We start from the raw sequence: 144,179 nt of genomic DNA, 5'->3' as shown, positions 1-144,179 counted from the left end.
GAGCAGGGTCTCAATCATACTTACAACATAGAGGAAATAGTACCCCTTCACTACCTATATCAAATTGGTGTATGGCACTGACAGACCTGGACGCCTGTGACTGACTGCGTAGTAGGAAGGGATCTCAGAATGTAGTGGGATATGAGCCTCGGGAGAGCATGGCTGATAAATTCCCTCCCTCAAAGGACATGGATACTTTCACAGCCTTTAAATGGAATATTACAGGAATGGGGCAGAAATTAGATTGGTTAAAATACATTTGCACTTTTGACCTCTTATACCCGCAAGAAACTTGGGTAGTGGGCCCTGTTAGCATAGATGGTTATAGGTCATACTGTACCTCTGCAGTTGCCTCAACCACCTGAAGGGCGAAGGGTGGGATGGTAACATTTTTAAAGAACACACTGAACTTTTTAATCAATGTCAATATTTTTATATGCTACATCTTAAAGGTCCAGGAAGACAATACAATATTATTGATTCATTTTTATAATAATCTTTTTGTGGCTGAAATGCACAAAGCTGTTGTTCCAGTGGAAGAAAATATGAATAGGATAATTGGTTCATGCAAGGAAGATCCAGCAGTGTTGTGGTTGTGCGATTTTAATGTACACCCCAGCCCCTTTGCATTAACACCAATTTGTGGTTTTATAGAAGAGGATGGAGGAGTTAACATTCCCTTTGCCCATAATCTTTATGGAAATGTCCTAAATAAACTTATTTTTACAAAACACCTGGAGGTCATGAACCCCTGGTCGGAATCGACCGCCGTCCCGCTATAAACCTTTGTTTCTCCACATACAGCTCTTCAATTGATTTTATAATAGCTTCAGCGAGATTGGGAGGAATGATTATTAATAGGAAAGTTGAATTTGGGGGTTTTAGCATATGAATTGGCCAGGTATTCATGGCCCTAACTTTTTTACATACAAAACCTACTATAGCAAAAACTAATGGGATAACACTTAAGTGGGCAGGCATTGATGAGGCTGTTCTCGTTCTCCATGTAGTTTCAAGAAGAAAGAATCGAATAGCAACATGTTTAAACCCAAACCAGGACTCCCAGACTATAATTGGGGCCTTTGAAGCCATTCTGCTTGAGGTGAAAAATAATATTTCAAAGAGGGGTGGGTCAGACAAACCCAAGGGACCAAATGGTTTGACCTTAATTGCACTAAAGCACTTTTCCACCTACATCATTCTCTCAAGTGTGTACCAGGAAATATCTCACTTGTGAAACAGGCCCCCGATTAGTTATCATGCGGCCAGGAAGAACAGATTAAGATATTGAAAGAAGAGGATTGGAACCAATTAATTAAAGCATTAATCACAAATAATGCCAGAGACTTCTGGACAACAATGAATGCCCCAGTCCTAATTTGGACATGCATGTGGATGAGGACTCATGGGTGGACATTTTAGTAAAACTTGTAATGGTTTGCAAAAGGGCCCAGAGGCGATGTATGAAGAGTCTGTTCTGTCTTCTGGTAAAGCCCTTACTTTTGATAATAATGAGGAGACAGGTGTAGCTTTGGCACAATGCACCAGCAATAAAGCACCTGGTATAGATAGTGCAGAAATAGATTTTTTTACAGATTGCCCTGACTTTTGGGGACCCTTGCTCACTAACACATTGCCATAGCAAAAGAGGGACCTCCTGCTTCCTGGCATAAAGCTGTTTTAGTACCAATTTACAAAAAAGGAGCTAAATTAGACCCTAGAAATTATAGACCAATTTCCCTCCTCGATAGCACACCAAAACATATGAGCAGAGTGCTATTAAACAGATTGTAGGCATGGGCACTGACTAATAACATCCTGATCCCGACACCATATGGTTTTAGAAAAGGTAGAGGTACTCAAGACCAATGTCTGAACTTGGGTCTGCTGATAGCGAAGTACACCCACGATAAGCAAGATAACATATCTGGCCTCCATGGATCTTGGAGCAGCCTTTGACTTCTTATCCCACTTCCATTTATGGAGGATCATGAGGACAATGGGGTAGGCCGGGAAATAATTACCTTTGTAAGACAACTGTACATGAAAGCAGAAGCATCTGCAAGGTAAGTCTACCAGATGGTTTTCAGTTACTAGAGGAGTTCGCCAAGGGTCGGTCCTCGCGCCTTTTCTGTTTTTGTTATATACAAATGGGGTGGATTCTAAACTCCTTGATCAGCCATTGATTTCTCTAGAATAAATAAGATGTGTTTCCCAATTTTATTATATGCAGATGACGCAGGTGTAATTGCACGCACAGGGAGGTCGCTCCAGAAATTGCTAAATACATATCTAGATTTTATGAAAAGTCTGCATCTCCATACAAAGGAATCTAAGTCTTTTTTTTTAATTGCAGGTCAAAAGATGAAAATCCCTCCGTCCGTTTTTATTTCTAATCGTAAAGTGGTGCAGACAAAGTTTTTTTCTTACTTCGGGGTAACCTTTGATTATAGGGCATCTAGGACGAATATGGCAGAAAATCATAGGGCCATCCTTGAAAGAAGTACAAATGCCATTCGTCCATTCTTGAAAAAGTTGGGAACAAAAACCCAGATATTATAAGACATGTTTATGGGGTAAATTCTGGTGCAGTAGAAACGTATGCGGCAGGAGTGTGGGGCCATGTCAATGTAAAGAGGATACAAACAATAGAGGATTGCTTTTGGAAATCAATGATGAGCCCCTTACCGAACAAATAATGCTGGATTGCTTATCCCTAGAGCATGCAGAGGATATTCAATGGTTAAAGTATGTGACAAAACACTCTACATACCCTAGATCTAGGGAGCTTATTTGAATTACCAGGAAAATGTGCATCTGTCTCGAAAAAAGCTTTAAAGATGTGTTTTTTATCCATTGCTAATGATGCGAGAATAAATGTACACCATAATAAACAGTCTATCGGGGAATACATTGAGGACCTACTGCTGGTTGAGGGGATATCCTCCTATTTGGAGTTTATAGCAATCCCGCTGCACAGATTCCTTCAGGTAAGGTTTTGCCTTAAATATATTTCATGTATGTTGGACCACCCTACTGGTATTTATTCTACTATTGATCTCCCTTGTTGCCCATGTAATGATTTCTCAAACTGATTTGCACATTTTCTTTTTTTGTAAATTTTACTGTAAACTTCGGGAAAGGTTTTTAATTCCACTTTTGCACAGGCATAATTGTAGAGAATGTCGCCCAGCCCTATATATTTAATTATCCTTCCTGAACCTTTTCCCTGTTATAATGTTTCCTCCTTTTTATGTATATCTTTGAAAATCCGGAAATCACTTATTTGCTGATATGAATTGGGTGTGCTGTTTTTTTAGAGTTTTTTTTTATTTAGAGTTTTTATCTGTGATGTATATATGAACTTTTATGAATAATTCTGCATTAATCAAATAACGTATTCAATTCAATTAAAAAGACTTTGCTCGGTTTTGATTCAAACCATAAAAGTACATTAACATTATAGACAATTTAAAACATTAAAACACACAATAATTATAAGACCTGAGCAGAAAGTGCAAAGTGCAGGGTTCAGCAAATTTTCATACATAACAAATTCATTAATAAATGTAGTCAAATAACAAAGATTCCATCATTAGTCCAAACAATTTCTCATCCTGATTGACAGTTTTAAAAATTCAGTTACTTGAATCATACTGTCACTGTGCAAAAGTTGCAGATACAGTAAAGCTGGTCTGATACGATTAAAATTACGTTTCTTTAAAAGGTCTACTAAATAGCGTTTGCGGGGTATTCATAAAATTTACATAAAAATATAAAATGCAGCATATCCTGTGGAGACACACCGTGGCAGCCACAGGGAGCTGCAGGTTTAAAAAAAGCAGCATTTTTAGGTCTGAACAGCAAATAGTGGAAAATATTAAATCTAAACCTCGTTAGCAGGAACTTCTCATGAGAAGACAGCGATCCCATCAGATAGAGCTCCATCATATCAACTGTTTTTAACATAGCAAATCTTCTTACACTTGGTTTCAGGAGCTCCTCACCTTCCCTATTAAGCTTTCTGTCCAAAAAGAAGGCTCGCTTAACTGCATCCACATCACCCTTCACAATCCCACTCGGGTGCTCGAACAAATCCAGGCGGCCAAGCCTAGAAAAGCTCGATTTCAAGTATTTTAGCCAGGGTGTACCCATTGCCTTATCCTGTGAAGAATAATCTCTCATAATCAGGTGGGTCAATGGAATATCTTGATTCAACCACAATTTTAGCCAGCAAGTCAACGGGCGTAGTGAAAAAATATCACAAAGATATTGCGCCCCTAGCTCTTCGTGCACTACAAAATTGGGTGTGCCTACTGGGACACACAAAAGGCGTTTCATAAAAGAATTTTCTACAATCTGTAGTTGCTCACCGGCCACATAACCCTATATTTCACTGCCATAAACAGCAGATGTCACTGATTTTGCGTTGTAAAGTTTCAGTATGGCGTTGTTAGGTTTTTTCCCTAATTTGGATGCAAAGTTGAAAATAGTAGCGTTCACCCTTACCAATTCTTTTTTCTTTTTGTCAAGGTGTGGGCCCCAGCTAAGTTTGGAGTCAAAAGAGACCCCCAGATAAGTGAATGTCTTCGAGATGGGAATTGCTACATTATCTATTTTAAATAAGAAGTTCCTTCTTGGTTGTTGGCCAACTTGCATAATTAAAGATTTAGAATTGTTGACCAGTAGGTCCCTATCCATCATAAAATTATTGAAAACATTTAATAATGCTTGGAGACCTCTCTCTGTTCTAGAGATTAAAACTGTCTAATTTCTAACAAAGTCTAATCCCCGTGACTTTATTTAATAGATCCGGCGGCTGTTCTATATGTCTTGACAGCTAGTGTATTGTAGTACCATCTGACTACTTCCTGTTTGGGCGCCAGGATACCAGTAGGGTGACAGTTGCGCATTACAAATAATAAATACAATACAATGCAAAACTGCGTCGTCAGCATATAAAAGAACAGGAATACCACACCTGCCGACTCTAGGACAGTCGGCCTTTACATCCTGCAATACGCTGTCTAGTTCATTATTTTAAAAATTAAAAAGAAAAGGGGCAAGGATGCAACCTTGACGCACACCCTTCCCAATGTTAAAATTATCAGTTACACATAGCTCTTGAGAGTACCTAACATTAGCACTTGTATTGTTGTGTAAGTCAAGAAGGAAATTGACAATTCCACTGTCAACACCCTTGTCCCTCATGGACTGCCACAGCTTTCCCCTGTTAACACAGTCGAAAGCTGAGGACAGATCCATGAAGGCAAGGTGGACAGTACCCTTTTGGGCAACAGTGTACTTACTTAAAATTAGAAAGAGGTTAAGGCACTGTGTAATGGTAGAACGTCCACTGCAGAAGCCATACTGGGAGATGGACATAATGCTGTTTTCCAGCGCCCAGTCAGAGAGCCTCCTCAGTAGAATTCTTCCCACTATTTTAACCATAGAATCAATTAATGAGATGGGTCTATAACAAAGAGGGCTACCCTTGTCCCCCTTCTTAAAGACAGGGACAATCGTTGACACCCCCCATGACTTTGGGCAGCCCATTTTAGCTGCTGCGTTAAAGACCGATTCTAATATTAGTGCCCAAAAGCTGGGATCAGACTTATATAAGTCTGGCGGGATCCCATCAGGTCCTGGAGCTTTCCCAGCTGTGAGTCCCATTATTACTTCAATAATCTCGCCTCTGTCAAACCTAATAAGATCACTACAAGTAGGGGAAGAAGGATTGGAATTCACACTCAGCGTGCCACCATACAATTGGGTAAAATGTGTGACCCATTCCTCCTTTGTTATGCAACATTCTAGTCCATCCCCTGGATCCTGGGTCAAAAAAGGTCTTTTTACTAATGCCCAGAATCTAGAACTACACTTCAGAGTAGAGGGTTCGAGAATCTCATTCGATGCCTCTTCTTTTAAAGACTCCTTACGTCTATTAATGACAGACTTATATTCTTTTCTGCACTGTTGGATATTCTCTTTTATTCTGGATTTTGTTGTCAGTGCTGCCCTTAAGTTACGTGAGGCCGTAGAACAATCCTGATTAAACCATCTTGGTCCCCTGGTCTCTGAGGACTTTACTGGAGCTGACATCAACTGAGACACCTTAACAGAAATACTTTGGAAAGCACATAGGACCTGACAAGGTTCCGGCCCATCTTGAGTACATTTTACAATTTCCTCAATACAATGTTCCTTGATATCTTTATACAAGCGGTCTGGTGAGATCATGGACCACTTCAGGCGCCTTCTCCCATCAGTAGTGCTCAGCCTACCAGTGGTGAAGTTCCGTCCCTCCTTGGTCACCCAGGGGCCCCTCAAAAGTACAGTCTACGGGTTGTGATCACTGAAGTCACTGTGTTCGATGATAAAAGAGTCCACGAAGGTCTGCATTGATACTGAAAGCAGAACATAGTCAATGAAGGTACCCTTCCCATGGCCCTTAAAAGTGGGAATCTCAAAGCGCTTCGAAGGATCCCTCAGAGTCATTGTCGGTAATAAATCCAGATTGGTCAACAAGTCATTGAAGGCTTCCCCCTCCGATGTATGTCCAGATGCAATCCCTCTGTACGTTCACAATGCAAATCTAAAAGATTTTTAAACAAGGGATCCCCAAATGGGTGAACATTGAAATCACCCATTATCATAAGGTTATGGAGACATTCCTTCAACGAAGTACTAATAAATACATTCAGTGCCAATATAGAACTAAGAGCTGGACAAGAATTAACTACATTATAAAAATTCAATAGACCAACCTGACAGTTATCTCTACTTAGTACTAAACCAATGATACCAAAGTTATCTGTTAAAACTCAACATATTTTACAGGAGAGTGCCACCGAAATAAACGTTACCATACCCCCCTTAGGTCTACCTCTGCTAGATGCTAACGAAGGGACATAAAAAGCTTTATACCCCTCAAGAAAACAGAGACTTGGAGCGGCCCAGAGTGTGAGGGGGGGTCATTATTGAGGGACAGGTGGGACTGGGATGGAAAAAAAAAATCAAATAAAGTAATTTTGATTGATTGGTTGATAGAGGTAATGATAGACATGTAATGATCAATTATGTGGTGGCAGTTAATTTGTTAAAAATATTAGACAGATCTTAAATCAATTGATACATGGCTGTATATTTATCAGATCTTTTCACATGCCAATTTTTTTCAGCACGAGTTGCATATAAGGGAGTACCTATATTTTTTTTAAGCTGTTCATTGGGAAATTGTGACTGTTATAATAAATAGTCTTGGGAGATGGCTGTGGGTGAGGATTCACTTCGACTCTCAGCAATATATTTAAAAAAATTACTACCACTGAGTATGAGGCTGCATCTTTATAACAGTTGTATACATTAATTCTGGAGACCAATAGCCCTATCATAGTGAGAGGCAATTCTAATATTTTAAAAACCAAAAATTAAGACAGCTGCAGTCTGGATTTATGGCCTCAATTAAAATAAATACAGCAATTAGCGGAAAAGGGTTTTCAGACCACTCTATAGTTATCGTTCAGTTTTAGACTGATTTGAGCAGGGGAGGAAGTAAAATATGGAATTTTGATAGATCCAATGATGAATGGAAAGATGACATTTGGTTTTTTATAAAGGACTTTTTCATGCAATGGGCCTCATTTAGATCTTGGTAGATGGGATACTCGGTCACAATGGGTGGCTGATATCTGACAAAATATGAATCCTATTATATCCTATGGGATTTATATTTTGGAGAACAGGATATCTGTCACTGTTTTGACAGAGTAACCCATCTGCCAAGATCTAAATAAATCCCTTAATATTATCTATTTGACCCCAACAATAACCGTCTAGGAAACTCTTAAGATATGTTTTAGGGGCATAGTGATTGCATATAAAGCAAATAAAAAGAAACAGTACAATCAGGAAATTAAGAGGGTACTGGAAAATCTAGATACAGAAATGTGATTATGTTTAGAGTTCCCGATATTCTCCAAAAGTAAGACTTTAATTCATTTGATCCATAGAGATCAAAATGGATATCTTCCTCAGATATCAATGATAATAAAAACTAACTATTTGTTACAGGCTAGTGACTATTTAGCAGTCAATAAGACCAAAGGTTAATGCCAAAAAGTTGTTTGTTCTTGTAGATTAGTCAGCCCTTTTCCGATTTTCTTTCCGGATGTTAACTCAAATTAAGAGGAATTTATACTCAAGTTGTACAGATAGAATTCATTATTATATCTTGCCAAGATGGTCAAATTACAATATTGCTTGGTACTTGCCCTGGGTGCTCATTGAGCCATTAGCTTACTTAGCAGCAATAGTTCAATTTCACCCCCTGTTGCATTCTCCTGTGCACACTGGCAACAGATCATTATATTTTCAATTCAGTGCATACATATGAAAAAAACACAGGGCGTATTTAAGGTCAACTTTACTTTCTAATGCTAAACATATGACTATATGACTATTAATGGAGGCTTTTATAATTTACATTGGTAAACTGACCTCAGATTTCAGACTTGGCTTTCTACTACTGTACCACACTGACTTATTATGAGTTTTATCTGCTTACATTTTGTGGGATCTTGAAGCTAGTGTACTTCCTTACCTTTCCTCTATCTAGTATTCTCCTATAGAATGTCGGCCTGTTGCTTAGTAGCCCTATCATACTGTTCCATGATTCAAACTGTTGTGGAGCTGTTGGGGTTGGATATCACCCACGCTGGCGCTCCTGTCTGCTGTGTAGCCTGTTTGAATTAAACTTGATCTGCAGAACCTACTGCGTCTCCTGAGTCGCTCACTACAATTTTGTGACAAACGGTCCTATGCTACACAGTCACACGCTGGACCCTGAGTGCATGTGATTGCCACAACGGTGTGCTCTGCTGTCTTCGAAATTGCGGTAAGACTGTGATATTCAGCTTTTTCATCGAACACCACGCCTGTCTCTTGACATCAACTCTACTCTTCCACTAGAAGTCTCCTACATCTGCATGCAAATTTAATTACCTATCTAAGGTCTGACTTGGAATGCCCTCGACGATCGGAGACTTCCGATGTGTCCCGTCATTCCATTTTACCTTTCTAACTTTACGGGCATGTGAAGTTTTCCACTAATCTCTTTTCACATGTGCAGTATTGTCTTCAGTCAGTTTCCTTGTTCGTGCTGATTACACTTGCGCAGTGACAGTTGCAGGCCTCACGTTGCCTGACTTGCCTGACCTCTGCTGCATTCTATGCACGGTTTTCTGCGGGACATCACGCTCCACTTTCCACGCTTGTAAGCGCTCATTCGTCAACAGTTTTCTCTGTCTTACCTCAGCCAATCACGACAATTGGCACATCAAAATGCATTAGAATTTGTTTGTATTTCAGAGGATGCTTATGTGGTTGCCTAGCGACTCAAAACTCAGCTGATCATCACAATGATCAGCACGTCTTTAAGTATATTATTACACGTGATGACCAGCACGTCTTACAAACTCAGCTGATCACTTCGACGATCAGCACTGTTGTATATCGTTTTATGATCCAAGCACAATTTGCTGATTCATGCCCTTATATAGGTACAATTCACATTGCCCTTATATAGGCATAGAAATGATAACCATATTTAGACATAACCCATGCAGTCCAAATACAGGTATGGCTACTTCCACTCGTTCCAAAAAGCCACAACGATTTTTGGAAAAATCGGCTTCAGCAGTCCGGGACATCCCCTTGCTTGAATATTGATTTCTCCAAGAACTCATGGAGCTTTCAAAGAACTAACATTCCCTTGGGGTTCTTTGATGACGTTATTATGCCCTGCTTTACGTCAAACTAAGCACCTTCAAGGTATAAATATGCCTACACTTGCCCTAGCAAACACACAGTGGTTCAGAGCAGTTTGACTATCTACTTGCCTGACGCAGCTCACTACTGCAAGTGCTGAAGGAAACCGACCCTCCAGCTGACGCACTGATCGAGAAGCTGCCCTTTGAGAATCCAGCTCCAGTGTTTCCAAGCTCACCTCGCGGGGTGTTGGGAAATCAAGTCCCGAGATACTAGACCTCCTTCATTCTAAAACCAAGGTACGGAGCTGATTAGACCCTAAGAGAAATCTTGGTTAGATTCTTGGCAAAGAAAAACTAAACCTATGCTACAATACACGTACTTCTTCCCCCGTGTTAGACTTAGGTTAGGTACATTGGAGTAGGCATATTTTAGAAGCACCAGTTGAGTACTTTTTAGCCTTTGTTATTTATGTATGTATTTATCTATGTTTAGAAACCATACAATGCTTTTACAGTATTATTTTATAATACTCTTCTTACTGTACACATTATACTTTGCAACCAGTAATACGATTGTAGCAGTTCACTTTACTTGCATGAGAAAGAAGACTGTTCAATAAATCCTTTAATTGAAAATGCCTGTCTCTGTATTTCACTGCAACTCTGATGAAACGAAGCATGCACGATTGACAGAGTAAAATATTTATCGATTGTTTCCACTACACTACTAGCGTTAGATCGCCTCTCCTCCTTCTTGTCTGACAGGGAACAAACCATCTTCTGGAACAGACTTCAGTCAGACAAATTTTTCCTCCCAGGAGGTGTCCACCAGGGTTCGGCGTTATCGGCCACTCTGTTTAACATCTATGTATCCCCCCTGGCCAAGCTAATAACGAATCTGGGCTTTAAGCTGGTGTCATACGCTGACGACACTCAGCTGATCGTCTCCGTGTCCCATTCCGTGGAATCCATGGCTGCTGACTTCTCTAGCTGTATGTCCAAAGTCATGCAATGGATGAACTCAAACTTCTTAAAATTAAACACTGAAAAGAAGGAAGTCCTAGAGTTCGGATAGAAAGAGTCTATCTGGAATCAAAAGTGGTGGCCCACATCGGCAGGAATCTGTCCGGTCCCATTGACCAAAGTAAGGAACCTGGGGTTTATCTTTGATAAAGATCTGTCATGGAAGCCCCAGGTGAATCAGGTGGTCTCTGCCTGTTTTTTTCATGCTTAAGGGGCTGAGAAAGATCCTGCCATGTATTCCTTACCATCTTAGGAAAACGGTCATCATCGCCACCATTATTTCCGGGCTAGACTATGGAAATGCCCTCTATTTAGGAGCAGGGTGTGCTCAACTGGCCAAGACGCAATAAATCCAGAAAGCAGCAGCCAGGATGCTCCTTCACCTGCCTAAATACCATTCCACCTCACAGTCAATCAGGCAGCTACATTGGCTCCCTGTCCAGAGGCAGATAGACTTCAAAGCGCTCTGTCTGGTGCATAAAGCCCTGGCTGGTGTAGGAGCCTCAGATCTTCAACATCTAGTCATGAGGTACCTGCCAACCTGACCCCTTAGATCTGCCTCGCAAGGGCTGGCTATGGTCTCTAAGATCAAAAAACAACAATGGGGCGGGAAGGGCTTCTCCCATCTTGCCTCGAGGCTCTGGAACACATTACCTCAGCAGCTAAGACAAATTGTTGAACATAGGAGGTTCAGGAAGGAGGTCAAGACTTGGCTTTTTACACGATAGGACACTGGACAGCGCAATCTCAGTTACCTTGCACAGCGCCAAGATGCCTCAGCATAAGTGCGCTTTAGAAATACCATCACTCACTCACTCACTCTGAAGATACGTTTATTCTTGAAGAAACAAAGTTGTCATGTTTATGCAGTTGTCAGAAACGAATCCCTTCTTGTGTATTCAAGAACATTTCTAGTGACCTCTGAGTTAGCTGGCACTCACAATTAAGTCTAATATATTCGATAGAGACCTAGTCAACTTCAGTCCTACATAATCTATAGGATATATTATTCCAAAGCGCAGAGCCGATTGAGAATATAAGAACTACACTACAGCAATTCTTTAAATATAATCTTTCACACGGCGATCAGCACGTCTTTAAACATATAAAGCTCTGTACTTTTCGCCTCTCTCAAAAAAAACTTTTTAAACATCTATTTTACAATTGCCGATCAACACGATCGACACGTCTGTCAATCATTTTTTTATGCTTACATTTTCTTTTTTTTTTATCCTGCTTTTGTTGAGCTGGTCACACAACTCCTTTCCACATCTGTTTTCAAGAGTATTTTATCGTACTCTACATTTTTTTAACACTTATCCAGCTATTTCTTCACAACAACTCTTACCTACATTTTTTTTATCTTACTTTATTTTTCTATATCTCTATCTTTCTCTCTGTTTACTCTCTTTTTCTTTTTCCTCTGTCATTATGCAGTCTGTTGCTTCTCCTCCCTCATTTTTAGAATCTCCTGGGGAACCACCTGTTCGATGGGATGTTTGGTTTGATGCATTTCAAACCTACATAGGTACTGTTGGAGGTTCTAGATTTTCCAGCGAAAGAAAAAAATATCTTCTTCTTCACACTCTAGGTTTCGAAGGATGCTCTATATTCAAGCATCTCCCAGAAATTAATCATCTTCCTGAGAACATTGTTGATGTATATCAAGACACCAAACTCAAGTTGTGGTTTGACAAACAGCCCAGTTTGATGGTCCTCCGTCATCAATTCTTCAAAAGACAATAGATGAAAGTGAAGATGTGGATTTCTGCATTTCAGTGCTACGTCATTTTTCCTCCTTTTGCCAGTTTGAAACATTCACTGACCAATTGATCCATGATCAGTTTGTGTGCCATTGCAAACACAAATAAATTTGTCAAAAATTTCTCTCTCTCACAAATCTCTCACTTGATGAGACTATTAAAATTGCCAAAAGTTTTGAGACATCCTTGATATCATTGAAAGAAATGGACGAGAAAACTTCTGATTCGGTCAATGTTGTCATTAGCAATGGTAAAGGGAAACAAGGGGCCAGTTGTAGGTAAATCCCATTTACCGATTTTGAAATACCGAATTTTACCGATTCGGTATTTCAAAATCGGTAAATGGGATGTAGGTCTCAACATCTGGATTCGTTACCGAATCCTTAACAATTCAGTATTTACCGATTCGGTAAATACCGAATCGGTAATGCCCATTCATTCCTATGGGCTTTGAAGCCCATAGGAATGATTTGGCATTACCGATTCGGTATTTACCGAATTGGTAAATACCGATTTCACAAGGGTGCAGGGGGGTGTCACTTTGACACCCCCTGGAACCCCCAAAACAGGCTTGGGTGCCATGTGGCAGGCATGCATGCCCTAAGGGCAGGTCTGCCTGTCACATGGCTAGGTGTGCATGCACACATGTGCATGCACACCTGAAATCGATATTTTACCATCAAAATGGATTTGATGGTAAAATAACGATTCCTTAAGGCTCCTGGGACTCTGAAGAGTCCCACCTGCATATGGGTGGCTCCGAATCGGTAAAGTTACCGATTCGGTATTTTACAGATTCTGTAACTTTACCGAATCTGTAAAGTTACCGATTCTGTAAAATTGAGCACCTACATGTCAAATCATGTATGCCGGTCGGTAACGGCCGAAAATACCGATTTTCGGCCGTTACCGACCGACCTACATCTGGCCCAAAGTCTTTCTAAGACTTCATCTTCAAAGAACAGCACACGGAATGATCTAAATCAGGGTAGCAGCACATCTGAACCTCATGTTACTAGACATATGTGCTACAAATGCGGTAATCCTCCTCATCAAAAGGGTGCAAAGTGTCATAGAGCCAATGTAACGTGTAACTACTGCAAAAAATAGGGCACTTTACGAAAGTATGTTTGAAAATGAAAAAACAATATAAACCTGTTGCATGTGTTCTTGAATCAGATCAGGAATCTGACACAGAAATCATTTCTATTGTCACTGATTGTCAGGAGACTGCATCTAATGTAAATAATTCATGTAAGTGTATGGATCCCATTGTAGAGATCATCATCGGAGTAAAATCTCTTAACCTATTAGTTGACTCAGGTGCCAGGATTACGATGTTAACTCAAAAAGTATTTTTTGAAACATGGGGAGATAGACCTTTGCAACCCTCTGACCGCTCCCCAGTCTCTTATGAGGGTCGCACAATTCATCCCTTGGGTTTCTTCAAAGAGTAACTTGTTTTCAAAGATGGAAGGATCATCAGAAAAATCTATGTCGCTGTAAAATGGCTTAACATTTTAGGGTGGTACCACCAAGAGTTATTTGGAATGATCCTTAAACCTGGTACTGATGAACAAGCACTTGTTGTCTCAGAAGATCAACAACTGTGCAGGTGGAAGGAACACTTTCCTTCTGTCTTTGGTGAAAGTTTAGGAACCATATGGGGTTTCCGACACAAAATCATAGTCAAGTATGAGGCCCTTCCTGTTAAACATAAAATGTGGGGTGTACCCTTCAGTGTGAGAGAAGACCCTGAGAAAGAACTCAAGCCCTTATGTGATCAGGGGATCATCGAACCTACGGAATCTTCACTCTGGCTCTCCCCCTTGGTGGTCGCACGTGAGAAATGTGGCAAACTGCGTGTTTGCATGAACTTGAGGTCTCTCACTAAGGAGATCTGGGTCGACTCTCACCCCCTCCCAACATTTTTTGATCTTTTTTCTAGTGTTAAGGGGTCTAGATACTTTTCAAAGTTGGAACTGACCAGCGCTTATCACCAGATTAAACTGGACCCTTCTTCTCGCCCCCTCACGGCCTTTGTGTCACCCCTCGGCACATTTCAGTACAAACTGATGCCTTTCAGGCTTGCCTCTGTGGCTTCAGTTTTTTAAAGGTTGATGCAGAACATGTTGGGTGGAATTAGAAGGGTTCTTGTTTTTCAAGACAATGTTTTGATTCACTCCAAAGACATCCCTACACACAATACATTACTTAAGAGAGTGCTTGATGTTTTCAAGAATCATGAGGTGGTAGCAAAATCTGAAAAATTCAAGTTTCTCTGTGATGAGATTGAATATCTTGGTCACCTGATCTCTAGCAAGGGGATCAGACCTAGGGAAGGCCTGTTAGATGACATCACCCAAGCTTCTGCACCATCTGACAAGACAGGAGTAAAGTATTTGCTGGGATTACTGGAATACTATTTCAAGTTTGTTCAGAATTATACCACTCTGGTACGTCCGATTAGTTCCCTTCTTTGAAAGGGGGTAACATTTGCATGGACTGATGAGTGTGAGTCTGCTTTGTGTTGTGTGAAGTCATCACTCATCAACAGTGGGGCGCTGAAACATTTTGATTCCAATCTCTCCTCTTGTATTACAGTTGACGCTAGTCAAGTGGGTCTGGGAGCTGTCTTAACTCAAGACACTTTTAAGGGAGAAAGTACAGTCGCTTTTATATCTAGAGTCTTGAGAGATGCTGAGTTATAGTACTCTGTAATTAAAAAAGAACTACTGTCCTGTTTATGGGCGATTGAAAAATTCCGCCCCTACATTTGAGGCAGACGTTTTACATTGAAAACCGACCATAAGCATTCTGTATTCTTGTACTGGGAAGTCACGTTCTCCCCGTATTCTTAGAATGGTTTCTCGACTCAAGCAATATCTGTTCGACGTTGTGCACATTGTAGGCAGTAGAAATCTCAGAGACAATTATCTGTCACACTTTCCCCGAGACATTATTATGGATGAGGGTACTCCTTCCGATGTTGGGGAGGAAGACTCTGATGATTGTTTTGTGGCGTCTCTTAACCTTCCTGAGCATGGTCTTGATTCTGTTGAGGGGTGGGTAAGGGCTCTCAGTGAGGATGAAGTGCTACAATGCGTGTGTGGGTTTGTAAGGTCTGGATGGCCCAGAGAACGTGTCCTTCCGCAGTCCTTACAACCGTTCTGGAAGGTGAAATCTGAGATTTCTCTGGAGGGTGGTGTGTTACTTCGTTGTGATAAACTTATTGCCCCTCAAAGCCTCAGTAGAAACATTATCACTAAAGCACAAGAGCATCATTTAGGAACCACGCTTTACAAGCAACGGGTTTGCAAATTTTTTTGGTGGCCCTCAAAGGACAATGATGTGAATGAACTTGTTGATTGTTGCTCCATTTGTCGTTCAGCTGAAAAAGGTTTGAAGGTGACCACTCCTTCTCTTCTGCCTATTGAATGTCCTTCTGAACCATGGTCTAAGGTAGGGTTGGACATCATGGGACCTCTAGAGATTTTGCCTGGTGGGTGTTGTTTCATCTTTGTCTTGATCGATTATGCATCAAAGTGCCCTGAAGTCACACTTGTTAAGGACATTTATTCTGCTTCTGTCGTTTCCTTTTTATGAGAGAGGGATTTTCTGATACTGTGGTTACGGATAATGGTACGCAATTCACCAGTTCTGGTTTTTAATCTTTCCTACGATCATGCCACATTAAACATGTCAAAAGCTCGCTTTATCACCCACAATCCAAAGGGGTAGTAGAGAATATGAACAGGGTTGTGGGGGACTGCATTGGGTGGGCGAAATCCCGAAATTGTGATATTTCCAGTTCTCTTGATAGTATGCCGTGGTTTTTTAGAACCACCCCACACTCCACAACCATAGTCTCCCATTTTGAACTTTTGAGAGGAAGAAGAGCTAATACAAATTTTAAGCCTGCCTGGATGAACAAATTGTTGAATTCTATTCCTGGCGTTGACAGTCTTATGAATTTGTTCAAGAGAATGTTGCAAATTCACAAGTTAAACAAATGTTTTGGTTTGACAACAAGAGAGCGGTGAAAACGGTCCCTGTTGTCATAGGAGATCTTGTTCGCATAAAATCTCTTCCATGTAAAGAAAGGTGAGAGTAAGTTAGGTTTCTCTATTCCTGTTACCAGGGTAGGACGGAATGCTGTACAAGTTGAAGGGGGAAAGTGGTGGACTGTCAGTAAAATTGTAAAAGGTAAGAAGGTCCCTCCATCCGCTTCAACTACGAATGTTTCTCCTTCCACATCAATATCTCGTGTTGTTGAACATGCAAGACCGTCTGATGTCTCCCTTAGAAGGAGCACTAGATTAAGGTGTGTCCAATACAGATATCGTGATTGAAATGTTAACCATTTCTTTTACTATTATACTTTAGATACTGTCTTTGAAATTCTTATTCTTTTCATCATTTGAAATGTTAACTATGTGAAAATATTATTGTACCTTTTAATATTGTATTTGAATTACTTTTGTTCTTAGGCTCCTTCCTTGTTTTCTTCTCTTCTGTCCCATTCTTCTCTTTTTCCCTTCTTACCCATCTTTTTCCTTCAGTTTCTTTCTTTCATTTTATTGAGAAAAGAGGATATGTTGTAACTTGAACCTCCTGTATTTCCTTACCTTTCCTCTATCTAGTATTCTCCTATAGAATGTTGGCCTGTTGCTTAGCAGCCCTGTCATACTGTTCCATGATTCAAACTGTTGTGGAGCTGTGGCGCTCCTGTCTGCTGTGTAGCCTGTTTGATTTAAAATTGATCTCCAGAACCTACTGCGTCTACTGAGTTGCTCACTACACATTTATTGCCTGTAAATCTGACCAATGTACGTGCTTTTTCATAGTAAGAGGTCTAAAACCTAAATATTTTGCATTTCTTTTTGGTGCTGCGCGTATTATGTGGCGCAGTCAGACTTCAGAAGAAACATGAGCACTTCATACTGAATTCGAATAAGGAATATGAATTGTGTAACGTGAGGTACAAAACCATGGAAAGCAGCAAATCTTGTCCAGAGTCTACTTTGCAAAATGGGGTGCCAGCAACTCATCATCGGCTATCACCTTTCTTCTTTGTGCCTCATTTTTCTTATTTGACAACATGGGCAACACAATGATTCAATTCACATCATGAACGCTTCATTCAAATACCACAATGGGTTTAATATTTGATAAACAAAAATGCTGCCCCACAAGCTTAAAATGATTTTTTTTTAAAAGTTACACTAGTACTACAACTATTAATAGTAATTGCATAAACAAAATGAAAATACTATCACCAATACAAATGATACTGGTAATAGTAATACTACTAGTGCTCCTACTACTACTATTACTGCTACCAACCACTACCCCTACTACTAATAATATTAATAACAATAACCATAATATTAGTTGCAGTAGAAGTATTAGTAATAGCAGTAGCAATAATAATAAGTGTTTTTATGGCCATCACCACAGCTAACTACTCATAGTCTAAGAGGTTCATTGTCTTTATTGGTTCTATTCAGATGTAAGTGAATTTACAAGGTGTTCATGGACACCACAGCACAGGCATATAACATTAGCACAGAGCTCAGTGGGTGTGTTTTCAAAGTCTGTGAGTGACTGGAAAGGAGAGGTAAGAGACGATATCGCTGAACAGGACTGTAACGTTGCCGTTTTGTGGATTACTTTATACCAGACAGAATCAAAAAAATGATTCAGAATGCTTTGGACTCGAAACAATTACTTAAATCAGCGAAATGTTGAAAATGTCAAAATTAAACGGGAACTCAAATTGTCTTCTGATACAGCAGGCACGTTTCAGAGGATGGTGTATAAGTGAACATACTTAAGGACGGGTTGAAATACATGTGAGTAATATAATGATTGCTTTTCAGATATTGAGCAGTTAGACCTTTAAATTGAAGTCTGGTTGCAAAAGACGATAAAGACTGCACAAAGCATATTCTTTATAAATGGAAAAGAAGACGAGATCTCAGGGTCTAATACTCAACTAATGAGATTTCTAAGATGTGGTAAGGTCAAGGGCTGCAGTAACGAGCTTTCTAAATTGGCAGCTATGCAAAGGGTTATATACTTAAAGAAATAGAATACATTTCCTTGAGAGCCTGGGGGAATGTTTTAAAATACTATGGATGATTTTCTGAGAAATTCTGATAAGCATTCGTGTCTCCTCTAATTTGAAAAAAGTGCTATTTAATTAAAAATGAATTGGTAAGGTTAACTGTTCCAGAAAGTACACGTTTAATTATAAAAAAAATTTGCAGAAGCCGTGAACTGTAATTGTCCTATGGTGATATATTATTCCTTTAATTTTAAACAAATACCCAAAAATTAATAGAAAAAATATTGGCTAATACAATCAATCGTGTTCACTACGCATTATGTTATGCACTGTAAGAAAAAACAGCGTATTATTTTCACTGACAGAAAATTGGGGGTATGGCACAAAAATGACCCTTGCTTATTGAAACGCTCTGTTTAGACTCCCACTCATCTTCACTGGCTTCATGCACTTGGGCATCGTTCTGCTATCTAAAAGCATTAGGCAGTCATAGGGGAGACCTGCTGCAGATGAGGAGAAAGTGAGGCACTGCACATTTGGATTTCTACTCCCAGCCCTGTTCCTGGTTGTGCTCATCTCCAAACATTGAGACGAACTTATGGTGTAGTATTATGCTCAAATAGACTCAGAAGAGTGTGTTCAGTGTATGGACATACGTAGGCATGACCTGTTCTGAAAGGAGGATATTCTGCCGCGCATTAGTGACTAGAAGGAAAAGGAGAGGTTGACTGTGTTTCTAATCAAGGGGGTAAACGCTGTACTTGCTACGTGACAAATGTTGACAATAACAGTACAGTATTTTTGTTTGAGTTATCTTATCATACCATGTTCTAAACATTCATCTCTGCCAACAGCCTGGTCTGATGAACTGAGAAAATTGCATCTAGATATGGTAGGAAATGACTCTTTCATTGTGTCCTTACTTCTTAGAGGGGCAATGTGTAACCCCCAAATATGAATGACAAGAAGAGTATTTTAGTATTCCACCATGGCTTCAGACGTGATTCTTCTAACTCAGGATGATGACTTTTTAATGTTATCCTTTTTGTCTGTCTTGTCTCCTTTCTCCTCAGATATATTTTTCTGAATTATCAAGATCAATATACAGAATGAAAATGGGCTGCAATTTTATGAGAAGTGAAGACTCCATCCATACATCAAAATGAGTGTCGATCCGGGGTTTAATTCAATTTGAACTGTGCGTCCAGTCTCAACTGATGCCACGGTCTTACTGATGCTCTCCTTTGAGGTGAGCCATGAAATGGTTAAGTCTCGGTCACCTGAATTACTGGGGACATCAGTAACTCTGGAGGAGAGGAATACCCTAGGATTCTGAATGTAACTTCCGAAATAGGAAATCGCATGTGGAAACAAGAATACTACACCGACTCCCCCAATAAGGCCCAATTCCATATTGGACATTTAATCTTTGTATCTTTATATTTTTAGCAGCCACAGCATCAGGGAAGATTTAGTGCAATAGTCGAAATCTCAGTACCGGCGATACTCCTGTGCCTGCCCTATCGGGATTAATGTGGACTCATAAAGAGAACTTTAGCGATAGGTGATGATGATAATGAGCACGGGTTTTAAGAAAAACTGAAACCATTCAAATAAAAAAAATATGTACTTCTTTAACTGAATCAGAGGCTGATATTAATAAGTCACTGAAAAACATGGTGAGGTCTAAGAAGAGGTCACAGAAGTAGAGCTATCTATGTACTTTGCCAATGAACAGACATTAGTTTTGTGTTTAGAAATAGAGCTCTAATAGCTGTTGGATGTCTAAACTGCCTTTTTGTTATCGGAAACTAGTGACAATGACATTGGAAACACTCGACATACTGATCTTTAAATAGAAACTCATGCGCCTATTTTTCAATTTGGCAGAGTTAAACGGGAAGCTATTAGCCACTGTTAAGAATGGTTTCTAACCTACGTAGCTTCATTAGATTGTTTGCTTTTTGGATGGCCTTTTTGGATTTTGGCTGTGAATGAGTGTCTCTATCTGAGTCCCATTCATTGTCAGCTCTGATAAGACAGAAGTTCAACATGTGCTTTCCTAGATAATCAAATGTCCGAGTGCAAATTTAACATTTTTATCGGATCTGCAGTCAGTCAGTCAATCACTTTATTCGATCTTTATTCAATAAGATCATAAAAGAACAAAACAAACAAAAATAAATTCATCATTATAAAATAGATATTATAAGTCCTATTACAACCATCTGTTGTAATAAAAATAAAACTTGCATTTTATTCTGACTTAATATTCAATCTTCTAGTTTTCCAAGAGAGACATAAAAAGGACGGAACACTATAACAGACATGGAGGTCGGACAATGCTTTTAAAAAGACAAAACCTGGGCAACATTGCCTAAAATTATATTTGCACATAGTTGGCAATTTGAACTCTTTTACGATGGTCCGCATAAAACGTACAAAAGAAAAAGATGTGCAAATTCGATTGAGTGGACACATCATTGCATGGACAGGGAGGAAGCTCGTCTGATGAGAAAATTCCGATGGATAGATCAACATAAAAGAAATCAAATTTAGGCGAAACCTAAGTAAAATAAATTTATGGCGTTGGGTTATTACAGCAAGTAAACATAGGGCTATCCCATTATAAGTAATCAGTACCGCTAAATAAGAATTTACTAAGTGTTTTGAACTATTGATTTTAAATCTTTCTTTTGCCATCTAATTTAAAAATCGTGGTTTGATTTTCTTTTTTGAAAATGGTAGAGCAATTGCTTGGGGCTTCAAATATGTGTGCTAAGCCTAATGATCTTAGAATGTTTTGGACATACATAATGAAAGACAGTCTGCAATGAACTTTTGGGTGAGATTAAAGGATTCCCTTCTCCAAACTGAATGTCATAAAAGAATTGGAGCAAGCCTAATCGAATCAAACCATATATGAATGGGACATCCAGTTCTAAATGGTAGATACAATTTAAACAACATATAGGGAGACCTACTATTTTTTTCCAGATGGTATTTTCAATGGACTGGAGAGCTGAAAGGTTAGAATATCCCCAGATACCCGCCCCATATGTTGCAACTGAAATAGATTTAGCCATGTATATGTTTTTGATCATATCTAGGGGTTTCACAGTCACACCCTACTTTTTAATAAAGGAGTAAAGGGCATTGATAATTTTTTCTAACATGAAGTGCCTAATAGTTATCATGTGAGACCAATTTAATGATCTATCAAAGATCACTCCTAAATATCAAAAAGTGTCTGTTAGTTCCACTTTCCTACCTTTTGTATAAAAGGTTGGAGTCTTCTTTTCCTTACGGCCAGTTACTAAAACAAAGGACTGCGCCTCATTGGTTTTCTGGTCCAGTTTGTGTGTGCTTATAATTAACATATGTGTCTAGCTATCTCTGGAGTGGTAGACCAGAACGGGCAATAAGCACCACATCATATGCATAGAGAAGAATGAGGATACACACCTGATTCATCTTTGGGACATCTTGCACAACTTCTAACAGGGTAGCTTCTAACCCATTAGCATAGATTGTGAATAAAAGTGGGGCTAGGACGCATTCCTGCCAAACCACCCTGTTTATTGGGAACCACTTAGTGCACTCTCCCTGCCTCCCATAGTGGACTGAGGCCGAAGCCGTAGAGTATAGCTGCCTGATGAAGGTAATATTTGTCTTGTCAATGCCCATCTCATTCATTATTCTCCATAAATACTGGTGGGCAACGGAATCGAATGCTGCAGATAGGTCCATAATGCAAATCCTGTTTGCCAGTCGTTTGGACTGCTGAGCTTACCACGCTCAGACTGCTAATACAGCAGTCCATAGGATCCTCAAACTCATAATACGGCCCTAAGTCTTCATAAGGGGGTTATATAGCCAAATCGAATTGGCAGTTTAAAATGGCAGACTTTAGATATGTCTTAAGGGATACTTAAGTGGGAGGCACAAAAAGTGCTGCAGGCCCTTTACTCGCACCTAATTTACATGCTCTGGATATATGGTATATCACTTTATTAGGTACTTTTAAGTATATTAAATATGCCAAATTAGGTGTAAGCCAATTTCACAACATTTTAGGGAGTGAGTACCCGAACTTTAGCAGTGATTAGCAGTGGGGAAGTTACAGACTCCTAATGCCTTCAAAGGCAAATTCTGAAAAATATTAGGGCACAGGCGAAAGGTTTCGTGGAAGACCACACTAAGGCTGACAGGTCTAACAGGAGCCAATGTGAGTTTCTATGGAATCTTACAAGACAAATGCGTACATTGTAACGTGGAAATTAGCACTGGTTTATGAAAAGGTCTGAAGCTGTATAGATGTTTCATGAGGGGCTAGATTATTAGCAATCAGAAATGGCTGTTCAATTTTTAAGTCACCCACCAAAAAGGCGTCTGAGATACCAAAGATGGATGGCTAACAAATTTTATTCCAAATGGAATGTATAGGCATTGAAAACAAGGATACATCGTTGTTGTGACCAATGGCATAGTAATGATGAATGAATATGATGCATGAACATGATATAAATAGTACAAAAGCAGGACCTCAACCCAAATCTAAATGGTCTCCTAATTCATGTATACAGCTAACTGAGTGAAATAAAGGAATATGATCTGTGTTACGAAACGTTATCAAAGTGACATCAAGTAGTTAGAAAAATGTGCTGAGCATTTAATGGTACTTATAATGTTATTTCATGTCCTTCTTCTTTCTTTGCCCCTTTCCTGCTGTTCAGCGTACTTGGGTGTGGAATGTGATGACTTCATGGAATGTTGGGTACATGATCTTAGGCAGTTGGTGTCAGCAGGCTGAGCTGTAGGGAGACTGCTCCTGGTGGGGCGTACGTTATAGCCTAATTATCATCTTGGCTCTACTTAAAGCTTCCTGTAACTTGACTATAAATAAAGTTACAATTTGGAACCTACAACCTGCAATCTTATAGATAATTACTACAACAGTACTCTATGCGTTTGCAGTTTTCACATGGACATTGGGTTACTTCTGCTAAAACAAATAGCCTTATTTGATTGGTTCAACAGCATTAGTAAGGATAAACTAGGCTACAGCACTGAGAGTACAAAGACCAGTCGATACATCAAAAGTTAGGGAAGGCCGCAAGGTGTAGAAAACACTTACTATTAGTCAGTCAGTCAAATAATCTTTGTTCGGCTATCAAAGACCATAAAAACATATCATTTAAAATAATTAAGTGCTAAAATCAAATCCAATTCATGATTGTTGAAGACAAACCAATAATACAAATACAATATCCAAATGTGGGTAAATAAAACCATCTAAAGCCAATAATTAAAAAAGATTTATTAAAACATAACAATAGTGATAAACTTCCCAAATCAGAGCTATAGAAAGAGGCATGTGAACTGCAGAGGATATAATACAGGCCCTTAAATATATGATGACAGTTAAATGGCTATAAAACAGCCCACAATTCAATGCAATACTCAAATCAGTATCGGGACAAATAAGAGCTCTCTCTTCCTTGAACAGCTTCTTCCTATATCTTAGTGCTCCTGAAAGAAAACTGGCAATTCAAAAACAGATTATGGGAGAAGGTAGCCTTTGTAAATATGTCAGAGCAGGCCTCATTAGTGCAAAATTGCAATTCTTTAGAAGCAAAATGTATTTTATCCTTAGGGTAATGTAAAATTCCCAAAAATATGAAATGTAAGGTGTTTTCCACTGAAAAGTGATTACAGAAGCAGAGCTTTTGGGCACGTGGCTTTGAGGAACTCCTTGGATCGGTTAGGCATAAGTGAATAAAATCAATTCTAAACCTTGTCAGGAGAAAATGGTGATGTGAGTTATTAATAAAAGACCAGCAGGGTTGCCCTGGCTTTCTTGCATTCAATATTATGTACTGCCTTATTGTAGGCTTGGTGAGCTCCTTGCCTTCCCTTTCTGCCCCACTCCCAGCAAAGAAAATGTGTTTAAAATATCTCAACTTCCTAGTGCGCGGCTTCCTTCAGTGTAAGAATAGCTCAGGAATGCCCTACTTTCTTAAACTTTTTCCAGGACATAACCCAATCAAGGAATTTTCAAAGCCCCCTCAAGCTCAATACAGTTATCTAAAACAAGCTGATTTAGGGTAGGAGTGGGGTAAATCAAAATTTAAGCCAACTCATTAGTGGTGCAACTGCAATAAGGTCAGAAATATGACCATGTCCAAGCTCTGTCTGTACCATAAAGGACAGGGTACAAACAGGGTCAGTGAGGAGTCTACAAAAAGTGTATTCTCAGCTGCTGCACTTCACTGACCTCTCATTGCCCCACATGTTGCAACCATAAGTGGCCATAGGTATATATTTTTTGTTATAGATCTTACGTAGGGCTGCTATAGGTGTGGACCCTAAACTCTTAGCGAAATCCATTGTGGCACCCTCTGTTTGGGCCAGAATGTTATTTTTAAGTGACGGGAAAGTAGAAACAGTGGTCAATTCTGCTCCCCTGCAGACATACCTATGACTAGGTCGCTTTGGTCTGCCTATTGTTATAATGTCTAATTTTGAGAAGTTGATGGAGAGGTGAAGAGAATCCATAAAATCTGTAAAAGAGTTTAAAAGGCTTTGCAGGCCATGGCCATTAGGGCAAATAGTACCATATTGTCTGCATAAAACAGAGCGGGAACATGTTTAGTACCAGCCCTGGGGAGATCTTTACAGGCAGCTGACAATACATCACCTAGTTTGATGATATATAGGGTAAAAAGAACAGGGACCCAGATACACCCCTGCACGACCCCTCTCTTAACCTCCTATGAGGCTGAGATAGAGCCATTTCCATCATATCTGTGAGATTAGAATGTGAACTATATAGAAAAGTCACCAGATATACGTCTGTGCCCACGTCTATTAAGGAGGTCCAAAGCTTAGATCTATGAACACAATCAAATGTAGAGGTTAGATCCCTAAAGGCCATATGGAAGCAGTCTTTTTTAGCTATGATGTATTTACCAATGACCATATGCAGTCCCTCTCCCTTGCCTAAAAACGGCATTGTACATCGGAGATGACATTAAAATTATCAACTGTAAAACAAGGCAGAGGTGGGTTCATGAAAGTATTTTAAAGACCAAGGAGGAGAATATCCTCTAATCAAAATCAATAACACAATACAACCTCAGGTCTATATTTAGCACACAAATCATATATCGGAATGTAAGTGTGAAGAAAGTAAGGTCTCTCCTAATCTCTCATCAATAATAAGGTTGCTAATCCTTTTAAGGACAAAAATGCTCACTCACCATAGGTGACATGCTTCATCATATGGGTACCTTCTCGCAGTAGGAAAACCTAGGGCCCAATTCACAGAACTAACTTAAGACAAAATCCTAAATGGACTACCATTTTGGTATTCATAGAAGGCACTTACTCATTTTGGTATTCACAGAAGGTACTTACTCATTTCAGTATTCACAGAAGTTAGGAGTCCTATCTTTAGGACTCCTAAATGCCTTCTGTGAATACTGAAAGTCTTAAAATTAGGATTTTTTTGAATTTAGTAGTAGTAAAGTTGGGACTCCTAACTTTAGGACTCCTAAATGCCTTCTGTGAATACCGAAAGTCTTAAAATTATGATTTTTCTGAATTTAGTAGTAGTGAAGTTAGGACTCCTAACTTTAGGACTCCTAAATGCCTTCTGCGAATGCCGAAAGTCTTTAAATTAGGATTTTTCTGAATTTAGTAGTAGTAAAGTTAGGACTCCTAACTTTAGAACTCCTCAACTGAGATAAAACCTAATTTTAAGACTTTAGGTATTCACAGAAGGCATTTAGGAGTCCTAAAGTTAGGAGTCCTAACTTTACTACTCCTAAACTGAGAAAAATCCTAACTTTAAGACTTTCGGTATTCACAGAATGCATTTAGGAGTCCTAAAGTTAGGACTCCTAACTTCTGTGAATACCGAAATGAGTAAGTGTCTTCTGTGAATACCGAAATTAGTAAGTGCCTTCTGTGAATACGAAAATGGTAGTAAGTTTAGGATTTTGTCTTAAGTTAGTTCTGTGAATCAGGCCCTACGTCCCACTGAGGGTTACAACTTCCTCACTGGGAGGAAGGAGCTCAGGGATGTTTTCACAGAGATGGTACCTATCTAGATTGAGATGCTAAAATCCAATATGGGAATATTTAGGTGTAGTGAGAGTGCAGCGCAACAAAGGAAAAGACGTCCCAGGTTTCCTGAAGGGCAACTATATGCCAAGCCCTTGTCAGGCGCTGACTCCATGCACCTACAAGGATTACTAGAACTGAGGCTACATCTCCTTTAATTCCTGCTGGGGTATGGGAGGAGCAGAAGTTATATTACCCAGCAGGCGCCAGAAGGAAGTGCACGTAATTCTGTTGTTCTGACGAGAGGCTGCTCTTCATTTGGAAAACATCCTTCTGGTTTCTCTTCTGTTTCTGTTCTGAGGACAGGGAGTTCGTGCTCATTTTCATAGCCTGTTTTGGAGTTCTTTTCCTGCGCGCTGATTCAGCGCTCCTGTAACTGATGTTCACGAGTCTGGGGAGTGCTCTGTGCAGACTCTGGAGCCACTCTGTGTTGTGAGGCTAACTACGTCGCGCTGAAGGAAGCGCTTGCCATGGAGAAAGTTTTGTTTGTTGCGTGACTGATTTATGAGCCCCGCGCCGGAGGAGCGCTGCTCATTTTCGATTACCTTTTCTCCCCGCGCTGATGGAAGCGCCGGTGGAAAGGTACAGTGCCGAGTGCACACAAGACTTTGGAGTGTAGCGCTATGAAGGGATAGCGCCGCTCTTTGTTTTCAGCGGGCTGAAGGAAGCGCTTGATGAATCTTTCTGTTTGAGGCGCATGATTGAGAGAATAACCAGAGAGAGAACTGAGCTGAGGTAAGCGCTGGATTGTCTAGTAAAGAGGCGGTTGCCCTTTGTATTTTTGGAAACCAAGTGACTCTCTATTCCTGTGGTATCATATGTAGTCAAAGCCTCAATTCATTCTTTCCTTTTCAAAGACCATTTTTGTTCTTATTCTATTTTTGCTATTCTACATATACCTGGGGATTCTCTCGGACTATATTATATTCACAGTCTTTTGCTACTGTGGAAATACCGTTGGTGAAGAAGAGTGCTGACTGTTGAGAAGAGATTGTATTAGCCTGATCATCTGAAATTCTTGTGTATGTATGAACGGGTAGCAAGAGAATATTTGTATGATAATTGGTGTGATTGGATGAATAATGTTCTTGCCTTCTTGTTGTAGGACTGCAACTGATTTCATGGAGAGATGTATCTCTAATAGGACTGTTGATGTCCATGAAGGAATACAGATAGTGTCCCGTCTAGCCCAAAGGTATTGGTCAGATATAGTGAGAATTATATGAGAGTAGCTTGGAATTTGCGTTGTATTAACCATGGACTCTTTTGTTGCAGGTATCCCTCTCCCTGCTGTTCCCTTCCTAATACCTTCCCTTGCCTGATTGCCTTACTACACTGTGTTACGTTTTTCAGAGATGGGGACGTCAGGAGGTGGACTCCTTTGTGCATCATCCGGAATCCAAGGAGAGCAGTGAATCTTACAGCCCTATTTACTTTAACCACTGTGCATCATCTGTTTTGGCTCTCAATCCCTCTATATTCCAAGTAATTATCTTCAAAATGGGAGGGGTACTAATAGCAAGGTCCTCCTGGGAAGTAGAGGTGGTTACGCAAACTACAGGAGACTCAAACACTGGGTTCGCCCTGTCTTCAAGTGTTGCCATATGTCGATCAATATTGTCAAGAGGAACCGTTGACCTGGTATTCAAACCCTGTGCTCTCCTCACTGGCAAGAGAACCCTGTTGGCACGATAACTAACTGGCAAAAGGGAGCTGGTGGAGTGAAAGAATTGAAAGGGGACAAGCGTAATTGTTGTTTTAGAGTCTTGAGTAAAGTAAGTCTCCAGCATGGCTTGCTTCTATGTTGGATGTCTTAAATTAACCACAATACAGTTGCTCTCAATTTTATTTCTTACACTAGTGCCAACCCATCCCACTCTTCTTGCCATTATAATATTTGGTGAGATATGATGCCCATTTAGTATTGTGTTATGACACCAGTTACTGACCTTGAGTGACAAATCTGCTGTGGACTCTTTTTAGCCCTGCTTAATCCGAGGAACACCCTTCAAAATAGCCACCAGAGGCACCTACTGAGGTTTAGACAGAGCTATATATATTTGGCATACTCACTGTACTGGGCCCATCAGAAATTTGTTAAGCTCTAGAGGCAAACCCAATGCCCTTGGAGTACCTCTGAGATGTTTTGTCAGCTGCCACACCTATGGTCATGGGCATACCATAAAACCTGGGTGCTTGACCCCCCTCTCTCGTAGGTAGTGTAACTGTCTGTCCTAGCTGTGCGGTCAGCAGGGCTCGCACATATCAAATCCAATCCTGATCTGCAATGACACGCCATCATCACTGGCTCCGTACATGCTGATCTCATCTGGTGCCACTAACTCTGTGCACCACAACTGACCCTTTATGGTTGAGTTTCGTGCTGTGGACAGCGGACGCAACAATGTCACCTCCGGTAGTAGGGAAGACCTGGGATGATGATGATGAAGATGAGGCAGGTGTACCACACCCCTGTGCAGCTGCTGCAGATACATCTCGATGGGACACAATCATTAACAATTTCTTCAAATGAGCACGCTCAGCTCTGGTGCCCCTACCTCAGTGCAGCTGAAGTCATGGACCCTTTGTGAATGAATCTTTTGTGTGTGGTTTCAGATCTGGTGCCCTTACCTCTGTGCAGCTCAAGTCATGGACCCTTTGTGATTGAATCTTTTTTGTATGATTTCAGATCTGGTGCCCCTACCACAGTGCACCACAAGTTTATTTATTTTATCTCATTTGTAAAGCGCTCTATCACCTAACAGGCATCCTGGCGCTAACAACCCGAGTGCACCAATTAAGAGTATAACCAAGAGCTGACAACAGAATTAGACTTTGGGGAACAGCCAAGTTTTTAATCTCTTCCTAAAGGGGAGAAGATCACTGACTTGTCTCCACTCCAGTGGAAGTACGTTCCATAGTCTAGTGGCTGCATCACCGAAGATTCTGCCGCCAGATATTACTTTCTTAAATCTAGGTATTTTCACGAGTCTGGCTGACGAGGAGCTAAGGCTTCTCCCTGGTGTATACCATTCAAACATTTTCTTCATAGAAACCGGTCCAGTCCCATGCAAGGCTTTAAACACTAGACAAAGGGATTTAAACTGGATTATTTGTCTTAACGGCAGCCAATGCGGTTCCGCCAAGGCTGATGAGGAAGAGTAACCTCTGGCCCATCCTACGGCTAGCTTGGCTGCCGTTGACTGAATCTTCTGAAGTCTATCTAGGAGATATTTTGGGGAATCTAACAGCAACGTGTTTCAATAGTCTAATCTGCTTAAAATAGTACTTTGTACTACTAGCGCTCGAGCATGGGAAGGCAACAGGGCAAAAATGTTCAGCAAAGTTCTAATAATGGCGAAACAACTTCCCACCATTTTAGTAACCTGAGCCTCCAACGTTAGTTTGTTATTGAACATGACGCCCAGGTTTCGGAACTTCTCCACCGGCCGCAAAGCAGTCGATGTATCTTGGGGCCAGGAATTTCCAGGCAGCACAGAAGGAACCTTTCCCACTGAACAGTGAAGAACCTCGGTCTTTACGGCATTAAGTTGCAGTGAATTTTCCCTCAGCCAAAGAGCCGTTGCACACAGGCAGTCATAAAACACTTCCAAAGATGTCGACTGATCTCCCACTAAGGAGAGAATCAGTTGCCTGTCGTCTGCATAAGTTACGATGTAATGGACCCTTTATGATTGAATCTTTTGTGTGTGATTTCAGATCTGGTGACCCTACCTCAGTACACAACAAGTCATGGACCCCTTACGATTGAATCTGTGTGTGTGGTCTGATTTTCACTGTTCTAGTAGTTGCCAGCACCTCACTCCCTGAGGGCTGGCTTACACTCATCCCACACCCATTCAGCACATGCGTCCTTGGACATGTGTCCCTGGTAATAAAAAGGAACCAAATGCACGTGCCGGTAGCCAGTTCCAATATCTATCTTAGTGTGTCCGTGTGGTCCTTATGTATGCATGATTGCCCCGGGCCTTACCACATTACATTGTGGTGTAGACAGTGGACACAACCTTGTCACCTCAGGCAGTGGCTAAGACCTTGGTCATGTAGCTTTATCGTCCCCCCCTGTAAGCAGAAGCAGAGTGGGATGGAGTGGCGTACGCCAGTCCAGCATAGCGGTTTGAAGAATTTGCCTGGGGCTCTGGCCGTGGTTGAATTCTGACTTGGACAAGGAAGTAGCTAATGCGTGTGTATCTGTTGTAGTGTTGGTGCCACCTGGCCCTCAATCGACAATGCTGCAATGTGGCATGCACCCGGAGGGCGGACTCGCACAAACAGAGAAATAATGGAGTGCAAGACCGCTCGGGGTCTTGGCACATACATGCCAAGTGCTGTGTGTATCTGTATTGCCGCACAATGAGCCAAATGCCTAGCCCTACTCGCAGTGCCAGTCCAGCCAGGCATGAACTTCAAAACTGTGTCCGCCCTATCCTTACCATAGGCCTACGCACGTGTCCAACCACCTTCAATGGCCAACATCACTGTGTCGTTGTCAGGCTTGTGGACATGCGCAGACAGGCATGACAATCGTGTGCCGTAGAAGTACAAGTGATGCAACCGTGCAGCGCACACAAGTCGATAGGCTCAGGGAGGGAGGAGCTGATGTGAGGCAACGTAATACACAGTGATGCCGCACATTTGGCACAAGCAAGATATGTCCAACATGAATCTCAAAGTCGCCCACATCCCACCCCACCCACAAAAAGCCACTTCGCATTTCCTGAATGCAAGCAGTTGACAAACTAACATTAGGGATGAAAGTTTCTTGATTTGATAAAAATTTATATTGCGCAGAACAATAACCCGCAGGTAGCAAGAGTAGAAAAAGCCCAGCCACCCCACTTGGCTCTACGTATGCGGGGGACTGTCAGGAGCAGTTTCTTGGAAGAGCGCAGGGCCCTCCCAGGGGTGTAAGGGAGATGATGGAGCCGACTCCCATGGCACTGTTCTTTGCAATGACTCTCTAAGTCATGCATAGGACTTTCAAGCGCACTCGGTGTTCTACCGGCAACCAGTGCAGCGCTTTCCTGGCCAACGTGGCCGAGGAGCGTCTGGGGATATCTAAAATAAATCTGGCTGCGGCGTTCTGGACTACCTGCAAGCGCTGCAGAAGGCTCCTATTTAGGCCCGCATACAGCGCATTACAGTAGTCCAGTCGTGAACCAATGAGAGCGACAGCTATTTGTTTTCTGGACTGCAGGGAGAGATACTCCCTGATTCTTCTGAGGGTGTGAATGATGCCCCAACAGGTAGAGATGGTTCTACTAACCTGTCTGCTCATGTCCAGGGCAGGGTCTATCATCACCCCAAGGTTCTTAGCAGATGTCGTGGGGGAGGGACATATTCCTAACGAATCCGGCCACCAGCTGGCTGACCATGTGTCCTCTTTCCCTCCGAACACCATCACCTCCGTCTTCTCCCCATTCAGCTTAAGTGAATTGTGGATCATCCACAGACCAACCGCCTCCATACAAGATCTAAAATTGGAGGCGGTTGGTACATCTGAATGGGAAAGAGAGACGAGGATAGTCTAAACTATCAGGCAGGAGCACATCTGCACCTCCGACCTCAGAATTGCATGTGCCCCGCACCCCCTGACAGATACTATAGCAGCTGCTGATGACCCCACACTACGCACAGCCTGGTGAAAGACCAACGTATACACACCCCACAGACAGAAGTCCTTGCTTGAAATTATCTTGCATGGAATGGCCTTCACACTTACTCCCACACCATCCCAGGCATACAACCGTTGCACACTAAAACAGCTAATTTATCCGAGCTGTGGCATTTCATCCACAGAACTGGTGCAGGTCAGAACAGTGCCACTTCAACCAGAGCCACTGATGCTATGGCAGAACATCCCGGACACATGTACAACCACTGTCACGTAGTACTGTATTGTGCACTTATGCTGCATTTACTGGGGGCACTGCCATTGGCAGTGCTGCGGATCAGTTACCGGCTAAGCTTGCCAACGTCACCTGCGTTCAGCCTGTGTTGTATTGTCGATCATGCATATACGAGTGATCCATGGTTGTCTACCTGTCCAACAGGATGGTAGGTGAACTGGATTTTGACGTGTGTGCCCCCTGTTGGCACACAACCAGGAGTGTCACTGTGATACCCGTTTATGGAATGTGTTGATACTTGGCATTCATGCTGGCAGCTTGTCCTGGGAGATTGCACAAATCCTAGTGTGCAGTGACCACATTGAACCGCTCCCCTACTGGGCTATAGTGCTAATTGGTGAAAGGGGGTGGACGCAGCATATCTGTCCTGACGTGCCGTCCTGTTTGATGAAGTCAACAATGACCTCACGTTGGAAATGATGGCCTACGAAGCTAAAATCGCTTTCATGGATGAGTAACTATGTACCTGCAGCCACAACTGATTGGACCCCATTGCACATGTCTCAACACCTTGTTGCATCTTGGAGATCTGGTCACATATCCCATGACAACAGTGGACATGGCTGCATTCACCTGGACTCCGACTACATAAGCGGACAACAACGTGGGTTAACACCCACCTGTGAAAGGTGAGGCACTCCCCCAGAGTGGACAACCGCGCTTGGCAACGTTCCTCATTCTGACATACTGCTGCATTGGTCTTCATGTTGTGGCACTTATCATGCCCTACTGACACGCGTTAGCTAATAAAGTCTACGCACCTTCACTTGTATTCAACTGTGATGAGTGTTGATTTGAATGACAATGTGTGTCTCACTGCCTATCTGGGTCACGGCCATACATGCGCATTGATAGCATTACCCAGGGTGTACCTTTTTGTTGAATCACTGTCCCTACATGAATCCATACTTACATTCTTGATTGATCACAGTCATGACACATCAGCGTGAATTAGAATGTTTTATTCACATTCAGTGGTGTGTTGAAGCTGGACCAGTACAGCGCCATGCAAACCCCACTTTGCATTGTTGCCCCATGGAGGGTCAGCCAGAGTCCTTTAGGGATTGACAAGTTCATCAGAAGTGGAAGACTTCAGTGCACATTGTGATTGCTGAGTTATTGGTAATCAGACAAAATACGTCAGTCCATGTCGAAGTCCAAGGTGAGTGTCGCTGAGTGTATCGGGGGACAATGGGAGTTATTATTCCATAGCATGTTGCAGAGTGCAGAACCAAGCTGAAACCGGCCATATGGCGGAGATGAATGCAACCACTTCATTCTTACCACAAAGCCAGATTCATCATCATCTTCATCCTCTGATGTGTCAGGTGACTCACATGTGTGTGGTGGTGTTTTGTTTACATCACTGTGTGGCAGTGACACATCAGGGGCCTGAGGTGGAATGTCTGCTGCACTGTGTGGCACTGACACTTCAGGGGCAGAGATGTGGATGGAGTGGTAGCAGTAGCATTCATCCACCCCAGGCCTTGTGGTGGCAATGCCATGAAGAGGATCTGCAGGGCATGGAAGATCCCAGCTACATCTCGCTGGTGGGCAGCTGTGGCAAACATTCTTTTGCCTGCATCCGCTCCAAGCTCTCCATTATTCTCCTTATGTGTCCCAACTCCCAGCTGACATCGCTGGAGCCACTCTGAATAGACAGTTGCTCTTGGCTAAGAGTCATGACTCCAGCGATGTCAGCTATGGATTGTTGGAGAGCATGGAGCGGACAGTGGGTGTCTGTTAGGGACTGTATGTGGTCCGTGATGGGACTTAAACACCCGCTTATGGCATCTAGTTTGGCTGCCATGAGGTCAAACCCCACCTGCAGATGATCAGCCATCTTCTCCTGGCACCCTAATACAGGGCGTTGGAATGCCATGTGTTGGTGGTCGGGGTCCTGGGAGATAGCCATAGTGGTGGCTGCTTCCTGCTGTGTGGTCTGTGCAGGGGGTGAGGTCTCATTAATGTAGTTGGGCTGCCCTGTTCCTGGAGGTGGGGTGCCAGAGCTGTCCATGAGCTGTTGGAGGGCATTGGTGTCTATGTTGGGGAGGTCCTCTTCATTATTAGTGCTGTGTTATTGGGTCTGCTCTGCAGGAGGTGTTGATTCTCCCTCTGCAATGTGAAGGGAAGTTGCAGATTGACTTTGTGTTCACATGTATGCTCACACATTGTACAAGTTTACTAACAGACTGCATGACAATGTACATTGTGACTGTTTGTGAGGAGATGCCTATTTGATGCGAGACTGTTAACATTTCTACACCATCACAGATGGGAGGTTGTACTTGTACATTGTCATCTCACCTTTTCCTGCTATGCCGAATGGCCATTTTCTGCACACAAGCAACAGCAAATGTGTCCTCTGTTCTGTGTGAAAGAGTTGCAGTTTGTACCACATTATTGTCAGTGTTGAGGTGCTCTGATTATTATGTATGTGTGCTGCATTGTGGGTGAGTTACCCCTTCAGCTCTGATTTGGCTGGCCCTTATCCCTTCAGGTGGTGTGTCTTTTATTTCTGTGTGTATACAGTGCTTAGATGTTTCAGACTTGAGTAAATTGGGCTCTTGGTCAGAGTTGTGACTCTTGGGTATGGTTTGTCTGCAGATCTGCTATACTTAATTGTGTATGTGTGCCATTGTGCCCATTTCTCCCTGTCCCCCCAGTCCCTGGTCGCTACTAACCCTGTTGCTGTTGGCTCAGGTCCTGTTGTGCAGTGTCCGGTCCCCCAACTCCTGCCACCGTCTCCCCAATGATGGTCACAGGCTGGTCCTCCGTGGGGCTTGTGGGGTTCTGGTTGTCCTCTGTGCTTGCTCCAGCTACCTCCATGGTGCTTTGCATTTGTATGTGTTTTGTTTATGTTTTTAGCTGCCACTTTTATAGTGATTATTTACGTCTGACTTGTGGGACGTGGCACTGCTTATCGCTAAATGTTTTATCACAGTTGGGCCCATCGCAACTTTTTCCACGTCTGGTTTCGATTTTTATCACCGTCCCGGTGATTTTATCACAGACATTTGCCGCTTTATCAGGTAACTATTGCGTGTTACTGCTGTGTTGTGAATATGACGTTAACACAGAGTTATTTTCCCATGATAGACAGCGATCTGAAAATTTGCGTTAACCTATTTTGGCGATGATTACCGTTCGTTCTTGAGACTATCCCCCTTAGATGGCAAAATAGTCACTTATTATTATGGTTAGGTTTTAAAGAGGTGCATGGAATAATTTCCATTATTTAATATTGACAGAGGCATGTGGACTATATCACTATATTAGGGAATGCTGACCACTAAAGTTAGCGTGTGTGTTTGCAAGCCAGGAAAATTCATAAACTGGGGAGAGAATCTATATCCAGGCTATGTCATTGAGTATATAGACACTATACCTTTCAGTTTGCAGGAAGCGAGCCAGAGGCTTTGCCCTCATAGAATCATAATATGGTATGCATATTTGGATTGTTTATAAATCCTGTCAAGGACACATCATCTTGTTACCAGCTGTTTCTGTAATAATTCTAGACTCTCAACAAAGGAGGAATAGTTAGGCTGCCTGTAATGGGTTAAAGGAAAGATCTGTGCTCCTAATTATTTATTGCACCTAGAGGCCTTCTTAGGAAATTTTCATTGCATTGATTGAAATATGGACTAGTGGTATAAAATGTATGTAAAAATATAGAATCTTTTAGGTGTTTTTTAGCCTGGTTGATTTTTTTCTCTGTTATCATTGTAATTTATAAGTATACACACAGATGCTTTTGTGCCTTTATAGAGGTCAAATAGAAATCTGAATTAATAGTTTTGGATCTAGTTAACTGGCTTAAAATTAGATATACCCTACTATATTTTATATCTGGTAACATATTCACCTATTGTGATGAGTATTCATGGTCGGAGTTAGACTTTGGCAGAGGGTGGTAAACCCATCTGTATGTACGATAATCCCGACAAAACCGATGGTTCTCTGCCTTACAAATTTAAAGATGCCCACCAACGGAGTGACCACTCATTTGCATTGGCAGGAATTACTGTTCCAGATGTTTCTGTCAATGTATAAAAAGGTTTTAGGGACCATAGTCAAAATGACAGTGCCGTCTGTCAAACCTTTAACATGTTTTGGAATTGTCAAAAACAAAATCTTCAAAATTGATTTTATTTTTGAAAAAGCAAAAATGAATGACCCCCACACCATGGGGACATTTTGCAATATTCACTCCTCTTTACTGCTAGGCTTTACCTAGATATGCAGTAGTGTTTTTCCTTTTACTACAATAAATATGCTCAATGTAAAACTTTACAAGCAAGTCAGACATGGCAAGTGTGATCAGTAGGGAGAGAAGCATTTTAGGCATGTTAAGAAATATTCATTGTTTTGTTACTTTTTGCTTAGAACAAACCCTATTTGTGAAGAGACAAAATATGATAAGATGTAAGATGGATAAGATGGCGGCAGGGTAGGATGCGTACTGATCTTCTACTCCCTGACCCGCTTTTCCCAGTGCCCTATGACATGCAAAATGAGAGCCCCGATTATCAGCATCGGGCAGAACAGAGCAAACAACCCCCAAGAGTGCGGTGATCCCAGGTTACATTGTGCTGAGAGACCATGCAGTGGACCAGAGGGCCGTTCTCTGAGGTGAAAGGTGTGGCACAGACGTGGTGTGCCAGTCAACTGGGTGTCTCAGGAGCAGTTTGTGGTTTTGCTAGATGCAAATTACACCCCGTGAGCTTCAATGAAATACCTAAGGGAGGCCAGCTGAGCAAGTGAGCAGTCTTCTGGCCCCCATAACATTGAGAGGGTGCATGGAACATTCGGGCAGTGAGGCAAAATGGTGGCAAGTGTGACCGATTGGTACAGGCCTACTGGGGAGAGGTGAGTCTCAACAGTAAGCCCCCCTTGGGTAAATGCATTGTCTACCCTTCTACACAGGTCAGAGATGTTTTGTCAAGTAAGAGAGAATTGCAGCTGGGGGACACAGGGGTTGTGGTACCCCATACTCCACCAGGGGCCCTGTGAGTATAGATTGAGGGAAATACGCACTGCCGGATGATATTTCAGGGCAACAATCTCACACAATCTTTCGAAATCTCTTAAAGACTTGGTTGTTCCCTGAGAGGCTGGCTTGAGTGTGATCCTGTCTGCCTACATACTGTTCTGCATATGGCGCATTGAGTCCATTGGGCTAAGTCTGTGCTCTAAAAATCGCCTATTCATTGATTCATTCCATTAAGGGACTGAAATGCCAAAAGACCCAGGACTCCCGGGTGCACCCTGAGAGGCTGGCCACAAGTACTATAAATCTGTGAGCTTGCTGGCTCATAATAAGCAGGAATGGCTTGAGGACCACCTCCTCATGAGAAGCCGGGACAGATGATATGGGGCCCACCTGATGATATAGCTGGTATGGGAGGAACATGCTGACCTGCAAGTGGGGCAAGGGGTGATGGCAAATTCCCCATGTGTGGAAAGAACTTGAAAAACAGATCACATACTACTTCTATGGGTAAATTAGCCTCAGCGCTGACATTTGATACCCACACAAATCATGGCATGGAAGAGACCTTCTCTGACGAAAGAGGACCTCAAATAGTGTCTCTAAGTGGAAAATAGATCTGGAAAAAATCTTTCATGAAACTCTACAAATGGTGCACCAAAATTGGAAAAGATGTGGAGGAGAAAAATTGGACCTGCAGATGCTGGGCAAATATATAGTAAGACCAGTGGGGAAGGAAGCAGCTCATGGATTCACATCCACCATATATCATCTCGAGTCCCAAGCTATGTGGCTGGCAAACAAATGCAAGGACTTGGAGAATAGATCCAGATGCCAGAAGATCCATATCCACATTCTAAAGGACTGAGCAGAAGGAGATGCTATGAATACATGTGTTATGGAGCTCTTTAGAGCCACCCAGCAGGCAGAGACATATGTGCCTATTGGTACAGAGCAAGCTCACAGGATTGGATGCAAAACGCCAGAGGCAAAAGAGAAGCCATGAGACAATGTGGTCAAACTCACAAGCATGAAAGAAGGAAAAATGAGGATGCCACACAAATCAAGGAAAACTTCTTCTGGGGATTGGGAAGTATCCTTTTTTTCAAGTCCTTTTCCTGACCAATCTTCAGAAACACAGAGCCTTCAAAATGGTGATAACCAAACTCAACAAGCGAAAAATCTATTATTGTTGTCTTTTTTGGAAGGCCTTCAGTTTCTGTGTAAAGGCTCTGAAAAAAATAGTGCAAATTCCAGAGGAAGGCAGTAGAGTCCTAGGTATTGCGACGCAGAATGAAGAAAGTGACCATGCAGGGAGACCAACTTGCATTGAGAGGAACCAACAGAGGAGACTACCATTGAGAGGTGTCAAGCGATGGCCCTTGCACTGACCACTCTGGGGAACATGGAGGGAGGAAGATTTTAATGGATAGATCTGCTGGACCCAGCCTGAAGGTGGGAGCCAGACTTGGAATAGAAATGCAACTTGTCCAAGGACACAAGCCTCTCACAAATGAGGTAAAAAGGGACCAAGATGGGGGAATAGGCCATGCATAAGGGGAACTCCGGGTGCATATTGGGGGATCTTGTAGCTGTTGCGATAATGAGGGTCAGGTTTTCTGCATAGGCACTCTACAGAGTGTGGAATTTGCTAAGATATCAGTTGGGGGTTTAGGGATGGTGTGGGCCTGACAACTCTTCCGAAACAACATATACATACGTATCTACTATGCGTACCGGCCGCAAGTGAAGAAGGACCAGGAGGGTGGAAGTCTGTCAGTGCAAGTGTTGATAGATAACTCTCCCTTCATACTCATTAATATCTATGACCTCAATGCCCATCAGTAAGCCTTTTCAGACCATATATTATCTACCTTGGTGGGGGGGACGAAAAGGATCATTATTCTGGGTGGGTATTGTAATCAGATATGGCACCCAGAACTGGACAGACCGCCACACAACACACAAGCCACTCGGGTAGCGTTATATAACTGAAACCACATTTCAAGAACTGGGCATGATAGAGTGTTGGCAATATTTCTACCCACACACTGATTAATTAACCTTCTGTTCTCAGGTACACATGTCATATACTAGACTAGGCATGTTCATCTCAAGAGACATGATTAGTTAGTCAGGTTGCCAAGACCTATATGAAAGGGGGTACTATATCAGACCATAGCCAAGTGGCTGGATAGGTAGGAGAGGCCCAATGGAATCTAAACACAGATCATGGAGATTCCCACAATATTATGAGGGATTAGGTTAACAAATGTGGCTTAAACAATTAAAAATGTGTTTAATGATAATGACCCCAAAGGAACCTCCCAGGAGACACACTGGGATGCATTCAACGCTACCTTTAGGGTTTCAGCAATATCAATAAAGGCAGATATGAGGATTAGCAGCTCCAAACAGAGCTGGAAATAATAGATGACCTATTGCTGATACACTAGGCAGATTGAAAGAGAGTGAAATAAACTGCAAGGTCTGCTTAGTGCTGGGCGAATTGAATGGGCACAGATAACCCAATGGAGACTTAAACAACATTTCTAAGAAAAGGGAAATTAAGCAGAGCAAATGTTGGTCAAAAAAACTCTGGGCACAACAATGAAGGAATGCATCCCCACACTAATCGCACCTGAGGGGAGGGAGGTAAATGACAATGGGGAAAATGCGAGGTTTTCCTTAACTTCTACAAAAATTATCACTGTGGGTGTGGAAGACATGTCGGTGATTGCTTCCTATCTAGATAGTCTCACAATACCACAAGTTCCCCCAGAGTGGAAACAGTTCCTGGAGGAGCCTATAGCGCATCAGGTGGTATGATCTGCAATTAAGTCCCTTAAATCTCACCAGTACTCAGGCTCAGAGAGCCTAAGAAGGGTTCTTTAGGCTGCGTTTTCAGCATTGCCCCCAAACCACTAGCGACCTTGTATAACTCATTCCAGGAAACAGGATTCATTTCTCCAAGAATGGGAGAAGCATCAGTGATCCCTAAACCATGCACAACAAAAACAGATTGTAAATCCTACCAACCAATAGCACTTTTAAATACTGATGTGAAGATTTTCTCTAAAATATTGGCTGAACAATTAAGCAAAATCCTGCCAGCTTGTTTGGAACCGGACCAGTTGGGGATTAACCAAATATAGACCAGGCACCAACAATGTGTGGAAAGTTGCCTATTTAGTGAATAGCAAACACCAGATATCTGCAATCTTGGCATCCTTAGATGCAGAGAAAGTGTTTAATAGGTTGAGATGGGACTTTCTTCAAGCCATCCTAAACAAAATAGATCTTGGGCCCAAAATTAAAAGCTTAATATTAGCAAACTGTGTAAGACCAGACTCATATCAGGGTAAATGGGAGTGTCTCAGATGAGTTTTTACTGCAGAGTCATGCACCAGGGCTGTGCTTGTCCCCCCAATAGAACCATTCGCAATACAAATGAGAAATCATCCAGAGATTGGGGGAGTGCTATTTGGAGGTGAGGAGCATAAAATCTGCCTGTTGTTGAGAGAAATTCTCTTGACTTTAATTGAACCAAAGATGTCCCTACAGGTGGTCCATACATGCTTGAGGGAGTTCAAAATCGTCTTGGGGTTCAGAGTGAACACAAATAGATCAGAGATTCTTAAAATGTCCCTCCCCCTTGCGCTTGAAAAAATGTGAGAGAGGAATGCCCAATTTAATGAGCAAAAAATGTAATAAACTACCTGGACATCCACATTGCTAACTCAGTGGACTTTTGGACTAATGCAACTGGCCACTACTGAAGGCACAAATTCTTGATGACTTAGCATGGCTGAAGGGGCAATATATCTCCTAGCTAGGGCAGGATTAATGTGGTAAAAAGGAATATCCTTCCACGGCTGCTATCCGTGTTACAACCATACACAATGTCATACCTAAAACTGAGCTACAGTCCCTTTAAAACAACATATTTAAATATGTGCGGGGAGGCGAAAGAGTGAGACTAAATTAAAGACTATTGAAGGCTCCATTAGAGAAGGGTGGTTTAAACTTCTCAATACCTTCAAATGCTACAGAGTGGCCCACCTCCACATTTTAGTAGAATGGTCAAATCGGAGTAGCGTCAGCTTTGTATGGACTGCGCAGTAGTGGACAGGGATGTTTAAGGTGTTTGAGCTCTGCCTTGGATGCTTAAAACTCAAAAGACCTGGATCTCTATATTTGACTGTTGATACACTGTGTCCACAACACATCAATACATGAAAAGCCTAGCTTCATCCAAGGCGTAGATACAGCACAATTTAAAAACTGGAAAGCAGAGGGCTGCCTCACAATAAGGGACATTTTCCACAGAAGTGAGGTAAGGTCCTTCATCAAAAGCAAGAAAGATTTTAAACTGTCTGAAAATGAACGGCTACAACATGCTCAAGTATGCCACTGGGTCATGCAACCTGATATAAAAAACAAGGCAACCAGGAATATCATCCTGTTTGAGAATTTCTGGGGACCTACGATAACACAAAAGGGCATATAGGAGCAATATATAAAACCTTCATAGACAAGGTAGTAAGGAGACAGTGGTCCCATAGAGGGGCATAGGAAACGGAGCTGGGACAGGCATATGGAGATAAAAAGTGGTTCTATCCATGACAAGCCATTCAAAACAACTTTAGGAGTCAGAATATAAACCACCAGTAGGCTCAAGAGTGTGTACCCATCAACATTGGATCGTTGTTGGCACTGTGGAACTGAACAGGGCACATTTATTCAAATCTGGTGGGCTTGCATATTGATCCAGTAATTTTAGAAGGAGAGATTTTGAGCCACATAAACTCTATATTGGGGTCACAGCAGTGTTGCACTACTTGAGATTTATAAAGCCACTCACTGCCATGCAAGGTGGCTTTGCATGGCTTCATAAATGTAATTTGAAATTTGTATTGCTCTTGCACCACGCTGAGTGGTAGAAGAGCGATTCAAAGGGGCTCGTAAATGTGCCCCTACATTTTTAAATAACATATTTTTTATATAACTCATTCTTAGCGAAATGATCATTAAATATGCAGTGAGTTGAAAAGTTATGAAAGCACATGGCTACAGTTCTTTTGGATCAGTTAGAATTGTGAGTTTTTCTGTGATCAAATCAATCATCTTCACGAAAGCCATCAATATTTGCCCTTTCTTGCTATTGAAGCATGCTAACATTGCTTGTTCGCAGGTGCATTGTTGTAGTCTTCTTTAGTGTGAGGGCAGTAAGATTTTATTTTCATTATATAAGCCTGAGCAGCAGCAGAGCACACTGGCCAGAGTTTCGGCAGGTGGTGTGCTCCCTTTTAATGTTTCCAGTTTGATTACATTTTCCTATGCTGAACAATCCAAATCACAGCCTGGGGTATTTGATATTTAGCTCCCAAGAAACTAAGTTTTAAATGCTATACCACTTGATTGGTGCAGTAAAATGATGCCAATCAGTCTTTTACATTATAATTCTAAATCCTTGACTTTTGAAATAACTTTGCAGTTTATTCATAGGATTATTTGCAAAATGGAATATATGAGGACATGTGCCTCGGTCATGCACAGATTTAAAGTTTGTGTAGGTAAAACTGAAGCTGTGTTACATTGTGAGGATGGATTCCTGTTTTAGATGGAGATTTAGGAAACCTGGTTCAGCCAAAGTTAAGCAAAACCAATAGTGAATGAGAGGTGCCTCCTCAGATAACAGTTGGTCCTGGAGATTGATTTTAAGGCTGAGTTGTTTGATCCTGTTTGAAAGAGTTGGTAGAAACGTTGCTATCATTACTTCCAAAAGAGGGAAAACAGATGGACCAGAAAGGCTGGAAGCATATCACATGGGAGGAATTTGGATTCCATGTGCCTCGTTTATGAAAAATGGCGCACTCCCTGCGACATACCTGATGCGTCATATTTAATGTATGACGCATCATGTCGCAAGGAGTTACAGATACGTCAGTATTTCTGACGTATCTGTAAGCGCAAAAGTGTCGCATTGCTGGAGTGTGTCACAAAAGTGACGCAACTCCAGCAATACTTCCTTTCACAATGGTGCAAGGGTGCCTGCGTTGCGGGGAAGATTATTTTTGTACAAGAAGGGAAACCTTTCTGTACAAAAATAATCACAAGAGGCTTTTCCTCTTTCTATGTGTGCTGTAGAATGCAGCACACATAGAAAAAGGAAATACGAGGAGAAATAAAGACATTTCTCCCTGTTGCGCCTCCCTTACGCCTCCCCTGGGGAGGCGTAAGCTTTTGGCACTGCTTCAGAGTTACGATTTCTCGTAAATCTGGTGAAGTGTCAAAAGGCCATGGATGTTGCTGGGAACGCCCCCAGCAACACCCATTGCACGCCCCTTTAATGCAGAACACTGCGCTAAAGGGACTGATATTTATCAGGCAGCAGTACGCCACAAAAACTGGCGTACTGCTGCCTGATAAATACCACGCAGGCTTCTGCGCCACAGAACTTCATGAAAAGTGAAGTTCCGATGGCGCAAGGGGCCTCGACTATTAAAAGCTAACCACTTCTTGGCTCCATTTAGTCTCAAGAAAAATGTATTTTGTAGATGAGGAGATGAGCGATATGATTTTTGTCTTAAGTTTATTGATTTCCAATCTATTGTACAAGCAGTATAACTATAATTGAATTATTAAATGTTGGAAAACAAATTGTGTTTAGTCAAACAGCACTGTGTCCTCAGCATATTTGCTTCACCTGAAGAGGATTATTACTTAACTTTGGTGGACCTGCCCACTGTGTTTTAAGGGCCAGAGGGGCAGATTTATGAGGCCCTTGCGCCACGTTTACGCCGCTGTTGCGTCACGCAAGGCGGCGTAAACGTGGCGCATCCCTACGAACGATTTACAACGTGACGCATCTAGGCAGATGCGTCACGTTGTAAAGCCCTGCGTCGCTTGTGGGCGTTCCGGCGCAGGGTGGGCGTTCCGGGGCAGGTGCGCCTCGCAAAAGTGGCTGAGTGAAATCTATGAGATTTCACTCAGTCACTTTTAAGCCAATGCTGCGTCAAAAGCCTGCGCCTGCTTGAAGCAGGCGTAGGTCTTGACGCAGCATTGTTAAAATGGGGCACCCCCGAGCCTTGCTGGAGCTGCGTCGCGCTTGCGACGCAACTCCAGCAATGCGCCACATTTCCGGCACAGATGCGTCACGCATCTGTGCCATTTTTGCACCATGGTGCGCCGCATTATAAATGCGGCGCACCATGGCTGGCGGAGCTGTGGCGCACTGTGGCGCATGTTAACTGGCGCATCCCTGGGGATGCGCCAGTTAACATAAATCTGCCCCTTTGTTTGTCAATTAGGTGCAGGCAAAAGGCAAAGGAGCATGACTACACCCTTTCTTCAAGTCATTGATCGCGTGAACCTTGTCAGAAATAGATGCCTTCTTTTCCGATTTAATATGAAGTCAGTTGTCTGAGTATACAGATTGTACGGCTAGCAGCTGGTTTGGAATTCGCATTTGTTTGGGCTTTAGCCATAGCAAAGGTCTGATGACTGAACCAAGCAAAGCCCTTACGGAAATCATTGAAATATGCAAAAAAACATTTTGCTTCGCTCTGATACCTTTTTGAATTAATGCTACAAACGTATCTGTTGTTGTGCCGACTAATGAAAATCCTGTTTGGAACCATTGGATTAAGTTTTAGTTTTTTGCCGATGTGATCAGCTCTTTTAGTACTGTTGTTGCGTAATATTTGGTGTACACATCCAATTAGTCTGTAGTTGTACGGCTTCTCTGGTTTGGGTTGCTGGATCAGTGATTATGTAACTAAAATGTAAGTGAGCAAATGTACTGTGTCCATACTAGTGCATTCATATTATTGCTTTCAATTAATCTAGATATCACAGCCTCAAGAAGAGCCTGTCATTGTTTAGCTCCATCTTCCAATTTTGCACTCCATATTTTTTTTAATAATTTTTACTGACCAATTTGTACTGCTTTAAAAATTCTGCTGTTACTTGATTTTCTCAAGTTCCTATTTAGTTATTTTCTAGATGTTTTCGAACACTGCTGGTGATGTCCTGAGCAATCGTTTTTTAATATATCAAAGATCAGTTTTGATGTAAGATCCAAGACTTTTTTACAGTTAAGGTTTTCCATTTGCAGACTTGATGATGTGCAGTGATAGTTTGAGACTTTTGCATGTATCCATTGATCCAGTTTTTTTTGACTAAATGATAATCATTTACTTCTTGCCAGTGGTGGCTCCTCTGCTATGGTGAAGGAGTGTCGCCCTACAGCTTTCAAGCAGTGCTAGAAGCAAACACATAAAATGATAATAACTTTCAGTTATTATTTTATGTTTTCTTTGCGGGCAGGATGGTGGGCGGGCCTGCTCTACTCTCAGAGCAGGGAAGGGGAGGAGTGGTTTTCTCACTACTAAGTGCGCAATGACTGTTGGGTCGGCCCTCTCAGTCATACGCAATTTCCCACTTCTCCATGCGGGCTGTTTTACAGATTGCATGGAGAAAATGCTCCCCCTCCAGCCCCTGACGGAGCGCTGTGTCACAGCACTCAGATCAATCACAATGCGGCATTGCAGTGTTGTGATTGGCCTAGAGGAGGGAGCCTGGCTGCCTGCTTCCTGTTCCTGAAGTAGGAAGCATGCGAGCTGGAGCAGAGACACAGGACCGGGCGGCAGCAAGGTAAGTGTTTTTTCTTTAATTCTTTTTTGCTTACTCTCTCAATCACGATCCCCCTGCATCACTCCCCCCGCAACCCCCACGCCCGCCCCCACCCCAAAGCAATGCCTGCCACAACTGCTTCTTGAGTGAAATGTCACATTATCACAATCACTTGTTAGCAGTATCCTTGCCTTGTACAGCACTCCACTGCATTTTGGCTAAGATTGTGCTTTACAAATACAACATAAATACATGAAGACAGACATACATACATGCAAATCACTGGGTGACATGTGACGGTATTCTTAAGGAAATTCTTCCATTTGTTAGTGTTGTGCACCCTTTTACAACAATTTATTCACCACCAGGGTGACTGCCCACAGTCTAATGACCACTGGCCTAGAAGTGTCTATTGCGGCTGTACTAGACCCATAAACAGTAGGAAGTAGGCTCAATGCATGCTATAGATATGTGGCCTTTCCTCATTGAATGATCCAAAATGCACTAGTTCTCTGGCTAACTGAACATACAAAATAAAGGGAGATGTAATCAAATATACTCTGTTTTCATCAACATACAGGACTTGTACTAGATGTGCACATTGAACCTAGGCCACATAGTGATCACCGCCCACTTCATAACAAATAAAGACCTCTAATACTAGACAAATGGAGAATTGTAAAGGACCTTAGAAAAATAAATAAAACAGCAATTGCATGTTGTCTGGTGCAACGATTCCGGCAGTCATTGACTTATCACAAGGGATCTTCTGCATTCCTCTGCATGAGGTTAGTCAATTCCTTTTCAAGCTCCAATTTCAAAATGAAATTCCTGTTGGTGTCAATTACCACAGGGGTATACTGAGATTCCTTAGATTTTTTGTCAGATCCTAAAGAAACATTTTGAGAAGTTTGCAGTGCCTTGTAACTCACTAGTTGTTCAATATATAGATGACCTCTTGGTGGCATCTAAGAAAAAAAGATGATTGTAAAGTTGATATGATTGTCCTGCTCAATCATTTAGCTGACAGTGGTCACAAGTTTCTACCACAAAGATGCAGTTATGTAAGAAAGATGTGATTGATCTTAGTCATCGTTATGAGAAAGGGTCAAGGAAGGTCTCAAAATAATGTGTTTCTGCTAAGCTGGATGGGTCCTCATACCACCCAAAGGGAGATGAGGATGTTCCTGGAAATTGTTGGCTACTGCCATCAGTGGTTTCCACACTTTTTCTTGATTGCAAAGACTTTAGTACAGCTGACCATTAGTGAGATGCGAGTTCCAGTACCATTCGAATGTCAAGTGGTATTCTGAGTTTTGAGAGAAAAATAATGCAGTGTATCTACTTTTGGAATGTCATAATGGAGTTTTATCTTTAGTACAACAGGAGAAGAGGGTATGCTTGTTCAGTCCTTACTAAGAAACATGGTGGAGTCATGAGTCCAGTGGCCTACTTATCAGCAGTGTTATTTCCAGTCGCAGTAGGTCTTTCCTGGTTGTATGAAAGCACTTGCATCTGTTTACACTTTAAGCATGGGCGAATTTTGCGAATTCGCGATCCGCGAATTTGCGGATTTGCAAATTCGCGATCCGCAAAATTCGCGAATTTGTGCGAATTTGCGGATTTTAGTTTTTTTGCGTGTTCGCGGGGTTTTTTGCGTGTTCGCGGGTTTTTTTGTGTGTTCGCGGAGATTTTTGCGTCTTCGCGAGCCGCTTGCATAGCGAAGTTACCCATGCAGTCGTTTATGGGAGAGGGAGAGAGAGATAGATAGATAGATAGATAGATAGATAGATAGATAGATAGATAGATAGATAGATAGAGAGAGAAAGAGAGGGAAAGAGAGAGGGAGAGAGAGAACAAGAGAAAGGAAGAGAGGCCGGATCTCTGAAGGGCCAGATTCCTGAGTTGCCCCTACAGAACATACAGCTTTTTATTTTTAGCAAAATGCATATGAAAATTGTGCTGTAAAGGTCTCTTTTAGTTTAACCCCTCCTGACAACTCAAAATGGGTGTATTTGCCATCCTCTCCCTTCTTCCTGTTTTTTATATCTGTAATTGCTTCCTGATGAGGTTTAATTCCTTGGACAGGTGCCTCGTTGCCTACTTGTAACTATTCTCTGACCCTGCTTCAAGGGTCAGAGCAGGGTCAGAGAATAGTTGCAAGCAGGCAAGGAGGCGCCAGGAAGCAATTAGCAGCAGGTTTCCAAGTTGAAGTTAATTTGTTTGTAACCCTTTTGTAAAAGGTTACAAAGAAATTAGGTTCAACTTCTGCACCTGCTGCTGTAACCCTTGCTTGGCTGAAAATTCGTCCCCGCTGATTCGCGGATTTTACCGCGATTTCGCGAGATTCGCGGATCGCGAAATCGCGGAAAATCCGCAAATTCGCCCGCGAAACGGATTTTACGCCCACCCTTATTACACTTACATTGAATGTGTTTGTTCCACCTTCTGATGAGATTCTGCTGGGCTGTATTTGGACTCAGCACATGACAAACAGTGGTCTGACCAGATATGAACATGTCATACTGGCTGCTGAAAACATCTCTTATAAAAGGTGACATTTTCTACATCCTGCAACGCTACTTCCTGTTCCAGACAGCAATGGAGGCAAAGACAGGAGAGATGATGATGATGATGATGATGATGATGATGATGAACCAGAGCATGACTGAATCAATGTCACACGGTTATGTACCAAGCCAAGACTATTTGTCCTTGAAATAGCTGATCTGATTACGTTTGTGGATCATTCTTGTTTGCGAGGCCACTGGGGAGCACTGAAGGGTGCCTTTGCAGTATGCTGCATTTCTGAAATTTTTGAAGCATCATACCTTTTGAATGTAACTTCAGCACAAGTGGCAGAGCTTAGCCAGAATTTTGTTGATAATACAGAAATGATTTTGATTATTACTTTGTAAAAAAAGAACAAAGTTCTATTATAGTTTTGATGTTTTGAATATTGTATTACTTTTCAAAGGACAGGTATAACAATAGCAGCTACCTTCATCCACTGGCTTGTGGGGATCAATAGCATTTGATGAAAAAAAGAATGTAGAGAAAACATGAGATAGAAAAAAGGAGGGGAGAGGGGTAGGATAACCTTCTCCTAGGTGTGTGCTGTAAGTTCAGCGGGCACTATGTAGGTATCTGAAGTAAGCCGAGATCCACTAGTGTCATTCGTCCTTGGGGGGAGGAGCGTTAGTAAGCTGGAGTACTCGGAGATATCTTGGGCATGTACGTTCTGTAAATTCGTTGAATAAGAATTCTATGGTGGTACCCCATGTTTTATCGAACTTAGGGAGAGAATAAGTGAGGACGGCTGTAATCTTCTCATCCCTATTTTTTGCCATAATTTACATAACCAATCCAGTCGAGAAGGTATCATCTCAGTTCCCCACCATGATAACAGCCAGTTTGGCTACTCCCGGCACTAGGGTGATTGCTCTGCCTCAACAAGATCTAAGAGGCATCAAGGCATTGGGGAGTCCTAACAGTACTAAGGAGGGGAGTTTAGGTAAGTCAGTGTGGTATATGCTGTCTATCTCTTGACGGATTGCTTCCCAGTAGCCCTCTATCTTCAGACATGACCAAAGAATATCTTTAAGGGTACTCAATTGACCAAATTGACGCCAACATTGCCCATTCCCATCCAGTTTCCATCTAGTTAGCCTCACCGGCGTATAGTATGTTATGTTATGTTATGTTATGTTAGTGCTATTTATAGTACCAATAATTAGTAATTTTTAAAAACATTTCTTTACCAGCTATACTGCAGGAGTAGGCTCTGGTTCTATGTATGATGTCTTGCCATTCTTTATGATAAAACTTGTATTCTAATTCTGCTTCCCACCTATGCTGTGCAGGATACTTACTATGCTGCTTAGGGGTATTTAGGACAGAATACATGTCCGACAGTAAGCATATGTTGGATGTCCTGTAATGTACCACCTCTCAAACTTGGTCAGGGGGTGACCTGTGGGGGGGCAAACCAATGGGTGAGTCACGCAGTGGTAAAGGGCTAGATATTGGCAGTATGCTTTCTGAGGGATCCCGAAGCCTGTGGTGAGGCTTGCAAACTCCATCACTCCCTTCTTATCAAGGAGATTCCCCATGCACTTGCAATTGGCCTCGTGCCAGTGGGGATAACCAGTAACCACGCTTGGTGGGGGAAATCCAGGTTTCCTATAAAGGGAGTCAGGGGAGACATAAGAGTTGGAAGGCTGCACGCCACCTGTACCCTACCCCACACTCCCAGGGTGGTTCTCAGGACTGGGGACACATATACTGTACTGGGTCGGTGCCTCTGAGGGAGCCATGAGACCTTCCAAATGTGCATGCCTGCTATCGAGCGGTAAATGAAGCATCAATGCTTCTCCGATTCCAGCTTGTACCACTCGAGCATTCATCTAAGTTGTGCCGCCTGGAAGAAACTCTCCAAATGAGGGACACCCAGCCCTCCATCCTCCTGCTTCAAATATGTCAAGTGGTGGGCCATTCTCGCCTCTTCCCTACACAGACAAAATGACCTATAAGGCGTTGTAGTTGTGCTAGCATTGTGGGTGGTGGGCGTAGCAGCAGTGTTTGCATCACATATAGATGCGCAGGAGGATGGTCATTTTAATGGCTGCCAATCATCCCAGTCTGGACATAGTATGTCTCTTCCAGTACAAGAGTTCCCCCTGACCTCTGACAAGAGCGTGGAATAGTTCACCTGGGCTATCTTGTCTACAGTAGGGTACATCTGTCAGCACAGGTATGGGATACCATTGGTTGCCTATGCGAACGGGAACTGTGCTGCCAAGGCCTGTTGCTCTGCCTTAGTGAGGGTCAGACTAAGAACCTGTGTTTTGAGCCTTGTTGAGTATTTCTTCTAATACGAAATGGTCTGAAGATAACCCCGATAACCCTAATCAGCGCTTGTGGGTCTCTATATATGCAGGCCACTCATCTCAAAAAGTGGTCCCCAGCTCCAAATCTGCGCAAAACCCATTGCAAGTATGTGTACACGCGGTCTACACATTCTTGGTGTCAATCGATAAAATCACTGCGGATCGCTGTGTACGCTGAGTTTTGTCCATCAAATGCCACATCTGTCTCGTCCCATAACTACCGTTCTGTTCTGGAATACACCTCGACTGATAGGGATCGATCAGTCCTTGCATATAAGGGGCCAGTCGGGCGGCCAGCATGCTTGTAAAAATCTTAAGGTCAACATTCAATGAAGAGATAGTGTGGTATGATGCACAGCCTAGAGGGTCTTTTCCTGGCTTTGGGACCACAACCCCGGGTTGTGCATCTCCAGGTTGATTGGCAAGTGATCAGAGAGTGCTGCAGTGCCTATCGAGACCCCTCCCCGTAGCTTAGGTGACTCTCGAGGATGTTAAAAACCAATCTAAGCGTGCAAAGGTTTGATGAGCCACTGAAAAGCATGTGTCTTCCCTGGTGATAGGGTAACTCTTTCTCCACACATTTGTCAAACCCAAGTCTCTCAGTTTTTGCTTCATAGTATATGTTGTTGTTTTTGAGCTTGTAAAGCACACTGCTACCCGTTCATAGGTCTCCTGGCGCTGTATAACTCTGGGGAACCCGTCCTGGCTTTCCCGGTGGGATGGTCCCTTGCCAGGAATCCCCAGAATTGGTGGGGCTGTTGTGGAGATTATGCAAGCTAATGCCCGGAGTTGCCGAGTGGGACCCCTGATTAGAGTAAGCACCAAAGCGAGAATTATCGAGCCCGCTGACCAAAGTCCATGACCCTGCCGCATCGGGAATTGAACCCTGGTCCCGGGCCGACTTCTGCTTTCAGGCCTGCCGCCTCTAACCAGTAAGCCACACTACTCCACTTTCAATTATGCAACATACATCAAATAGAACACGAGAAAAGCAGTCCCGATTGAGTAGGGCGATAGTTAATTGATAGTGTAGTCGAGGATCTCTATGCCCTTCTTTTAAAAATCATTCTGAAGTATAGAAAAAATAGCAGTGGAACTCATAAAATTAAGCCACATACAAATCTCTGCATCCAGCGTATTTGGCCACATATCCTTGATCTCCATATTTTGTCTGTTAGATCTGCAGGCATTAGCATGGTCTTCCCTTAAAGTTGTTGCCTCATTCCTCCATTTTTGTTGGGCTTTAGGACTCTGCTCCTTACCACTGTGAACCATTGCTAAAGTGAATGCGTTTATGCTCTAAAACATCTTAAAATTAGCTTACACCCAATTAGAGCATTTAATTAACTTGTAAGTCCCCAGTAAAGTGGTACTACATTTACCGAGGACCTGTAAATTAATACTAATGAAAGCCTGCTCAATCACTTTTCTGGCCCTCTGAGTGCAGCCTAGTGCTAGCACAGCACCCTTGCACCATGGACAGGTTTGTTCTCAGGAGCTTTTTCCAGCGCATGTATAAAGAGGAAGAAATGAAGAAAATAAAACATTTCTCCTCGCTATGCCTCACCAGGGAAGGAGTAACATTTCGAACAGTCCCAGGTTTACTTGTGTAAATAAATCTGCAAATGCGCCAAAAACAGTGAGCTACTGGGTAGTAATGGTTGTCTGCAACTATGCCAAGGTGGAATGTACTAGGGAGGACCTACTCTGAGGAAAACTGATTACACCTCACATTAGTTATACTGGCATACTGGCTCCTGTGTCTCCCAGAGCCGGCACTCTTTGCCCATATGAGGGTGAGCCACTGCCTATACTTAGAAGTATTGGAAGGCAAATGGGCTTTTGACACCATCTCTCTAACCCATAGGAACACTAAGGTAACCTCTGCTATCTGCTGTTGTAAACGGGATCCCCTCCTTCCCAGGTGCTACACTGACCAACCCAGAACAAAACTGGTGCAGCACAATGCATCTCCTTGCAGCACCACGACAGAACCACTGCTGCACAAAGCATCCCTGATGCAGGACTTCTCATCGCAGCACACAGCTTCACAGAACACTTTGCTGAGTGATGCAGCCCTGGTGCAGGACTTCACATTACAAGCCTCCATCTTAAGCACCCTCGATGACGATGCAGGCCTCATTGATGGCTGCATTGGAACTGCTGCTTTGGGACACATCCTAAATGCACCATCTTGCAATGTTCTACAAGCAGGATTTAGGGTACTTTATTTAGCTGGCCTAACTTGGTCCCTGTATCCATCCTGCACTCTGTCACGGTCACCCTGAACTTGTGACTTTTTTCCCAGACCGGTACAACCAGATAACACCATTGACACTTTGTGCTTTGAGGGGCTATTTTTATCTAAATATTAAAAATTGCATATCTACGGTTCTAGTGATAGATTTTTTTCGTTTCGGTCTCAAATATTTTATTAAATTTTGCTCTGCTTTTCTGAATTTGTGTGGTATTTCTCTTGTGTTTTTACTTTATTACTGTTTAAAGGGCTGACTACTTTACACATTTGCCTCTAAGTTAAGTCTAACCGCTTTGTGCCAAAATATCAGAGGGTTAAGCACACTTTAATTTGGGGGATGTGTACACCTTAACAAGAATTGTGGTTGCTGCTTGAGTAGGGTTTCAGCCCCCTCCACCAGTAACACAACTTCCTACATTGTCTATGAACTGAGTCCTCCTATCTCCATAAATCAGTGTCAGAACATTCAAAACAATAAAGAACATTTATGTCTTAAGTTCCACATTTTAAATAACGGTTTACACTTGCTTAATCATTTCATGCATGCACTTAATGAAAGTGAAGTGTCATGTCCATTACCTCTGCCTGCCCTTTTCATTGTCAGTTTAAACTTCCAAAGCTCCTTTTTCACATAATTTCACTAAAATAACGTGGGTGCGATTGAGATGCTCTTCCCATACAGAAGTCACCCAAGCCACTCCGTCTCTAATCTAACTCTTTACCACTTTGTTGGAGTTGTACTTCCTTTTTCCCACTTAGTAAGGGACATTACTTTGAGGGATACACTCTCTGCACTCACATGTGCCTTTAAGGATGTTGCTGTTCATCCCCTCATCCTGAACTTTTAATCATCATGGTTAACTTTTAGAATATCGATTGTGTCACACTAGATAGTCATAGTCAGAATACTGTTCCCATGCTATTATATGAGCTTTCTCTTACCCAAGAACTCCCAACTCGACTTAGCAGACCATCCTTCTGTGTCCACCTCCTATTGTGGGGTCTGTTGGGGTCGCATTCTTCCCGATCAAGTCAGCATTTGTCTATATATTAGCTTGTACATGTGATTTCCACATCATTTAACAATAAAGCAATAGCCTCTGACACCTACAAGGCTATCAATTAACAATTGATCAATTACTGTTTAATTAGTTAGGGCCAGATGTACAACTATTTTATATGCAGCAAATTGTCAGCAAATTGATTTGTGCATGCAAAAATGGTCATACATTATGTTCGATATGCACTCGAAATTACAAAATTAGCAGTGCACGTGAATAGTGAGTTGAAGAAAAAGTGAACTCTATCAGCGTCTACCAAATTGCGGGTTGCGAATAGCGTCTCGCAAAATCAAATGTACGGAGTACACGTAAATTGCGACTATGCGCAAAACAGGCTATTTGCACAAGCAATTTACCACTAACCTGAAGCAGGTGATAACTTGCCACTGACTATAAGAACAGGCCGAACACACGAGAACCTTTCCAAAATGGCTGCCCTGTTTGTGATAGCAAGGAGGATGCAGATACTTGCAGCTCTACAGTAGAGACAGAGACAGGAGAGAATTTTCAGAGTCAGGCTGACATTGTTTGAGAAGGCTGGGGAAGAGATATATGAACAGTACAGGCAGAGTAGCATGGTCATCCTTGACCTCATAGACACCCTGAAGCCACATTTGGAAAGCAGAACCCAGCGTAGCAATACAATCACAACACATGTGCCGGTGTTGTGCTCCCTCCACCTATTGGCCACTGGTAGCTACCATGATATAATTGCAGTGGCTGGTGGTGTGTGCTTTCGCATTTATTCAGTAATTTCCTAGATGTCCTGCTACACCAAGTACATCAACACATCTATCTGCCAAGGAATGATGAGGAACTTGAAAATACCAAATTGCAATTCTATAGAATAGTAAGATTCCCACAGGTAATAGGGTGCATAGATGGGACCCATGTGCGCATATCTCCAGCATCATGCATAGAATATATATTCTGTAATAGGAAAAGTACACATTCACTCAACATCCAAGTTGTCTGTGACACAAACATCATCACAAACATTGCAGCCAAATTTCCAGGAAGCACACATGACCCATACATGTTCAGACACAGTGGCATATACCAGAAATTAGAAAAATGTGATTTTGATGAAGTATACCTGCTAGGTAATGAATCCCCACACACACAGTGAGATGTATTTGCACATAAATGTCTGTCTGCATGTTGTCTCAACTTCTTACTTTTCCTCACAGGTGACAGTGCGTATGCCCTGAGTACCTGGATCCTCACACCGCACCTGTCTCCCTCCGACGCACATGAAAGGTGATACAAGAGGGCACATAGACGCACCAGGTCAGTCATCGAGTGCACATTTGCCATACTAAAATCAAGATTCAGATGTCTACACAAGAGTGTTGGTGCCTTGGAATTTATGCCAGAGACAGCCTGCAAAATTGAGGCAAGCTGCGCAATACTCCACAACATTGCATGCAGGTGTGGCCTGCCCATGGAGTTGTCAGATACATACTCTGGGGATGAAGAGTCTGGAACCCCAGCCCATTAGCCAAGTGAGGGAAGCACAGCAGCAGAGGGAAGAAAGCACAGGGATCACATAACCAGAAATTACTTTTCAAGGTACATCATTACCATTCACAAATATGCACAAGAAACTACACAAGAGAAAGTCAAACTATGTATTGCTATATGCCTTTAATTCAAGGCCATATTGACTGACTCTATGGGACAACCTGTTCATTTCAGTTAACTTTTACTACATAAATTATGAATGCAAAGGGGTTACTTCATCACAACAAAAAGTGAAAAGACCAAAACAATTATCATTTGCCCCTCTGTCCTGCAAAAGTGGATTATGCACTGTGGAGCATAGAGTGCTGACTGCTGCTTTTCGGTTGGGTTGGAGCATCAGCAGTGGAAACACTGCTGCGGCTGGACACTTCACTGTCAGCAGTGTCTGTGCCTACTCCTGTAGTTACCATGCTAGTCTGCATAGCCTCAACAGCAGCTGTGATCTGTTGTGGGTCCCTTGCTACATCACCACTGTAGTGGCCCATTTCAACCTACGGTGCTAGGGTGTGTTTGCTGTGCAGGCTTGTTGCAGTTGCCAGATGCCCTTGTCAAGGATTGCATGTCATGTGACCTGCTGCCCTCCATCCTCCTGTTGTGTGTCCTGTCCTCTTTAAGCTCTGTGCACAGCTGCACAATTGCATCAGTCATGGCATCAAATTAGCACTCCTTTCGGGCCTGATTCTCAGACAGTTGTTTTGTGATTCTGTCAAATGCCCAGCTTCATATTTATGAGCCTCATTTGCTTCTGTTGCAGGTGCTGACTTTTAAGCATTGATTTCTAAAGGCCACCAAAAGGAGCTGGAGTAACTGCCATGGTGTTGGCAGGAGCGTGCCTACGGCTTTGGAGCAGCCTTCGGGATCGCTGGGTCAAACGTGGTACCCTGCCCCTTGTGGCCAGAGTGCGACGTGTAGTTGGCTGCTGCTGTTGTACAAGCCCTTTTGCACTCCACAATGAAAATGAACTACTGGGATCATCCAGCCCTTGGCCCATCTGGCCCTGCACCTGCTCTGAATCAGTGACTTTCTCCCTTGGTTCTCCTTCCAAAGATGTATCTATGTTGCAAAAGGAGAAATAAATGTTTTGAGTCACTATCTCTGTGGTGGTACTATGTTCTCAACTCATTTCGGTCCCTAACAGCAATGTTTGTGTCATGTACTATATTTCCCACAATGCTCCAACTGTGACTTTTTTATCTTGTAGAAGGAGCATGTAGATGCAGTTTGTCCTGTGTGTGGTGTATGCATATGGGGTGCTGGCTTGAGAGTGACATAATATGGCATTTATTTCTCACTTACCACTGGGTGGGTGAGGTTGGGATGTGTCCAGGCTTCCAATTCCCACTACTGACTCCGGCTCTAGGGTGGCTTCCACCAGGGCCTCTGGTGTGGAGGCTTCTTGGAGGCTGTATGGGCCACCTGCTGTTTGTTGGGCAACACGCAGCCATTCAGCCACCCTCTCCTTTGCCCTGGAATGGAGGTCATACCACCTCTTTTTAATGTCATCAATTAACCTGTTAGCAACACTGAGGGCAGACACGTGTAGCTGCATGTCACATCATATTTTGCCCTTGTCAGACTCTGGCATGGTATGAGAAGTGTGATCGAACAGCTGCTCGTGCAGCACTCCTCGATGATTATGCCAATTTCTTTATCAGAAAATGTAAGTTTGCACAGCCTTTTCTTCCCTTCTTTCTCAGATGTCAGGCTGAACATCTTGCTGTGCTGTTCACTCTGAGTATCAGTGTTCTACTGAGCTGCTGCACCTTGCCATGTGCTTGTAATTTTGATCAGGAATCTACATAGACACTACTTCCTGGTTTGGGGTCCTTCAGATCTTCCAGGAAGTGATTTTTTCCAATTTATATTCACACTCGCTATTTGCAAATGCAAAATGCATGTTTTCAACCGCAGACACTATCTGTGACCGTTTAGCGTATTGCAATTTGCAAGTCTCAATTTTGCGTTGCGAGTCACTTGCAAGTCGCTATTTGGGGTACGGTTGTGTAGGTAAATTCAATTTAGCGAGTCGTAATTTTCTGAGTAATATATTTACGACTTCCATGAGTGCGGAGATAAGGCAATCATAAAGATACTATGCGTAAACTTCCTTAGTGAATTGCAAAAAATCATAAACTTACACAATTGTGTAAGTTTACCTCTGAACTAAGCCTATAGACACTATTTTGTGCTCAAGATGCTTGAGATATTCTTTCGACATTGTCACGCTCTCATCACTTCACATTAAAATACTCAGAAATAACTCTCAGATTACAGATGTATTCCTTTCCTCCTCTTTTTGGAGGAATGCTAATAATTTCCAAAAACTAATGAAACAATAATCCCCATTTCACTGCATACAGAGATGGTGCTTACAATTGCGTAAGGCAGCATCCCCCATAGGGGATTGCAACTCAGCATAAGAACAAATGAATTGCATTGCTTTCTCTCGCCTAATGTATCATGCAAATTACTTTTAGACAGTGGTGAATGAGAAAACTCCAATTTCAAGTAGTCAAAGTTCCACAGGGTACATCAGTTATGCAAATCCGAGAATGCCTAACAATATCTGAAGGTGAGAGGGCTGGCAAATTGACGAATATTTTAAGCGTCGCCCACTGTCGTAAACTCATGCCACGTGATCAAGGGAACCGTACTCTGAGAATATTAAACACTGACAACTGTGTGAAGGTTTTTTTTGGAAAACACAATCACCCTGATATTGTTAGACTAAAATTACACGAGAGAAATAGCTTTCCCAGTCATTATTTTAATTGGCAGAGTTTGTATTGCTAGCACGAACAATAATTTCTTCACAGTTATACAAATGCCAGGATAAATATGTTCATTTAGTAAAATGTAGCACTGATACTGAATTCGTCACTAAATAATGCTGAAGACTTAGAAGAAAATGTCATTATTTTAATGAAACACTTTCGAAATTTGCATTGTACTTCGTTTTTCCATATTGCTTACTTCTTTACCCGGAATAGCAATATAATGTTGATCTTTCATTAGAATGCTCTTGCCAGATTCACTCACATGGTCTCTTTCTCTTGTTTTGGGAGGGTTGTTGCCAGCCACAGCAGTCTATTTGGGCCAGGGAGGAAAGCGGAGTTTGGAAAAGCTTTTTTGTCTGTGATAGAACATTGCAGCTTAAGAGGCGGGTGGGATGTGGACAGCAGAAGGATCACCTGTTCCCGCACAGATGAAACACAGGGAAGAAAATACCATACTGCCAGGAAAAGAGCGTGAACACGGTAAGGTAGGAGGACTTTTACAAGATAAAATCTTAATGAAAGATGCTTGCAAGGTAAATACGGATTTTAAAAGAAGGTAAAAGCGATGAGTAAATACTTCAAGATCATTGGAAATACGTGAATGTGGAACTCTACTATCTAAGCTTGGGTATGAGTGTGGGTATCTCAGGACTGTTCAGAAATGTCTTTGGCTGTTACAGATGTGCTCTTCAGGCTGAATAATCACGGGACAGCATGTGACACTGCGACATGTGGTGGGAATAAGCTTCTCAAAAGGCCCACCCTGAATTTCTTTTATATTTCTGTAAGTGGCAGCTATTTATCCACTCACCAGATAAATAGTGAATTTTCTCTCCTATTTACCCATCTGTGGTTAAATAGAAGACTCTCTTTACTACTTGATTGGTGATCTTGCAAATAGCAGAGAAACCACACAAAATACTTGGTCACAGGCGATTTAGTAGAAATTCTGCATTGTCCATGCAGCAGCCATAGAAATAACAAGGATACTTCACTATTTACCCAGCCACTAGCTAAATAGCAAAGGTTACATACTATTTAGCTGGCAGCCATGTAAATGGTAAAATAGCCTTTATTATTTAAGTGACCTGTGGCTAACTAATTGACATTATGTAATGTTTCATCGGGGTCAAAGTAATAAGAAACTTTCCTTTGTACATGGTATTGGAAAAATAGCCGACAGTATGTACAATTTAGCCAGCAGTCATGCAAATAGCTACGAAATGTCACTTTTTATCCAGCTGCTGGCAAAATGGCAGACATGATATACTGTTTGGTTCCTGGCCTTGCAAATAGCAAAGTATAAACTTATTTACCCACCTGAAGGCCAAATAGTAAACATTATGTACTATTTGGCCAATATCCTAGAAAATAGCCTAACTGATACACTGTTCGGTCAGCAGCCATTCATAATTCACCTGGTAGTATAACTGGGCCAGTAACCATGCACATAGCAGAGTAGCTCAATGATTTACACAGTTGCTGTCTAAACACCTTAAACCTGGGGTTATTTCGCCTATTCATATTTCAACAGACACTATGTAGAACTTCAAACAAGGATTGAACACTTTTGATATCCATCTCCTTATATAAGTCCTGATGTATTATTTTTCTATTCACAAAAGTAGTCGCAAATTGCGCACAGTCATTTTGCGCATGCAATAGCATTTTGTGAACCTATCTATTTGCTGTTAGGTTGCTTCACCTAATACCAAATCACAGGAGCTCACAAAACAACCTGGCGAATATTAATTATGCAAAGGATAATTTGCAACCCTCTGTGACTGGCTAAAACCATAGGGATGGTGGTCTGCAAGGGACATCACACCACCATTCCTATGACTGATTCCTAAAACAGGAAACTTTAGTTAAAGCAGCCCACCCATGTTCCGTAAAAGAACTGGTGCTGCTTTTAATGCAAAATGACAATATGCAATGCTCTGCGACTGGCTGTAGTCATGGGGATGGTGGCCTGCAAAGGATAGAACACCACCATCCATATGACTGATTCCCTAAATTAAAAATTGTTGTTTTAAAGTTGCCAATCCATATTCCTTAAAGAAACTAGTGCTGCTTTAAAAAGGTTTTGTATTTTGACAAACAATAAGTGGGACAGGTTGTGGTATTCTACGCCCCCTGTGGATATAAAACTGATCTGCGATTTTGCAATATGAGTCCCTTAGTGCTAAAACTTGCTTAAATGCAATGTGCAACCTAAGCTCTAGCTCATAGGTTTAAAGGTGCCAAATGTCTAAAAGTTTCCAAGTAATTTTGACAGACTTTATACAGCTCACCACTCCATCACCATGGGGCAAAACACAGTGACTTGGGTAGCCCATCATGGATCTGTCTTGTGCTCCGCAAGTACTCCTGCGCCTTTAACCTCTTCCATGCTCATGACGATCCCAGTTCGTCATGAGGCACAGTGGAGCTGTGCTCATAACTAGCTGGGCTCATAAGAACTGCTGTGGCACGCCACGGGCGATCCATTCCCTGCCTCTGTGGGAGAATTAATCAGTGGGCAGGGTTGTGATGAGCCAAGATCTACTGTGACTCATGACGAGCTGGGCTTGTCACCAGCACCGCTGCGCCGCGGCCTCCCTATCTCCCTACACCCTGGGGGAATTATGCCTGCGGCAAAGGTGTTAGGTTTATATGCAGAGATGGCTAAAGAGAAGGTTTAGAACCTTTGCAAGACTAGGACAAGCTGTTAACTCTTCTACATCTACATAACCACTCTTGAGAATGTACCAGGGCCAGATAAAGGATTATCAAAAGGTTCCATGTTATCAGGACTTTTTTCTTCAGCAAATCAGAATTATCAATCTCGTTCAGTTCATTTGAACAAATTAGAATAACACACCTAGAAACAATGACTAGTAAAGTAAAGGCCAACACTGGAAAAGATGCATCCCTGAAACATGATGCCACCTGATATTTAGGTTGATTTTATTAAAGCAGAACCAATTGCATAGGGCCCCTCATACAGTTCATCAATGCATTATAGTCGAGAGGCTTCATTCCAATCTCATAACAGAAGGAAGAAAAACTATGGGACGGATTTAGAGTTTGGCAAAAGGAGTTAAATTGTATATTGATACTTGTATAGAGCACTACTCACCCGCAATGGTCTCAAGGCGCTTTTACGAATACTGCTGTGGAACCCGTCCTGGCTTTCCCTGTAAGGCGTCCACTCCTGAGCACCCCCAGGGTGAAGGCCAGGCATTCTTAGCATTGTGGGGGCCGTTGGAGAGATTAAGCAAGCTATTTCCCAGAGTTGCAGAGTGGGACTCTATGATTAGAATAGGCACCAAGGCGAGAATGATCAGGTCCGTTGAATTTTTTGAGCCCAAGACCCACTGAGGCAGGGAATTGAACCCTGGTCCCGGGCTAGACCTCTGCATCAGGGTCCGGCACTCTAACCATTGAGCCACACTTCTCCACCTTACCCTAACACTAGCAAAATAATTCAGGATGATACCTTTACAATCCCGAGAGACTTTTGTGAGCATTGTAGAGGGAAGGTCTAGCCCTACTCAGGTCCCAACCTACAACTCCTCCCTCCCATCTGGATGCAGATCTCCCTATTTACCATCAGCCTGTCTCCTGGAATTCCCCAGTCCTGTCACACACAAACTCAGACAAGGAATACACAACCTAGCAGAGGCGGGCTAAAATGGTTAGGCAAGCAAATACCTACTTTCTAAAAGTGGTATTTACAAACACAGAATATTAAAATTAACTTTACTAAAATATGTATTTTAATAAGTCCAGGCATACTAAACTCAAATTTCTACCATGTTCTCTGAGTCTGCTAGGATTATAAACATGTAATAATCCAGCAGCCTATTCTAGCCTCTGAAGAACAGGTAGCCTTGCAATAGCGAAAAACGAAAATGGCTGTAATTCACTATTAGGACATGCCACACACATCAGGGCTTGTCCTACCTTATACTTATAATGCACCCTGCCCTTGGGCCTACCATAGGGGTGACTAATATGAAGAAAAGGGAAGGTTTAGGGACAGGCAAGTGGGTGCGCTTGCCCAGTCAGCATGACAGTACCAGACTGCACGCAGGCTCTGCAATGGCAGACCTTAGACATGTTTTAAAAGGCCGCTTCTGTGGGTGGCACAACCAGTGCTGCAAGCCCACTAGCAGAATTTGAATTTACAGGCCCTGGGCACACTCAGTGCACTGTACTAGGGTCTGACAAGTAAACCAAATATCAAATCAGGGAACCACTAATCAATACATCAATTTACAGTAGGGAGCACTCACATTGTGACACTGGACAGCAGTGGCACAGTGCCCAAAGCATCTATTACCAGAAAAACACATGAGGCAACAGTGAAAAATGGAAGGGAGACTCACGGCAATGGTGCCAGGTCTAACAATTTACTTCTAACGCATTAGTACAGAACAATGTGTGTGCCTAGGGCCTATAAATCAAATGCAACAATAATTTAACTGTGGCTTCTTTGCAACCATCCTCAATGTCCGAAGCCACAAGGAGGTTGTCAACGTACTGCAACAGCACATTACCGGGGGGAAGTTCCAAGGAATCCAATTGAGCTTTCAAAGCTTGGCTATAAATACTAGGACATTCTGTATAGCCTTGTCAAGCAGGCTGACAGGCTATCACAAATCCTAATCAGATATCTGCTATCTGTATGGATTGGTATGCTAAAGAAAGCATTCTTTAAGCCAATGACGTAAAAGAATTTTGCATAAGGGGGAATCATTGCCAGGATCGTGGCACTGTCTGGGACTACAGAGTACTGGGAAACCACTATCCTATTTACCTCTCTAAGGTCAATCACAAAGCGGTAAATATCAGGGTGGGCATCAGAAAAATCCAAGGGTGTCTTTTTAAGATTAGGAAGAATAGGGCTATCACACACATTCACCACTGTCTCTTCAACCACACCAGACTCAATCAGATCCTGTATTATTTGTAATAAAGCCTTTACTCCTGACTGCAAGATCTTGTACTAGGGAATGCGTGGCAATTCGACATTGTCCTTTATCTGAATGGAGACCGGTGGGATCTGGAGCAAACCCACATCCATGTACCCTGTAGCCCACAATGTGCGTGGCACGTTCTTGAACTCTGCGGGGAGAGGAGCATCTTTCGCGAATCATTGCTTTGCATGAGCTACCTGTGGTCCAATAGTAATGTATACACCATCAGGGGAACAAAATATTGTTGCATGTAATCTCTTTAATAAATCCAATCCAAACAAACTCCCCACAATTGGACATCAATAAAATGGTGAATCAACCGTGAAGGGGCTAATAGTCAAAGAAAGAGGTTTGGAAATGGGGATAACAACCAGCATTTCTGAAAAGCAGAGCTGACACATTATTTTGGCCAGACAGAGCTGCCCCTGGTACCAGTGAACAGGAAGCAGAGCTATTCATATCCCCTGTATCAACCAGAAATTTCTTAGTTGTACCCTGCAAATCCGTCCATGCTGATCCTCTGACACCAGAACTGGTCCCTCACATTGTCCCTGGCTGTCCTAGCTGTGGGACAATCCCGTCACCTCATCCATGTCATAGAAATTGTGATAGTACTGTCGGCCTCAGCGGTCATCAAAATAGTTCCCACTCTGTCAATTGTGTGATGTATTCTCTGACTGCATCCCCCCTCAGCCTCCTCCTCCGCTTCCACGTCTTCTAAACCCCCACCTTCTTGGAGATATATCCTTCAGCAACAACCCTGGACACTCATTCCACCAATGTGCCTCCTGCTTACAATACGCACATTGGTTAAGCCCAAGGAGTGCACTCGAAGCACCACCTCCATTAGACCTGGGTAACCGCTGACTGAACCCGAACTTCTGCCTCTCCCCCTGCAATCTGCTGCATCAACACCCTCGTCTTCGGATCCTTTGACTTTTTCTCCACCTTCACTTTAACCTCATTCTCTCTATGCTCGTAGTACTGTGCCATATTCAAAATCACTGATGGGGATGAGGTCGTCCAAGTACTTTCCGAAACCTACAACCTAGTTGCAATCTCAGGAAGTAAATTAGTGACAAATCTGTTAACAAACAAACGAACACCACCCTCCTGTGACAGGTCCTGTCCACTAAAATCTAGAAAAACCCCTTCAAATCTAGTAAAGAAATCTGACACACTTTCATCCTTCTTCTGATGACATGCAGTCAACTTATCCCAATCCATTCTCTTTGGCATCTATCTGACGATTCCACCAATATCAAGATTAAGACCACCAGTAAAAACGCCCTCACCAATAAAAATATGCTTTGTAATATCAGGTCACTATCAAAACATGCCGTCGAAGTATGGGATCTGATCTCCAGTAGGGAGCCGGACCTATGCTTCTTAACAGAAACCTGGCTCAAACCCCACCTAACACCCGTTATAACACTGGGAATCCCTATAGGCTACAAAATAGCCAGGATGGATCGGCCATTGAAAATTGGTGGCGGGATAGCGATAGTACACAAGGAGGAAATCAATGTTAACATTCTGGATGAAATATGTACCCCTGAACTAGAACTTATGATTTTCAATCTTAACTTTTCCACAAAATCTAGCAGGAAAGGAGCGTTAATATACCGCCCCCCTGGTCCATGTAAAAACACCTCTGTGACATTAATGGAAGCTCTGGCACCCCATGTATGTGATAACTCAGACTTCCTTCTCTTAGGGGACTTCAACATTCATAGTGAGGTCGTAAACAACTCCGAAGTTAAAACTTTTATTAGTGATCTAAGCTCACTAGGTTTAAAACAGGTCAACAACGGGTCCACCCATACGGCGGGACACACGTTGGACCTAATCTTCACTAACTCTTTATCTATCGAATGCTCCCTCCCTTACCAAGTAGACTGGACAGATCACTATGTTCTGGAATTCTCCACCCCCCTCCCACCCCTCACACCCAAAAACATCATACCTTACCCTGTAAAAGAAGACCCTGGCACAGATTAACTCAAGAAAACTTCTGTAAAGCATTTGGAAAGCCCACAATGAGTGGAAATGACAACATAGACAAAGCCCTACAGGAATATGAAGAAATGCTGTCGCATACAATTGATAAGACCATCCCTTTGAGAACTTTTAAACCTAAACACGCTCCTAAACAGGAGATATGGTTCTCGGAAAGTCTGAGACTATCCAAACAAGCCACACGGAAGTTAGAAAAGAAATGGAGGGTCTCCCGCCTAGACAGCGACAAACATATCTACAAAGAGTCCTTGAAAGCATACCACAAAGAAATCCCATCAGCACGGAAGAGCCACATAGCCTCACAGCTTTTGGCGGCCGGCAATAACTCCAAGACCCTGTATCAGATTTTACTGACCTTCACTAAACCCACTGCCTGTGAAAGTCCGGAAGTGGCATCGCAACAATTATGCGACAATATTTCCCACTTCTTTACAAATAAAATCAATGCTGTTAGACCTGGCACCTTGGCGTGAGTCTCCCTTCCACTTTTTGCTGATGTGCCTCTGATGTTTTGCTGGTTTTCCGATACTCAGGGCACTGCGCCACGGCTGATCCGTGCCGCAGTGCAAGTGCTCCCTACTGTAAATTGTACATACGATTGGTATCCATGATTGGTGCATTGGATTTACTGTTAGTCCCTAGTAAAGCGCACGAGAGAGTGCCGGGGCTTGTAGATGCCAATACTGCTGGTGGGCCTGCAGCGCTGGTTGCGCCACCCACCGAAGCAGCCGTAAAGATGTGTCTGGGAACTGCGACCGCAGAACCCACGTGCGGTCTCGTACTGTCACGCTAGCTGGGCAAGTGTCCCCACTTGCCAGCCCCGACCCTTCCCTTGACTACATATTAGTCACCCCTATGGTAGGCCTACGGGCCGGGTGCGTTGTAGGTGCAAGGTAGGACAAGCCCTGATGTGCGTGGCATGTCCTGGTAGTGACTTACAACGAAGACCGTATCTCACTACTGAAGGCTACCTGCTCCATTAGGCCAGACTGAGCTGCGAGGGTTATTACACCCTATAATCCCCGCAGGCTCAAGGAGCATGGTAGTGAGTCATGTTTAGTATGCCTGAACTCAGGATAAGGAGATATTTCTTGTAGTCAAGTTTATTTCAGTACCCTGGGTTTGCAAATGCTACTTTTAGAAAGTTAGCATTTGCTTGCTTAACCATTTCAGCCGCCTCTGCTGGTGTGTATCTGACTGTCTGGGATGTGTGAGTGACAGGGCTGGAGGGATGACAGGTGGTGAATGCGCAGATTACACCTTAGTGGGAGGTAGGAGTGCCTCTTGACTCGAGCTGTCACTGTGCTCGACCTCCACAATGCTGGCTCCACCCTCCTGGGGAGCGGCGGATGACTCTGCCGGCACCTGGCCCAGGAAGGGCGAAGCTCCCATCAACAAGGTACTCTGGCCACTCCTGTCCGGACAATGCTGGCTCCACCCCCTGTGGGGCGTCTGATGCGCCTGCCCCTCACACTGAAAGCAGAAGCCGGAGTACACCCGCGGGGGTACTCCAGAACTGAGAGTGGCTATGCAAAGGCCCCCCTGGCCTGCGAGAACAAAAGAATTGGCCTATAAAAGACGGAGCCCTGCTCCTTGAAAATTAGATCCGGTTTGGGCCACAGAAAGACTCTGCCCTACGAGAAGGACCGTGAGAGACAAGGAAGGGTGCTGACTCTTGCCTGTGTCTGGTGCCTTGCTGCTGAAGGAGAGGAAGACAATAAGACTACGAAAAGACTATTGTGCTACTTGTGCCAAACTCTGCAAAGAGATCTCCAAGGGCTTGCAACTGAACTTGCCCCCTGACCAGCGTCCCAGGACCAGTGGACGCTACCCCCTTGGAAAGCGACTGCGGGTGCTGACCATCGCCGCAGCACTGACGGAGGAATCTCCTCTTAGGCATCAACATCCTCCCGGCCACCGTGACCGGGGCCCAAAGCAACAGCAGAAGCAAAGTGAGGACCAGCCGCCGCTGGCCCGAACACCGTGACCGCAACTGCACCGGGAGCCCGAGAGCAAAGCGAAGGAGGACCCGTCCGGTCCAAGCTATCGAGGTGACTGCATAGCGAGCAGTCACTCACCTGCAAGGACGGACAGTTGCCCTACGAGAATCCGCAAGGTCGGTAAGCCTGCCCGACAGCCCAGCTGTGAGCCCACAGCTGCACCGACATTTGGCTGGGTACGTCCTGCACTTGGGGACCGTACTGCCACTTGTCACAACCACACAGCCGCCGCCTCCAGGGTCGGAGCGGACGACGAGGAAAGGCCCTGCCGCCACAGAACACCGCTGCCCCGGACGACCAGTGACCTGCTCGGCCGAAGAGCCGCAACGATCAGTGACCCCGGGAAGGCAACGCGACGTGGGACAGATCCCTTGGAAGCCGCCGGCTCCACAAGAACTTTGAATAACACCGGCCTACGGGCCTCAAGAGAACTTCCATAAGAACTGTGGTAACCCAAATTACGTAGCTTGCAACCGTCTTCATAAAGTTATTGACTGTATTCACAAGCCTGCTTAAAATCTATATAAAGATATATATTTTTACAAGAATACAGTCTGGTCTCGTTGTGTGGTGGGTTGGTTGTAAAGGTGTACTGTTGCAAGTGTTTAACCCTATGTGCCCCAAAGATTAGCCTACGACTGCTTAAGCCACACTACCTAGAGGGTAAGCAGAGGTTGTCTGGAAGGTAACCCTCAGCCCTGACGAGGAAGAGAGAGTCCCTGCTTGTCGCTAGTATTGCACTGCGCCAACTAGAGCCTCCCCCTTCCTACATTGGACGCAGCGGTGAGGATTTCGAATTTACACTTGCGATAGTTATACCTGAGCTTCTGACCACTACACAAGGATTACGGTACAGTTACTAAACCACAGACTTTGCTTTTTGAAAGAAGATTCCGCGTGCCGAAACCATGCCGGGCACAAAGAGCCTGGATGGAGCGGAGTCCACGACCTCTGAGGTGTTGGAGGTGGAGTGGGACGCCGCAAAGCTGGATAAGTACACCAGAGTTGAACTGAAGTTTTTCTGTAGGAAACTCAAAGTTCCGCACGCTGGCTGCAAAAACAAGCCGGAGCTCTACAAGGCCCTGAAAGCCTGGGTGGAGTCCAGAAAGACCCCGGAGGAGCAAGACGTCCTCGCCGAGCAGAATGCAACGCCGGAGCAGAATGCACCTGGGGATCTGATCGATCTCGAGAGGCAAGACAGCGAGCACAGCTTTGGTAAAGGCCTGTCGCCAGAGGAGCTGGCGGACAGGAAGGAAACCCGGAATCACGAAAGAAAGTTGGCAGAATTGAAAATCCAGCTGGAGCTGGAAACCAAAAGAATGGCGCTGGAAGAGCGAAAGCACCAGATGGATTATGAAATCAAGATGAGGGAGATAAGTCTCAAGGAGAGAGACTTGGATCGGCCTCCCTCTGGTGGCAGCACATCGCCAGTGCAGGTAGAGTCAAGAGTGCACATCCCGAAGGACGTAGTTAAGGAGTTCTTTAAGGGGGATGACATAGGACAGTGGTTTAGGGCATACGAGGTAGCCATGTCCTCCCACCGGGTCCCTGACAAGGATTGGGGAGCGGGGTTGTGGGGAAGGTTCCTTAGCGAAGGGAGAGATACCTTGCTAGATTTGCCCGTTGAGAATCAGAGATCCTATGCCCACATGAAAGAAGCTTTATTAAACAGGTACGGGCTTACCCCTGAAATGTATAGACAGAAGTTTAGGGGATGTACTAAGCGGCCTGGGAATACGTATGTGGAGTATGTGACTTACTTTTGCAGAGCACTGGATGGTTGGGTGAAAGGTAACAAAGTTAATGATTTTCAAGGTCTCTTTGATTTAATTGCATGGGAGCACTTGGCTGATCACTGTTTTCCTGAGTTACGCCAACACCTGATCGATAGCAAGCTTCCATCCCGAGGAAGCTTGCTGAGGAGGCGGACCGCTGGCTCAGCACCAGGGTCCACAAGGGTCCCGTGGGAGATTCCGCCAAGAGTGGGCAGGGTCCCCAGCAGAAGAGTGGGGGGGACAAAGGGGGAAAACAGAAAGGGTTCCAAAAAGGCCCCCAAAGTAGTTCCCAAGGGAATCCGCCGCAGGGTTCTCAGCCTCCCCCACCCCCGAAGCAGAATGGGGCCCGACAGGTAAACCTGTTCCAAAGGGGCCCTTCAATTGTTTCAAATGTGGCGAGCCTGGGCACATATCCAGTGACCCCAAGTGTCGCCTATTTGGAAAACCTGCACCCACTGGTGCTCCGCCCCGACAAGTGACTAGCGTTCACCTGGGAGAAGAAATGATGGTCCCGGGGGGTGGAGATCCCGTTCACATGACCCTGGTCTCGCTAGGAGACAGTGAGATGATCCCGACGAACTACCTGCCCTCTAACACTAAGAAATATGGGCAGGTGGTGATCATCAATGGCAAGGAAGCTGAGGCTCTTAGAGACACAGGAGCCAGTGTGACTGCAGTGAGGCAGCACCTGGTGTCTCAAGAGCAGGTTGTACCCCATGCCTACTGTAGGGTTATCAATGCTGATAATTCTGAGAGCCAGTGTCCGATGGCTCAAGTTCCCTTCGAGTGGGGGGGGGTCTCTGGTACTCTGCAGGTCTGTGTGAGAAAAACCATGCCTGTTGACTGTTTGCTAGGGAACGACTTGGAGCACTCCCCTTGGGAAAAGGTGGAGAAAGCGACTCACCTGCGGATGGTGGGCCTGCCTGACTGGGCGTGCGTGACCACCCGGTCGATGGCCGCCAGTAAGGGTGATCGAGAGGTCCTGGGGCCTGATGGAGAGGCCCAGGAACTGGCTTTAGGGAGAAGGCGCAGGGGGCGCGGGAAACCGGCCCCTGAAGTTCCTACGGTCCAGGGGGAAGCAGACCTTGAGGGGGATGCCCTGGAGCCTACAGGGGAACAGATCGCCGAACTGGGGGACCTGCCTGAGCTGACCCATTGGCAGCAAGAAGGAGGACCCTCCAGGGAGGAATTCTGCAAGGAGCAGAAAGAATGCCCTTCTCTCGTGGGTATGCGGCAACAGGCTGCAGACCAGGCCAATGGTGTTCAGGCCAAAACACATTACGTGTACTGGGAGAACGACCTCCTGTATTTGGAGCCTAAGGCTGCTGAACCTGGGTCAGCCCGTGTGCTGGTGGTACCCCAGAAATTCAGAGCCTTACTACTGGGGCTGGCTCATGATGTGCCTTTAGCAGGACATTTGGGGATGGACAAGACCTATGACAGGCTTGTCACCCACTTCTACTGGCCCCAAATGCATAAAAGCTCAGACGCTTATTGCAGAACCTGTCCGACTTGCCAGGCAAGTGGGAAGACGGGAGGGAAGAACAAGGCTCCCCTCCAACCCTTCCCTGTGGTCGGTACGCCATTCCAGCGAGTGGGTATTGACATTGTTGGGCCTCTGGACCCCAAGACAGCCATGGGCAACAGGTTCATCCTGGTCTTGGTGGACCATGCCACCCGGTACCCTGAAGCCATCCCTCTGAGGACAGTGACGGCTCCCGTGGTGGGGCGTGCACTGATGGGAATTTTCTCACGAGTAGGATTCCCTCTAGTGGTGGTGAGCGACAGGGGGACCAATTTCATATCGAAATATATGAAGTCCCTTTGGCAGGAGTGTGGCGTAACGTACAAGTTCACCACACCCTACCATCCCCAAGGTAACGGGTTGGTTGAAAGATTCAACCGAACCCTCAAAGGCATGATAATGGGCCTGGAAGGTCCGATGAGGCGTAAGTGGGACGTCCTCTTGCCATGCCTGCTGTTTGCATATCGCGAGGTACCACAGAAGTCCCTAGGGTTCAGCCCCTTTGAACTGCTGTACGGGCACCCCGTGAGAGGACCACTGAGTTTGGTAAAGGAAGGCTGGGAGCAATCTCCCAGGAAACCTCCCCAGAATGTATATAGCTACATGCTGGCCTTCAGAAACCAGACCAGACGCTTCAGACAACTTGCCGAGGCAAATCTGGAGGCGAGCCAGGAAGAAATGAAGCGGTGGTACGATCAGAATGCCACTCTGGTCGAGCTTCAGCCTGGACAGGAGGTGTATGTCTTGGCCCCAGTGGAGCCCTGTGCCCTTCAAGATAAGTGGACAGGACCATTTGAGGTTGTGGAGCGCAAGAGCCCCGTGACATACTTGGTGGACATGAAGACGCCTAGGAACCCTTTACGGGTCCTACATGTCAACCGCCTCAAGCCCCACTTGCGAAGGTCCGAAGTGGGCATGTTGTTGGCAACCGATGACGGGATGGAGGAGGAGTCGGAGCCTCTTCCTGACCTCTTGGTGGCCTGTGAGAAGGATGGGTCAGTGGATGGAGTTAACCTCTCACCCTCCCTGACCGCCGAACAACAGGAGGACTGCCGCCAGTTGCTGGGACAGTTTCCAGACCTGTTCTCCCTGGTTCCGAGTGTCACAGAGTGGTGCGTCCATGATGTGGACACTGGAGACAGCTTACCGGTGAAGCATAAGGCTTACAGGGTAACTGACAGGGTACGGGCCTGCATCAAGGAGGAGGTCTCCAAGATGCTTGCCCTCGGGGTGGTTGAGTCTTCCAGCAGTCCTTGGTCCAGCCCCGTGGTCTTGGTTCCGAAGGCTGCTGCGCCGGGAGCCACACCCGAACTCCGGTTCTGTGTGGACTACAGAGGACTCAATTCAGTCACGAAGACTGACGCGCACCCCATCCCCAGAGCTGACGAGCTCATTGATCGGCTAGGGGCTGCCCGGTTTCTCAGCACGTTTGATTTGACGTCTGGGTACTGGCAGATCGCCTTGACCGATGGGGCAAAGGAGAGGTCGGCATTCTCTACACCAGATGGGCATTTCCAGTTCCGGGTTATGCCATTTGGAATGAAGAATGCCCCTGCCACCTTTCAGACATTGGTCAACCAGGTGTTGGCTGGACTGGACGAGTTCAGTGCCGCCTACCTGGATGACATCGCGGTGTTCAGCGGCACCTGGCCCGAACACCTGCGACACCTCTGGGAAGTGTTGATGGCCCTGCGCAGAGCAGGCCTCACAATCAAGGCAAGCAAGTGCCAGATTGGGCAGGGTTCAGTGGTGTACTTGGGACACCAAGTTGGGAGTGGCAAGGTAGCCCCCTTGCAGCCCAAAATCGAAACCATCCTGGCTTGGGAACCCCCCAAGACCCAGACTGCAGTGAGAGCCTTCCTGGGGCTCACTGGGTACTACAGGAGGTTTGTCAAGGGCTATGGCACGATCGTGACCCCCTTGACAGAGCTGACTTCGAAAAAGCAGCCCAGGAATGTGATTTGGACTGACACCTGTCAGAAAGCTTTCGACACCTTGAAGACTGCCATGTGCACGGCGCCCGTGCTCCTGGCCCCAGATTTCTCCAAGGAGTTCATTGTGCAAACAGACGCTTCAGAGCATGGTGTAGGGGCTGTTCTTTCACAGATGACTGAGGAGGGCTTTGACCAACCCGTAGCCTTCATAAGTCGGAGGTTACTTCCACGGGAAAGTAGGTGGAGTGCAATAGAGCGTGAAGCATTTGCTGTGGTCTGGGCGCTGAAGAAGCTAAGACCCTACTTGTTTGGGTCTCACTTCCGAGTTCAGACGGACCACAGGCCCCTCAGATGGTTGATGCAAATGAGGGGTGAGAACCCGAAACTGTTGAGGTGGTCCATTTCTCTACAGAGTATGGACTTTACGGTGGAACACCGCCCTGGCACCGATCACGCCAACGCTGACGGTCTGTCCAGATTTTTCCGCCTTAGTGATGTGGAACTCCCTGGGGAAGGGTAGTTCCCCCCACATTTCAGCTGGAGGGGACACATGTTAGACCTGGCACCTTGGCGTGAGTCTCCCTTCCACTTTTTGCTGATGTGCCTCCGATGTTTTGCTGGTTTTCCGATACTCAGGGCACTGCGCCACGGCTGATCCGTGCCGCAGTGCAAGTGCTCCCTACTGTAAATTGTACATACGATTGGTATCCATGATTGGTGCATTGGATTTACTGTTAGTCCCTAGTAAAGCGCACGAGAGAGTGCCGGGGCTTGTAGATGCCAATACTGCTGGTGGGCCTGCAGCGCTGGTTGCGCCACCCACCGAAGCAGCCGTAAAGATGTGTCTGGGAACTGCGACCGCAGAACCCGCGTGCGGTCTCGTACTGTCACGCTAGCTGGGCAAGTGTCCCCACTTGCCAGCCCCGACCCTTCCCTTGACTACATATTAGTCACCCCTATGGTAGGCCTACGGGCCGGGTGCGTTGTAGGTGCAAGGTAGGACAAGCCCTGATGTGCGTGGCATGTCCTGGTAGTGACTTACAACGAAGACCGTATCTCGCTACTGAAGGCTACCTGCTCCATTAGGCCAGACTGAGCTGCGAGGGTTATTACACCCTATAATCCCCGCAGGCTCAAGGAGCATGGTAGTGAGTCATGTTTAGTATGCCTGAACTCAGGATAAGGAGATATTTCTTGTAGTCAAGTTTATTTCAGTACCCTGGGTTTGCAAATGCTACTTTTAGAAAGTTAGCATTTGCTTGCTTAACCATTTCAGCCGCCTCTGCTGGTGTGTATCTGACTGTCTGGGATGTGTGAGTGACAGGGCTGGAGGGATGACAGGTGGTGAATGCGCAGATTACACCTTAGTGGGAGGTAGGAGTGCCTCTTGACTCGAGCTGTCACTGTGCTCGACCTCCACAATGCTGGCTCCACCCTCCTGGGGAGCGGCGGATGACTCTGCCGGCACCTGGCCCAGGAAGGGCGAAGCTCCCATCAACAAGGTACTCTGGCCACTCCTGTCCGGACAATGCTGGCTCCACCCCCTGTGGGGCGTCTGATGCGCCTGCCCCTCACACTGAAAGCAGAAGCCGGAGTACACCCGCGGGGGTACTCCAGAACTGAGAGTGGCTATGCAAAGGCCCCCCTGGCCTGCGAGAACAAAAGAATTGGCCTATAAAAGACGGAGACCTGCTCCTTGAAAATTAGATCCGGTTTGGGCCACAGAAAGACTCTGCCCTACGAGAAGGACCGTGAGAGACAAGGAAGGGTGCTGACTCTTGCCTGTGTCTGGTGCCTTGCTGCTGAAGGAGAGGAAGACATTAAGACTACGAAAAGACTATTGTGCTACTTGTGCCAAACTCTGCAAAGAGATCTCCAAGGGCTTGCAACTGAACTTGCCCCCTGACCAGCGTCCCAGGACCAGTGGACGCTACCCCCTTGGAAAGCGACTGCGGGTGCTGACCATCGCCGCAGCACTGACGGAGGAATCTCCTCTTAGGCATCAACATCCTCCCGACCACCGTGACCGGGGCCCAAAGCAACAGCAGAAGCAAAGTGAGGACCAGCCGCCGCTGGCCCGAACACCGTGACCGCAACTGCACCGGGAGCCCGAGAGCAAAGCGAAGGAGGACCCGTCCGGTCCAAGCTATCGAGGTGACTGCATAGCGAGCAGTCACTCACCTGCAAGGACGGACAGTTGCCCTACGAGAATCCGCAAGGTCGGTAAGCCTGCCCGACAGCCCAGCTGTGAGCCCACAGCTGCACCGACATTTGGCTGGGTACGTCCTGCACTTGGGGACCGTACTGCCACTTGTCACAACCGCACAGCCGCCGCCTCCAGGGTCGGAGCGGACGACGAGGAAAGGACCCTGCCGCCACAGAACACCGCTGCCCCGGACGACCAGTGACCTGCTCGGCCGAAGAGCCGCAACGATCAGTGACCCCGGAAAGGCAACGCGACGTGGGACAGATCCCTTGGAAGCCGCCGGCTCCACAAGAACTTTGAATAACACCGGCCTACGGGCCTCAAGAGAACTTCCATAAGAACTGTGGTAACCCGAATTACGTAGCTTGCAACCGTCTTCATAAAGTTATTGACTGTATTCACAAGCCTGCTTAAAATCTATATAAAGATATATATTTTTACAAGAATACAGTCTGGTCTCGTTGTGTGGTGGGTTGGTTGTAAAGGTGTACTGTTGCAAGTGTTTAACCCTATGTGCCCCAAAGATTAGCCTACGACTGCTTAAGCCACACTACCTAGAGGGTAAGCAGAGGTTGTCTGGAAGGTAACCCTCAGCCCTGACGAGGAAGAGAGAGTCCCTGCTTGTCGCTAGTGTTGCACTGCGCCAACTAGAGCCTCCCCCTTCCTACAAATGCCATATATGACAAAATCCTACTTTCCAACTCGACATACAGTACTACAAACAACCTCATAACAAACCCTGCTAGTCCTCTCCCTCCTGAGAACTCCCTTTCTGTATTTTCCCCTATTCAGATTGAGGAAGTACTGGCGCTTACGTCCCAGATAAAGAGTGGCTCCCCCACAGACATTATTCCAGCACGTATTATGCCCACTCTAGCTAAAGCCCTAGGACCTACCATCCAGAGATTAATAAATCTCTCACTTAGTACGGGGCAGGTCCCACTTGGATGGAAAAAGGCACTGGTTAAACCTCTCAGGAAAAATACCACCATTTCCTGGAGTGAGCTAAACAATCTCAGACCAATATCCTTACTCCCCTTCTTGGGCAAAATCACAGAAAAACATGTGAATAAACATCTGTCGAGATACATTGAGTCTGCAGGAGTACTGGATGCATCACAATCGGGCTTCAGGCCCAAACACAGTACGGAGACCGCTCTAATGTCAGTCGCAGACGATTTGCATATGTACCAGGATGGGGGGTTTTCCGTCATCCTGGTACTACTAGATCTGTCTGCGGTGTTTGACACCGTATCTCACCCCATTCTCATGACCAGGCTGGAGAACATCGGCCTAAAAGATGAAGCCCTCGAATGGGTAAGGAGTTTCCTAACCAATCGGACCCAACAGGTAACCATGGGCAATTTTCGGTCAGAGGAAGTTGAGATCACCAAGGGGGTGCCACAGGGCTCATGCTTGAGCCCAACTCTTTTCAACATATATGTGGCACCCCTGGCTAACATCTTGAGAGCATATGGATTTGTTCCAATATCCTATGCTGACAATACTCAACTCCTCTTTCCCTTTAAAACCTTAACACCCGAAGTTAGGAACTCCTTCTCCTTGGGAATGAAAGCGGTAGCACACTGGATGTCTTCCAACTTTTTACAATGCAATGTTGGAAAGACGGAAGTCATGTTGTTTGGGGGGGTAAGACAACTCTGGACTCCGGACTGGTGGCCACAAGACCTTGGCCCAGTACCAGAGCCGAAACCATCTGTAAAAAACCTGGGGGTCCGGCTGGACCAGGAACTTTCCCTCAAGCAACACGCCAACCAGGTGGTGGGATCCTGCTTCCACATAATTGGTATGCTACGCAAAATCTTCCCCCTCCTGCCAGATGCCAGCAGAAGAACATTGGTACAGGCACTAGTCATGAGCCGTCTTGACTATTGTAACGGCCTGTTGCTAGCTGCCAATGAGGGAGTCATGGCAAGACTGCAGGTAGTCCAGAATACGGCTGCCCGTCTAGTCCTAAATGCGCCCCCTCGCTCCCCTTCTAAACCCCTACTGGAAAAGCTCCATTGGCTTCCTATCAGACAGAGGGCTAAATTTAAGGTATGCTGTACCATACATAAGAGTCTCAATGGTATGGGTCCGGCATACCTGGCCACCAAATTTGTCCCCTACAAGCCCTCCCGCCCACTTCGCTCGAGCGAACAAGGCCTTCTAGTAGTGCCTAGGGCAAGGAAGGCAAGACAGGGCAGTAAAGCTCTCTCAATAGCTGGACCGTCTCTTTGGAATAGCCTTCCCAATTCCCTAAGGCTTTGCACAGAATACCTTCCCTTCAGGAAGATGCTAAAGACCCTCCTTTTCAGCTCCTAGACAGCTTACGTTCTCCCGTTCGCACAGTGGCAGATGTCAAAAGCGCGGAGATGCTCCCATGGGAGTCGATACCAGCGCTATATAAGCCAGTAAATAAAATAAATAAGTGAGTGCATGTAAGTGATAATACGCCCCGGTAAAGCTAGGAGCTCCGCTTTCGGGTATTCGCTGGGCTTACGCTCCTTATCCCACGCCTTGATCTCATCCCATGTGCCACCCAACTCCAGAGCATGGTCCTACGTATGTACCTGCCTCCATATGTCTACCTGTACTAGCAGACCAAAGAACAATTCAATATCAGCTAACGTCATCCCTGTGGAGGAGGCCACCTCCGTCAATTCTTTATGTTATGCAGAGGAGTTTTTCCAAGGGTCGGGCAGCTCACTTTTAAGGATAGGACCTTACTCCTCTTCCACAGAGTATAGATCCACTGTTCCTGTAACCGAGCATCAACCTGTGGCCTAATTACAGTCTCCATGGAGTCACGCAGCTCTGGAATTTCAGGATGGTAAATGGGATGGACGTCCCTCTTATGGTGCTGTGTCTGTATTATCCGAATCTTTTGGAGCAATCTGCCACGGTAACCCACCAGTGTCATTACATTGCTAAAATCTCATTGGGAGCCATACCTGTAGCATATACCCTGTCTCATATGTCATAGATGATATGCGGTGCAACACCCTGAAAACACTGTTCCCACAGTCCTATTAGTGTGGCTGACATGTGCTTAAGAGCATGCTGCTGTATGAGGGGCTCATAATCTTTCATCACACTCCACACATCTTCCACACTATAGATCGAGTTCTGAGCCCACTGAGCTGCTTGATTCACCACCATTTGCTTCATGCATCCCACGTAAGGGCGTTTCAACATTTGACAGTGTTTGAGAGGTCACACCCAAGGGGGAAAGAGCAGACATAGAGAAGGGTACCATCATGTAGGGACTCAGTATAGTAGGGGTGAAAGGGGGCGTAGCAGTCGAAACAGAACTAATACACAGGATAGGAGAGCTAGCAACTCCGGCCCCTGTGACTGGTGTGGGTAGAGGGGAAGGGGGGCTGAGGCAGTAGTGCTAAAAGCAAAAACACTAGAGAGAGCAGCTGGGGACGAGGACTGGGATGTCGAAACTGTCGGGTATATCTGTTCAGGGGCATAAGGAGTTGGGGGATGAGAATCCAATAGCTCTTCTACAAAATCATCACCTTCCTCTCTAGTAACATAACATTTATCAGTCAGTAACCAGAACTTTCTATCTGCACATTCTATGGCTTTCTCTACTCTTTCCTTTCTGTGTTATAGTTTGCGTCTTTCTCTTCTGGGACTCTTTCTCTCCTCTCATACCGCGCTGCTTTGCTTCTTTCTGCCACACTCTTAGAGAATCAAACATCGACTGCCTACTCTTTTTAGCGATCAAGTTGTCTTGCAAGAAATTCAATTTCTGTTCATCAAACCAGCCAGTAAGTGGCCACTGAAATTCAGAATTGTCCCTCGTATATTTATGCCACAACGTGCTAAACATAATACAGCCAATACTGTGTTTGACATATACATCGAAATTTGGAGAACCCTGGGGAGGCGCAGGATGGCTCTCTTCCAACCGAGCATCAGTAGAACAACATCGACATCCAAAACATCCTAACTTACTTAAACAAGGCATCTTAATATAAGACACATACTCTGTCCCCAATGGACAAATATAACACCAATAAATAATAAAAGAAAATAAACAAGAGAACAACTGTTCAAGAACAAAAACCTAACGGTCTGCAAACAACCCACTGTATTCGGGAGACTGTACCAAGTTCAAGAAGACAAGCCCCAGCCCCAGACCTTTTGCGAGGAAAAATAAAACAAATTACTAGTTAGACTCACACATTGTTAGCAAACACTCTGTATCTTTCAAAAGGGTCCGCAGACACACCAAGTTCAAACCAAAACAGCTCAAAAGACTGTACCAAGACACAGCCCGTCGGCTTGTGCAGTTCAAGCAAGGCAGTCTAGAAACTGCACCGAGGCAGTCAGGAGACTGTATCAGGACACAGACCGAAGGCTCGTGCCGTTCAAGAATGGCGCAATTTTTCCAAGAATCAAATCACTCACCTGGTACAATCAGGTCGAGGCAAAATATTCTCCATTGCCGACTCTTTGGACCAAAAGGTCAACGCCAAGGTTTCACCTTTTTAGGACCCCAGCCAGTGACCACCAGACGAGGAGTCGCTCGATCAGACGGGCGGGGCAGCTGCGAGAACCAAGCTTGATCATGTTGGGTATTCTGATCCGCCCGACCAACTGACCAGACACACCCTGACCCTGAAAATCACCTTGCGGGGTTCCTGTTTGGGTGCCAACTGAAGGAAGTGGCCCTTAGGGGCCACCCGGGTTACCTACAACCACCTGCTTCGCCTTCCCAAGATTGAAGAGTTGGTCAGACAGTAGTGAATACAAACTTACAACTTTATTACCAATAATCTGCACACTAAGATGTCTGCCAAAGGATAGGCCCCCAACAGTCTACAGTGAGTATTCATTCCTCCAGAGAAGCCTCCAACCACGCCCCCAATAGAAAACTACCGGCCTGGACCATACATGAACAAAGAGGTACAGTAGGATGAGCTAACACCGGCCAGATGCATACATGTTATCAGAGATCCAAGGCCACAGTGCTGGGTCTCAGCTTCTCCTAACGTGGGAGCAGAAACTACACACTCAGATAGGTATGCGAGGGCTGAATGGCCTATTCCTTAACAAGTCGAGAACCAGCCTTGGACAGAAGAGAAAATAATAATGAAATAGAGTGTTCTGCTGAGGCAAGCAATGTGAGTAATAGGGCCTAGTTCAGGCACAGTCTAAGCAGCCTGTTAGGCATTGCGAAATGCAAAATGGAGTCACCCTCGCTAAATGAAGCCTGCACATTACAGGGATAACTCAGTGGGTTGCATTACGTGAATACAAATGGCATCCATTTAGTCATGCACTGCTAACCTAATAAAGCATGAAACGAGTGCATTGGAGAATTGGGAGTATCAAACCTAACAACCTGACATGTATTTTTTAATGTTTTTATCCTCATATTTCGCCCTTAGTGACCAAATAGTGGCACATGGAGATCGACTTACTGTCACAGATAAACTGGTAGGGGCTCTAAGTGGTGCACCACAGGTAAGTTACCCCTCAGTAAATAGTGCCTAACTCCAACAACACCACCTTGGAACAACCGTCAGGGTCATATGCTGCATTAAAATACCCATTTGTATGCTGATGTCAACCTTAACCCCTTCGACGCTGATGACGAGCTGGGCTCGTCATGGTGTAGCCCGCTCGCACGCTGATGACGAGCCCAGCTCGTCACGTAACATGCGGTTTTGAAAATCTCAGCGTAGGAGCAAAATTCCGCTAGCGCGCATGTGGTTAATGGGTATATATAAACGTGGAAAAAGGTGCCAAGCAGCGTAATCATTGGACCTTGGGGAAAAAAAAAACATGGACAATTAATAAACAGTTACCAATTCAATAAAAGCCAGAAGTTTCTCTTGCGTGGGTTGCCTGATATTAAGAGGTCCAACTTAGATATTTGTAGCACAGAAGTGCGCCAGTCCAGCAGAGAGGGAGGTAGCGGATCCATCCATCTCCTACATATCTCCCTTCTGGCCAGTAAGATACCATAAAAAAGTAAATTTTTGCCAGCCCCTGAAACTCTGGAGAAACCCCAAAGATCACAAGAGCAGGACATAATATGACTTGGGATCCCAAGGAAGTGGAGAGTGATAGGCAAAACTCAATCCAAAAAGGTGATAAAAGTGGACAGTCTAAGAACATGTGCAGGTCGGAGGCAGCTATCAGACTACATTTGGGGCATGACACAGGTGAATTATCTGAAAACCTTGACAGGCGTTGTGGGGAATAGTAGGCCCTATGCAGAGTGCACAGGTGGTTTTGGCGAAGCCAAGATGGTTTCACAATATTCCACATGATCTTAAAGGACTCGAACCACAAGTTCTCCATGCTATTCTTAGTAATAAGTGCGTCCCACAGCAAAACAGGCAACTGGAATCACCCTCGACCTCATCCAATAAAAGATTGTACCAGAATGAGACCTCTTTCTTAAATGGGGGAGTATCTGTTAAGAGGGACACAATATTACTATCACCCCCTAACTGAAACCTACCTTTAAGAGAAATCTGTGAGTGTGCCCAGCTTTGTATTTGCAGATATTTAAATCTAGACAAAACCGCCCTCATTTTTAAACTCAACACCTCCCACGGGAGTAAGCTGCCATCGACAAAAAGATCCCCTCATACCACCAATCCTGCCTCTCGTAGCGGTATTGCCAGGCTATCCAAGAGCCAACTCGGGGATCCAGGAGAATTCCTTAATGGAGCCCTACCAGAATAATAATACATTTTAATGGAACGCCTGAGTTTAACCCATGTTATAGATATATCTCTCAACACATTCAGTTTTACTTTTTTTTTAAACTTGGGGTCCCCAAACTTAAACAGAAATTCATGATCAGCAACTTTTTTCCCTCTAAGCAGTTCCGCAAACATATGCCCACATCCCGAGTTTGACGGAGATTTTAACAACATCCTCGCATGGGAAAACTGGAAGGCCCATCCATAGAGCTGAAGGTCAGGCGCCGCCAAACCACCCGCGCCTGATCTTCTTCCAAGCTATCCTATGGATGCGATTTTCCAAATAAAAGAACATATATCGCTTTGGAGTTTAGCTATCATTGTAGGTTCAAAAAAAGTGGAATGGTATTAAATAAAAACGTACCCTTCGGGAGAATAGTCATTTTAACTAAGTTGGATCTGCCCGTTAAGGATAACAGAAGTGAAGTGAAGACCATGATTTCATTAGCCTATGACACTCTTTGGCGATAAGCGAGAAATTTGATGGAACTATCTCGTTTATATCCTTATATATATTTAGGCCCAGGTAGCGCAGGACTGGACTAAGCTGTACCCCTGCACAGGCAAAAAGTCATTCCAGACCATTATATCCATCTTGGCAGCATTGACTTCATAGCCAGACACGGATCCAAACTCCTCAGCCAGCGCAATTACAGCCGGAAACGCAGAACAAAGTTCCGATGAAAAAATGAGAACATCGTCCGCATATAAGGCTACCTTCCTCTCCCATCCTTCAAAAATGAAAGGCTTGATGTTACAGTTGTCCCGAATCCGTTGAGAAAAAGGCTCTATATACAGATCAAACAGAAGAGGGGAGAGGGGGCAGCCTTGACGGGTATCCCGGGTGATGCTAAATGGGTCTGATAATTCCCCGTTGACAAGTATAGTGGCTGACGGGTTCTTATACAAGAGTCTGACTGCGCGCCTAAATTTTTCACTGATGATAAATTTACCCAAGACCTCCGATAGGTAAACCCAATTAACCCTATCGAAGGCCTTGGTGGCGTCCAAAGTGAGAACTGCCAGGGGAAGTGACGCCACTGTCGCCATATCGATGGCTCTTATGATATCATAGGTCAACTCGATAGCTGACGCCCCCTTACAAAACCTTTTTGAACTATATGGAAGATGTTTGTTGCAACTGCCCCCAACCTATTTGCCAAAACAGATGTAAAGATTTTGTAATCTGTATTTAAGATGGAAATTGGTCTATAAGACCCACAATTAGCTGCTGATTATCCTGGTTTTAATATCAGTGTTATCAAGGCACTATCCCACGAAGTAGGAGGGGGCATCTCTTCCTGGAGGATCTCATTAAACAACTCAGCTAAAACAGGGAGGATTGTTGGGATCAAGCCTTTATAGATTTCAGACAGCAGACCTTCTGGACCTGATGCCCTACTTTTTTTTACTACTATCCACTGCCAACCTAACTTCCTCCTGAGAGATAGGATCTTCCAGTGCAGTACTTCGTTCTGGTGACAATGTAGTAAGAGAGACCCCCGCCAGCCAATCTTCAACCTGCTTGGATTCAACGTTCTTATCTTCTCAGTATATTTCACTAAAGAAATCTCGAAGCGCTCCCCTAATGTCAGCATCACTGGAGAGTGTTACCCCGCCTGACGTGATTGAATTAATGTTATTTCGGACCTGCTCGGTCTTTGTCTTCCAAGCCAACAACCTGCCAGCCCCCTCGCCATACTCAAAATGCGCCAACTTACTGGCTTCCCATCTCTCTAAGACCCTAGCATTTAGAACTGAGCTTAGCTCTCCTTTTAAGGTGGTCACTTTGTTCTGCGACTCACGTACTGTGGTCGAGAGGGCATCCGGATGACTAGCAATTTCCGTTTGAATTCTAGTCATCTCCAATTCTAAGAATGCCACTGCTTCCCTGTAGATCTTGTTCTTATGTGAAGCTTTATTAGTTATATAGCCCCTTAAGAAAGCTTTTAGTTCATCCCATATAACACCTAAAGGGGCAGAGCCCACATTTGCTTCCATAAAGAACTGTACCTCCATATTGAGAGCCTCAATGATATTTGGCGAGGAGAGCAAGGAACGATCAAAGGACCAATTTCTTGATCGAATATTGGGAAACCCTTCCAGATCTAAAAGAATCCCCGCATGATCTGATAAATGAAATGGTAAATGGGAAGCCAATTTAACCAGGTTAACTAATGGTTGACTAATCAGAATAAAATCAATTCGGGACTGGTGGTGATATCTGTAATTACGAAATGTGACTCCTCTTTGCAGCCCATGCAGTGATCTCCAGATGTCATTATACCCTAGCAGGTAAGACCTAGTTTTAGATAAGATTATAGCTCTGATAGAGGGTGACTTATCGACTAGGGAATCCAGAACTATGTTAAAATCCCCTGCTAGAATAACCGGCTCAGGAAATAGATATAGATGTGAAAAGAGAGTCTTCAAAACTGACAGGTCATCCTGATTAGGACCAAAGTATCCCGCTATGGCGATTGGAGACCCTGATATTATGACTGATGCAATTACCCATCGACCACCAGAGTGTACTAACTTAGAGACCAGTCTCGCCTTTATAGTTTTTTTAAAGATGATGGTGTAATAAATAAGGAGAAATCCAAGATATATAGATAAGTCCAGGATTTATTCAGCTGCAGCACAGTACTTCCAACCATCAAGTTAACAATCCCAGTATATCCTTTTCAGATCATAACAATTCTAAATGGAACCACTTGAATGGTGTGCATGTGCAACATAGAACAAAGGTTCTATTAAAAGGGAAATATATACAGGGTTAGTTTAAAAGGGAAATACCAAGAAGTCAGAATATAACACATCTTCCCCCTTAAAGAAAAGAAAAGACATTAATCTTACAAGCTGTATGTTCAAACATCAGTATGCATACGTATAAATCAACTATGGTACACATTTTGAAACTCTTCTAACATTCCATCTTTTCCCATCTTGAGTAACAACACTATTATGAAAAACTCGCATAACTTTCATTGGCTTACCAAATTTGCTCTCTCCTTTAGCAATGAACCCTGGTTTGCGAATCCTGACAACATCTCCAACCATGAATTCTGGTTGTCTAACTTTCATTCTAGAATCATAATTGGATTTGTACTTATTTTGTTTTACCTCCACTCTTCCAGCCACATCCTTAATATTCACATCAGTAACTTGTTGACTACAACTTTTCTTAAACCACCAAGGACATAATCCCGAAACAGGATCTCTACCTTTTAGTAAACGGAAAGGAGAGACTTCAGTAGTGGCATGAGGTGTAATACGGTATAACCATAATTTCTCTCTCAACTTATCTTTCCACAGACCTCCTGATTTGCGAGCCCAAATCAAATCTTCCTTGAGGACTCTATTATATCTCTCCACTAGTCCATTACCTTGTGGTTCATAGAGAGCTGTGGTACAATGCTTAATGCCATACGTGTTCAAAAACTCTGACATAAGTGAGGACTTGAACTGTACCCCATTATCTGATACAATACACTCCGGAGAACCTTCTCTGGAAAAAATCTCTTTTAAAAATAGAATAACACTTTCAGTATTAGGGTGAGGCACTAGTTTGACCTCAGGCCACTTTGAGTGATAGTCCACAGTAACAATGGCAAACCTACATTCTTGTGGTAAGAAATTGAAAGGACCAGCTATATCAATTCCTAACTTTTGCCACGGATGATCTGGCCACTTTACAGGAACTAAAGGTGCAGGATCACACTTACACGATTTATCACTCTCAATGCACTCAGGACATTCCCTGACGTACTTATCCACTACTCTATCAACCCCTGGCCACCAGAAGTTGGACCTAATGAGTCTTTTCATAGAAGACATTCCCATATGACATTCATGACTCATTTGTAAAATCACACTTCTTATAGCCAACGGTGGAATACATTTCCCAGCTCTGAACAAAAGCTCTCCCTCAATGGCCAAATCATCAGCAACGTTGTAGAATGGTGTGATCTCAGCAGGAATACGTTCTTTGGAAGGCCATCCTAACCTCACATAGTCTCTGACCTTACATAGCAAATCATCCTCATCCATACCCCTCTTCCACATATCTTCCGATATCACTTTGTATTTCTCTGAAAACATTTCAGAAACACTGGTTACCACCTCTGTATCCTCTTCAACCCCAGAGCTTGTACATGGCAATCTAGACAAACAGTCTGCAGTTACATTTAGCTTCCCAGGTACGTATTCAATGTCAAAACTATATTCTTGCAGACGTGACATCAATCTTGCAATACGAGCTGTGGCATTTAACCCTCCACCAGGTGAGAGAATGCTCACCAATGGTTTGTGATCAGTGCGTATGAGGAATCTTGCACCCCAAATATAATTACGGAAATGCTCAACGCCCCATACACATCCTAACAATTCCTTTTCTATGACAGCATACCGTCTTTCAGTTTGATTCAACGATCTAGATGCAAACGCAACGTTCCAATCTTCCTTCCCAGAACGTTGTGAAAGTACACAACCTAACCCATAAAGGCTGGCATCTACTGTCAAAATGCAAAGTTTATTCAAACAAAAAGGCCTTAAAGTAGGTGCTGACACCATATCAAGCTTGACACTTTCAAAAGCATCCTGCTGTTTAGATCCCCACAAAAATTCTACCTCCTTCCTTGTCAACTCCCTTAAGGGCTCCATCTTGGTTGCAAAGTTTGCAATGAACTTACTGTAATATTCGCACAGCCCTAGGAACGACAACAACTTGTCCTTACAATCTGGTGCAGGAGCTTTTAAGATAGCATCTACCAAAGATCCTTTTGGAGCAACACCCTTACCAGAAATTGTGTGTCCCAAATATTCTATAGTTTTTTGAAATAACTTACACTTCTTACTCTTAATAGTAAGTCCAAACTTATCTAACTCCTTGCACACGTTTCTCAAATGCTCCATGTGTGTTTCATCATTTTTGGAGAACGCCAAGATATCGTCTTGGAAACACTTCACGTACTCACTCATGTCCTTAAATATATGGTACATAGATCTCTGAAAAACAGAGGCTGCTGACGCCAAACCGAACGGCATCCGTTTGAACTGGAACAAACCCTGGGGTGTGATAAAAGCAGTGAGATGGCGTGACTCCTCTGCTAACACAACCTGATGATACGCCGATCTCAAATCCAACGTGGAAAATATCATACCACCTCCCAGCATACTCACGACCTCGTTGATATTGGGCAGGGGATGACAGTCTACCACTATGTTTGCATTTAGTGCTCTCAAATCTATGTACAACCTCAGAGATTTGTCAGGTTTGCGTGCCAAAACCATTGGCGAAACCCATTCGGATGACTCTATTTCTTCTATGACATCATTCTTTAACATATCATTCAGTGCATCACTTAATTCTTCTCTAACATTAAGTGGTACTGGTCTAAGTTTCTGTACAACCGGCATAGCTCGTTGTTTAAGCTTAATAACATGAGTGAACCCACTTAATTTACCTAATTTGTCTGAAAACACACTAGGAAACTCATCAGACAGAGTCTTCCAAACATTACTCTCTTCTACTGATCTGATTTTATCCTCTGACATATCACAATCATATGACACCATGACAGGATCTTTGTTGCGTGGATTCAACGTAATGTGAAGTCTGAATTGATCCCGCCACCCCAACACATTCACTCCCTTCACAACCACATACAGTTTGATAAATGCAGATTGATCTTTAAAATACATCATGGAGGCAATGTACCCTATAAAATCAATACTAGAACCATTAAAACCTTTTGCCATGACATCGGGGGGACACAATTCACTCTTAGAAATAATATTCTTGTACATTTCATCAAAATACCTTTCAGTTATGATGGTCCAAGGAGACCCCGAGTCAGCCATTAACTCTAACTCTACTCCTTTAAACCTAACGGAACATTTTGGAGACTCCAAATAATCCTCTTCAAGCAGACTTATACTTATAATAGACACAATCATCCCACTTACTCTGTTGGGTTCATCAGACACAACACGTTCATATCTAACTAAACTTGAATCATAGTCTGTTTCATCTCTCACACAAGAAACTTCCTTTTTCTTGAAATAACTACCTTTATCCCCAGTTTTCTTTCTGTCTTCTCTACATGAGTTAGAAAAATGACCCACTTTTCCACACTTGTTGCACTCCTTGCCCAAAGCAGGACAAAATTTAAACGTAGCAACATGATTGTAACTCCCACATCTAAAACACGCGATGCGGTTACGTGGTCCAAACTTATGACTTGGGGAACTTCTTGCAACATTGTTCATTGCACACACTTCTTCAGTTAACTTATCACTCTTACTACTCTTATTGCTTGTCTCCTCTATCGTTTTCATCCATTTGTTAGACTGTTCAAAAGCTTTAGCGGTTGAGATACACTCCAACAAGGTTGGGTTGCCTACAATCCACAACTGTTCTTGTGTTTTCTTGCATTTAACATTCACAATGATATTATCTCTAAGCATCTCATCTGTCATATTACCAAAATTACATGGCATAACTAGAGCTCTCAAACCTGTTAGAAAATCATCAAACGATTCATTTTCCTTTTGTGTTCTAGTATAAAACTTGTACCGGTTTAAAGCTAGACTAGTGGTGGGTTTAAAGCGTGTTTCTACACGAAGCATAGCTTCATCAAAAACCCCATTATCACCAGGAACGGATGGTAAATTTCTGAAAATAGCTTGCCCCTCGGATCCCAAACAATGTAAAAAGATGTTTTTCTTCCTTTCATTTCCCATCCTTTCTCCATCAATGGCTTTTAAATAAGTCATAAACTCCTCCTTCCATCTGTTCCACGGAATTGGAGGATCACCCTTGTTTTGCAAAAACTTTGAAGGAGGATCGAACTGCATGTTAATTAATAAATGCAAGTATCACAGCAATGAACAACAAAAAAAAAATAATAGCAATATAACCATATAAATAATAGTAATGCACTAAGAACTAAGTTGCACTAACTGCTACAACTTAATGACAAATAAGTTAATGAGTACACAGGCTGTGTACATCAGCGAAATTGAAATGAGATCAGCGTAGGATTCAAACTTGTAACCTGTGGTAATTTTCTTGAACTCAGTCTGAAATAATAATTACGTTGTTTAAATCAGTTTCACACGCGTTGCTAACAGCTTCAGGCAAACGCGTTTCCCAAGTACCTTCAACCACGTTGTAACTCAAAGCCCGCTCTTCAGTAGCGCTTGGCCGTAGCGTTAAGTTTTGTTTTGAAGTACCTTCAGTTTTCGTTGTTAAACAATGCTCGCTCTTCGCAGCACCCGGCAGTAGACGAAGACAAAGTAAACAAATATGGCCGCTACCGACGCATTGCGCATTACGTCATGCGCTGCGTGCAGCTTCCTTCGTTGCCATAGGTACAGCTTGTCTGACAGCGCATGCGTTACCTTGGATACAGCTTTTTCGGCGGCGCATGCGAGCTGCAAATGAAGAGTCCGTTTTTTGAAGGTAAACACTCTTAAAAATAGAGTATTAGTTAGTAAAATCTGCAGGATTACCCAGGAAAGGTTCCAAAACAACGCAATTTCTGTAAAATGGCAAGAAATCTGGAGGCTTGTAGTAAATTGTAATTCCTTGAAATAAATCCACAATGAAGAAGTAGAAAAACGAATCCTTTGTTGAATCTTTCCCAGATAGATTTACAGGTCACATTCCAGATCACACTTGAAACGATGGTTTCTGGAGGAAAAACAAAGTACTTTTGGAGAGTAAATCCTAAATCCAAAAGCTTCTGGAAATGGGTAAATACTGCAAACAGCTCAAAAATTTCCCAAAATTCCAGTTTTGTACCACACCTGTGCTGCTGATGTAGAAGTAGTAGGTACTGGTCACCCTCGTCGCCAATTTTGTAATAAATAAGGAGAAATCCAAGATATATAGATAAGTCCAGGATTTATTCAGCTGCAGCACAGTACTTCCAACCATCAAGTTAACAATCCCAGTATATCCTTTTCAGATCATAACAATTCTAAATGGAACCACTTGAATGGTGTGCATGTGCAACATAGAACAAAGGTTCTATTAAAAGGGAAATATATACAGGGTTAGTTTAAAAGGGAAATACCAAGAAGTCAGAATATAACACATGGCCACTCCTCTAGTATGCATCGATTGCAATGTCATTATACACATATCGATCCACCTATTCTGTTTAACCAGGGAAAGCATTTCAGACTCAAGCAGATGTGACTCCTGAAGTACTATAATCTGTGCAGTTGAGTCACGCAGATATTGCATAATGTTATTTTTCCTCTGACTAGTTCGCAAACCATTGGTATTCCAGGAGAGAATTACCAATTTACCCATTAAACTGATATTCCCACATCCCTACTTTATCAGTACCACCCCATTTTTGAAAACTAAAAAGCAATAGTTCCTTAGCCAGAAGAAAAAATTGGACAGTCACATATCTCTTTGCCAACAACAACAGCCTTAAAGTAAAATTAAGGCGAAAATGAGGACTTTTTTAAAGTCTTTTTCCCTGAAAACCCCCCCCCCCCCCCCCCCCGCCCCCCTGTGCCCCTGCCTAAACCCCAACCCCCCTGGGAAACCCTTGCTCTATCTATCTGGAAGGACCAGAAGATATCACTCTGTCGTGGACTCCCACCTTTGCCTTAACCGGGAAAGAAACAAAAAGGGAGAGAGAAAAGAAAAATATCGAAAGAGAGAGAGAAGAGAGATAGCGCTGTCCTATACCCCTATAATATCTCTACAAAAACCAAGTGTTATGTGTTATATGTTATATGTGTTGTATATTATATATTTCACCCGTAGTTTCAAAGTAATTACCCCCCCTTATTTAAAAAAAATAAAAAAAAAAAATTCTCACATCCCTCTCTCTCCACTCTTATACATATACTAGCAGCCCGTCCCGACCTTGTCCGGGAGCATTCAGGCTCCCCCTACCCCCGCCTGCCCCGACATTGCCCAGCAGCCCGTGCCCCCACCCGCCCCATCCCCCGCCTGCCCCGACCCCCGACTGCCCCAGTGTAAGGTGCCTTCACCTGTCTTCTTGGTGGGGTCTACTACCAAGTAGATTCTGACAGTGAATGGGAAGACAGATGAGGTGGTGATTGTTATGCCCCCGAGATTCTGACTTTCGCCTCTGTGCTCCATAAAGACACACATGCATCTATTCAATATTAAAGCGTGTTGCAGTAACCCCAAATGGTAGCAGGAGTATCTGTGCATCCCGACATCTCGTCCCCTGCCTGGCCCGACATACTACAGCGTGTTGCAGTAACCCCAAATGGTAGCAGGAGTATCTGTGCATCTTGTGAACTTTCCTCAGCCGATCCCCGTCCCCCGCCTGGCCCGACACCCGCCTTCCCAGACATTGTCCCCGGAGGCTTTCCTGATCTGCCGCTCCTCAGTTTACCGCTCCTCGCCTCTCTGCTCCTCACCGCCTGTCCGCCACCGCTCCTCCCCAGCGCCATGTCTGCCTCTCCGCTGCTCGCACCACCGCTGGCCTGTCCGCTGCTCCTCAGGTCACCGCTCCTCCCCCGCGCCATGTTCGCCGCTCCACGGACGCCGCTCCTCCCAGTGCTCCTGACGTGAGCACGCACGTCGCGGCCGGCGCTACTTTGGAGGGACTACTTTTTTTTTAAGATACATTCTCTGAATAACGTTTATTTTTAAATTTATATAGCCTATGTCCTTCTGCTTGCCCTGATGTTTTCAAACATGTATTGGGTGTTTGGATTGGTGGTGTACTTTTCGAGTTTACCTGGCTCAAAGGACACAGTTCTCTCTTTATAATAGTAGTATAGATATTTCATATATATTTCCCTTTATCTCCTTCCCTTTCTTTTTTTTTTAATTATCCAAATATCGTTTAATAACCCTTCATCGATTACAGTATTGAGATCCAAAATAGCTCTATACTTCGAGGATACCACTCAGGGAAGCCTAGTCTAACTAACTCCTTTTTCTTTACCCAAGGTCAGCAGTAACTCGTCCGCAGCCTGCACTGATCTAATATTATGCATACTGTTATTATACATAACTCTCAATACTGCCGGAAAAACCAATTGAGCCACTGCACCGTAGCTTCTGAAAGCCTCGAGCCTCCTACCCAGCTCCCATTATTTATCAAGGGTGGCTCTGGACAAATCGGATTGAATTTGAAAATTGAAACCCTTCGCACTCACAGATTTCTGCTTCAAGGCCAGGTTTAAAATGGTCTCCTTAACACCATCAACTCTTATGATTTTCCCCCACTGCGCTGAAAATCTATAAATCTCATTGTTCATGACGAGCTCAGCTCGGCATGAGTGTACGAGAGGTGTACCTCATGACGAGCTGAGATCGTCATGAGCGTCGAAGGGGTTAAGCGAGTTTGTATGAAAATTAACCAAGACCTTTCTGGGCTTGGTTCCTTGAGGATTTCTTCTAAAAGGCTCTCTATGAATGCGTTGGATTTCTAAGGCTAATTCTTCCTCTGACTGGTCTAATCGCAGCACTTCTTTCAACAGCGAGATGACAAACTGCTTAATGTCTGAACCTTCTTTATCCTCAGGGATATTCAAGATACAAAGGTTGTTCCTTCAGGCATTATTCTCCAACATCTCCATCCTTTCTGCCAAGACTTGATCTTCTTTCCTAAGCGTGGTGATGTTCACTTTTACTTCATCAAGATGTAAGGACAAACCTGTTACCTTATCCTCAAGCACCTCTGTTCTCATAGTGAGATCACTCAATTGTTTTTTTTGTTTTTTTTTGTATGTTAACTTGGCTGGTTGAAATGGCAGTTTAAAAGTGCACATACAGGCTCTGCAGTGGCAGGGCTGAAACACGTTTAAGGGATACTGAAGTGGGTGGCATTTAATTTACTGGCCCAGGGCACATATAGTGCACTTTACAAGGAACATATAAGTACATTTAAATTGCTAATTGTGGATAAGCCAATGTTACCATGTTTTTAGGACAGAGCATCTGCACTTTAGCACTGATTAGCAGTGGTAAAGTGTGCAGAATACTAAAGCCAACAAAACCAAGATCAGAAAAAAGGTAGGAGGAAGGCAAATGTTTTGGGGAGATCCTGCAGAAAGTGCCATTTGCAACACACAGCCAGTACTCAGATTACAGAGTCATCAACTATATACTTGTTGGTGCTCTACATTTGAGACTCAGCACAACATATAACTGGTGCATGTAAATAAGATGCATGTAGCTTTTCCACAGAACACTTTCTGTGTCCCACAGACTGATAATAAAATCATTCTTCTATTTCTTCACCAGTGTTGGTGTTCTTGTGGTATTAAGAAAGAATGAACTAATTGATTGTCTTGATTCATTTCATTATAGGAGCCACTCAAGGAAACCAGGACATCCTCCACAACATGGGTCAACCCCTTATGGGTGTTTTTCATGCTGGGACAATGCTGATCTCTACAACAGAAGTCACTTTCAAGGGCCCATGACTGGATTTGCACCACTTGACAGGGCAGGACTCACATACGGCAGATTCCAGGTGCTGTTGTGGGGATGGAGGAAGTCTTTGTTGGCCCTGAGACTTCAGAACGGGGGCAAGCCAGCAAGCCCTTTGAGCCCTCTCTGTTCAAGTGAGATAGGTCCAGTCCTTGTCCTCAGCAGGGCAGAGATCATCAGGCAGCAGGGCAGCACAGCAAAGCAGTTCTTTCATAGCAGCAGTCTTGCAGATTGCCACTCCTTGTAGCACAGCAGTCTTTGCTCCTGACAGAGTTCTTCACAGGTCCAGTAGTGTACTATCTTAGAGGGGTTAGAGGCCCAGTACTTATACCCAGTTGTGTCTTTGAGGTGGGATTACTTTATAGTAGGCCATAGAAGTGCACATACCCCCCTTTCTTCCAACCCCTGGCTCCAGACTATTAGCCCTGTGTGTGGGGATTTGAACACTGCCTATTCAGTTGAAAGTTTCAGCTCCTACTCTCTTCCTGCATGGGAAGAGCTATCATAATGCAGATGAGTTCTCTGTCCCACCCACCAGTACTGTGTTTATGGCTGTCTACAGGGAATGCACAAAGTTTAGGCGTTACTCACGCAGTAAGAGCAGAGAAATACCCACTTACTAAAAGTGTCATTTAAAAAAATTAGTAATGCTAAATCCAACTTTACAACTAAAGAGGATTTATCATTAATATTCCAAAAATATGAAACATGATGCAGCTTCTCTTTTCTGATCAGGAATTACAGCTTAAAGGTGTATTAAGGAATTCCCAATGCTAACCTATGAGAGGAGTAGGTCTCACAGTGGTGAACAACAAATGTTGGTGTTTGTCACGTCAAGGACCTATAAAACTTAAAGGTACATGTCTTACCTCTTACTTACACAGCACCTTGCACTTGGGGTTACCTATGGCCTACATTAGGGGTGATGTATGTGTAAGAAAAGGAGAGTTTAAGGCTTGGCAAGTAGTAGTAAATGCCAAGTTAAAGTGGCAGTAAACTGCCCACACATGAACTTCAATGGCAGGCCTGAAATAGGTTTGAAAGGCTGCTGGTAAAGGAGGCATAATCAGTGTTGGAGGACATGAATATATGGTATATTACTGTACAAGAGACTTACAACTAAACTAAATATGCCAATCATGTATACACCAATGTCACCATGTTTAGGGGAAAAGGACATGCACTTTAGCACTGGTCAGCAGTGGTAAAGTGCTCAGAGACATAAGGTCAACAGAAAGATACAGCAAAAAGAGGCGGTAATTAGGCAAACATTTTTGAGGAAGTCCACTCTAAGGATGACAGGTCTAACACACATCCTCCCCAACTGAAAGTGGGGAGATCTACCCAACCTCTTGGGAGTTCTCATCACAGAGGCACAAAAACCTGGATAGATTATCAGCATTGACGTTGCCAGCCCCTGGTCTCTATTTAACCCTGACAGCAGTTTTGAAGTCTCACACCTCATTTGTATGAGCCACTTGAGGGGACTGTGATCAGTCTGAATCAAGGAGTTAGTGCCAAACCGGTATGGCCTCAACTTCTCCAGTGCCCAAACCACAGCAAGCCCTCTTCATTTAGCAATGATAAAACTGTCCCTGTGGTATGTTCTGAGACATCTGTTTCAATAATAAACTCCTGGGAGAAGTTAGGGGCCCTGAGCACAGGTGCTGTGCAATGACTTGCTTCAGGGATTTTTGGCCTGTCTCTGTCTAAATCATATTTATGGGCTGTTTTGTAGGAGTCAGTTCTGTCAGGAAGGCAACAATTGTGATGTATCCCCTTGACAAACCTCATGTAGCACCCAGTAAATCACAAATATGCTCTGACCTAAGTCTGGGTTTTGGAGGGCTCCCAGGTACATACACTGTTCTATGTTGGCCTGTAGAGATTGTACCGTACCTCCGACCACAATGTGGCACAAGTATACCACAGACCCCTGCCCTATCTGGCACTTATTGGCCTTAATAGTTAGGCCGCCTGTTGGAGAGCCTCTTCCTGGAGGTGAAGAGGTGGTCCTTCGAGCTGCTACTGTAGATAGCTATGCCATCCATATAGGCTGCTGAAACAACCTCTATACCAGCAAGGACCAGCAAGGACCTCGGTCCCATCCTCTGGAAGTTGGCAGGAGCATTATTAAGTCCCAGGGCATCACACAAAATTGGTAGTGGCACTCTGGAATGGATTTAGCTGACCTCTCCTTGAAATGTTCTGTTAGGATGATATGATAGTACTCGGATATAAGATCAACTGTATTTAAGTACTGGACCGCCCCTAATTTTTCAATCAGCTCATTAGCATGGTGAATGGGATGATCATTTGTCTTTGTCGCTGAGTTCAACCCTCTATAATCCATACAGAACCTCAGTTCAGGTTTGGTGCCTGATGGGGCAGTTTTTGGTACCAGAACTGCAGGAGGGGCTAATGAAGGGTTCTATCACTTTGAATTCCAACATTTTTTGAGACTTCCCTCTAAATGCTGGCTCTCATTCTTTCCAACAACCGATAAGATGTATTCTTAACAGGGAGGTTGTCTCTTGTGTCTAAATCATGGGTACACAGGCAAGTAGTACCAGGAATAAAGGAGAACAGAGAAGAGTACTGTCCCAACACTTGCTTGCTCCCTCTCGTCTATTAATGAGTTAGTCTTAGGGAAAGGATTGCTCCCTCCATGGACTCATCTTTCTCCTTGGATTCTAAGGTGTCAGGAATAGGTTCACTCTACTTTTCCTCTTTTCTCTCTGTCACCAACAACATGGTTACCTGAGACCTCTCAAAGTGGAGTTTGAGGCAATTGATATGGACAGCACTATGGGGTTGTATGGGGGCCTTGAGGTCCACCAGAAAGGTGGCTGGACCCTTCCTCTCAGTCACCTGATAGGGCCCAGTCCTTCAGTCCCAGAGGGACCTGGGTTCCACATGTTCCATAACCCACAATTTCTGTCCAGGCTGCAATTACAAAGTGATAGAATTGTAGTCATACCACTCTTTCATCACAGCCTGACTAGTTTCAAAGTTGGCTCCTAAAGGAGAGCATGTAGCTCACTACATCATGGGGAATATTACCAGGAGCTAGTGATCATCTTTCCTTTACCAAACTCATAGGTCCTCTGACAGGGCGCACATACAGAAACTCAAAGGGGCTGGGGTCCACTCCCTTCTGCGGCACTTCCCTGTGGGCAAACAATAGGCATGGCAACAGCATTTCCCACCTCTTCCTCAGGGACTCCCGGAGGCATTTAATCATGCACTTCAGGGTCTTGTAAAATCTCTCAACAAGCCCATCTGTTTGTAGATGGTAATGAATGGAGAACTTGTAGATTACCTCACATTCCATCCACATTGACTGCATGTATGCAGTTAGGAAGTTTTTCCTCTGTCAGACACAACTTCCTGGGGAAACCCATGCAGGTAAAAATCCCCATCTGGGGCTTTATTTTTTTGTTTTATAATCTTGTAATGCTACCCGAAAAGGGTTTCCCAGCACTGGTCAAAAGAGAAATGACAGATTGACAGCTTAAAACAGCAGGTCTAAAGGCCTTTATGGAATGCATGTTAGGAAGTGCAGTTTCTCATGGGCTCTGGAAGAGAGTTTCGCAGCTTCAAACCTAAGACAGAGAAGGAAAGCCCTCCCATGTGAGCCAAGAGAAAAACTTACACTATTCACAAGTCCAGGTTCTGAGATCTCAGCATGCTTGTGGGCTGATAATGTCCCACCAAATCCTGAATGTAGCATGGGCCTACTCCAACTCTGGTTTTTGAGATGTACCACACAGCTTTGACCTGAATACATTTTAGAAGCATGAGCCAATGGAGCTCTTGGAGAAAGTGATGGACCGAGGCGTGCTTTGGAGCCGATACAGCAGACTAGTTGCTTAATTCAGAACCTTTGCAGGTGTTGGATGCATGCTTGATCTATTACTAAGTACAAGATGTTCTCTCCACTATTTCTGATGTCAATTTTATCACATGGAATGTGCGGGGCTGAATAATGCCAGGAAAGGGAAACATGTATTGAACTATTTGCAGCAAAATAAAGCAGATGTGGTTTTTCTGCACAAGATGCATTTGGCCCCCTCCTCCCCTACATTGTTTGCCTCTAGCTTGGGTGTGCACCGCTACTTTGCGAACTATAGCATGTACTCCAGGGGAACTGCCATACTTATACACAAACGGCTGCCCTTCCAACTGCATAAACTGAACTCTGATACGGCGGGTCGTTTCACGTGGTGACTGGGCGGCGAATGGGATACAATATTGCTTTAATGTGTATTCATGCACTGAATGTAGATGACCCTGATTTCTTTTACTCTCTGCACACCCTGTTGATCCCCTTGGGCGATGAGTATGTTTGCTATGGGGGAGATTTTGACCTACTTTTGCAACCCTCCCTGGACAGTACGGCGAATTCCCCTGCCACGAAACTCCGAGCTAGTAGAGTATTTGGGGACATCTGTGACTCTATTGTTTTAGGGAATATATGGCGCATGCGTAGCCCCAACAACTCTGCTTACACTCACTATTCAGCCCCGCACAACACTTGGACACAACTGGACTTTTGGGTTGTATCCCACACCATGGCTCCTTGGTTTTGCACTGTGACCCTTCTGCCTAGAACGTGCTCCGACCACTCACTGGTCAGTATGCATGTCCGGGTTCCCTGGCCAGAGGGTCTTGAACGGCAGTGGAGGTTCCGGGGTCAAGCCTTAATCGACACAGCATTCTAGGCTGACATCCGAGAGTCCATAGTGACTTATTTTGATCTCAATGTGGGCTCTGTCAGCATGTGGGTGACTGTTTGGTAAGCATTTAAGGTGTACATAAGTGGGGACTGTATTGCCAAACACTCGGGATACTAAAATCATTGAGGGGCACACTTGCTCGCTTGGAGGACCGTCTAACAGCATTGGACGCAGACCAACTGAACCACTCAGACCCGACCATGCAGGCCAATCGCCTGTTGCTGCTGGCAGAATTCAGGGAGGCAGCGGATAGCAAGACAAATTTCCTGGGGAAGTATGTCACTGTCAGGTGGTATGGAGAGGGGGAGCAGGCTGGGACGCACGCTAGTGTAGTTGTTGCGACCTTTTGTGGGGAAGATTTACATTGCATCTCTTCGTTCTGCTGAAGGACAGATTCACATGAACACAGCTGAGATTAGGGATGAGTTTTGTTGATATTACACAATCTGATACACTTCATGTGCACAAGAAGGAAGATGAGGATGATTGCAGGGCTTAGTTAGATGAGATTGCTATGGTATGGCTTGAGGATTATAAGCAGACATTTTTGGCAGCGCCATTCTCGTAGGAGGTAAATGTCAGCACCATAGATGCCTTACACGGCCCTACAGCGCCTGGACTGGATGGCTTCACCGGCATTTTTTATGAACATTATAAAGATATACTCGCACCTTACCTTCTTGAGGTTTACGACGAAGCCCTGGAAAACAAATCTTTGCCCTCAACACTTCGCGGAGCGGTAATTGTCTTACTACCCAAGCCTGGCAAGGATTCATTGAACTGTGAATCCTACAGGCCGCTATCACTTTTAAATTTGGACTACAAAATCCTAGCCAAAATGATTGCATTGTGGCTCACGTTACTCCTGGATCATGTCATCTCCCCAGTGCAATCTGGTTTTGTTCCCCACAGGTACCCTGCGCTGAATTTGTGTACTTTGTTTGCAGTGTTGCATAGAATTGCTCCAGAGATCCCGGCTGCGGCAGTCTTGTTGGACTCCGAAAAAGCATTTGATTCGCAGGAATGGCCTTTAATGAGGAAATTAGGCATTCCCAAGGGTTTCATAGACCGCCCGGCATGGCTTTACGCCTCTTCCTCTGCCAGACTCCGGTTGAATGGCACCTTATCTGCTCCATTCACTCTTACACGTGGTGCCAGGCAAGGATGCCCGCTCTCTCCTTTACTTTTTATATCGTCTTTGGACCCTTTGGCCCGCCAGTTTAAAGAGAAATATCTCCACAGAGGTACACAGTTTAATATAGGCCCCCTCCTTGTCTCGCTCTATGCTGAAAACATTGTTTTGTATGTCCGCTGCCCCTGAACCACTCTAGTCCCACTGATAAGAGAGATTTTTTGCTCTGGTGGGCACTCTGGTTTGGGTATTAATTGGAGTAAGTCGGTACTGTTCCCTTTGACCCCTGGCACCATTGAATGGGAATGCGAATTCCCGCTGTTGTGGTGTCATTACTTAGTCAGATATTTAGGTAGAAAGATACATATAGAGGTGGAACAAATGATACGGTTAAATTAAGGTTTGGTCACACAATCTTGAAGTGCAGATAGAACGCTGGCTACGGCTCCCACTTTCTATGCCCGGCAGAATTACACTTACGAAGATAGTTGTTCTCCCGAAGTTCCTATACATGTTTCAGAACATCCCAATTCCACACCCAGACAGCTTTTTGAAGACCCTCCGGTCACACCTTTTCAGGCTCGCATGAGGGGGCAAATGACCTAGGATACAATGGAACACCACGACTTTGCTGTATGAAAGGGTGGGACTGGGGGCTGGTTGCACAAGCCAGCTTTGCCCATTCATGGTACCATCCAGATGTGCGCATCCACTATGGGAAGCAGGAGTCTGACTTAGCACTTCAACCATTCTACCCCAGGGCTTCCCTCGTGACCCTAGGGATATTGTGTCTACCACTAGTTGGGCATGGCGCATGGGCATGGCATGGCGCAAACTCTCGCAGATAACATAACATGGCTCCCTGTACTCCTCCGACATCCCTATAGCGCACAACCCATTTCTCCCTATTACAGAAGAGAACTTGTTGTTGCGGGTACATAAATCTCATTCAATGGTGAAGTTTGGTGACCTGTTCCCAGGTGGTACAAAAGGGGGAAGACATGGCTTGGCAGTTCTGGCTGGACTGTTCCCATGAGGCACAGGGTCAGACTGATTTGCATATAGCCATGTCTGAACTGGGGTGGCAGAGTGGGCTAAAGAACGGTGATGGATTAAACCCAGATCTTTTGACTGGGAGTGAGTGTTTGATTGATTCAGATGCTCCATCTATCACCACCCCCTTCTGTACCGCTTTTGGCCACCATAAGTGTGGCAGGGTATGCTCAGACGTGAGTCCCTTGCTCACTTTGCCACTGGATTCAAGCAAGCTGGGCTGAAGACGGCTGGAATCCCAGAAACCGGTCCTCGGAAGCTTGTTTCCGGTCCAGGGAAGACATGGCTTGGCATACACAAACGAGGGAAATCTCACTCAATAGCAGGCATGAATTAATACACTTTAAATACATATGGTGGGCATACAGACCCCCTGCCAAACTCCACACTATTGATCCTTCCAGGCCACACAACTGTAGGAAAAGTAACAGCCCCTATGCCGGCTTTCCCTATTTATGGTTGACTATAGAATTTATGGATCATTCAGAAGGTGTGGCCCTCAACTCATGGTTTGAGTGATTGCATGATTATTATTATTTTTTTTTACGCACTGCACTGACGGTGGTCTCTTGGTGAAGGATATTCTTTTAGTGTTGCTATTTTCTAACATGTTATAATGTTACCATTGTGTTTTTAAAAACTTACTGATGTGCCTGTATGTATTTATTCACATTGTTTCCCCTGACGAAGGGACTCACAAGATGTCCCGAAATGCATTGGGCTATTAAGACTTGAACCTAGGGCTGATTATTTCTTTCATGTACTGAATGATGTTTTTTTGTAAAAATACTTGTGTAAATGTTAACTAGTAAAAAAAACTAGTTGTACTGCACAGTATATGATGAAAGTTATTGTGAATTAACAGGAATAAATTGTGTCAGAGAAAAGGTTAAAGATGGTAGATCATCATTAATTCTTTTTGGTTGTGCGCAGCTAAGTCTGTGTCAACAGTTTTGTTGACCAGCCACTTTTTCATTGTTCTAAAATTGAGTATTAGGGTATACTCTATTAGGTGCAGCACACAGATCATAAAAAACAGATTAACACGTTTAATTTAGAAAAACCTGGAGTGCTCAGAACACACTTGTTAGTTGCTGGCTTTCCCTATTTGGCATGGACTTGCCCCAAGATTGTAAAATTTTGGGTATCCGTCTTTCAACCACTATCGCGAATGACACAGCTAGAAATAGCCCCCCCCCAGAGGTTGTGCTCTTAGGTTACGTCTATAACATGTCCAAGAAATTACAGAAATGTAGTGCTCTTGCGCTGCTTTTAGCTAAACTCGAGATAGCGCTTCGATGGGGCAGTAAACTAATTCGTACTAAGAATTAGTGGCTGGCCAGTCTCACTTTTTGCAACACAAATTGCGAACTATATGCCACACTACTTCCATCTAAGTCCAGACTAAAACATATCTGGGGCCCACTCAAGACATATTTACAGAACTTGGACCCTGGCACACCTACCTGAACTCCCGATGGTATAGTTCTGACTGGCATGGGTTGAATAGACTGCATGATGTTTGCACGGTTTTCATTGCATAATGTTCATTAGGTGGGGGGAAATTTGCTTGCTACTAGATGATGTGTCTAGTCCACAGATTAACATGTGATGGTCATATATTGAAACTTTTTATTTGTCTGTCTACAAATATATATGATAATGTCATATGAGTGGAACTGTTAATGTATTTCAGCAGGAACAACTGTTAAGACAACATTAACAGTTTATGTCGGAATGATAATGATTTTTTTTTTAATGTACAAGATGTAACATAGTCCAATCTAGACAAGATTAGGTCTTAAAGCACATTCCTTTGGGCTTACTGGGGAATCATCCAGATGATCTCTTTCAACCACTTGAGCCTGACCTGTCCAGGATCACACACAAAGTCTGTGGAGATGGGAGGGTGGGATTGGAATCTAATTCATCTGGGTTTAAAGGTGCCAGATTAAACCCTAGATCACCGATACTCAGAAGGGTAAAAGGTTGAATGAGACATGAAGGGACCTTTACCACACAGAACAAAGCACAACATTTTCTTCCTTCTCTCGTGATATATGTGATATATGTGTCTGACTGAAAACCTTCTTTCACCCAACGCTCCAGCCAGCATCCCCTTCCTCCAGCACCACGTGCCTTGTACCCCAGTCCCCTCTCTCTTTCACACAGTCCATTGGGTACATAAGGCAGTGTTCCATAATGCCAACTCTGGACAGCATGTGGGTGGTGAAGGTGGATCCGTCGGGCATTGCTTCATACTGCAGTCTCTCCTCTAAGTCATCCTGCTGGGCTGGTACCTGGTGCAGCTCCTGGGCTCTGCAACCCTCAGCAGAAAAAACCTCCGCAAACCCTCCCGGCACCATTGCTGTCCGGCCTCCCTGCCAAACCAAACCTTTCAGCATGTGGCTCCCCTCCTAGGCCCAGCAGTTTCAGCACGGCCTCGAACTCCAAGTCACTGTCTGTGGTTTACTTCCCTGGGCACTGCTTCCCTTGCCTTAGAACTGCGACTGTCATGCTACTTCCCCTTGCTCCCGAGGATCCGGCTACTCTAGCTGAGGCCTGTAGACTTGCCCACCATGGCATCAACTGACAGCCAAAGCACAGCCCACTTGAACAGCAAAAGCGCAGATTGGTTGTTCCTGCTGCTGCTCAAAGGATGGGTCACAGAAAAACTCTCTACCCTGAATCCTGGTTGGTTAAGGGAGCTCTGAATTAGCAGAATGCCAAGGCTCATTTGTTTTTATTAAGGGTTGGTGTTGGTAAACTTCGCCATGTGGCGGTAGCAAGATTGTTTCCAAAGTCCGCACTCCAAGAGGAGTTTTGAGTTGCAAAACTCCATGAACTCTGCAGGCAGAGCGGTGTTAACTACCCACCCCTATCCAAAAGGCATCTAGCCTCATGAGTAGGAGCCAAGTTACACCATGTCCCAGATTTAAGACCAAATCCAAATCTGTAGGTCTTCCAAATTTATTTTGAGAGAATATGAGGGGAAAAAGGTTGGGGATGGTGGCACACCAATTCCCAGCATAGCCTGGAGGCAAATAGATCAAGGCCCCAGATATAGTAAATTTGTGTGTAAGGCAGAGAGAAAAGAGCAAGATCTCAAAAGGGGGAACAGGCATTCGTCTGGTTTGCAATCATATGCATTTCGAAATATAAATGTGACCCCCCCACCTATCTTACCCTATCTCTCCTAACAATGGAGTAGTTAGGAGGGACAGTAGCAATCACATAAGGTGATGATCCATCATGAAGCCATGTCTCTTTTAGAAACAAAGCGATACAAAAGGGGATGATGGACGGAACTCTTGAGCAAATCAAACACTCACCCCCAGTCAACTGATCTGGGTTTAATCCATCACCATCTTTAGCTCACTCCGCCACCCCAGTTCAGACATGGCCATATGAAATCAGTCTGATCCTGTGCCTCATGGGAACAGTCCAGCCCGAACTGCCACGCAAAGTCTTCCCTGGACTGGAAACAAGCATGAGTTGGGTAGGGTATGCCCAGACGTCGGTTCCTTGCTCACTCTACCACTGGATTAAGGATAGCCTGGCTGATGAGGATTATGAATCCGAAACCGGTCCCAGGATGCTTGATTCCGGTCCAGAGAAGACATGGCTTCTTGTGCTCCTTCCTCTTGTGTGTCTTCCTTCAGCCCTTTCTTTGGTGCCTCCTCTTCTTTAGTTTTCAATTTTCTGAAATGCGAGCTATTTTGAGTGATGTGATACTGGCCTGCTGACGCCGTTATCATTGGCCCCTTTAGTTCTATCACCGTCAATGGGTGTCTTGAGACCGCACTATCAGATTTTCTCCCTTGTCTTTGTTTCACTACCACGGTGTCTCCTTCTTTTATTTTTGTGCTTGTCACGTGTCTTCTCTTATCAGCGTAAGCCTTAATTTTTGCTTTCCCTGCTTGGTCTCTTGCAGCAATGTCCTTTTGCTCCACTCTTTCCACCTCTTTCATTTGTGGCAATCTTGTTCTTCTTGAGTCCCCCAACACCAGTTCAGCAGGGCATCTTCCTGTGAAGCTGTGAGGGGTGTTCCGATAATCCCTAAGCACCTGACATAGTGCTTGTCCAATTGACATCTGTGTTAGTTTTGCTCTCTGTATCGCCTTTTTGATGGTTCCCATGAACCGTTCTGCCATTCCGTTTGCTTGTGGACACAGAGGTGTTATCCTTCTATGATGAATCCCAAGGTATTCCATAAATCTTTTGAATTCCTCGCCAGAGAATGGCGGACCATTGTCTTTCTTCAGTGTCTGTTGTGAGCCCCATGCTGCTAATATGTCATCTAGGACCAGCAGTGGTGCGTTTGCCGAGGTTGACGCGACTTTTCTCACTATTGGGAACCTGGAAAATTCATCTATCATTACCAGCAGGTAATGTCCTGTCTCCAGGGGGCCATAGAAGTCGGCCGCCAGCTCTGTCCACACAGCTTTTGGGAGTTGGGACATTTACAGTGGCTCCGGCTTTGATGAAGGCCCTGTTATTTGGCAGATGTGGCCGTGCATCACAATTTCTTCAACCATGTTGTCTAGTCCCGGAAACCACACTTTTTCTAGCAGAATTTGTTTGGTTGCTACAATCCCTCGATGTGAGTCATGCGCTAGTTCTACCGTCCTTCTTCTCAGTGCCCAGGGCATTACTATTCGAGTGCCTCTCATCACTATTCCATTTCCACTTTCGGAGAGCTCTTCACTTATCTTTTTGAATGCCAGCAACTCTTCTCTTTCTACCCCTTTTTCCCAACTGCTGTTGCTGTTTACGTGCCTCCACCTTTGCTGTTTGGTTATTTTCATTGTGGCTTGCATGGTGGGGTCTTGCTTTGTTTCCTGCTCTAGCTCTTCCATTGTTATGGTTGCTGGTGTGCTATGTTTCAGTGTGAAGTTCAAGTATTCCTCTGCCATCGTTGTCGCTTGTGATGCTTTTGGCAGGGGTTGCCTTGACACATAGTCAGCTGGATTGTGCTCCTTCTCTAGCTTGTGGATTATCTTGAAGTTGTAATTCATGAGCCTTATCCCCCACCTCTCTATCCTGCGTGGTATTTTTGCATTTTGATTGCCGTATATTGTTATAAGTGCTTGGTGATCTGTTATGATTGTAAATGGTTTTCCTCAGATGAACATGTGATAGTGTTCACATGCCCACACTTCTGCCAAGCTTTCTTTTTCCAGCTGGGAGTATCCTTTTTCCACCTCTGACAGGCTCTTGCTTCCATATGCTACTACGTGTCTTGAGGAGTCTTTTCCTGGTTGATGTTGCGCCAATATTGCTCCTACTCCCACTGGACTCGCATCTACAGTTAGTTCAGTGCACAGTCTCGGTTCAAAATATGCTAGGTGATCTACTCCCGTCACAGAATGTCTTATTTCTTTAAACGCTTTGCTGCATTCTTCAGTCAACGTGAAACGTTGGCCTTGTTTGGTCAATTCTCTTAAGGGTGCGCTTACAGTGGCAAAGTCTTGAATATATCTTGCACAGTAGCTAGAAAGACCAAGGAATGACCTCACTTCTGCTACTTCATTTGGTTGCTTCGCTCTTTCCAGTGTTTTTACTTTGCTGCAATCCGGTCGCATTCCTTTCTTGGAGAAAATGTCGCCAAAGAATACTAGTTCGTCACTCTCTAGCTCACATTTGTCTTCATTCAGTGTTAGACCTGCCTGCTCCATGTGAGAGCATACTTCTCTCAGAGCTTTGTCGTGCTCCTCGTCTGACTTTCCAAACACCAGAATGTCATCATTGTAATTTAAGCTATTCTTTACTGGCCTTATTACTTGGCGTATTGTCTCCTGGAATATTTCCGAAGCAGATGATATCCCAAAGCTCAGAAGTTTGTATCTGATGAGACCTAGGTGGGTGGAGAACGTTGTGATATATCAAGACTGAGGATCTAGTTCTAGTTGGTGGTATCCCTTACACAAATCTAATTTGGAGAAATGCCTTGTGCCTGTGAGGCAGCTGATCATATCATCGAGATGTGGTCCTGGATGCCTCTCACGTTCAATTGCTTTGTTTGGTATCCTCATGTCGACACAGATTCTTATTTTTGATGTGTCTTTCTTTGGGACGGCCACAATTGGTGACACCCAGGGCGTTGGACCTTCTGCTGGCTCTATTATGTCCTGCTTGAGCAGTACTTTAAGCTCCTCTTCTACATGTGGCTGCAGATGTATTGGCACTCTTCTATGATGTTGCGCTATTGGACTTACTGTTTCATCAATATGTAGCTTTATTTGCCGCCCTTTCAGTTTTCCTAGTCCTTGTAGTAGCTTGGGGTATTCTTTCAGGATGCTTCTTTTCTCTGAGATATTGTAAGTCATTTCTAGGAAAACCCTTAACTGAGCCGGGATGTTGCTCAATAAGCATGGTGCTGGGATGTCACCTTTCAACACGTGTATTTCTTCTTTTGTTTTTTGGTCCTTGTTTGTCAGTTCTTCCATAAATTTTCCCATGTTTGTTACCGGTGTCCTGGACCCCCAGGTGAATACTTCAACTCGGGATGGCCTCAATGCTGGTTTTATTTTCATTTTTTCGTATTTAGAGATACACATGATATTACATGTTGCACCACTGTCCAGGACAAACTTTGCTTTGTGTGGCCCTACACCTATGGTCACAGATTCTGTCTTTTTCATCTTGTTTTTGTCTACAAGGCATATTCTTTCTCTGTCTTCACCTACATCAACTGACTCAGTAGTAACATCCGACATGAGATAGAGTTGTTCCGTGTTTTCTTCTTCCTCTTCTTCACCTGACTCTACTGAGGAGCTCCTTGTTCCTGTCTCAACATGCCTGACGTGTCTGCCTGTTGACATTCGTGGTCTTCCTGTTCGTCCTCGGTCGTTCCTGAAATGTATTCCTTGGCACACACTGGCATAATGATTTCTTTCATTGCACTTCCTGCATGTCTGGCCAAATGCGGGCATGGGCCTCTATGCGGAAATTCAAGTCCGCACCTGTAACATGTTACTTCCGGTTGCTTCTTCGCTGTTTGTTCATTTCAGTCTTTTTTCCAACCACTCGAGCGGTTGTTATTTGTTATGCGGTAAGCTTGTTCCACTCGTCGTTCGTTTCTTTGCTCCATTTCCTTTGCATGTGCTGTCGCTCTAGCCTCCGCTCTTACCAATGACAGGATGTTTTCTAGTGATTTTGGTTCCTTTAGGATCCTTGCACGTACCTCCGTGTCACGGCAGCCCTCAATCATACACAGTCTGATTGCTTGTTCATTATCGAACTTGTCGAACTCGCAGTGTGTTACAAGCTTTCGCAGTCTTGTTGCGAAATCATCTAGCGTTTCATCCGGTTGTTGGAATGCTATTGTGAAGGCGTATCGTTCAAAGTCGACATTTCTCTGAGGATCAAATGTATCTGTGAGGCATTTTTTTAGTTTGTCATACGTGGCGGTCTCCTCTTTTTGCAGTGTCACTAATAGGTCTTCAACTTCATCACATACTAAGTTCAGGAATAAGCCTAGTTGTTTGGCATCGGTCACATCTGTCGCTTCCATGTATCTCTTGAAGCGTCTGACCCACTTTTCCCATCTAATTCCTGTTTGTGGCTCAGATAAGTTGAATGATAACTGTCTTCTATATTGTGCACTTGGTTTCGGGTCTGCCATTCTGCCTTGTTCTCTTTGTCTTGCCTTGTGCTTGTTTCTTTATTTCTCTCTTTATCTGTTTCTTGGCACTTTTTTTTTAAGTCTCTTTATTCTGTTATTGCCTTTTTCCGTGTTTCATGTACTTTTCTTGGCACTCTTGTGCTTTATTAATCCTTTTGATGCATAAATCGGCACTTTCTGCTTGTTTTTTGTCTTTGCTTGCTTTTAAAATGGCTGCCGCGCTGTTCTCTCTTCTTATTGGTCAATTTGCCTAACCTTAAAATTGCCGCCGGTGATCTCGCAAGATTCTGAACCAATCGGGGCGCTGCCTGACTTAAAAATTGCCGCCTGACTTTCCTTCGCGTTGATTGGTTCTCGCGCCTGACTTCAAAATAGCTGCCGAGACTCTCGCAAGAGCTCGCCCCAATATCTTTAACTTTGCGCTTTTCACGCGGCGCTTAGCGGACCCAGGCAGTCTTCCTCTCGTAGCAGCGGTCGGGGTGGGCTTCTGCGTCGCTGCGCTTCTTTTGGGCACCTTTAATTTTCCTTTTTTGGCACAATGCGATCCAGGGTGGGCTACTGGTTTAAAATTGCGATGAATTCGACGATGGACACACGTAGACTTCGTCACACCCTCGTCGCCTGATTTCATTTTCTACGACCCCAGGAACACACAGGAAACGATCAATGCTTTCAGGTACTCATTTATTATTATTGGTACAGCATACAGATTCTCTGACCTCTTACCTCGAGGTCCTGCTTAGGAATGTCCCTGTCCCTTCCTGTCCCCTCCCCTGACCGGAAGTGGTGTCCGGTGTCCCCTGGCCTCTGCCCTGTGCCCCAGGGTCCTAGTGCCCTTGTCCTAGGCATGACAGACCCTACTCGTACAGCTCTTATATCTAGCTCTCTGTGGTTGAGCTCCTGGGTTAATGTCATCTCCTTCATGACCGGAATCCTCTCTTTCCGAGACTGCCCCTATTTAGCAAGCTCCAGCTTTAATTTGTTTTCCTCCCTTCTGTCTGCCAACTTATCTAGGAATCAAGCTCTTGGATAAGACGCTGCTTCCAGCTCTTGGAATCACCAAGACTTTCATCACATTGTTGACCCCCTCTATAGGAAGTTCCAAAGCCATATTAGACTACAGAATCAGGTCATCCTCGTCCACAGGAATGCCCTGCTCCTTCTTTGGGATATCATCTCCTGCAACTTCTCTGCTCAGGCTCTCAAGGCTTTCTGCAGCTCCACCTTCCTGGTGAAGTCTCTTGTAGAAATCTCTCAGCAGAGGCACAGTGTAGACCTCGAACCTGACCAGCTCAAAATCAATTCCTGCAGGAACTTCTCCAAAGTGAAACATAATTTAGCACAAAAAAATCAAAAGGACAATCAGGGAGAATTGAAAAAGTTTGAAATGGTCTTAGAACAGAGTTGCATTGAACAATGAGTTATGATATGGTATTGCACAATCACAAGTACTATCATCACTGCTGATCATCAATGTTAGAAATTGAGTTTCTGGCTGTCAGAGTATGCACCCTGTACGGGGACGAACCACCACTCTAGTCAGGGTAAGCTAGATCCATACTCACAGATAACCCATTCTCACCCTCTGGTAGTTTGGCACAGAGCAGTCAGGCTTATCTACAGAGGCAATGCGTATTTCTGCAACACATAGTAACACACTGAAAACACCACAAGTAGATGATAATCAGCCCTTTGTGTGGGAAACATGTCCTACAACTGTCAGATAAAGGTTGTGCAGTAATGATTTGGCTGTAGAAAACAACATCAAAAAGGGGCACTGAAAAATACTAGACCAAGAATGGTATCACCAAATATCAACAGTGACTAAGAACATCCAAGGACAAATCTCTGTAATATTAGTAGAAGCATTTGATAGTGATTATACTGGCCCTAAATAATTCGAATGTTTGAGAAAAGCGATTCCAAGAATCCCAATCATGTACTTCCTACCAAAGATACAAAAAATGAAAAGGTCCTTTCAGAATGACCGATCATCTCAGGGTGTGACTCAATTTTAGAACCAATCTCACAATATGTAGATCAATTTTTGAAACCATGCACCAATGAGATACCATTGTATCTAAGGGTCACAATGAGCTTTATCAATAAAATTGAAGGGTTCCAATGTGATTTTAGTACACAGGGGTTGGTCACATTTGACGTGGTTTCTCCTTATACACAAACACCACAAGATGAGGTTCTAGAGGCTATGGAATTCTGCTTGGAGGCAAGACGTAGGCACAAAGAGTACCGACATAATTTATTCTAAAATTGGCTAGTCTAGTAATAAAAAGAAATTATTGAAGAAGACTTCTTTTCTCAGATAAAGGGGACCTCAGTGGGATGCTCTTTTGTGCCGGAAATGGCAGTATTGTACATGGTACTATATGAGGAAAATGTTAAATATAACAACAGTCCTTCCCATAAAAACATAAAACGTGACTCAGATTCATTGATGATATTAATGCATATGGACTGGAGATGAAAAAACCTGTGACCAATTTCAAAAATGTAGTATGTCTAAACATAAAGAAACTCTGACATTTATAGACATACAAGTGAAAGTATTTGAAGGCCAGCTTATAAGAACACTCTACCAGAAGCCAACAGATAAACAACGCCAAGTGAGTGCCTCTTAGAAATGAAAGAGAAATCAGCACTGAAACTGACTAGTCTGTATGTCCACATATTGCCCCGAAGCACACAACATTAGGAAAATCATTATGCAAAATTGGCACCAAATATCAAGCTTAGAATGCAGTTTACATTTTACATGCCCACTGTTTGGCAGAAAGAAAAATGCAAGTTTGGTAGACAACTAGTCAGACCTTATACTCCAGAAACATAAGCACCAACTTCAGACAACATTCGAATATCTCTCCATTGGAAGGACTAGACAAACGACCAATATTTCAAATGCAATTGAATACCAGAGAGCACGAGGCAGAGAACGCTGCAGCTAAGGAGTCCAGCTGGGTAGCAGAAGATAATACTCGTACGCTTGGAAGGCATTGCTATTTGAACTTCGTATGGATGACTTGCGCCAACGCAAAACAAACGCTTTGTGACTCCAATTCACTAGAAAGCCCAGCTTTTTCAGTAATAGTGTTCTTAAATGTTACTGTTGCCCTGTTAATAATATTTCATTATTTACCAGTGGCAACCTGAGGCTTTGACAAGTAAGTCCCACTTCACCCGGCTCTTCAATGAATGAACAAAGGCAAATCATTTTAGCAGAGCAGCTTGGCATATGTAGAAGAAACAAGTCCACAGCAGATAAGCTAGTTTTCAGAAATAATATAAAATTACAGAATCTAGGGGAAACACAATATGCATATAGGCTTTCCTATAGAGGTACATTTAGAAAATACATTTTCTAAAGACATTGCTGTACATGCAACATTTGCGCATCACCCTTGTCTCAAAGGATATCTTTTTGATATTCGAAGCAACAAATTGCCCAAAATTAGGTTTTCTAGACCATCTGTAAAGAGTGCAGGGTCAATGGCAAGTTATCAACTAGAGACAGAAAGCTTGCCAGACTGTAGTCCATGAACAATTTAAGGTGTACACGAGGATGGTGCACTCCAGGTAGCGATCAGTCCTGTAAGACTCGCAGGATTATATGTTGTTAGAAAGCTCTGAATCTTTTTACCATGAACAGACACACTGAAATATAATTCAACATTCAAACCCAGTGCATATACTCTCTATAGTTGTAACTATAAAAATAAACAAAACAATGTTATTGAAAGTGTATTATTAAAATATTGTAAAAGTTTTGTATGATAATAACAGTATTTCAAAATGTCCTTGCATGGAAAGGAGGGAACCAGTCGCTGTTCTCGAATCCCTCACTTCTTGCCTCTAGCTGAGCTGTGTTAGAATCAGAAAGGCCTTACAAGTTTATAAGGTGGTCTCTCACAGGGAAACTATAGCAGAACAATATGCATCTCTTTTCATATAGAAAATACCGTTCTTTGTCTCTGTGCTCAGCATGGTATTGTGCACCTGGAAAGCCTATACGGCCAGGCTTTCTCTGGGATGCCTGCTGCGGCCTTCATTAAGGATGTGTACAGCTTCTACTTGCTAGCCCTTAGTTTCCCAGGTAGTCAAAGATTTCTCCCTGCCTTGTACTTGTCTGTGTCCAGATTATATCACTTTTCTAATTAGGTTGAAAAGGGCAGACCTAACATTGAATTATGCCAAATGCAAAAATTAACATATTAATCTTGTTGCACCTTCACTTAATTCTATAAAACCTTATAAAACATATAAATACAGATATTTGAATGAGTGATACAGTATCAAACTACAATAAAGCACATTATATATGTTCACAATGAGAACTGAGTGCTCAAAATAAATGAAAATATGAAATAAATTAAATGGAATGGGGAAGTGCATGAGAAAAAAATGCGAAGATTCCATCAAACCAGATTAATATCATTTATACATTCAGGAAAGACTCATGCACTGCCTGTTTGTGCCCTGTGAAGCCCACATATGTTACATGGGGCCACTTTTCATTGAACATCTTTGATTATATTATAGATCAACCTTTTAAAGCATTGTGACCTCTACTGTCTCCTAGCATTCAATACATGCCGTAACCTAGTAAACAGAGTGTCAGCTTCCCTTATTTGTTTTTTAGGGTATGCCACACTCATCTAAAATTAATATCCACTATCTCCTGTCCTTACTAAGGGCCTGATTTAGAGGCTGGTGGATCTGTCTGCAAAATGTCACTGCTGGCCCTAGGGCCTAGGGTAAACGCTGAGGATTTATATGAACCACAGAGGCTCATACCAAGCCGTTTAAAAGTCCGAGGTGCATCTGTCATTTTTAGTGAACCCTTACACCAAACATTTACGCTTTTCCAGAAAAAAACTCCCAAAGCAGTGGTTTGATATTGGAAAATGTCACAATCGAAAGGCTCCACCTCCATTCAAGTTTACTCCCTTAAATAGGTGGGACAATGTATGGCTCTCCTCTAAAAGCTGTTGCAAATCCTAGTTGGACATACAAAAATTCCTCCAATGAATCCCAAGATTACATATGAAAACATCAACAAAAACAATTAAGTCAAAGCGTTTTTTTTACTGAGATATCTTAGTTCATCAGAACATTATTATATGTCATAACATTCCATGTTACTTAATGATACAATGCTTTTTTTGAATTCCATTTTTTTCTCACAAAATACCCATGCCCAATGCATTTCGGACCACACGGCCCTTCGTCAGGGGATGTACCTGAAAAACATAAAGAAATATATACTTTCACAACATTGAAAGACCTCCAGCGTCATAGGTTACAGTTTGCTGCAGCACTGTGTTGTCAACCACATCATGTCAAATATGTTTGCATCAACTTATAAATGATAAACTTGGTGAATCTCGAAAAAATTCATACTCATGAACCAACCAATGTTACATACTAAAAAAGAATAAACTAAAACGTCATGTTGACAACACAGTGCTGCAGCAAACTGTAACCTATGACGCTGGAGGTCTTTCAATCTTGTGAAAGTATATATTTTTTATGTTTTTCAAGTACATCCCCTGACGAAGGGCCGTGTGGCCCGAAATGCATTGGGCATGGGTATTTTGTGAGAAAAAAATGAGATTCAAAAAAAGCATTGTATCATTAAGTAACATGGAGTGTTATGACATATAATAATGTTCTGATGTTTTCATATGTAATCTTGGGATTCATTGGATGAATTTTTGTATGTCCAACTAGGATTTGCAATAGTGCATAGAGGGCAAGCGGTTTCGCTTGATTATATCATTCTTTGTTGACTGGCGCAGTTTGGGCATTGCGCAAACCTCCGTAGCACGCATTGAGAAATTAATATATATATTCATTTAGATTTGAAATAATTTAGGTGTGCCTCTCCCACTAATAATTATTGTTTTGTCTCCTCTAAAAGCCCCTTCTCCCTCAGCCTATAGGAAGTAGGCTTACGCTGAGTGAATACAATTTACTTAATCGGTGCAAACCTAGCAGTTCATCTGACTCAAAATAATGCAGGCAGACTGAAAGTTTGGCAGCCGGCCACTTTATCACGATTGTAGTTGGGAACCTAGCTGCCAAACGTTAAGTCAGGCCCAATGGTATTTTTGGAAGGCACATCAATGTTTCTGCTATAATAAAACAATCTGCTGAACTCTTTGCTGAACGATTGAATACTATAGCCAAAGTTTACATACTGCATGTTTTAATGAAGCTCACCTTATTTGATTGAGAGTTTCCACTGCACATATCCATGGCGGCCCCAACACAGCTATCTGCTGTTACTGTAATTGAGACAGTTTGTGGCTAGGATTCAATTTCCTTTTTACTTCAAGAAACTTTAAGTAGTATATTGTAAGCAGACCCTCCAGGATTTCGTGATTTAGGGCCATATGTAGGTAAAACACAATTTGCGAGTTCTTAATAGCGATGTTTACCGATTTGCTATTAAAACTCGCAAAGTCCGATGTAGGTAATAATTAGTTAAAAAATAGTGAATTGGTAAAAATCGGTAAAATTAAATGCTGATTCAGATTTACCGATTAGCAAATAGCGATTACGTATTACTGAATCGGTATTAACAAATCAGTATTTTAAGAAATCTCTAACCATTTAAACTGCCATTTCGGTGCATTCTGATGATATCACAAGCAGAAAATGGCCTGACACCGGCTGCTACACTGTGGCTGGAGCTGTGGGAGAAGCAGGGAGCAGACCTTACAACACAGGAGCTGCCTTGCAAACATCTTGCAGACACACCCAAACAAAATGGACAATCAGGAAAAAGAAAAGGAGGCAGGAGAGCAAAAAAGAAAGCAAAATACAGTGAGAGGGAGCTAGAGGTGCTGATAGAGGAGGTGACAAAGGACCATGACAAGCTCTTCGGCAAACATTCCCTGCACCTCCGGGATTCCCAAAGGAGGCAAATATGACTGGTGATCCAGGATAGGATAAATGCTATTGGCGTAACACAGCGCTCAATAGAAGAACTAAAAAAGCGCTGGTATGACCTCAGAAAACGTGAAAAAAAGAGGTTTGCTGAAAGACTCAAGCAAGCCAAGCAGACAGGTGGTGGGAGATCTTCAGCACCTGTACCAACTGCCCTGGATCTATTGGTGGAGTCCACCCTCCAGCCGGAGAGCGTGAGTGGGATTGGAGACGCAGACAGCTCCGCCAGAGCTGGCATCAGGCAAGGTAAGATTCATGCACAGCATGCTGTGCCCCCACTCCCTAACCCCAATCCACAATCCCCAATGAGGCAGTATGATTTCCACTCAAGTTGATGTTTTCCCAAAAAACAGCAATGGATTATGGGAGGTGTAGTCAGAAGTAACACATATCATACCAGTCAGTCCACTGAACCCAAAGGCACGTGACACACATCAGTAATTAGCAAGCGGAGGACAGTCAGTTTGATTGGCAGTCATGAAATCTATTATTACGCCAATGCTGCCAGACAAGTGAGTAAATGTAAATTCTGTCTCCACAGGCAAGGCAGCATGCCAGGCTGCTGATGGGGACACAGGAAAGGCACCCAGGAGAGACAATACACAGGATGAGGAGGTCTTGTTGCCTGCTGAGCACACACCACCATCACCATCACCACCATCACCACCACCACCACCACCATCATCACCACCACCGAGAGGCAGGGGCATACAGTAGCTAGCCTCCAGCAGATGGAGGTGTCCGAGGAGGAGAGCATGGGAGGTCAACATTCCACTCTGGTAGAGGATGAGAAAAGTGCAGGGTTACAGTCCGCCACCGAGCGCGCCCACACTGGTGTCAGACGTCGCAGATCGATGGCAGTCAGTCCTGTTGCACAGGGCGAGGAGTCAAGCATATTCGCCGGTCTCGAGGGGAATATGCTGAGGGTACAGCCTCCTGCAAGGCAAAGCCATGAGAACAGTGCCACATCAGATGGTCCACATGATCAGACACATGCTGGAAATTAAGGAAGGCATAAACAGCATGAACAACACTGTGGTTGAGGGCATGAGGGACATGTCGAAGGATGTGAGGCTGCTGTTCAGCAAACTGGATGAAGATCGGGTGGCGAGGCGCAGGGACCAGAAATTGGACGGCTACACTAAGGCAGTGAACCGCCTCTCCACTGCCACCTCTGTGCTCTGCAGGCGTTTTGTGGCCATGCAGGAAGAGATGGCACACTGCAGCCGTGACTGTGCAAGGGGGCTGGTCACAGTTACCAGTGCTCTGGAAGTGCTTCACACCACCCAAATAGCTGCAACAGGTGCAGGGGATGGGGGGAAAGTGAGGAGGCAACTAGCCACAGTAGCATAACACCCCTGATAACTGAGTCCAGGAGGCGCAGTGAAAAGCACAGAGCTGCCACAGGACAGACCGTAAGGGAGGACAGTTTGCCCAAGGAACGCGGCAGTGCTGCGCGTGGGCACAGAAAATAATGACAGCCATCACCTGGCATTGTGAGATGGGTGATAAAACCCATTTCACCTTTTGAATGTTTAGTGCATATTGGCATGGCATGTTGAGGCCTTCATGGTGTGGAGGTGTGCTGTGCTATTGCCTGAGTTAAGGTTAATAAAACACCGTCACACAATTATAGTTTCTGGCTTTGTCTCATTACTTACTCAGAAATAGTTGCGTGTGATCTCACCCCGTCTAGGTCTCCCATCTGGTGCTGCTGCCACACCTGCTGTGCTGTTCTCTGGCTGTGGACAATCCTCCCCCTCGGAGCCAGTTAGTTCCACCACTGTTCTTTTCTTTGTGGCAAGGTTATGCAGCATGGCACATGTTGCTATCATCTTACAGCAGATGATAAGGCGGGACATTTGTGGAGGCAGCGGAACCTGCTTACTAAGAGGCCAAATGTGCACTCCACAACATTGTGCAAAGATCTATGTGCCACATTGTAGTTCCTCTTACTTGGGGTAGATGGGTTGAGATATGGAGTCTGGATAAATGCCTGCACGGCATATGCGCTATCACCTGAGTGAGAAAGAAAGTGTTATTAATACCAGTCACCGACACATTGATCCAAGGTATACATCAGGGTGTTCCACATTGATTTACCTAGCAGGTATTCTTCCCCAAATTTGCCCCCAGTCAGACGTGTGTAGATCCCACTGTTCCTGAATATGTAGGAGAGATGGGCGCTCCCTAGAAATTTTGCAACGATGTCGGTGATGATGTGGTCCGCATCACAAATTACCTGCACATTGATGGAATGTGTAGATTTGCTTTTCCGATATATGTACTCTTTAGCTGCAGGTGAGCAGATTGGTATGTGTGTCCCTTCAATGCAAATGTGGGAACTGTGCCTTTTGATAGAAATCCATCTTAGTTTTATGCAGTTCCGCCTGTGTGCTGGGGAACCATAAGTAGTCATGCATTCTTTTGATCATGCCATCCAGGAAAGTGTTGAAGATACGGGACAGGCAACTCTGTAACACACCACCTGCCTCAGCTATCACCCCCTGGTAACTACCTGATGCAAGTAGGTGCAGGCTACAGAGCACCTGGCCATGTGGTGGTGTAGCATGTGCCCTTGGTGTCTGATGCTCCAGGAGTAGGTGTAGGTCCCGTATCAAGTAGGATGATTTAGGGGTGAAGCCTGTACCTCTCATGAATTTCAGCCTCAGTCAGTTGGAATAATATAATGTGCAGTCTGTGCACGCATTCCTTCCGTCTTCAGATCCTCAGTCCTGCTGCTTGCATTCGAAGCAGCCTTGCAATGACATAGAGGGGAGCCATTGTGTTCACACTGTTGCATTTTGGGGCTGTTTAAATGCAGTACACCTGATTACCACCTGCTTTGAGTCCGTGGGGATTTGCGACTCCTAAATAACGAATATTTGAAAAATCGGTGATTACGATTTTTAGTACATCGATTTGCGACTTAGTTTAAGGATTTCTTATTGTGCGATTCGGTATTTAGGGATTCAGTGTATACTAATCGCAAATTAAGGAATCGCTAACTGGTTTACCTTAATTTTAGTGATTCCTTACTTTGCGATAGCGTTTGGTATTACCCACGTTGTATATGGCTATTTACCGGTCGGTAACACGAGCTTTTCAGCGTTAGCGCTCAGTATTTGGCAACCTACATCAGGCCCTTAGTGATTTGAAAAGATACAATGTTCTCAGAAAATGTTAGCATGCTACCCTCCTTGTAGTGGGCCAGTGGTTCGACACTGGGTCAAGAAAAAGAAGGTTTCTTGCATTTCTGAAGGGATTCTCACCTTTAAATGTTGCCTACTGGACAATGGAGACACAGTCGCCCTCATCCTCCTCGACCTCTCCGCAGCCTTCGGCACAGTCTGTCATAGCACCCTGTTACAACGCCTCAGAAACACCGGAATCCAAGGAAAAGCACTGGAATGGATCACCTCGTTCCTTGCCGGAAGAACACAGAGAGTCCGCCTCCCACCATTCAAATCAGAGGCCACTGAAGTCATTTGCGGCGTGCCACAAGGATCTTCACTCAGCCCTACCCTCTTCAACGTATACATGAGCCCCCTTGCGGCCATCGCACGCCAACACAACCTCAACATCATCTCCTACGCTGATGACACTCAACCGATCCTCTCACTCACCAATGACCCTAGCACCGCCAAAACCAACCTACATAAAGGAATGAAAGAAGTAGCCGAATGGATGAAGCACAGCCGTCTGAAACTGAATTCAGACAAAACAGAAGTCCTTATCTTAGGTACCTCCCCCTCCGCCTGGGACGACTCTTGGTGGCCAGCGGCCCTAGGAAATGCACCCATCCCTACGGACCACGCACGGAACCTGGGCGTCATCCTGGACTCCTCACTCTCGATGACCAGACAAGTCAACGCCGTTTCTTCGTCTTGCTTCAACATTCTTCGCATGCTCAAAAAAACATTTTGCTGGATCCCCACTGAAACAAGAAAAACGGTCACCCACGCACTGGTTACAAGCCGCCTGGACTACGGAAACACCCTATACGCCGGTACCACCGCAAAACTTCAGAATAAACTCCAACGCATCCAGAACGCATCAGCCAGACTCATACTTGACGTCCCACGTAAAGACCACATTTCTGGTCATCTGAAAGACCTCCACTGGCTCCCCGTCAATAAGAGGATAACATTCCGTCTCCTAACCCACGCACACAAGGCACTTTACGACCTTGGACCCGAATGCCTCAACACTCGACTTTCCTTCTACACCCCCCCCCGCCACCTACGCTCTTCCAATCAAGCCCTTGCTGCTGTACCTCGCATCAACAAAACCACCATGGGAGGAAGATCCTTCTCCTACCTGGCGGCTAAATCCTGGAGCTCACTTCCCATTCACCTGCGCCTCACTCAGAACCACCTAGCTTTCAGAAAGCAACTTAAAACCTGGATATTCGACAAGAAATTCCCCACCCCTCCTCTAGCGCCTTGAGACCCTCTGGGTATGTAGCGCGCTATATACATTTATTTGACTTGACTTGACTTGACGTAGCCTGCTGCTGTGTGACTGTAGGCATGGGTCCTAAACATCAAAAAAGAAAAGTGCCCCAAGACCCACTGCATGCTCGTAGGCCCTAAACATTATTTTAAATTAAATGCCCCTTGGGCCAAGCGCATGGCCCGTGGTTGGCGGGCCCTGATCATTAAAAAAATAATTGCCCTCTCAGCACGCTGCATGACGTGTGGGCCCCAAACTTGATAAAAATGAATGCCCCTTGGGACCGCTGCCCATGGGGCACCTGGATGCTATACTTTTATCAAGTTTTGGGCCTGCCACCCACAGGTCACATTGTAGGCCCAGAGGATACTTACTTTTTAAAATATTTATGGCCCACAGCCCACGGGGCATGAGGTAGACCCAGTGAGCATTACCCAGATAAAAATACATCCCCGTGGGCCTGCCGCTTGCCCTGTGGGTGACAGGACTAATCCAATTCCAATTCCAAAAATTCTTTATTTCTGCCACATAGGCCATAAAAGATACAATAAAATACAGTACATATATTACACAGTATTTACATATAAAAAGATATACTAGATCTGCATGGGGTAAGGAATACATGGTACCAGTTCAGGGGGACATTTTCTTCCTTATTATCCATGCTGCCATTAGGAATTTTGAGACCGCAAAGACAATATGGCCCAGGGTGTTAGTTTTCATAACCCTGTATGCCTGTAAGTACTCCCTAAAACCAAGGTTTCGGCACAGGGGTGCTATCCAACGCTTCCTGGGACTCTGGTAGGCGTGGCAAACAAACATTATGTGTAAATCATCTTCATCCTGGGTTTTGCAACAAGGGCAAAGTTTGTCACCCCCTGTGGACCATTTATGGGTGAATACTTTGGTGGGGAGTGTACCAAACCTCCATTGCAGGAACAGTTTCCTCGCCAAAAGAGGAAAGATAAAATCCATAAAAGGTTCGAAAAGATAAGAATTTTTGGATTCCATAAAACGTCCCGTCAAGGTGCCGCTGTTATGAGCATTATCCATGTCAGCCAGATTTTTGTTTTTGTAGAGCTGGGTGAGAGTTTTCCGCGTTATCCTTTGGCAGCCCTGAGCTGGATCATCCCATAGGTCTGGCAAGTTCAAACTGTGCAATTCCGTCTTAATAAAAGCCAGCCAGGGAATTTTGTTGCTACCATTCAGCCTCAATACATGAACAAGGTCCTGTCTGTAATGGTACAGTTCCTCGGTAGTCCATATCCGGTGCCAAAACTTCACGGGTTTCGACAGGAGATCTTCAGCAATGGAGTGTAAACCCAAGTCTAGTCGTAGGGGGAGGAGTGGCGTACCTTGCGGGAGAGCAAGTAAGCGTCTCAAAAAACTATTTTCCACCGCTGCCAGTGCCTTCCCTGCTTTGTGACCCCACAACTCGCTGCCATACATGGCTGCTGCCTTCGCTTGGGATCTATATGTTTCCAAGGCCGGGCTTACAGGCTTAAAGGTGGACTTGTTTGCCACCTTCAGGAGTGCGCCCGATAGCTGGGATAGTTTCAGCCTTGATCTCGCTATCTGACAGTCCCAAGCTAAGTTTTCTTGTAGTGTTACCCCCAGATATATAAAGGTCGAGACCCTCTCAAGACTAACTTCCCCGAGTTTTGGATTGGGTCTGGTTTTGGTAGGGGGATTGAAGATCATGAACTTAGTTTTTTCTGTGTTCACCTCCAGCCCATGTTGACGACAAAAGAGGCCAAAACCATTCACAATCCTCTGGATTCCCATGGGGGATTTGGAAAGCAGGAGGGTATCGTCAGCAAACATAATTGCCGGGACCCTCCTGCCTGCCAAAAGCGGGGCATCATTGTCCTTAACAGTGTCAAGATGTTGAATGACACTGTTAATGAAAAGACAGAACAGGGTCGGCGCCAAGACACAGCCCTGCCTGACTCCTCGACGGACCGGAAATTTGCCCGAAAGCTTGCCATCCCTCCCACACCTCACTTGTGCATAGTTGTTCTCATGCAACCTGATGATAATACTAAGGAGGTGGGGGGGTACTCCTAGCTTCTGCAGAACCTCCCATAGTTTCCCTCTAGGGACTAGGTCAAAGGCTGCCCTCAGATCCACGAAGACCATGTACAGTCTTCCTCCCTCTAGTGTTACAGTCTTCCAATATAGAAGGAGAAGGCGGAAGATCTGGTCCATGGTCGACGTGTTCTTTCTGAAGCCAGCCTGAAGGGGGCTCATGATGTCATTGTCCTCCACCCAGTCCAGGAGGTGATTAAGGATAAGGCGTGCAAAAAGCTTTTGGGGTACATCTATTAGGCTAATGGGCCTATAGTTCGCGGGGAGCAGAGTAGATCCCTTCTTGTGGATCGGAACAATCTCTGCCCCAGCCACGACCCGGGGATTGACATACCTCCTAGAATGGCATTGAAAAGAATGAGAATGTATGGACCCCAGATGTCCAAGTGATGCCTGAACAGATCCCCAGGTAGCCTATCCAGACCTGGCGCCTTCCCCAATGATAAATGCTTCAGGGCTGCCTCCACTTCCCCCAGGGATAGTTCCATGTCATGGTTCTGTGCGCCACAGGGCGCTAGCAGGGCTATATCAGGGCAGGAGTTAGTGTCTTGGTAAAGCGCCCCAAAATGGGCCTCCCAAACCTCGGGGGCAATGTTGGGTTCCACTGCTTTTTTAAGTTCCCCTATCCCATTATTAACAAGGGCCCAAAATTTACGGGAGTCCCTGACTTTTAGGGCATCATGAAGATCTTGCCAGTGATTCCAGTCCCACTCGGTCCTAGCAGTCGCCATCACTGCTTTATAGTGTTTCCTAAGGTCACGTACCTTGGCCTTATTAGACCCCTCTTTTATTGCAGCAATAAGCTCAGACTTTGCTGCCCTACAAGAGGAGGTATACCAGGTGGGAACATGGGTCTTTTTCTTTCGATTTGGCACCACCGGGTGAAATACCTCAGCCAAATCCCTGACAAGATCCTGGTGGATGCCACCCAGTTTCTCATTATATTCTGGGGTTCTTGGTGCATTTAGAAGTGCGTCCACCTCCATAAACCTTGGGAGTGCCAACTCGTATAGCTTACTGATTGCCTCTTCTGAGCTCACAAGCTTTCCCCACTTAACCCGGCGCCTGTTAGTTGTAAGGACCAGTTCCCCCGTGACTCCCCCTGGACTTTCTACCAATATGCCCGCTAAATGCAGGGGCCACTGGATGTTTAAACAAAGGGCATTGTGGTCACTATCTGACCTGTTTATTACCCTAAAGTCAAGGACTTTGGGCCAGAGTGTAATATCTAACATGATATAATCTATCCTCGACTCATGGCCCCTCCTGTTGAAAGTACACACTGAGGGGGTATCGGAAGGGGTACGCCCATTGCAAGCCCTCAGTGCGTAGTTCAGGGTAAGGGACATAAGTTGTATTGCAAGGGGGACCAGGCTTTGGGATGAGGGGAAGACGAGGGTGGGACCCCCCAGTAGTCATCCTCGGCCGTGAGGGCACGCTCCAATATGCCCTCGAGAGGTTCAAAGTGGCAGTTGAAGTCTCCTCCAAGCACCACCTTTAAATCTCCCGGGAATTGCCCCAGGAAGGAGGACAAGTCGTTTAGGGTTGGTGATTCATTTGGCGCGGCAACTGGTCGCGAGTAGACATTCACAGTAGCCCATGATGGTTTACCAGGCCATGTGAGCCGAACGCACTGGATGTCCTGCGAGAACGTGTGCACCTGTTCCGCCTGGCACCCAGTGTGACTCGCGATCCAGATTGCCAAGCCACCTGACGGCCTCCCCCTCCCACCCCATTTGGCAGGGATTTCAAATACTTCAAACCCTCTCCTAGCTTGGGTGTCCCTCGCCCATGTTTCCTGGAGAAGGAGAATGTCACTACTACCCACCAGATGGTCCCACTCCGGTGTGCCTTCCTTATTTGCAATGCCTGCCACATTCCATGAGACAATTCTCAAGCCCTGATCTGTTGGTAGAGGGCCTTGACCTACAATAGGAGGTTGCGCAAAGCCTGTGGGTGGATGGATTCCAGGCAAAACAGTAATGCAATCCGCGATGGCGGATGGACCAGCCAACTCCGCCACCCCGGGTTGCAGAATATGGTCAGTCCCGGTGTTGGGTGGAGGCCCCTGTTGACCCAGACTGTCACCCGTACTAAGTGATCGATCTTTAGCATTATCCTGCGGGCCATGTTCAATTACAGGGGCTGCACTCACTCCCACCCGACTTTGCACCTCATCTATAGCATTATCCTGCGGACCATGCTCAGTTACAGGGGCTGTACTCTCTCCCACCCGACTTTGCACCTCATCCGCCATCTTCCCAGGGCTGAAGGATGTCACCCCGGTTTGTGGTCAGTCGACCTGATCTAGGCAGGAAAATCTATTATGATGTATGAAATTTACCTGGGCAGGTGGTAAGTAATGCCTTGGTCTGTAACATGAGCCATCTACCGCGAAGCCTACTCTAGTCCACCCCTTCTCCCCCCCTGCCTCTGTATTGGTAACATTTGGGTAGAAGTATGAGAGGGGGACTAGTTCGATATTGGACTTGTCAGGCCTTACAGGGGGGGGGAGCAGTAGCGGCACCCCCCCCCCCCCAGCGCCTTGAGACCCTACGGGTATGTAGCGCGCTTTACAAATGCCATTGATTGATTGATTGAGTTGCAGATGTAGTTAGCAACGTGGGGGCTTTTAAAACTTATAATAATACAATCCCCTACCCTATTCTTTGGGGTAAGACCAATCCAAGGGATCCTCCTAACCATCAGGACCTCGCCTTTCAGGTTAGGAGGCAGCGGCCTATTAATACTAAGCCAGCTTATCACCTTATTGCGTAAAGAGTCTTGAGGCTCCCTCATATCACCAGTTAACTCAGGTACTCCCACCATGATTGCTGTGTATGGGACTGCTTCTGGGGGCAGGTTAACCACCCTGCGCCTGTCAAAAGGGGGCGTGGTACCATCAGTAGGACCATTGGTAGAGTTCACCACTCCCCCTATTTGTCGTGCAGGAAGTTGCTTAGATCTCCTTGGGGCCGGGACAGGGGGCCTAGGTGCTGAAGGTGGCAGAGGGTGCGTCTGGGGAACAGGCGCACCGTCCGTACTCAGCAGTATCGTATTGGAGCCCTGGGACGGTGCAGAGGGCAACGGTCTATTCCCTGATGGTGCCCGGGGGGCTGGAGGGGCATTTATCGCATTTATGGCTGACCCAGGACTTTTCCTTAAGTGACTGTTTTCCAAGGCCTTCAGTCTAGTCTCTATGGCGTCCAATTTAGCTGAGATGGGGTTTAGCAAATTCTTCATGATATCTGTGAGTGAATTAATTAATGTGTCAGTGCTATTAGAAGTTGCCCCACCAAAAATAAAAGGGCCCGAGTGCAAGGGGAGGGCGGCGGTAGTTGGAGAGCCCATGTGATTCGACCTGGACCCTGACAAATTAAGATCAGGGGAGGCGGAAATGTCTGTGCTGTCAACCTGATTTAGCTCAGTTGTGTCGACTTTAGCCCTCTTTGCCTTCTTTGCTTTCCTGGACCTTTTCCTTTTTGGGGGCTGTTCCACGCCACTGCCTGCCGGGTCTGGAAGCAGGTCGACCTGGCCTGCATCTTGCAAGTCTATTCCCCTAATTTCCGGAATGGCAGGATGGTCAGAGATCCCAGATAGCCGGGAGGAGTTCCTATCCCTCTGCGTCAAGGGAGTTCTTAACTGCTGAAGGACCGACTCAATTGTCTGATCAATACAGTCCATTAATGACATATGGGTGGCATCCAGTGGGATCGGTGTGCTAGCATCTGTAGAAAAAGTATCCCCCTGTTCCAAGAACACACTTTCCGGACCCATCTCGAGGTGCGCCTCTGTGATTGACGAGCATTTGCTAGCTTGATTACTCGCCTTTGGGAAGAATTTTTCCAGGGTACTTAGACCTTGTTGGGCGGACTTACTTCGTGAAGTTCTGTTAGCCATTGTGGAGTGTGTAGGGAGGCGCTACGGGGCCGGGATCGTCAGAGGGGTGGCCCGGTCCGGTCTCTGCCGGCCTCTAACGGCCTAGAACGGCCCGCTCTTTGCCCGGTCTTCGCCCCGGTGACCGCCCCGCGCGCGTCCCGCGATGCGCGTGAGCAGGTTCACCTAAGTATGACAATGGGGCGTGGCACTGGGAGGGGGCGTGGCGCGGCGGGAAGAGGAACCAGCTGGCGATGTCAAATGGAATGCTGGTCCTCGCAGTCCCGCTCGCCTGCGCCTCTCACCTCCACTGCGGCCGGACTGTGCAAAGGACGTTCCCCCAGGTAGGCGTTGGCTCCCAACCACTCCAGTGGCGAGCAAAGCAGCAGGACAGACTTCTCAACTCGAGCGGCACCCTAATCATCGGCAGGACTAATCATTTTAAAGAAGGCGGGCCCAAAACTTGATAAAGGTTTGAGGTGCCCTATGGGTGGTAGGCCAAGGGGGGCATTCATTTGTATCAAGATTTGGGCCCACCACCCATAGGACCCATGGAGGCCCCAGCAGCCATTGAAAGAAAACAAAATAGGGTCCACAGGGCATGTGGCGGGCCCAGGGGGTAGTTCATTTTAAAAAGTCTTCAGGGCCCGCCACCCACAAGGCATATGGCTGGTGCCAGGAGTGTTTATTTTTAACTTGGAAAAAATACATGCAAATAGCAAAATTAAGTGCTGCACAAATGCTGCATAATTTCCAGAGTTGTGCCACTAAATTTGCTAATCCATGACCAACATCCTGCGGGAGTCTATTAGATGTGTTTATTCGCTGCATTAAGGGATTGACCCTGGACCTGTACTTCTTGAACTACGACAGAAACTTCAACACTAATAATGTAAAAGTGAAGATCGTTAAAGTTTTTATTGATGACTATACAAATTAACCGTGATGTACTATTGATTTAGGAAGCTTTGAGGAAGCCCCGGGCCAACTGACCACAGAGGGCAAAACACGTGTCGGCTGGTGCAGTTCTAGCAATGTGATGTTAAGAATATTCTGAAACACAAGGATTTTACCCCTGTGTTGAACTTCACAAAGTATTCACAAAACAAGTACAAAAAAGAATAATAAAAATCAGCTTGTCTAAAAAGGAACTGAGATTTCTTCCTGCCAATTCAAATATAAACAAGAAGGAGGTGGGCACAATTGGTTATTCCCCACAGTTACATTTCTGAGGCTGGAGAGGTCCAGTACCTCGAGTGAAGCCCCTCCAAACCTAATTACACCAATACTGGGCAATACCATCCAGGACTGGGATCCCTGGACCTTGTAAACTGGGAGTGTTGTGTCCCTGTACCATATCTCTGTAGCCAACTGATCCATGGAGTCACTCTGGGTAGTGTGGTTCCAAGTGAGCAGGTCCAATCCTTCTAAAGTCAGAATGGCAGCCACTTTTCTGCAGCTAGCAGGGCAGTCCTGAGAGGTCCTAGCAGTCCCGGCAGCAAGAAGGCTCCATGGTTCACCGACGAACTCAAGAGCTCCAAGAAGAACTGCCGAGCCCTCGAGAAAGTCTGGAGAAAGGAACCGACACCGGACAACAGGACCTCCTTCAAACTTGCCACCCGGAAACACCACCAGCTGATCCGCGCCGCCAAGAAAACAGCATTCAAGGACCGGTTGGACAACAACGCACACAACTGCAAGGAACTCTTCAACATCGTGAAAGAGCTCTCCAACCCCAGCGCAGGAAACAACGACATCACCCCATCGCAAGACCTCTGCAACTCCCTCGCCTCTTATTTCCACAACAAGATCGCGGACATACACAGCAGCTTCAACAACCAACCAACGCACACCATGACCGAACAACCACACCCCACCACCACCCTCCACGCCTGGACCCCCATCAGCACCGAAGACACCATCAGCACGATGAACTCCATCCACTCCGGATCACCGACCGACCGCTGCCCTCACCACGTCTTCAACAAGGCCGACGCTGTCATCGCACCCCACCTGCGAGACATCATCAACACATCCTTCGACACCACCATCTTCCCTGAGAGCTGGAAACACGCCGAACTCAGCGCTCTACTCAAGAAACCAACAGCGGACCCCACCGACCTCAAGAACTACCGCCCCATCTCGCTCCTCCCGTTTCCAGCCAAAGTCATCGAGAAGGCCGTCAACAAGCAGATGGCCGCCTTCCTCGAGACGAACGGATCCCTCGACCCCTCACAGTCCGGCTTCCGAGCCAATCACAGCACCGAGACCGCCCTCATCGCCGCCACCGATGACATCCGAGCCCTGATGGACAATGGAGAAACAGCGGCCCTCATCCTCCTAGACCTCTCCGCGGCATTCGACACGGTCTGCCACCGCACCCTAGTACGGCGCCTCAGCAACATCGGAATCCAGGACAAGGCGCTGGAATGGATCATCTCCTTCCTCGACGGAAGAACTCAGAGAGTCCGCCTACCACCGTACAAGTCAGAGGCCTCCGAAGTCATCTGCGGCGTCCCTCAAGGATCATCTCTGAACCCCACCCTCTTCAACGTCTACATGAGCCCCCTCGCGGCCATCGTACGCAAACACAACCTCAGCATAATCTCCTACGCCGACGACACCCAACTGATCCTCTCCCTGACCAACGACCCCACCGCCGCCAGAGCCAACCTGCACGAAGGGATGAAAGAGGTAGCCGAGTGGATGACGACCAGCCGCCTGAAACTGAACTCGGACAAGACGGAGGTCCTCATCCTGGGCCCCTCACCCTCCGCCTGGGACGACTCCTGGTGGCCTCCCGCCCTGGGCACCGCACCCAAACCGACAGACCATGCACGCAACCTGGGCTTCATCCTGGACTCCTCCCTCTCCATGACCAGGCAAGTCAACAACGTCTCCTCGGCGTGCTTCAACACCCTACGCATGCTACGGAAGATCTTCTGGTGGATCCCCACTGAGACCAGGAAGACCGTCACCCAGGCCCTCGTCACCAACCGACTGGACTACGGCAACGCCCTCTACGCCGGTACCACCGCCAAGCTCCAGAAGAGACTCCAGCGGATCCAGAACGCCTCAGCCAGACTCATCCTCGACATCCCACGAACCAGCCACATCTCCGGACATCTGAGAGACCTTCACTGGCTCCCCGTCAACAAAAGAATCACCTTCCGCCTCCTCACCCACGCACACAAAGCCCTACACGACCAAGGCCCGAGCTACCTCAACAGCCGAGTCAACTTCTACGCTCCCAAACGCCACCTCCGATCAGCCAACCACGCCCTCGCCGCCGTCCCCTGCATCCGAAGAGCGACGACAGGAGGAAGGTCCTTCTCCTACCTGGCCGCCAAGACCTGGAACTCCCCTCCGACCGACCTGCGCCTGACCCAAGACCACCTCTCCTTCAGGAAGAAGCTGAAGACCTGGCTGTTCGAGCAGTAGCGGCACCCCCCCCCCCCTCCCCCCCCCCCCCCCCCAGCGCCTTGAGACCCTACGGGTATGTAGCGCGCTTTACAAGTGTCATTGATTGATAGTTCCATTTTTAAAACTAGAACTGTTGTGTAGTTCCTATAAAACCTATACAGGATCTATGCGTTCAGACAGCAAACACTGTAGGATTGGTGTCTGACTGACTCTGAACACCCCCACCGGGTATGTTAGACTGTTGTAGCAGCTAGCTCACAGTGCCACTAGAATCTCCTCTTACCAAGGAGAGAATAGTTCTTGGTAACCATGGAACATGACAACCCTGAACCCTCAGGACCATGGAAACAATATACCACTTTTCGCTCAGTCACGTGTGCTTGCTCAGTCTGTCTTAGAGAGATACACAGAATAAACAGCCTGGGCGTTTTCAATAAGTATTTATTGAACAGTTGATATTCTTGTGTAAAATAGATAGGCTGCAGCAACCTGTAGACAGTAACTGATATAAAGAATTAGAAGCACTATCAAAGTAAAGGGATGATAGAGTTCTACCATCTTGCGATTATCATGAATGCATACAATTATATAAAATGCAGATGTATCTAAGTGTACCTAGCATGTGTGTAGGTGTTAAGCCAAGAATCTCTCTAGGATAAAGTCAACGCCATTACCTGGATTGAGAGACTGTGGGACCCCGCCCTGGTATCGAGTTGGACACTCTGCTATGGAGGTTTTTAGACCACTGAGAGCTGGAGTTTCTGCATGTAGGAACCTCACCATCTCTGGTCAGTGTGTCAGCCGGGAAGTCCTGGTCTCTTCTATCTACCTTAGCAATATGTGATGTATATATACCCTTAGGTCTCCCAAGCGGTCCTACCTCGCTGTATTACTGTGTAAGACTAAGGATGATATCGGGCATGAACTTTATAATTCGATATTATACTGGAGATGTTAGTCCTGATGTGCTTCCAAGAATCCTCATGCATAATGTATGAGATTTCAAGCTAGGGAAAACCTGTGTTCTAAATGCAGTGCCAATATCTAGGTAAAAGGTCAGTCCCTGTAAACTGTTATGAGTGTAATGTAGGGAAGCATATAGGTGAAGGGTTATGAAGTTACCTAGGCCTATATCAGGGTACCTATATAGAATATAACACCCACTCCTCTTCCGAATGGACGATATAGCTAAATGCTCAACGTACCACTAGGCTGACTAGATACTGGTACATTAATAGCTACAAAAACATTAGTTATTGTTTAAAAATAATTAAAAGTTTTAAAAGGAAATTGTCACTCAAGCCATAGCTCTAATGTGTCCATAGGTATTGTTCAAACTACTTAAAGCATTTGAAAGCCATGCATGCCCAAAAAGAATGTACATTTTATTTTGGAGTTCCAATGTTTAGTTCGTTGTCCAAAAAGTCATATTTCTCCCAGCACACAACAAGCCAAATGAGTCAAATGTTTATGCCTCCTGGCTGGTCGACATAACATTGTCATTGCCTGCCTGCACAGACGACAGTCCCTGTAACACCTCGCAGATTATGTCAATTGAGCACAGACGATCTTTTGTACTGTCCACAGCTGATGCTGGGGCAGCCTATACGTCATCCTAGGCCTGTGTGTCGGAGGAGGATCCGATGTCAATACCAACAGGAGCTGATACTACCTATGGTGGCTCTAGGAATGCCGCCATCAACATTAGAATACATTGGGGACACTGCAGAACATGGGCCGTTATCGGTCCGGTAAAGCATCAACATCCGGTTGCGCACATGAAGGGAGTGTCAGACAGAGATCCAACATGCATTCTTCTCCGCAAAACGAGCCCCGGAGGACAGGTAAGATACAGTCTATCCTGACTAGTCTAAATGACAAGAACCAAGATGCAACAATGTGTAACAACCAACGGCGGACCACACTAGCCGCACTTTACTGCTAAGTTCCTCTTTTGATTGCCAGAAGGTAAGGAGAGATGATGTGCGCATACAACACCTGCACCTGCCGGTGTTAGGTGCAAACTGCAAAGCAGAATAGAAACTGTACAAACATGGAGAGGTGCACTCCCAAGGTGTCTATTCCAATTAGTAAGACTGACCAATTGCTTTACACAAGGCATTCCTTTATTTTAAGGGTCATCATGCAACATGAGCTCCAGGCAATGCGTTTTCAATCAATAAAGACTTAACTTCATCAGGGCTGAAAGATTACAATATAAATAACATAAATATACACACATACACAACGATTGACAAAATGTTAAACAGTGTTATACAATCTAATTTAATTGTTGGGAAAAAGTTGTACAAGAATTTAGACAAGAGACAAGTACCCATGCAACAGGGTAAGCACATCACAACGCCATATTCCACTGGACTAAACATTCACTACCAAACATACCATAACACCCATGGTGATACCCTTGCGTTAACCACGCTGTGTCATGCTCAAGGATACAGGGTGTACTGGGACCTATATTGAGCACATACTGCATGGAGTGTAATGGGCACAAGTGTCAGTGAAGGCACAGATGAGTGATAATTAACTGACAAGCACTGATCATTTAAAAAACCCAAGTGAAAAAATGGTAAATAAAATATAGAAAAATTCTCGAACTGCGTTTAAAAAGGCATAAAGTTTAAAAAAGGCGAGACGAGAAAGTGACTGAAATTGTGTATCTATGCCTAAAGGGGCCAACAGAGCGTCTCAGTGTAACCAAATGCAAAATAAACTGACAGGCTGTGAGGGTGCATCAACAAAGGTAATGATGCACACTAAAATCCATGTTTTAACAAATACATACCACAAAGTTGCTGAAAACTAGTGGAGATCTATGATTCCTGGTTCCCCAATTGTTATGAGTGAAGATAAGGAATGTGTTGCATCGATGTTCTATGGTGTAATTGGCGAAGAAACGTGCCAGTAAAGGTGCATAGTACTGCTTCCTGTGAGTGCCTCCTTGATAAGGACCTGGTTCTAGACCTGGATTAAGCAGAAATATTATGTGTAAAGGTATGTAAACACATGGAATCCTTAATGTTGAAAGGCAGATGAGTTATGAATCTAAGGATGACCAGAAACGGAGACAAAATAAGCCGTAGGTATACGGTGCAACAGTTAATCCTTTGTAGAAATATGTAAACACATGGAATCCTTGATGTAGAAAGGCCAAGGAATTAAAAGTCTAAGGATGACCCGGACCAGAGAAAAAATAAGCTGTAGCTATACAGTGCAACAGTTAAATAGAAAATGGCCTGCATGGTTGATATGCAGTTTTGGGACAGCATAAGGTCCTGGTGGAAGATAGTGAAATGACGCTACCTATATGTGACTCCTACTACATCATGTTCGCCACCCACATATGAAATCAGTGGTGTATTGAAGATATTTGACTTTGGGGAACTGTGCAAGAGAAACAGGTCAGCGTTGCCCCCACCTCGAGACCGTTACAATTACAAGAAAAGGTTAACTGTCAATTAGTACTGCAATTATAATCACAAACAACCGGTATGTGCTCAGCAGGAAGTGGACTGCCTTAAGGGAGAGGTCACATACGGGTATAGCTACAAGGGTGCACCATGAGTCCCCGTGATATCATATACCCTGGGTTGAGCATGAATAGATTTAGAAGAGATTTGGAGTTACAATGTCTAAACGTCAATCAATGTGACATAAATCAATAAATGAAAAGCGAGTAATATGTCAGAAAGGCGTAAACACACTGCGTAGATAATGTTCCTTCCCGGATCCAAAGTCAGAGAGAAATGGCCGCCCAATACACCTTACATAAGTACCCGAAAACCACAGGAAAGAAGGAGAAAGTGGGATGAGGATAAACTGGAAATGGCAGAGTGCGGCTAGCGGAGATCCAGATGTCTCCGCTGCTCGTCCTCGGAGTTTGATGGTGTGGGCATCCAAGATGTATTCAAGTCTTTGTTCTTGGCTATTCCAAGACAGGACATTTGTTGCACAGTGTCATTCAAAAACATGATTTGCTGAGGAATAAGGCATGCTCTACATAGTGCCTCTATTCCCTGGACCTGCCAGTCTCTAGTACCCCAGATAGATTTTAAGTCTATAGTGTCTGAAACCTTGTTCAGACATCTGGGCAATAAAAGAAGCAGGATACATTTATTTGGTGTTTGTCAACATATATTTCTGTGCTGGTGTTTGTACAACCTTATAATAATATGAGGCTGGGTCTGATGTTTATGTTTGGCAATTTGTATAGCGCGCAATTACCCGGGGGTGTCTCGGCGCTTAAAGATTCAGAAGATAGACAAGTAGAGTACACATTAGTGTGTAAACAGCCAGGTTTTTAGTTGCTTCCTGAAGCTGAGGTGGGTGGGACAGGTTTTGATGAGGAGGGGGAGAGAGTTCCACAGTCTAGCTGTGGAGATCACAAAACACCTGTCGCCCCAGTTAGCTTTTTTGTTCGTTGAACGTTGAGGAGGTGTGCTGAGGCTGAGCGAAGTGTCCTAGATGGTATGTGTTAAAACCTGAAAAATATGAAACCTGAAAAATATGAAATGTACCCATTTGTGGTAGAAAAACACAGCTCTTATATAGCGTGTGACTCACCCGGGAGCTTCTCAGCGCTTACCTAGGGGATAACATGAATCAGGACAGGATTGGAAATTACTCGGGTAAAAAACTGAATTAGAACAGGAAGGTTTTTAATTGTTTCCTAAAAGCCAGATAGGAAGTGGATTTGCGCAGGGCCTCTGGTAATGAATTCCAGTATTTGGGAGCAATGTATGAAAAAGCTCTACCACCTGTGTGACTTAACCGGATACAAGGGACCTTCAAGAGGGCCAATACTTTAAATCTTAAGTTGCATTCGGATGCTTGAAAAGTTCGTTTTGCAGATAGCGGGGCCCCCAACCCTTAAGTGCTTTAAAGGAAAGACAGCAGATCTTAAAAAAAGATCTTTTTTTCACAGAAAGCCAGTGAAGTTCTTTAAGTAGGGGCAGAGATGGGGATCCTCGGGGCGATTTAGAACCATCCTTGTGGCAGTATTCTGTATCACATGAAGTTTAGTTAAATGGATGTCAAAACATTTTTCATCCACCACTGTGCCTTCACAATAAAGATCAGGTACCCGCATTCTCATCCCAAATAGGACCTCATAAGGAGTGACACACAGTAGGGAACTTCGTGATATATTTTTCAAAGCTCATTGAACTCCATTCAAATGTTTTACCCACCTCTCACCCGATCCTAATACTCTAGCTGTTAAAGAATGCTTAAAGTACAGTTTTTTCCGTTCCACTGCCCAATTTCCCTCAGTATGGTACGGAGAGGAGTACAGCAGTGCTACACCCAAACCTCTCAAGGCTTCTTTGTAAGCTCCAGAGCTAAACGGGGGGCCTCGGTCAGAATCTAATGTGCCAATTGCGAATGTCCCTATAAAGACTTACAAATCTTTTATAACAGTTTGAACATCAGCCAATCGCTGGGGCCACACCCATAGGAATCTAGAGCCGGAATCCAATGCAACCATGATTTAAATGTTCTCCCCATCTGTGTGTGAGGGGCTGCAGTGGTCCAAATAAACACATGCAAGTGGTTTTTCTGATATTAGCAATGGTATCTGCTCTGGACATGTTATGGTGGAGCCTTTCATCTGCTGACCGATGTCGCATTTCAAGACATAATAATAATAATAATAAATTTCTTTATTTGGCATTTCATAATAGAAATCCATAAAAGCATTTTTATACACGTTGTACCATAAAATCAGAATACAGCAAATTTACAATTAAAACATTTTTCCAGTGCAAATTTGAGAGGTGTTGCTTAAAAAAAAAAGATCAAATCTTTTTCATTTGATTCAGTTCATTTTGGTTAAAGCAATTTTTCTCAAAGATTATTTCTATGTTTAAAAATACATTTTAAAAAGTTAACCATGTGGTAGCAGGTAATTTCGGAGTCCAAAAATTGAAGGCGCAGCATGGCAGGGCGACACTGTCTTAGGTCCCATGATTTCAGCAGTGGTACCAGCCAGATTTTGCGATGAGCATGATAATATTTACAAAACAATACTGTATGTATGGTGGTTTGTACAGATGCATCATCGCAAGGACAGTGGCCTAACGTTTGTTCCCAAGTGTTTCTCGTTGGGAAGGCTACTAACCGATGGAACAGATTTAATCTAAATCTGGTAAGCAGAAAACGATCAAAGATGCCAATTTCCAGCGTTAGGTAAGGCTGAATAATGGGGACAGAATGAACCATAATTGCGTGGTGAACAGAAGATTTCCCTATTTCACTTGCGAGTCTTATTCCATCTAAGTGGTTCAGGGCCATTTCTTTTAACTCCTTCTTAGATATTTCAATGATCTTTTCCGGTGTTATTTAATAATCCTTTAGGCCTAGATCTGTAAAGAAGTTTATAATATAGGCAAGCCATTTTATATCTCCTGAATGATCTAGTGCCATAGAGTCCACCATAATTCCTCTGGTTAGCATGTTTTTTTCTGAGGTCCAGATACGCCTCCATAATAGGAGAGGTTGGATTTTAGCCAGATCCTCAATGTAAGGTATGCCTAATTCAATATGGGATGCGTATATAGAAATTTGCCTCAGTGCAACTAGAAGAAATCTTAGAAAGGAGTTTTCTGCCACCTGTAAAGCACTGACATCGATATGCCCCCAAACCCCAGCCCCATACAGAGCTACTGCTCAGCATTTTGCATTATAAATATTCAGCATTTCCACAGGGGATCGTTTACCTAGTTTTTGTGAAAAAGCCATTAATGCGGCTATTGCACGCTTAAGGGAATGTTTTCTAGCCTCAACTGCCGCTTTCCAATTTAATTTATCGTCTATTGTAATCCCTAGGTAGGGGTACTGGGCCGTCAATTCAAGATTTTGGTTGTTAAGGGATATGTTTCTAAACCCTTTTTTCCCTTTGCCAGCCAACATTACAAAGGTCTTCTTGATATCGATATGGAGGTCAAGGCTACCCATGAAAACCGCATACCTAGTTTACGCTTTTTGAAGCTCTTGTGGAGTACGGGCCAAGATGACAGCGTCGTCCGCATAAAGCAGAGCGGGAATAGGGCGTGATTTTACTTGGGGGAGGTCTTGAGCCCCCCTCAAAAGTTCCATCTCCAAACCGTTTGTATATAGGGAGAATAGGAAGGGGGCCAAGACACAACCCTGCCTTACTCCCACTCTACTCCAAAAGACTGGGTCAACTCACCCCTAACACAATAGCGTACTCGTGCTGAGGCCCTGGAATATAGTTCCCTTAAAAAGTCTAGGAGAGGGGGATCCACGCCCATTTGTGATAGAACCAGCCATAGCTTGGTATGGGACACGCAATCAAAGGCTGCGGAGAGGTCAACATACACCATGTAAAGTTTATCTTTTTTTGCATGGACATATTTTCCTACAATCATTGACAGATTAAGAGCCTGCTCCACGGTCCCAAACCCCTCCCGAAAGCCGAATTGTAGGTCTGACAATACCCCCCTATCCTCAGCCCATTGTTGGAGGCGCTCACGTATGACCATTTCAAGACATAATCTTTAGTCTGCTTTGTTAATCTTGGCCACCAGTAGCGTTGTTTCAGTAGGGAAACAGTCGCCGTAACTCCTGCGTGTGCAAAACCAATACTCTTGTGTGCTGTAGATTTAAACCTATCCTGCAATCCATATTTAGTTTTATTCTATCCCCCACTCCAGGAATATGAGCAAATGGAACGTTATTTGCACCCAACTTGTAGGAGTACTTGATTAGTAATCTTTTCGGTAGTGCTGATTTATTTCATGTAGCAACTTGGATTTATATAATGTTTGGGCTAGGGCAACCGCTCACTCCTGTGCATATGTGTATTATAGATATTTGGGAACAGGGTCTTAAATGCCCAAGTCCGAGTGACAAATAAGATGCAGTCAATCCAAAATTCAGCCGCACGAATGCTGGCTGGGATCCCCAAGTTCGCATCAGTTACAAACATCATTAGGGATCTCCATTGGCTCCCGATACGCAGCCGTATCAAATTCAAATCGCTGTGTATTGTTTACAAGTCACTCAATAATCAAGGTCCCCACTTTCTCAAACAGAATCTTCTCCATCATGTCCCAACCCGATCTCTTTGTTCCTCTATTCAGAACCTCTTGGCTGTGCCTCGCACTAGAACAGTCACCTGGGGCGACAGGCGTTTCCTGGTTGCCGCCCCTAGACTCTGGAACACCCTTCCTGCACATATCCGAGCAAGTCCCTCCCTGTTCACATTCCACAAACAGCTAAAGACGTGGTTATTTGACCAATAGCCTTGTATATCTTCTTTACCCCAGTTGCTGATCCATCCCTTAATTAGCGCCGAGACGCCCACGGGTATTCGCCGTGCTCTACAAATGTCAATAAATAAATAAATAGGCTGGAAAAATTACTGTTTCTCTCCTAGGGCAGTCTATGACAAATGCTGGTGGCCAATCGTATTCAGCTAAAAGGATGTCATAACCAAATGTCAGGTCCTCCCAAAAGAGACCTCTAACTTTCCTGCACTTGTCTCTCTCCATTTGGAGTGTTATTTCATATAATTTATGTGGGACACTTACCCTAGTATCAGGTGTTTCCACTGTGATATAATCATTCAAGTCTGCTGTCACTAGAAGTTTCATCATGTTCTGGTGAGCTATTGTTACTTCTGCTGCACTGTCTAACATTGTCAGAGCCCATTCCCCGTTCAGTAGTTTAGTCCTCCGAATTCTGGACATGCCTGACCTTTAGACCTGCAACCTACTTCTTTTTGAACTGAGGTTTTGGTTTGGTTCTTTCTTTTTTTTGGAAGTATAGTCTTTAGCATGCTGCTTGTCTCTGGACTTTGTTAGCTGTTCTTGTCTTGAAGCAGGGATTCTGCCCCTACACAGAACTGTGCATAGAAACTTGGAACCTCAGTGAATTAGGGTGTGCAAAAACTCACCTTAGTAGCCAATATCCCCTACCAGACTAGCATCAGTGTTTCATTGGTTCTTCCATAACACCAATGATTAGACAACCCAGAACATGGGACTTAGAATACCTCAGGCAATGTGGAACACATGAACACTCTTTCGTTATACTCTCATACCAGTCCAAAACAGGGAGTAAATGGAGACACGTGCAAGTTTGAAATATTTATTTCTAATGCCGTGTTCTCATGCGTAGTATTTTAGCTAATACAAGCAGACATACAAGCAGACATATTATAATCAACGAGATTATCAGCATAGTTACTATTCCATAAAATACAAAGGGAGAAATCATGTTACAATGCTAAATGGAAACAGGTTAGAATAGACCTATATCTCACCCTCCCTTGCTAGTAGGTCATTTTATATCTACAGAAGGTCTCTTGGGATTACAAGGGCGGCCCTATACCACTGGTACTTAGCAGAAATGTATCACATCAGATTGAAGACAAGAGAAAAAAATCTGATGTCTAACATGTGACCTCGTTCATGGAAGAGAGACAAGAAATAACACATCTCATTCCAACGGTGTATATGCAAAGTATGTCGCAACAGCCTCGAATAGGAATTCATTGCTCTCATCTGAAAACATTTCGGCCATCCAATTAAGCAATGGGAAGGAACATATAAGTTCCTCAATAACAGGAGCCTCTAGCACCATCAGAGGGCAACTCGGTGTGTCTTCAACAAAGCTGCGTGCCAAGAAATCATGCGCCGCTGTGAAAACATTCCAACGTCCCAGCACCATGCATCGCTGCAAATGCCATAATCCCTCTGCTAGAACAAAACAATTCATAAGCAACTAAGGGGCTCATCAGTTGATCATAATCTGCATTGGGAGACACCGTAATGCAGAGACACAAATCCAGGGCCCAGTCGAAATGGCAACCCAGGCAATGAAAGACAGACTGGATGCACATAAAGAAGGAAAATCTAAACGATAATCCATAAACTGCACTCAATGTAGCAAGAGGCAGCGCTCCATAATATTCAAGCATTCGGGTGCGGAGCAGCAGCAGCCGTGACAGATCTTCTCGCAATACATGAGGTGCATTCATTTTGAAATAAACAATTAATGAAAAAATTTGTGTGAGTAGTTATATGCACTGAGTAGCACAGATGAGTACAGATCCTCCCCTTTTGGAGCACGAAAATCGGGTGACATAACAGAAAGCGACCTCCCAAATAGTAGCGAACATTATGATAGCGATGAGGTTAGAAAAGCAGTATACTAGTATAAGCTTGACCACTAACTTAGCCGACACGGGTGCCGAACAGAGCATTACAGTAAGGTCCTGGAATATAGCAGGTATTAAAAAAAACTTGAATGACCCAACTTGGCAGGAATATATCGACAACTGTGAAATTATATTATTCCAATAAACCTGGGCAGTTGAAAATCATTATAAAGATGGATATAGATCATTTAGTGTTCCTGCAATTACTGTAAACAAATGGAGACCATCGGGAGGCTTGGCAATATGGAGTAAAAGCACGTTGGGAATCAATTTTGAGCATATTGATTCTAACAGCCCCGATATCCAAGAGGTGAAGTTCACAAGGCCCGATAAAAGAAAAGTTTGTATTTTAAATGTCTACAGTAGACACCTGGCAGCCAAAAAAGAGTCAAAAGTCATTGAGCAATTGGATAACATTATTTCTAAGCTTGACCAGAAAACTTCGATAATTATGGGGGGAGATTTTAATCATACATGCGAACCAATAACAGGCCTGGAAAATATTTTTAGACCAGAAGATATTTCCAATAATATCCCAGGAATTGAGACAAGCCCCTCTGTGCCATGCTCAACGGCGGCAGATCAACTGCTGTGACTGACCTCTGCATATGGCCTACGTGCCTGTAATGGGCACTTACCATCAGATAGTCTGAGTCAGCCAACTTTCAAGCGTGGCAGTTGTAATAGTCATTTAGATTATGTAATGGTTTCAATTTCACTTTGGCCGATGGTAAGAGACCTTGTTGTAGAGAATCGAGTCGAAAGTGATCATTATCCTCTCAGTCTGATTTTTAGTGTGTCATTATTTAATCCGTAGCTCAAGGATAGAGACTCCCTATGTCGCACCGCCATTGACCCGCTGACTTGTAACAATCGCAGATCTCTAAAATGGCCAGTAGTGGTGGGGAATGATATCACTGTTAAAAAAAATGTATGATCTGTATGTAGATTTAATTTCCCTGTATGCTAATATTCAAGCACAGGAGATCCCTATCATGCGGATCCATGTGAATATGTCCGTGGGACTTGGTGACATACTGACCAAGACTATTAATTCACTTACAAATGGCCAGAGAAATGTAGCTAAGGGTGATAGATGGTATGACAAAGGCTGCCGCAATGCTAAAAAAGAACTTATAGCGGCCGCTAAAATGAATAATTTATTAATATTAAGGGAGAAAAGGAAGTACTACAAGGGTATAATCACTGCGGCAAAGAAAAGCTGGGATGAAAAAATTTGGTTTGACCTTCTGGAAGCATGTAAGGTAAACGACCAGGCTCTGTTCTGGGGCCTGATTGCTAGAGGCTCCAGAAGTGGAACCCCGAGTAGGGATAGGTTTTTGGAAGCCAATACCTGGGTCTCGCATTTTTTGGATTTATATTCACCCGCCAATAACGAGCTTACTTTTGTTAATGATGACTCAGGACCACTGTTCCCAACAAGCTGCGCGGGTGAGCGCGCGCGCACAGAAGTCCCCCTAAGCGCGCAGAGTGCTGTATTTAGCGCGCACTCCTGCGACACCGTTCGCGCCGTCTCTTTTACAATACGAGCGGCGCGAAACACTGCCATTTCCTCGTTGCGGGAGACGACGATTCTTACAGGGCACAGCTGGGGGGCTGATTGTGGTCCTTTGAATTAGTATTCGTGCAATTAACGTGAATAACGCGAATACTAACTCAAAGGGTCACAATCAACCCCGCAGCTGTGCACTGTAAGAAAAAGAATGCAGTGTGTCAAACACGACGTGTGATAAAGCACACGTCGTGTTTGACTTTGCTTTTCTTTTCTTAATTGCGCTCAATTGCGGGGCTGCTTGTGACCCCTCCTGTTGCCTTCCTCCAGCTGTCCCGTAAAGGAGAGGTGAACGGTCACCTATAGAAATCAGCAGCTGCCTTAATGCGACACTCTCCACTCGCTCGAAAACAAGACACTTTTGAAATGATTTCTTCAGTTAAGCGCTGTAGAAATGATCCGTGAAAGACTAGTCTTTAAATAAACGTTTGCAGCTCATACGGACAGGTGTGTAGACAGGAGCCTGAGGTGGGAGGGTGACGTGAGGGGGAGGGAAAGTACGAGGGTGCAGAGAGAGCCTGCGAGACAGAGGCAACGAGATGGAGAGAGAGAACCCGAGGCAGACAGCAAGAAGCATAGCTTCCAAGGTTTCAGATTGCTATGTATGACATAGCCATATTTCCAGATGAATTATGAGTGACATTTCAATGACTAGGAGTGACACCAGTGGCGGAGCTAGGCGGCACTAGTTTTGGGGGCGGCAAGCATATTCAACTAAATAACTCAAAGTGTTGTGAGCATGATTATTTGGGAACATTTAGTATTTTTGTCAGTCTGTCAGAAATTCCAGGCTGTCAGAGGATGCTCATTGCCAGCTTTTTACTTCACACACGTTTTGCTGCATTTTAAGCAGTCTCTAAGCAAAACCCAAAAGAGAAACAATTCGATTTGTAAAATCAAAACTAAAGAGAAAATACAAAATAACACGAAATAAGCTCTCAATTAAAAACTAAGCCGAAAGTAGCATACTGGTTAGCCCTCGTTGGCAGTGCCTTTTAGTTTAAAATGTAATGGGTACATTTAAAAACACAACATGTATTATATGCATGGATACACATTATCATTTCTACACTATTTAAATGGCCGATTCTTTTTTATGTTTGCTTCAAGTATTTGGATGTTACCCCAGATACAGTTCTACCAACGACCGTATATTTATGTCTCATTTTATTGCAACTAAAACCAGAGGTAAACAATGCTTGAACAATAAATCTACATCAGATCGCCAGCAGACTACTTCTGGGCAAATGCAGGCATATTAAAGGCCTATGAATTAAAAAACACAGGTACAAACAAACAGAGGCTGCGTGGGTGTAGTTCTGTGCATAAGAACTATTTGAAAGCCTTTACCTGCTCCAAATGCAGCCAATTTGCTTAAATAGATACTGAGATTTGGCAAGATCTTGTGGCCACCTAAACTTTTTTCATTGGAAGTTAAAGATATTCGTCAAGTAAAAAAATGTGATCAGAGAAAACTGCTTAGAAAAGGGCGAACCATGTAGGAATCAGTGCACAATTCACACTTATATTATGCCTCGTTCCAAATGGAAAGCTCGAAGCGATGAAGTAATATTGCTCGTAGTAATTACCACTCCCCCATGGTAACGATAATAACAGGTGTGAAAATATTTCAATATGATATTGGGAAACTCGTAATGAGCCACAAGACAGATAACGCTCAATTCTGACATGGCTGAAACCTGCGGGTCACTGGAAGAGCGCCAGCCAGGCAGTCCCAGCATTCGGCCCTGGGGCTGCAGCACCAGGGATCCAAGAAGCAAACACAGTAATGGCAAGTGCATGGAAATGTCTCTTGTGCATGGGTTGATCAGCGGGAGTGTTGGTACAAAATTCCTCTTTAAAAAACTCACACTGTCTCCACAGTAGCCATTGGGTGCACTGACAGTGACTCCTCTGATGTCAAAGTTATTGTGCGGCTGTAGCGTTGCATTGTAGCAGCGCTAGCGCAGATGAGCCCAGCCAGCTCCTAAGTATGCCGGGAGCATCGCCCACCACTCTCACAGCTTTCAGCATGGTGTGTATACATCATAGACACTCCGCTTGACAACTATGAGAGGTGCTATAATGCGTGACTCTACATTTCAGTGCGGTGATGCGGACCACCGCACTGAAATGTGATAGTCTCACGCCTGATGCGTGACACTTGGAAGGGCTGAAGAAGAATGAAACAGTGACAGACAGTGACAGGGAAAGACAGCACGCACGAGAATTATACAAACCTAACCAACAAATTCAAAAGTGAAACTACACCTGCGGGAACGCATCTCGACAGCGGCTAAAAGCCCGTGCGGGCTGAAGGCAGATGACATTAGCCCCTTTAGCTGTTTGTCTCCCACCCCTTCTTTCTTCAATTCTCTCCTCCTCCATTCTTCTTTCTCACTGCCCTCCCACCATACTGGTCTCTCTCTCCCTTCTCGTTCTCTTTTCACTCACTTTCTCTCCCTGTCCCTTGTGCACCTATAATGGTTACTGTCTGGGCACAAAATGCTATGTCTACTCCAGGCGCACCCAGGGAAGGGTTCTGGTGCACACGAGAGACGTGAGAGAGACATCGAAAGAGAGAAGAAGTGACGTGAAGGGTGACAATAATGTATGCACGCTCTCTGCAGACCTCTTTGGAGACAGTAGGTGCCCACCTTCACCACACATCTTTATCACACCGGTCTCCTACACCCAGGAGTGGGGGCTGTTGCATGCTTGGTGTGATGTGCTTTGAGCTGTCTCTGCCAAGGACACACACTCTTGCGTCCTTCCCACAAAGGCCACACTGTAATCGCACTTCTCCATCTAGTGCCTAGACTCTAGGCACTAGCATACTAATGCCTAAGTGTCCTGCCTTTCCTCCGTCTCACCTCACTCACGAGAGTGCACAGTGAGAAGAGAGCAGCAAAAACTACCCACTTACGTCACCGGCCAGACACGCACTATTCCATCCACAGCCCCACCCCCACGGAGGAGCGTGCAGTCAGGTCACCAGTGCACTCTAGCACCTCGACAGGGATGTAAAGCACTACATAACTACAGTATGGCGTGCCTCAATGCGCTACAGTAACCTCACTGGCTATCTTACAGAGTTTACATGCTTCAGTATCAAACTTACTTAATAAACGATGCATTGATTTTAGGACAGAAATACCACCTCTTTTCAAGTTATCAGTTATACAGAACTATAATGCCCACATCAGGCAGGTCTAATCTTTATTACACAAATATGACTAAAAATACATTCAAATCAAAAATGTTAATTTTTTTCGACTTGGGGAGGATGAAAGGTAGATTTAGCCCTGCCCGGACTCAACCAGCAAGAGGGGCCCAATCTCTTCAGCAGGCGCGTTCACCTCTTGAACTTCCAAGAGGTCTCGCGCTAGCAACAGCCACCAAACCCTCCCTTTGAACCAAGCTCTTGACTGGTTTCTTAAATCTTCCTGGCCTACTCGGGATTGGCCCTCCGTGGCGCGTGCCACATGCTTCGACATGGCACAATGCCGCCTAGTACTTTGAAATGGCATAGCTCCACCTGGCATTGTAAAGCGCCTCGGAGATGGCACAGCGCTATCTTGAATTGTAAAGCGCCTCGGAGGTGACACAGCGC

This window comes from Lissotriton vulgaris, chromosome 4_1 (genome assembly GCF_964263255.1).
Source record: "Lissotriton vulgaris chromosome 4_1, aLisVul1.2, whole genome shotgun sequence".
Lineage (NCBI taxonomy): Eukaryota > Metazoa > Chordata > Amphibia > Caudata > Salamandridae > Lissotriton > Lissotriton vulgaris.
This window is presented reverse-complemented; position numbering follows the sequence as displayed.